Source organism: Physcomitrium patens, chromosome 7 (assembly GCF_059467195.1).
Source record: "Physcomitrium patens ecotype Gransden chromosome 7, ASM5946719v1, whole genome shotgun sequence".
NCBI lineage: Eukaryota > Viridiplantae > Streptophyta > Bryopsida > Funariales > Funariaceae > Physcomitrium > Physcomitrium patens.
Window position 1 is genome coordinate 16,686,070 of NC_143416.1, and position 144,179 is coordinate 16,830,248.

The window sequence follows — 144,179 nt, forward strand, 5'->3', positions numbered from 1 at the left end:
AGGCAGGCAAGAGAGTTTTGGAAAAATAGGCCTTTGCGCTCTCTCTCTCTCTCTCTTGCTCTCTCCCCTTTGTGTGCTCAAGTAAAGGGTCACTTTGAAGGGTGGCTACTGCTACTACTACAAGTGAACCCTCTCCGAAAGGTTCTATTTCTTTCACATTCCCATGTGTTTTCTTACCCTACAAAGCAAAAACTTTCATTTCTTTATTCTTTTTTATAAAGTTGTCTTACTAAATATGCGTGTAATAATAATTCTACACTTTTTCATTCAAATGCATCAGAAATATTATTTACATGGTGCTTATGAATTTTTCACTTAAAAGCAGTTCACTTTTGTGTTGTAAAATAACACACACTCCTCTCTCTCTTTGTGGACGAGTCTGTGTGTATATATATATATATACGATTGTAGATACTTCTTTCAACACCTTTTTATCCCTATGGAATTTCGTTGATATGCATGGTACATCCTTGTATTTATTAGACCTGGAGGTATCATTGGCAATCCATGAAACCTCTGAATGTGTATATAAAACACAACCACCCTGCTTAAGGAAGACGTCCAAGTTCACCATGATATTTTTGTTAATGAGACTAACTTTGAAGTAATACATTGTGTTTTACAAATATTTCTCTATGCTATGTTTACAACCCATTCACTTGTCTATTCTAAAAGTGTAATATCCTGATCACAAGTGTAGGCACAGATACCAAAATTTGGGAACGATTAACAACTTAAATTAGTAAAATGAAACGAGCTTTTGCACAAGAGGTGTTTTGATAAGAATTTATTAATTAGTTACAATACAGATATTTGTATATTTGAAAATGGTACATCAACATTCATCAATTACAAACAAGTATATTTACCACATTCATAAAAACTCAATGGAATTTCAAATATTGAACTACCCTAATTCAAGCCAAAAGAGACCCCAACAGCAAGCATGGATCTAAGAACAGAGTTTCATGTCACAACAAGTCATTACAAAACATAATCATGTAATAACTATCCTTTGATAAAGTTTCATATTAAAAATATAAAATCACCATAAAAATAAAAAAACTGCTTAAAAATGGACGAAATGGGGAAATCAACCAAAACTCGAGGAATTTTGTAGAATCGGTAGATCCGAAGCGGGTGGACATGAATAATTTGAACTCACTCTTTCTGACTTTTAGTGTTAACATGAAAACCAAATTATTCCCCAAGTATATTCATAAAATTAAATTGGGTGCATGAGCATTAATGAAGAAAAAGGGGAAGGGGAGGGGGGGGGGATACCAATCATGGGTGACCCTTCTCCAATAGAACTGACTCTCTGACTCTGACTGGCCTCCACCCCCACCCGCCTTACGGCGTCCAAAGCTTAACGAACCCGGCCCGTGATTGAGGGAGGAGGAGCGAGGAGGAGGCCAATGCGTGCTGTGTGAAAGGGGGTCTCTGGACTCGTGACGATTCCGCCAGAATTAAATTTTCGAAGGTGCAGACGTGGATTGTCTCGTAATCGCAGCCTTCTCGTCACATCCAACCGACGCCATCCCCCCATTCCTGCAGCCTTCAGGTTTGGGATTTGGTTCGTAATGCTTTGGTACCGAGGCTGGGCTATGGGACTCCCATGTCAGCATGGACTGACCTCGTTCATTCATCCATTTACGCATTCATCCACTTTATAATTCATCCATCTTTCCATCACCACTCTCAATTGCTTTACATTTAGATTGCCCGTCGGTGGGAATATTTTGTCATCCATCTTCATTTTTGTGAAGATGCAAACATGACTTTATTTTTTATTATTTTCTTTGGTGAGTTTCCACATAGATTTTTTAAATCAAATCAATCATTGATGTTATAAAAGCATAATAATAAAATATAATAATTTAACAATATTATCATGCATTGTTGTAATTACTCTGTGAAACCATGATACAGGTTATAGTTTCTAATTATGACTGTTCTGGGTTTTTAAAGATGACCTGGGAACATGGTGTTTGTGGGTAACATGCAGTTAGAATTACATATGTCTTGTATTGTCCTTTGAAGACTGCTACAATGTTCATTACATACAAATGACATGAACTTTATTATGCTTGTTCAAGGTTTGAATAAACAAACAGCATTGAAGGCATTTGCTTCTCTTTGGGAGTAACATGGTAAAGCAAGTTATTGGATACAATATTGTGAAAGACAATAATGAAGCACAATGCAAATAATGTCACTAGGGATCACACAAAAATGTTCATTGAGTCCAAAGAATATAAATATAAATATAAATGAAATAATAAAAAAAAAGTAAAGTATATGCAAGTGCAAAAAACGAATGAGAACTAATAATAATAATAAAATTACATCCATAAAAACATATGTACACGTATACATATAAATTGCATATCTACGTGAATTTGATGGTTGTATATATGTGAAAAAAATCAAAAAAATCAAAGACCAAAAATCAAAAATCAATAACAAATTGACTTCTAAAGGTAGGAATGGTATTTGAAATTCGAATGGTTGATTTGAACTCGTTGTATTCCATACTCTAAGAGCTGACAAATACTTGAATCCACAATAATTTATTATAGAGTACAATGCCCACAATCAGATGAATGTTGCCTTCCAAAAACATTGCATCTCAACTATATCCATAAATACTCTATCATGATTCTAACTTAGCCAATCCACTTAGATATAAGATCCTGTAACACCCACTAAAACTGTTTAGTCAATTCTTTCTAAAATTGGTGTGAAAAAATCTCCATTCAAAGTTTCCAAAACTCCATGAATTGCTACTTTAACATACATAGTATAATATTTTATACAATCAAAGATTCTTTGTCAAAATTTATTAAATGTTACCCGTTGAATCTTTGCTCATTGGTTGTTATTTATTGCTGCATAGATTTTAATTTTAAAAAAAATTACAATATCAGAATTCATCACTGCAGCTTTGAACTAACTTAAAACAAAAAAATGTGTATAATGATGATAGTAATAACCATAATAATAGTAATAATAATAATATTTGTTTATAATTTAAATCATTATGTAGAATTTAAAATTTATTGAGTTGAGTTAAAACTTGACAATATCATGAAAATAAAACTGAAGAAACGAAATATCAATAAAAAAAATTACCATGATAGTATTTCGGCATGAAAATTTGTGGTGAATTTGTTTAAATTTTTAAATTCAATGCACTATTGTGTTGTGATCATCGTATTTCTATTTTCAGATATATGAAGATTGCATTTTCTTTAGGTTTTTGAGCAATCAAAACACTGCATTGTAATCAAAATTTTCTTACAGAAAATTTAAACAAATATACTCTGCCATTGAAAACAGATCCAAGCACTAAAATCATTCCATTTTGTTCTACATTTTAATATCTTGTGTTTTCAAAGTAACATCAAATTGAAAGCCCGGTGTATGAGTGCAGCATCCTTCTCACAAACACATAAAACAAAGTATATGTTACACAAATTGGATTGTGCATCCTTTCAATTGTTTGATTGCATAAAGTGTCAAAATACTGTATCTTATGTAATTAGTATTTGATAAATTTTCATCCTGAATCTGACTTTTTTTTAATGTTATGTTATGATAAATGTATATATATATATATATATATATATATATACTATTTTGATTTTCTTATTTAAATTCAAACCTTACAAATAACACGTATTGTTAAAAAAATATAAAAAGGAATTCAAACATATAGTGAGGATAAAACTATATATTTTCTAAAGATTAATTTCATTCCAACCTATTGAAAGTATTGAATTTTTAATACTATTTTCCCATTATTTGGAAGAAGAGGTTCATAACTATTACACGTATCAATGTGTGTCTAAATGATTAAAAAAAACTATTTTTTTGAATGGTGTGATTTTTAAAATTATGCTTGTTTGAGATGGTTAAATGACGATAATATCAAATATAAAGGATTAACAGTTGCTACAAAATCAGTAATCAGCTAAAAAGTTATACATTTCAAAACCAACATCTATTAATTAGCATGTTTGTTGAACTGAAGTATTTTTTTGAAAGTTTTCAAAAACATCCTTAATCTCAACTTATACAACCATCAAAAAGTCAAACTCCTTTCACATTTGAACCAAATCATCATCACATCTCATTATTATTTTTGGAAATAATTGTAATAATCTCTTGAAAAATCAAACAATGTTTACAATAGTTGTGTAAGTATTATATATATATACATATATACATATAAAAGAGAGAGATTGAAAGAAAGGTGGAGTTTTTAATGTTACTTCCAATGATATAAATAACATCAGTTATGTCCAGGAAGGAAGAGATTAACAAAAGAATGAAATTGTAGAAAAGGAGTAATGAATATTAGAAAAGGCCATATTACAAGTATGGTGATATATGTATACACTAGGGATGCCAAATTTTTTTACTTCAAGAATAACAACAACAATATTGTCAATCGATTTCTATCAATATAAAGTCAATGACTTTGATACTGGTTATCATATCTTTACATCTATTCAAAATAACTTAAAGTTTTGTACAGCACTGAAATGACTCCAATGAGATCCAATTCCATTTCTTCAAATTCAAAGTTATGTTAATATGTTAAGTATCCAAAACCAACAATATTACATAACATGGGGCCCATCAGAAAGGGTGGTAGGTGGGCCCCACATCCAAGGTACCAGCATGGCATCTCCCAATTGGAGCGCACTCAGGGATCGCCAGGCTGGCACACGAGTGGTCCCCCATCCAAGGGCCACACAATTTAACCTGCGGCACTAATTGCGAGGGAATCGTGCCCGACAAGGGGAACGCATCTTTAAAGCTCCCCGCTCATGAGAGCGAGGCATCGGAACAGAGCGGGTGGTTAAAATGGCCGGCCAAAGTACCTGGGTGGTGGTACTTGTGAGTGTACCTGGGCTGTCCTCCAATGAGTCCATTCCTCCATCCGGCCGGCCGTACGTACATATATTCATCCATACAGTGACGTTCATCTGTTTGGTGGTGGTGAGTGAGGCGCGGCCATTGACTTTCTGCCCCTCCATCCAGACGTAGAAGTTGCGTGGAAAATTATATTGGAAGAATTCTATTGCTTTTGCAATCTCACAAACTTCACACATTTTTCATCATGCAGCCTTGCACACTCTTTTCCAAAATCTCTTGCAATTGGTCAAATTCTATATGTATATATATATATATATATATATATATGTGTATGTATACAGAAATGCTAGTAAAAACTTGTGCCATTGACCACAAATAAACATTGTAAACTATATGTTGTAAATTAATTTTTTGTTTGAAGCTTCATATGATGTGAAACTCCATGTTGAATGCTGTGCCATGTTATGGTGCTTCCGAGCTCCATGCATAGTGATCATGCAATGATACTCTAAGCAACTTGCAGCAATAATTTGCAAATTTTAATCTCAAACTGATCACATGTTAAGTTATTGCTTCACTTTTGATAGTAACAATGAGATATGTAGCAAATTAGAGATGGTTTTTGTCTCATCTAGTTTATCCCCTCTTGAGATGTTTTATATAAGAGATATATAGACATATATACACACTTATATGTGTGTATGTAAATGATATATATATGTCTGAGGCGATTTAATTGTAAAAATAATACCTTTAAGATTTGGAATAATCCTAGAGATAATACGGATTTAAGGAATTCTTTGTAAAAAATTTGAGATATTAGATCATGGAAGGATAAATAATAATAATAATAATAATAATAATTACCATGATAGGTTACTAAGTATAATGAGAATTATACAATTAGATTTTGAAATGCTACAAATTTATAAAAGTCTTGCATTATGTTTTTGTTATTTATGTTGTTGCTTTATCTCAATAGTGTATAAAAGACTTCAAAAATTACAGTAACATATTTATGGATGTTTTATGATATTAAGATTTCTTTTTATATAATACTTTGTGATGAAATTGAGACAAATTTGTGTTAATTGTTTTGGTTTTAAAAAGAAAATGTTCATTACAGACTTATTCTTATTTACTATATATATATATATATATATATATATACATACTTTTTGGACAATCTTAGTGCTTTAAAAACCTATACCAAAGTGGATCTTTGTGGAGCTTACAATTTAATGCTCATGAAACTAGAGACAAACTGATGGTCATGTTTTCAGAAGAGTTACGACTATTTCATGCCTTTCAAATTTGCAATTGCATTTTTTTTTGTTAATGTCTAATAAATCACATTGTTTGTGATTTCTTCAATCAGTTTGTTGTTATTGTAGCTTTTGTTGTTTGTTTCTAAAATCAGCTGATATCCTTATGCATTTTAACAATCCTCTACAACATTGAAAAATAAAAAATAAAAAAAATATAGTTTTATCAAAAAAAACTCTCCAAGATGCTGGATTACACATCAAATTGGACAAGTGTGCATTCAAAAAACCTAAACTACAACATCATGAATGCAGTATTGTGGACAAAAGTTCATCAATGGATTCAGAGCAAAGTAACCTATCTATAAAGAATTCAGCCAAATTGGATAATCTTAGACTGGTGTGGAAGAGAGCCACACACCAAGTCCAGAGACCCTGGTTCTGTTTTGCTTTATTCAGACCAGGCTGTCACATTCTATTCTGCTACCCAAGCCAGCCCCATTAGCACCAGCTCATATGCTCTTCACTGCAAATGTTGCTCATTTACTACTTCTGTTTTTGTTTTACACGGAAATTGAACAGGGAGAGACGATAACATTTAAATCCTCATTCATGGAGATCAGTCCACTTTGCAAAGTCAAAAATGACATTGACATTGACTGTGCAAGTCTAGGATTGGTCATGGCTATTTTTACATGGATGTGGGATTTGACACAACACATAATTTTATATATATACATATATATATATATATATATATATATGCGACTGGATGATACCATTTCATAGATAGTTTTATCTAAAATCAAAAAGAGAAAAAGAGAGAGTGAGAGGGAGAGAGAAAATGATAAGCATCTTAAACATGACTCAGCTTTCAAACATAACAGTGATATTGATATCAATCCTCTATTTTCTCCTTATTTTCTTTTTCTGTTCTATTACTTCTTTCTTGCCTATACCCACTGCAGCCTATTCACTCTTCCAAACCTCAATTTTTTTCAAGTGGGCTAGTAAGGCAGTGAAATTATTCGCCCTCTACATGTCAATTTTGGCGAACTGGAAGACCGGAATGGATATATATATATATATATATATATATAAACATATATATTTAATAACATTTTTCTGCGAATATGAATCCAACTTCTAATATAAGAATTTGATTGTTCGTTGGCTAGCAAAAAGCAGGAATCTGGACCCAACTGGATTGTCCATCACAACTTGAGTGGACCCACTTGTGAATCGAAGTGTGGGCAGAATCAGAACCTGGAACTGGAGATTGTTACTCACATGGAAAGGCGGTTCAATATATATATATATATATATATATATATATAAAATTTTTGTTGATTATTTTGATTTTCCTCCTCCTCCTGCACCCATGCGGCGCCATCCACAACCATGGACCGCAACGTCGCTGCAAAACTGGCTCGCATCCAACCACCCATAGGGCCGACACACAGAACAATGCACAGCAAAGCAAGTTCAGCACATGACTCAGCAGGCTGAGATAAGGGGATGAAGGAGAAGAAGAAGAAGAAGAAGAAGAGGAACAGGAAGAATTCTAACCGACAGCAACCTGCGATGCTCGTTAAGATTTGTTAAGCTTGGAATCAGTCGCATCATGGGATGTTGTATCTTGGGGATAGAGTGAGAGAGAATGAGACTCCTCGTCGATGAGTTTCCGTGTCGGTGGATGAGCTGCTGCTGCTTCATCATCACCTATGGGCTGGGTCCATGCTAAACATACAAAAATCGATTCTGCAAGAGCACGATGAGGAGTATTAAAACGAGGAATTATGACACCCTGGCGTTCCGTTGGAACAGAGATCCCAAGTGTCTGGCATACTACTGTGTTGCCACAGTGCAAGGGCTTCCAGGATCGCTTCTGTGGGATTCCGAAGACGCTGTCAACGGATCTATATTTGGAATATCCGCCCGCGATGTTAGAGACGCTTCTTCTGTGAGTTTTGGAATTTAGAATTAGAAGCGTCGCTGTAAAGCTATGGCATCTGCGGTTTCAGGATTTGTCAACGTTGCGTCGAGACAAACGGGTTTGGGATCTTGTTGCAGCTTGGCGATGAGTTTTGAGATGCATTCTTTCCATGATTGGCCCTCTTCTGTGCTTCATTCTCATCGAAGAGGATCCTTTCGTGGCCTTCCCGCAACCAAGGCTGCTCGTCTTGTGGACTTCCAGAGTTCACTCCTTCGATGCCTTATATTGACTTGTAGCTAGCATTGGAATTACTCGATGTAAAGTTCTTTGAACACTGAAGTTCAATGCCCATCAACTAGTTCAAACTGGGTAATTTTTGGGAAATTGTTCATTCTCGAGGTTCCATGTACATGGAATCCCATCTTTACCTTGAATCTGTTGTGATTTCTTCTTGTTCCCCAGTGGTGCTTGATCAATGACCTTTAAGGTCCCTTTCCAGCAAGTCTTGCTCCATATAGGCCTTCTACCTTGTGCGGGAAACCATGGTTTGAACGTAGCAAACTCCAGACGTTGGGGGTTTTAGGTCGTTGTGGTTGGTAATCAACACAGTGATTGCAGGCGGTTTTGAAAAAGCGATCCAGAGTTAGATTGTACTGTGCAATCCAGGAAGCTTACCAAGTGCTTAGTTACAATCTGAGTGCAAACAGGAATCGCAAGCATGCACATCAGCGTCTCACTGAAGCTTCTCTTTTAAAAGGATCGTCTGTTGCTCAAATGAATTTGGAAGCACTCTCAGGGATGCATCCTCGTTGGATGGTGCTCCCGAGATGCGTTGGAAGGGTGTTATAAAGGGCATGCATTCTATCATAGAAATTTTAGCAGTTATTATCGGATGCATCAGCAATCCCCCAGCCATGTCAGCGAGCTGCTGTTGAACCCACTTGATCTATAATATGCTATTCATTGCTTGCCCTCTCAATCCATTCTGTGGATAACATATAGCAGATTATACTTCTCCAAGCAAGCTTCCACATAGTTTCTCGAGAAGCAGAGCATGCGGTACGAAATATAGATGCAGTGAACAAACCGAAATTACGACTGTTGTCACAAAACTCGAATGGAAAGGAAAAAGACTTGCTTAGTCCTTCAGAAAGGAGCTTGGTGAGAGGATGTAGTGCCCCGTCTCATTCGATGTGACTTGGGACTCCTACAACATCTCATCCTCACAATCGTGAAGCATGCCATTGCAATGCCTCAAAGTGCACATGAATACACAGAAGGCAAATTCTCCACCAAACTTGCCGTTGAAGGAGTATACCACAAAGCCACTAGACTTCTCCACCCATGTCTCAGAAGAGTCAACACAGAATATGACCCGAATTCAAAACACTTAGCGAAATTTCATCTCGAACGCTCTCTCCAACTTCCGTAACCCCGCCATGGAAATTGTTCAAACCCCTCTGCAAGTTTTCAAAATGCACGTGCCGCGAGTTCGATCATTCAACAAATTAGAAGCAGAGCACATCCAACACTCGCTGCGTCGTTCCTCCCGCCGTCCAACCATCGAGAATCTAATCACCACAATCACACAACATGAAGTGAAATAAAAGAAAGATTTCTAACACATTGCGATGAAAAATTCCAAAGAGAAATTGACCCAAATGGGACCTTCAACTGACGATTCTAATTCACCTTCCCATCATCCCCTCCTCCCCCCTCCTTCGATTAATGCGATCCGTCCACTGCCCTGGTTCGAGAAAGACTCCTCCACACTTCCCACCATCGCAGCCAATGCTTCCAAACCCACAAACGGCGCAACCGTTTTTCACACCGAAGACTCGCCGGAATCCATCGCCACACAATCGTGGTGGAGATTGTCGACGGGATTGCGCTACGACGCAACCCAAATCCGTGCTTCTAACACGCATCTCACCACAGCTCGAATTTACGACCTGCACAGCTTTTGAACCCTTCTTCCACGCCTCCAGCCTCTGGAACGCCGAAGATTGGATGGATGGATGAGTGAATGTCCCTTCATCCGATGACGATTCTCGTTCATACGCAGTGTGAATTGTGGCCTTCGTTATACGACCTAATTTTCTTTGTTGTTGTTTAATTTAATTTATTGTTTTGTTGTTGTGGGTGGGGGAGAATATGGGGAAGAGAGGTTTTGGTAGGCGATATTGGTGACATTTTTTATTAGGGCATTTTTGGTTGATTAAAGATTTTTTGTTAAAAAAAGTGTGATAAAAGGTGTATTATTGTAGATTGAAACCATGGGAGGTTTGAATTGAAACATCTTGAACAAAGAGAAAAAAAAAAGGATCAATAGACAGATAGAATATCTATATATATATATATATATATATAGACAAAGGGAGAGGGAGAGAGAGAGAGAGAGCTATGGCATTATTTACGTATCGTCCCAAAATGGGGATAGGTAGAGATCTCCCAGAAGCTGAACTTGAAGAATTCAATTCTATCACGTATGTACACTTGTTTTTATTGAAACACTATGCTCTGTTCAGATATCATTGTTTTTTAAAAATATATATATTTTTCTACATTTTCTTCTTTGATATCATTAAATAATAATAATAATAATAATAAAACTACCATTTGATAATGTATTAGACATGAGCTTCATATATATATATTTTGCATGCAAAAATGTAAAGCTGGTATGTTAGGGCAGGCATGACAAGGTCATGAGCATCACAGACATTAAAAAGCTACTACGTTTGGAGCAGTACATGAGGTTTTTCAATGATTGATTTCAACAATAAATAAATAAATAAATAAATATATATATATATATATATATATCATTTCTTCATTAATCAAACCCACAATATCATTAAAAAATATAACTAAATAGTTGAGATTTAATTAAGATATTGAAAATTAAATTGGAACATTTTTTTTTTCTTTTTTTTCTTTTTTTTGGATGTGGAGGCAAATGTTATCAACATTACAACACTAAAATGCTATAAACGAGATTTTATAAACTGTAAAAAAATGTGTGTGAAAACAGGGAAGAGGAATTCACTCAAATTTCAGAATTAGCAAAAAGAAGAATAATTGAACTTGGAGGCCAAGAATTGTTTCCAGATGAAATTCAATCACAGTAAGAATGACTTTGTTGTTTACATACATATCAATATATATATATATATATATTATAAAATTTATTCCTAATGACCAAATATTGCATGCACTTCACTATATATATATACATATATATATATATATATATATATATATATATATGTATTTTTTTTTTCTGAGATGATAACTTAACACATTAATGTATGAACTTGATTATGGGATTTGGTAGGGTTGGTGACTGTGCTGAATCTGACAAGTTCCTAAAAAATTTAGATGGCTGGCAGGTTTATTTTAATCAAACTTGGGTCAAATTAATAAGTTCAAAACCTAATCAACATCGATGATGTGTATGTTTTTGTTGTGAGTAATCTCATTATGTTAAATATAAACACGCTTCTTAGATCTTTCTCACAGAGTTCAGAAATTAAATCTAACTAGAAAAGTTAATCGAAATATGTGGATAATGCAGGAAAATATGAAAATTGATGACAATATTCTTCTTGGGATTCATTCATCTCTACATGAATGCAAAGATGTTTGCAGAAATGGTATATATATATATATATATACATAATGTAATTTTTATTTTGTTGGAACACAATTTTACAATTAATTTTATATATCTAACATACAAACATAAAAATATAAAGAGACATTGATAACAAAACTTCAAAGTTTATGTTTCCAACACCCACAATTGATGTTTGGTTTAGAGTATTGAAGTTCATAGAAATAATATGCTTTGATAATTATTTTCATATCATTATGAAAAAACTTAAAAATAAGTTTACATATTTGATTACATTTCTAAATAAATAGTTAACTTCCTCGATGCATTTGAATACAAAATACCAATTGAAGGATATATTTTGTGCAGAGAATTCTAGTACGTGTATTAGAGGTTTGTCTCAGAAAATTAATAAAAGACCATTGGTAGTTAATAACTCAATTAAAGAAGATGTTATTGAAGCCCAAGTTTGTAAGAAAAGAGATATTCGTAGTGGACGCAACTATTATGAAGGGTGGGATAAATATGCTTCAAATGCTATGAAGGTTGTTAAACATTCTTACTTTGTTTTAAATTCACTTGAATAAATCAAACAGAAAAATTAATATATATATATATATATATATATATATATATTTGAAGGGAAAATAGTAGTTTCTAAACATTATAACTTTTAATAGACCGTGCATTGCAAACAGGAAATAGAACTCGAGGAAAACACTGTTCACCAAGAAAAAGGAGGGAAAGAAAACAAAATTGATGGAAACGATAGAAAGAAAGAAAGAAAAAAACCAAGTTTACAAGAAAGGTACGGATTTTAATGTGGCATACTAATAGTTATTACATCTAACATATTAATTAAAAATATCCAAGAAATAAATAAACATTACAAAGTTATCATGAAATTTCTCTCCTTGAATAGAATAATTTTGATGCTTTGTAAAGCATTACACTTGTCTAAAACTTGTACCCAGTAATTTAATGCATTATTTTTTTATTTTATTTATTTTTATTTTTTGAAAACAACATAAAAATGAAAGCATACACACTCTTATCATATCTCAATTAATGACATGAAATATTTTTTTAAAACTATTTGAGTTTGTATGATGATAAATCATCTTTTTGTATATATATATATATATATATATATATACATACACACACATACCTCTCATGAAGCTTAAATGGATTTATTGAATAAGACTAGTATACAGTTCAATGACGACATTTGATATAGAAATAATTCAGGTTATTAAGTATTGGCAAATCCAAGTCAATGGTAGAAAGAAAATGGTTTGCTGAAAGAGAACGTGAAAAGGGAAATGATCTTTTCAAGGTTTTGAAATTAAATTACTTACATGATATTTCTTTCTTCATTTTCTTTACATAACCCTCATCACAGTAATAGTAGTAGTAACAACAACAATAACAACAATAAAAAAATAATTTAAAACCACTTTTCTAAAGATTTACAAATGTCAACTTGTAATTGCAATTGAGTTGAATGAAAATCAAATTAAAACAGAACAAATTTTTTTGTATTCTCAGTTATTACAATAAATATATATATATATATATATATATATATATTTGTAAATTTCAACATTTTTTTATAATACCACATGATATTTTGTATCTAACATTAGTTTTACAATGATAATTTATATTTTAGGCCAAAGAATACAGTGCAAGCATTGATGCCTACAGTATGGCAATTGAACTATACCCAAATTCAGCTTTAGCACATGGAAATCGTGCTGCAACCAACATCAAAGTAAAAGAATTAATACTCCATTTGTTCACTACTATTGTAATTGATAGAAGACCATATATGTACATATGTAATGTTCTGATCTATACATTTTTACAACAAAAAGAGGCCCCATAACCATAGATTAATATAGTTTGGAATGGTGATCTGTTATGCATCAGTTGAAAAGGTGGGAAGATGCAATAAAAGATTGTGATACAGCTATAAATATTGATGGAAATTACATGAAAGTAAGTCCACAGAGTTCCAAATTGAAAACCATGTGATAATGTCATTGTGAGTGATTTTGTATTGTATGTAGAAAAAAATCCAATTCAATCAGTTATATATATATATATATATATATATATATATTAATAAATTAATTAACAATTTCACTCTATTTACTTATATTGCAATTTCTTATCTTAAGCCATAAAAAAAATAAAAAATAAAATAAACGATTTTTCTTTATGAAATGGAGTAGATTACAAAACATTGAAAATTCTGTTGCATTGTGAAGTAAGCTGTAACAATTTGTTTTTGTTTGTAGAAGCTAAAATAATGGAGAGCTAGATTATCCTTTTTGAGTGAATGTAGATACATGTGTTATTTTAAATGATATTGATTAAAGATGAAGAAGAAGGTTAGTAGTGCAATATGAAATAAAAATATTTGCAGGGGTACATGCGGCGAGGTTTAGCAAATTTGGAAATGGATAATGCTGAAGAATCTGTGAGGGGTAAAGTTTAATGAAAATAATTTTGTAAAAATGTAAATTGAGGAAACTTAATCAATCTTTAATCTTGGTTTTGAAAAATCTTTTTATCTGTTTATTTTATTTATTTTTCATAGAAACCCAAAATAATTTTTATCTGATAAATGAAATAAGTCAAAGGTGATGTATATTCAGTAACAATTTGGTATCTTGTAGACCTACAGAAAGCTTTGGAAATGGATCCCAACAATCATGAAATTCAAACATTAATACAACGTGCTAAAAATTTATTAAAAAAGGTTGAAGAAAAAAGAGAAAAGGAAATTGAAGCTGAAAGACAAAAGAGAAATGAATTAGACTCTCTCAAAGAGAAAGAAGAAATGGCCTCATTTGAAAGAGTTTCTACTTCTTGTCCATCATCAAACAATCGAATTCAAATGATAATTGAAGAAGTTGATGAAGTAGAAATTGATAAAAATCTTATAATGGACAACAATCTTCAATCTTCAAAAAGCAATGCCATACATCAAAACAAACAAGAAACATTTGAAGCTGATGAAACAAACACTAGCAATGAAGAGAAAGATAAAGTTGGAATAAATAACAATAATAACTCGTGCTTGATAGAAAGTGAAACCAACCATGAGGTTTGTGATCTTGTTAATAAGAGCAATATTGAAAGTAATATCAATGTTTGTAAGATTATGTATGAAGTCACATCAAACTATAGTGAAGAAAATGAACAACAAGAAAGAAACTTAAGTTGGCCAAATAAATATCACAAGTACAATGCTCAATTAAAAAATTTGCAATCTTTGAAAAATGATCCAATATCCACATCAATAGATAATGAAAATGCAAGCAACATTGAAATTCAAAACTTTGCTCCAAAAAAGATAGAAAACCAAGTAGATTCATTGGTTAAACTTCAAGTGGAAGATATAGATAAAACTTCCAACAATGAACCAAAGAGAAGCTTGGATATAAGTAATGTTGAAGTACCATTAAAAACAATTGAAGTGATTGAAACCCAACAATCCAATGTTAGTGACCAAATTGGTATTGAAAGCAAAAGACATGAATCAATGCTAAATGCAACAAGCAATTTTAATTCAAATGCATTGGCTAAAGAATGGAGACTAAGTGGCAATGAACTATTTTTGGAAAAGAAATATAATGAAGCTATAGAGAGCTACACAAATAGTTTGACTTACCAAAAAAGGTGTCATAATTGATCTCAAATTTGAACTTCAGTAACAATAAATAATGATAAATTTTAATATTGTTGTGTGATTTATATGTAAACTTAATACTTAATGCATTTTTTTAATATCTTATTTCACTAAAAAAATTACTTAACACAAATGTTGCATCAGTAGAGACCAACTTAAGTGATTTTTGTTGTTATTTATTTATTTTAAAATTCTTTTGTACATCATAGCAAATGCTTTCATTCATTTATGTTTTACAGTGCAGCTACGTATTCTAATAGATCAATGGCCCAAATCAAGTTAAAACAATTCAAGAAAGCAGAAGAAGATGCTTCTCATGCTATTTCTTTAGATTGCAAATTTTATAAAGCTTTTTATCGGCGAGGAATGGCTCGCCATGCACTTTGCAACACACAAGGTGCAAAAATGGATTTTGAGGTGATTGAACCATTGTTTTGTAGACAATAATGAATTAAATTTTGTATAGATTTATATATAATGTGTGCAATTTTTTCATTTAAGCTGTTTAATTTTACTAATTAATTTAATTAATTAATTTTTATAGGAAGTGTTGAAATTCACTCCAAATGACAAAGAAATAATCAATTTACTCACATCCATGGAAGTTGAGTACATTCCAAAGCGGCAAGGTCCCATGGTTATTGAAGAAATTGAAGATGAAGTATTTTTAGAAACTAGAGTGAACATGTCATCTCAAGTTTGCAATAACAAAAAATCTTGTGCAAATGTTCAAGAAAAAAATGAAGAGGATGATTGTTTGAATAGCTTTGAGGATGATAACAATAATCATATATCAAATTTATCTTCAAACCAATTAAATATAAAAGAGTGTAATATGATGAAGACAAAGGAAATCAATCCAAACCATGATGTTGAGAAATTTTCAATTGATTCAATATCAAGACAAGAAACAAAATCTAAAGGTACCAATGATTCAAATGTTTTGAAACCTCAAATTGAAATTGAGCTTGAGAAGAGAGCACAAATTGAAAAAGATAAAGGAAATGTATGTTTTTCAAAAGGCCAATATACTTTGGCAATTGAGTGCTATACTCAAAGTCTTGAATATGTTCCACCAAGTGCAATAGTTCTTGCCAATCGAGCTCTTTGCTACATAAATGTACAAAAATCATCAAACCACATCTTATGTACTTAATTAAATTCATTGGAAGTGACTTGCTTTTTTAATTTTGTATTTTCAAATCTATCACCTTTTGAAGGAAATATCTCATGATTTATTTATTTTTAATTTTTAATTTTAAAGTTTTTTTTGAATTTATTGGATACCATCTTTTTTATTGATGTTTCTATGATATTATTACAATACAGTTGCATGAGTATAGAAAAGCTTTGGCGGATAGTACACTTGCCATCCAACATGCTCCGGGATACATGAAAGCTTTTCATCGGCGAGCTGTAGCTTCACACAAGCTTGGTGATCTTGAAAACGCATTAAGAGATTATGAAGTAACATATATTTATTTTAAAACAAATATATATATATATATATATATATATATATATATATATAATATTTGAATTCATTATTTGTATTATTTCATGGATGTGTTTTTATTTTAGATGAAATTGAATTAATAAAAATGCATACTCCTATTCTTTAAATTTAAGAATTTCACATAATTTAATGCAATTTACAATAACATGTTTTAAAAAAATAATTTATGCAACACAAATCACATGATGTAGATTGTGGCAACCTTTTCTCAAGATGATAAGAAACTCAACAAAGATGTTGAATTGATAAAGAAAGAAATAGAGCTAAAAGCTTCCATGAATGCAAAAGTTCCAATTTTGATAAAACAACCCTTGATTCCAACATCTGATTCTTGTGAAGATGATGGCTTTTTTATGAAACCTGTTAGAACAACTGTATATAAAAATGAGAACAAAACTTCTAGTTCACAAGAAGAAAATATCAATCCAAATATTGGTCAGAATCCAACCAATGCTTCATACAAGAAGAGTGGAGAATTTAACAAAAGCAACAAAATTGAAAAAAAAGATGATGGCCACAACAATGGCTTTCCAAATTCAAATGGGTACAAAAAAATGAAGTTTGCAAAGATTAGGGCACTTCAAAAACCATTCACTGCTTTGGAATTTGAAAGAACGTGCAATTCTTTAAAAGAGAAACATTCTCTAGCACGAGAATACATAAATTCAATTGGCATTCAAACATATCCAAAACTCTTCAAAGAATCATTTAGTGGAAGTATTTTACAATGTTTCATTCATATACTTCAAAAAGGATTTATGCCCAATGATCCATTGGTAAGTGAGGCCATAGACACATCAAAAGCCAATATAATTTCTTACTATTGTGTTCTTGTAAACAATTCTTGTTCTCTATGTAAAAAATAAATATATTCTATTCTAAAATAAATAAATGAATGAGTGAAAAATAATAATTAAAATAAGATAAAATATTCAACATTGATTCTTCCTCTATACTTCAATAGGGTGCTATAGTGGTGCTTCGTGGTTTAACAAAAGTTAAGCGATTTTTGCTTGCATTGATGGTTCTCCAATCAAAAGATAAACAAGGCATTGACACACTATTTTATTGGTTGGAATTTTCTAATGAAGTTGATATGGGAGAAGTTCAACAACTTCGTGAAGCGTATCATGCCTCTTGAAATGATTAAAAAAAAAAAAAAAAAAAAGGAAGAAGAAAAAAACAAAACAATGAAAAATGACAATGTCCACACATGTTGATGTTTCTGTTCTCTGAATGAAAAATAGACATGTGATTTTTTTGGGAAATAAAAAAAAATAAAATTTAATAATTTACATTGTGTGTTTTAATACTTTTTATGAAATTATAACACATGAAAAATTGGATTGATAATTCTAATCTTTATATTATTAAAATTTAAAATATAATAAAGTTTGAATTGAAAAATTAATTGTACAAATTAAAGAAACTATAAATATGATGGAAATATGAAAAAATGTGAAAAACAACATTCGTGATCTTTTTTTAAATTTAATAATAAAAAAAATAAATTACAGGTATTTCCATTCATTTATTTATTTATATTTATATTTTATTTTTTACATACTGCGGATATCACTTGTATTCAAAATTATGTAATTTTAAAAAAATAAAATAAGAAATGATTTTATGTTCTAATAAAAACACTATAATTTTCATATCAAAAATAAAAAACTTGTTTTAAATTAATTTTAAATTTTAAATGTACTTGTAAAAAATGCAGCAATTGATGATATAAACATAAATACCTGTAGTGATAGAATGAGCATCCTAGGTACTATTAAGTATGTTCTATGATATTTATTAGTTGTATTTAGAATAGATCTATATATATATATATATATATATAGATATATTTCATATTGACATGTAATGGGTGATGGTTTTTGTCACAAATACTTAATTATTTTACACAAATTATAACATCATTATTATTTGTATAGTAAGAATTATATTATAACATTTTTGTTTACTATGGCAACTTCTTAGACTTTTTGAAATATTAAAATATTATTTATTTACATATATATATATATATATATATATATATATATATATATAGTATTTTATGTTTTTTTGTTTGCATCCATTAAAAAATAAATTAAATTATTCATGTATATATCAATGTAAATATATATTTATTCATTTTATATGTTATAATTTTTAAAATTGAAATCTGCATCTTTCTTCAATCCACTTGGAAACAAGATAGAATGTATTACTTGGCATCAATTTTTTTTATGTCTATTCTAATAATTAAATTTTAATATTTACAACCACAAAAAATATATTTCTATCACAAAAAGCTTAGTTACTTAAAAATTGCCATTGTATCTTTGCTAGGCTCTAAGTTAAATGCTCATGGAATTTAAACTCTAGGTTAGTACCTTAAAAACCACATAAGCTGCTATTATGCCACATATCACACAACAATGAAAATGGCAGACTCTCTTCAAAATGACCTTGTCTAATTAATATGATTATTATTTACCATCACTCTATGTATCCATCCTCCATTTAGCCATTAATGTAATTATCTAAATCATTTTTTAAATGTAGTATTCTCACAAAAAGTTGAAGTGCATTAGAGTTGAAATATAGATAAGATAAGAAAAAGATTATTTAAAAGGAATTTCTAAATTAATTTACTTACATTAATCTAAAAACTATGCATCCACCACATTTCTATGGTGATTTTCAATTCCTACAATCTTTGATCTTGCCTCAAAATCCTTAAAACTCATGGCTTTTTGGCCTTCTTTTTAAGCAAAATCAATATTTAAAGTCTATAATAATCTAATAATATAATTCTTCTTATGTCTTTTTTTTAAAAAATAAAATAAATCTTATTCTAAATTACTTTCCACCAATTTTATTAATTTTCTTTAAAATATCAATTACATTTATATACCTCATATTTTATTCAATATATTATTATTTTTTAACCCTATTTTTAAATCTATATTAATATTATTAATATTTTATATTAAAATAGCCTTGAATTTAATCATTTTATAGAAAAATCATGAGGTAGACGAAATGGACATACAACAACAAAAACAAAATAAGAGTGTTAGAAGTATAAATTAAAAAAAAAAAGATGTTGAGAGAAAAAAATAAGTTTAAAGGACAAGATTGTTATTTAGAAATATTAATGAATTGTATGTTACATACAATCTTTTGATTTATTTCAATATGTAAATATATACATATATATATATATATATATATATATATATATACGAAATATGGCTAGAATCTAAATATATTTTTATAATGAACTTAAAATCATGAAAGCTAATGTTGGCAATAATAGAAAAGAATAGTTTTATCAAAAGTGCACTATTAAAAATATGGAAAATAAATACACTAGATTTTGCATCATTATTTTGCTTTATAGGTTACATTTATTGATATAGAAGACTTTTTCCTTATTAACACTTTTTTGACTAATAAACTAAAATTGATCAATTGTATCTTTATTGGATCGAATTATATGTATATGATATTTTTATTAATTTTTACTAAGGATTAATTAATTTTTTTCTAAATGATAGAGATTTGATTTATTAAGAAAGACATTTCTATAAATTATTATTTTAAAAAAAATAGTAGATATATGCACTAATATTAGAAAAATATTAAGAATATAATTTAAATATGTGTCAAGGCAAATAATATTTTAAAACTTCATATAAAATCTACAATAGCCAAAAAAATTGACAAAGAAATGAAGAAGAAACCAAATACTTTCAATTAGTCATGAATTGATCACCTTAACTTCTAAATAACTACTAAAAATATTAAAAGTCTCATATAATAGATCTTAAAATTCTTAGGCAAAATATTATACATACATATATTTATATTTATATTTTTGTTGTATATTTATCTTTTAATTATCCTATAATTTGATGATAAATAAAATAGTCTATCTTTTATAATGCTATTTTTAAAATAAAAATAATCTTAATTTTTAATATTTAAATAATAAAAAAATATTTTTTATTAGTATCATAAAAAATTCGAGCCAAATAAATTATATTATGTATATTTATATAATACTTATCTAAAAAATAATTCAAAATTTATAAAAATAGAAATGGTTACTTCTATCATTGTAAATAAAAAATTGTAAGAATCATAAAAACAAAAACAATAATTTTGAAAAAGTTAAATATAGTTTTATAAAATATTGATTTTTTTCAAATGTCTAACTACTACATAAATTTTTTTTATAGTTAGTTAGTTATTTTTTTTTTAATTTTTTTTCCATTCTTTTTTCTAATAAATCCTATAGAAATATTTGAAAGTATAAGTATAAATTGTTTCTATAAAATCCAGTATAAGAAGGTAATGTGGAAGTGTTTAATCAAAATAAGTCAAATTTAGATATTTGAGATATTTTTCCACCATAAAATATTAGCGAATTTTTAATTTAAACCTTCATGATAGAAGTTATAGTATTCAAGAATTACAAAATCAACTCCCAAATTAACACAAAAAATTATTAATATTCGAATAGAAATTTAGAAATAGATAGACACAGTTGAATCAAAATTACTCAAATATTTGTAATATTTATAAATAAAAATTAAAAAAAAAATTATATGATGAATTTCTAAACTATTATGCTTGAAAGTAAAAAACATTAATATATATGAAAGTGTGGTAGAGAATTTTATATTTGAGATATAATTTGGTTGCAATATTTTCCAAAGTTAATGTTACTACTTATATTTGTTTTTGCTCCATATCTAAGATTCTACTTTTTAGAAAATCTTAAAAAATACAACAATATATGCTTTCATTTATTCTGCAGTGTAGTGCTTGCAAGTGGATTTTTAAAAGATGATACAAGTTGGCATTGGATAATACAATATGTGGCTAAGAATGAAATTTTAAGTTCAATGATGTTATTATTCTTATGAATCTGTTTTAGAATATCTTCAAATATTAAAAAATAATAATAGAATGTACATTATTATTGCTATGAAATATTCTTTTATATTTTTATGTTTTTTATTAATACATGTAGATGTATTGAATTGCATTCATCATTATTTTTTCATTAACAAAGTATCATTAGATATTTAATTAAATTTTTATTCATTAGCAATATTTTAATGATTTTTCAAATTTACTTTAATCAAATAAAAAGTTTTCCAATCATATGATACGTGTGCATAGAAGCTTATTATTTGTAATCTATATGTTACATGTTTCACTACAAATGATACATGGTTTTATTAGTATTTATTTATGTAATGAAAAAATGAATATATTTGATATAATTATTATTGTCAAAAAAAATGATAAAAATAATAATTCTTCATTGATTAATTTAGAGGTATAAAAATAATATGCTTCTACAAGCTTTTGTTAGTATATTTTAGAGGGAAGGCACAAATGTCTATGTTAATTTCTTCTTTTTACATTGCAACTTGATTACTTTTTAGTAGAAAACAATTGTTTTTTTCATACATTTCTTTTAATTTGAGTGATAAAGAAAATTGTTGTATTACCAAAGAATTTGGACTTTAAAGTATGCTTAAAGCTATTAATAAGGTATTTACTTAAGATGAAGCACCAATGACGAATATGACAAATTTTAAGGCCATAAATAGGTTGCTATAAGATACCATAAATATTAATTAGATTATTAACAGATTTTTTGTATTAAAAAATATTTGTTCCAAACTTTGTAGGTTCTTTGTCATAGAATAAGAACTCAAATAGTCAATGTAGATTTGGAATTGGTTGATTTATGTCTGTTTGTAAAAAATGCATATCTTATTATCAACATAAGACTAGGCTTAGTTGATAATGCTGAAGGAGATAAAAATATAAGCTTTGTACAATATTCTCTTTGTGTTGGTAAAAGCATAGATGTTATTTGTGCTAATAAAGATAAAAATAAAATTTACATTCTTAATATAATTAATTTGCATATGTTAATTAATTGAATATACATATGGCAATATTAAAAATTGAGCAAATATTAAACAATACATCATAAATTCTGTGATAGTATTTACTGTTGTAAATGATTATTACCTATTGTGGAAAAAAGTATCATTTTCAACGATGATGTATTTTTTTCGAAATATTAAAGCATGAAATATGTAAAATCAGTTTTTTTTCAACAAAAATAAATAAATAAATAACTCAACACTGTATTTACTATGTGTATTAGAGTTTCTAACACATCTAAAAGTTGTTATACTATGCTTCAACAATCAATCCTTCCTATTAAAAGGTTGAAATAGTAGTTGTTCTTTTCTTGCAAGAGAGAATTATATTTTTCCCCTCAAAGTTTGCTAATTATTATATCAAGTTTGTAAATAAATACAGAACTTGGTGACAAAAGGCAACAGATGTAATAATTTTAAAAAATAATTTTAGAAATCATAACTGCATATTTTCTATGACAGAGGAAATACTTATCAATAAAGTGAACATTTTTCAATTAAAATAAACCATAATGCAATACATTCTCTAATATGATAAACCTCTCTCAACAGATAGTACGTACATTATTAACCATAGGCCAAAATTTTGAACCATTATTAAAAAATAGGTTCGAACTGTTATATGTTAAAGAACTGCAAATTGATTCATCGTACATCATTTGACCCTTAAAATAAAAACTTCGAAGGCATGATTGCAAGGTTTCACAAAAATGATTTTTTTCTTTTTTTAGAAGCACCAAACTAAAAAAAAAAATCATACAATGTTGAAGAAAAAAGAACCACATGTAGCGAAAATGGGGGGGGGGTGGGGCTATAATAAGGCAGAATAAGAACGGCAAACCTGAACAAATGAGTGTTGGAGGGAGGGACTCATCTAAGGCAGGAGCAACCGAAAGGTAGGAAGTGCCAATCACCGAAAAACAGAATGTACATATAAAAAAAATCACAAAAAAAAAACCCTTAAACACATAAACAGAAACAAACAGATATGGAAACATGCAGAATCAGAAGCAAGCAGTAGCAGGCCCAACTAGGATGATGAGAAGCGAGGCGAAGGAATCGGAGGTAGATGCAGAAATGCGGGAATTCGATGGCACAGTGATTACAATTGAGACGTGGAGGAGTCGGTTATAAAGGGGAGGTGCGATGCAGGTGAGGTGGGATCTGTGGAACCCTAGCACAGCATAGCACAGCAAACGCAACGCAAATAGTGCGACGTTCACGCGATGTCTAGTTTGTTCGGCGTCGTCATGGCCCGGACTTCTGTCACCGCATTCCATTAACGGGCGCCGGTGATTTGCTCTCGCTCTCGAGAGCGCCGATTCGCCAAAGTTAGCGCTCAAGCTAGAATCCCTTAAAGCCGGGTCGCACGCACATGACTCCACAGACATGGCGCCGGAGTTACATCCAACTGCGCGGAGTTGGTAAAGCCCGACGTTGCGAACAGACTGGACCACCTGCCCTGCGCTTTTGCTTACCGCGAAGTCGATCTGCGCGAGGTGCTCTTAACGCGGCCGCGTCCGCTGTAGACCTCAGCATTCGGTTGACGAGTTGGGTGCCCAGGAGTTTCGCCAGGTTAGCTCGCTCGCAGGAACAGGGTCGTTGTATCAGTCCCCCGTTGGAGCAGCGCCGGTGTTGCAGGAATCTATCTCCCCTCTTGAATCGAAACGCTCAAGGTTACTGGTGGGAGTTTCGCACGACCACGACTCTATCGCTCCACAGGTGTCGAGAAGCAGCAACAGCAGCAGTAGCAGAATCAGGCAATCGACCAAGATGGCCACTTCCAATGCAGCAATTCTGACCATTTTACTGGTTGTTTACTTTGTATCAGGTGTAGTTGGATCTATTGATGGACGCCCGCGCCCTGCGCACTTCCCCGATGCACCTACGACGGAATACGGCCCAGAGCCCGTTATATATGATAACACTATTTCGTCTCCGATCGACTGCTCCTGGTATGGGTGGGCAAACGAAAACTTCCCCGCTAACACTGGAGCTGCGTGCCTGACTGTTCTTCGCAAGGCATTGACGAATTCGACTGTGAACCCCCCCTCAACTATGGAAGCGTATCGGTATTACACGTTGAAGCGTTTGATCGACGCCACTACCAATGAAGCTTACTGCTACATCGGATGCTTCAAGTTGGCAGGCACATCATCCTCTGCTGGATCGCCGCCTCCGATGGTGGATTCCCCACCGGCTTCAATCCCCGCTCCTTCTACTAATGCCCCGCCTCCATACTCTTCTACTCCTGCGGGATCTGTGTCGCCAGCCCCCGTGGGCGATGGACTCCCTCGCACTGGTTCAGACAATCCAGCTTTCGGCCCAGGCCCTGCCGGAGGTCCTCTAACCAGCCCTCCATCTAGCTCTGCAGTGCACTTGCATCCATCGCGGTTGTTCTCAATTGCGTTCCTCGGAGTCGCGCTCATTCTCAGCCTATTTTTTACAAGAGCTTGATGTAGTCGTATGAATGTAGACAGTGGGAAATGCAGATTCGAATCATCGAAGTGTAGGGAATTGACCGCATGTCTGTGTTTCAGAACACAGCTTTGCATGTCATAGGCTTAGGCGGAGGGATTATTCTTGTAAGCACTCGCGTTCTGGCGCGCAGCGATTCATTCGGTAAAGTGCTTGTAGGCGCTCGAATTATTTACATAAGACGCGATGTCCGCCTCGGAGGGGAGCCGAGATTCAAGAGTTGCACTTATGTTCGACCTGAAGGCCATTGCAGATTAAATCAATATATTTTTCACTCAGTTGATGTCTCTTCTTTACAATCCGGTGTTCTTCTCTCACTGTATCTTGCTATGTTTTCAGTCGCCGTTGCTGCAAAACCCCACATGAGTCTTTACGATCAACAGTGCTAAAAACGCAACCGCTGCGTTGAGAGTTCCGTTGGCATATCTAGCATTCGGTATAATGCAGAGTATGAACCCATCTATCTATCTTTGAAAGGCGATTGGGTTAGTGTGGACTTATTTACACTGTGGTGCTGCTATTTCCATCGATGCCTTCTGTATCAGGAGTATACAGCATAGTTGAGACCATTTGAAAGCATAGAAGTAATAAATAGATTTAGGATCACAGTGAGATAGGGCATTAACTTCGAACTCTTTGCATTTGGAAGTGATGAAAGCTTGATTATTTTGATAAATGGAAAAATTTTCAGAAGTATAACTGGTTGAGTTGTTGATGGAGTTTTATAATGGCTGCGTGTGGGAACATGCTATGGTACCCAATTAAGATTACCTTCAACTGGTTTGGTTTAGAAGACTTCAAATTGCGTTTTTATCACTTAAACTTTATTCTATGTTTATATATGTATATATACATACATTTCTTTCATTTTTTGAATCAAGATTCTTGTAAGGAAAACAGTAAGTCTCCAACACAACACATCAGTTTTAGGTTTTTTAGGTACAGTAGATTTACTTAGACATAAAAGCGTCCACATTCATACAACAAAATGGAGAGTTTAGTCATGTCGGTACTGTTCAAGAATATATTAAAGTTTTTGTGAACGGATGTAATAGACACTTGTTTTCTTACGAATGCAGCATTAATCCATCAAGCTCCTTAAAAGCCAAATATGTTTTTGGCTGTTTTGGGCATTCAACATGAAGTATAATTTATTTATTCTTTTATTTTTTATTTTGTTTGTTTAGAATAGAAAATCTTGTGAAGTTTTTGGAATTAGTTGTGACGTTTCTTAGATTTGGACTTTAATTGGAGCACTATGGATTAGGGTATGTGCAAAACACATGATAGCTACAATTATGAGGAATTTTGGGTATTGCATGACAACAATATTGCAAAACAATGGACCCATATTGGCAAGGGAGACCCTACATCACAAAGTTGTCTAGTACATTTTAGAGCTAATGGTCATGTATGACTTTCTATAATCCATATCAATTCAATTTTTGATATATATATATATATATATATACACATATATATATTCCCTTCTAAAGAATATAGAAGTGCTTTTATCCACCATCTATTTTGTGAAGATTTTTTCATTTTGAAAATCATATGATTTTTTGAAATAATTTCTTTGTTCCTATGTTTTCAACTACCTACTTCTTAAGAACAATTTGGTTGAAGATGCCATATACATCTTCTTGTTCTAAGATTTTGAATGTATGTGCTCAACTTGAGGGTATCATTGAAAAACACTTCCTCCAAAAAGATTGGAGTCACAAGTAGGAATTGTGCCTAGCATAAGTCTCATCTTTTTGGGCACACCAAAAAATCCTTTTCTCTCATCTTCAAATATTATGATTTGTCACATGCAATGATCTTAACACCCATGATTTTATAGCCTGACTCTAATATATGTTAGGAACAATATCTTATGGTTGAAACCATTGAAAATACTCAAAAGAAAAGATTTAGAAGTCATTTTCTTGAAATGGATATTTTTTGATAGTTTTGGAGTTTGGGAGGCAAGATAACCCAATAAACTTTAGGAATTAACATGCTTCACATAACATTCAAAGAGAAATTATTCTATAGCAAAACAATATAATTATTCTAGGCATCAATTTTGGATATAAGCTTGACAATTCAATTTTGTTTTAATTCAATTTTAATTTTAATTTTTTTATATGTTTATTTTTTGGTGATTTTTTTTTTTTTTTTTTTTTTTTTTAATGTTATTGTAGGTATTATTCTTTTTATATATGATATTTTGGTTAAGAAGCATTTTAAATGATGTGATATCACTGCAATTCTTTAAGTGATATATATATATATATATATACATACATATATTTCTACCAATTTTGCATTTTTACGACTCATTTAAATTCATTGAAAAAAGTCAAAAGGTATAGTGGCTGAATAATACACTAATTAATATCAATTTGAAATAAATGAATGGAATGATTGTTGTAATCTTTTTTAATGGCTGCTCGTACATTAACAAAAAAAAAATATATATATATATACATATACATACATATGGTATTGCTAATGTTGCTATAATTTTTGCTTTTGCCACTACAACTTGTCATCCACCATATCCCATTATAGTTTTTGTTAATATCACTACAAGCTCCATTGAACTTGCATTACAAACCAAAATGAATAAAATGCTCTTTTTTTATGGATATGTATTTTAGTATTCTACAAAATTCATTGTGGTGTGCAATACAAATTTAGGACAATATATGGTAATATTAGCAAAAATTGTGATTGTATGTGGTATATGGCAAATTGTAGTGGCAGTAGCAAAAACTAAAAATAAACATAACTTGTATGAAGTTCAAAACTTTAATTTCTTATTATTATGATTATTTTTATTTTATATCATATTCTATCATGTTATATTTTTTATTATGAGCATAAAAATGTGTTTGTAATGTATATAAATATATATATATATATATATATATATATATTTATTTATTAATAAAATTTTGTAAAAACATTTGGGTATATTGTTCTGCAAGTAATAATAGAAAAGTATTTATAACACCGTGGCACTAATATGTAATGTATTACATTTTCTTAGGATTTAAACAATATTTACTTCATCAATTACTATCAACGATTGCTTAATAACATCGGGGTCGCTGTAACTTTCTCAGACCTACGATGCGCTACAGCTGTTACCGTAACTATGTGGATATGCAAGGTCATTACAAAATATCACTTACTCTCCAGGAAGTCGAAGATGACGGGCAATTCCACTCAAAGAAGCACGAGAGGCTTTCCCTAAACATTTGAAAACCTCGGGAATACACGGAGGTGGTGGCTCTGTCTCTTCGCCTTCTAAAGTTCTGCAACTCAATCAAATTTCGGATGAGACCAAACCCATAAATCCAACATCCACTAGCTATCATTGTTGCCCTACATGAGTAATTTGTGAACTGATCCCATGTTGCCTTCTCAATGGAGTTTCATCCATAGTTTTTAGCGGCATTCTTGCACACAGCAGAGAGCATATCATGGACTTTTAGCGTTGAAGATTTCATTCAATGGTAACTGGTCATGCTCATCAGGCAATCAGTACAATCTTACTATGCTGTATTATCGACATCTGTTGTCATGGAAACATGAGCCTTGCAAAAAGCATAAATGAAAGCAGAGAGTATTTTCCTCCAAACACAAGGGACAGGCAATACCTCCCTGCCCGATAGAAGTACATGTCCCTTGCAGGAGCAGCCAAGTATCCCGAGAGTTTGAGCCAAACCGACGAGTTCCATAAAGACGCGTTACGACACCTGCTTCGAAAGTAAAGTTTTGCAGATTCAAGACCACAGCGTACAAGTGCTGCATCTTCCGAACTCAGTTGAATTATTGCTGCATTGTTTCGAGCTAAGGAAAGTGATAACTTCTCCACCGCACGAGTGTACGCTGCAGAGGCTGCACCATCTTCTGGCAAGATATCCTGGAGCTTAATCCGGACAATCCCCAAAACTCCTCCTCCATTTGCAATATTCTGCGTGAACGACTCTCAATCAAACCCCAATAACCTGAAAGATGAGGTCACACGTTACAGTGGCGCAAAACAGTGCATGATCCGGTCCACATACACTGTTTCTCATTAATTTACTTACGATTAAGAAGTTGATACAGTAAACGCAGCGGAGTTCTAGTATTACCGGAAGCATGTTAAACATTGCCTCGTCCTCTAGGAGCTCATTCGCTACCACAATCCGTCCCAATGAGTGATGAATTTCAACCAGAGTTCATGTCTCACTGCTTGCATAAAAATAGAAGAAAATCACGTGGTAAAACATTTGCTAAGGTTGAAAAGGATGCTATTTCAGACTTATGGACTAAACCATTCCTCTAAACAACCTAAGAAATGATACAAGATCATGACGAACTGTCTCTCTATCAGGAAGACAACCTGAGAAGGTTTTGGTACGCTTCCATAAACATGAGAAAATCATATACTGGATTACTTTAAAACTTGACATCATATACTTTTCATAACTTGTTCGCTACAAAACCCAATGCAAAGGAACCAGATCAGCTACGCACTTTCGTCCCTAACAGAAGAGCTTTAAACTTGTAGCTAGGCAACAGAAACTCCTATTCTCGAGAATTTGCAAAATGCACAATAGCAGATATTGAAAACTTGAGCTATACGCTCTGCAATAGGGTGTTTCTACGAACGCTTTTCATCACTCACCTGTGATTTCCTCGCTTAAGCAATAAGCCACTTAAGAGTCCATGTCGTCTGATTCCCGATTTCTTCAAACATGTGCGCATTAGAAAACCATCTTTCTTGGTTGTGAGTTTGTCCTAGCATTGATCGCCTCGACCAATTTAAAGCGAATGAAAATCAAGGAAACGCTGAGGAAAATGTCATTGACCGCACTAATACTCAGGGCCTAGAAAAAGATACAGAAGTCCTTACTAGCGAGCTGAAGGAGATGATCAACCGTGCAATCCTCAAAACTGTGCAATACTTCCGCAGCTCCGATTTCAGCCACCCAACAACCTTTTCCACAAACAGTACCTGATTCCCCAACCAATGATGGATACCTTCCGCAATCCAACTCCACACTTCCCGAATACAAATTGCTGCAACCACCTCTCAGAACCCAGAATCCAGAAACAAAGTCAGTATCCACTCTCACAGACACTCCAAATTGCTCTTTCCTGCACTACTCATCCTTAAAGACCAGGCGAAAATCCTCTTACCATTACCGCTCTCCCTGAAAATTCCACTCACCTGCTTCTTTCTTCATGACCCGATACACCTGCACACATTCTACTCCCTCCTCCCTCCCCCAACTCGTCACTTAAACTCCCTTAACCCAAATTCTTCGAAAAATCTCATGGAAGCGCTGCTCACATTCAATCACACGGGCATCAGCTCAGCACCAGTGGCGATGACGATCGCGCTCCTGTTTCTACTTACGGAGAAGTTTTGTCACGAACTTGCACATTCAATCGCATCGTCCAACGAGAAACTCTCGCTCATACACTCAGACGTGAAAGCATTCTCTCTCGCTGCTCCCTTCTTTCCAGACTTGTCACTTTCTATGAATGTCTGCGTCACAATGCTGGGAAACTATTACTCCTTTCAAACTCTGCATTTACTACTTTCGCTCTTTCCTGAAGACGCAACTTTACTGCCTAAATTTGGTGCCAGTCGACGGCATAGGGTTTCTCCTCACTCTTGGTTAGCTACTTCCACTGAACTCAAGTTTTAAGTTTCTCGGCTTTAGATGTCAATCTTACAGCGAAAGCTTGTTGTCAACAGCAGTATCGAAAGCTTGATCTGGGCCTACAGGCGATGATATTAATGTGTAAAGTTGTGTACCGTGTGAGCTTCTCTGTGCAGGTGGAGAATGTAGCATGGCTAGTGCAGTCACCATATTTCAGGTACATGGCACAGAATTTGTAAGTGAGGATTGAAACTTATTGCGCTGCACTCATCCACTCAATACATTCTCCAAGTCTGTTATGTAATATTTAATACATCAAGCACGCGAGACTTCACATCTCAACTCAGCAGGATATTGTAGAAGTCGAACTTTACACAATGAAAGCAATTTGAAGTGACAGCGAATCTTTTCCCAAAAGACGACCAGCTTAGAATCCTAACCATTACTACGGTGCATCCAAACGTGCAAAAACGCAGTACAGTTTGCCAAGAGGCACCAAAGTGGTAGGATGCATAACTCTATACAAGTGAATAAATCGATTTTGTCTCGTATGATGGCTGCACGTGGAGCTCAAAGCCCATAATCTCAACCTTTGAAAAACCAGAAATGTTCCGGTCTCTTTAATAAGCTGTCCACTTGGACATTAAAATCAAACCTTCGAGAATCCAAGGTCGCCCATCACAACAAAGGCGTGAGGTGTTCCTTGTGAAGCGCAGAGATGCTTCGGAGTTAGTAGGCGCAAGAGCTTTCTACGAACTCCGAAACATCGAAACCTAAAACGTGTCTATCAAATAGAGCGAAAAAAGGTTCAGATCATCTGTTCCTTGATCGCCCATCACCTTGAAAATGGTCATCCCATGAAGCTCCCAGGCCATTGTTGCCCTCACCTGCGAAGTCTGGTTGTCCTCTCGGGACTCCAGAAACCCTGTCCTTGTACACAGATCCTCGAATGGGGCGAGATCCTCGAAGATCGCTATAACTCCGGCCACATTCAGGAGGGCCCATCATGTCAAATCTCCTATCTGCTGGTAATCCTCTGTCTACAAAGCCTGGTGACGGAGCGGCTCCAAGTAATCCTGCACCACCCTGTAATGGAGGTCCAACTACCCTTCTCTCCACTGCTGCTCGAAGAGGAGGAGGTCTAGAAGCAGCACCAAATCCTGTGCTGGAATTTGCATAAGGATTTCGGGGGGGGTACACATGCTGCCCTCTTCCCTGTGGATCTCTATCAATTTTCAAACCGAAGTTTCCCCTGCTCCATAGCGGTGGGTTTTCAGCAGCTCCTTCACTCATTTGAGACGCTGCACGTCTCGGCAGAGCGAAGCGTTGGGACTTGGTCTCCCAGATTGGGTCTGAATTCTCTCTTTTGAAACCCTGACCTCTCGGCGCCTGGCAGTCAGTTTCCACGCTATCTCTAGTGTGATCCCTGCCTAGGTCAGAAGTTGAGGGTTCTGCAGACGTACCAGTGTCTCTCTTCTGAGTGCATCCTGACTCAGGCTGGTACTCCCCAGCAGGACTGACTCTGCTCGACTTGGAGCCCTTCTCAAAATCCACATTGGCAACTGCAGAGTCTTTGTTCTGAACTAATCCTCTCCCAGGCTCAGGCTCGATGGATGCACCCTCTCTGTTCTTCTTTGAACTCTTTTCAGAAGAGAGCTCGTTGCCTGTGCTTTCCACAACTTGTGCAGCACAAGAAGCTGTACTGATGCTGGTCAGATTCGTAGTTCTATCCAGCAACAAGTCCAAAGCAATCTCTTTCTTTCGAGGTTTTGGGTTCAGACTACCTTTCTTAACTTCTGAAACTGTACGTACACTTTCCTGAGTTGAAATAGAATCAGCTATTTTCTTCTGATCATTTGTGGCTTTATCCAAGCGAGGGTCCATAAATTCACGCTTCTCCTGGTCATTAGTCTTGACCCCAGGCTCAATTATGGCGGACGAAATCTCTTGTTTTGAACTCTCCTGGGGTTGAGCATCATTCGCCAAACCTTCACTTCCGCTAGCAGAAGCTTTATCGGACTTAAATTCGCTGACTGTATGATTACTCTGCATTGCAGGCCCAACTTTGCTGTCATTATTATGAGTATCTTCCTCAACCTGGATTACAGCTCTAATACTTTCCATGTTGCGTGATGAATGTTTCGCTGATTGTGAGTCAGAGGCTACTGCTTCCCGTCTGTAGGAAGAGCCTGATACAGTTCCAGAACGCTCGGCCCTCTGTGCAGAGCGCCTTTCATAATGCAGCGTAGTTGCCATAGGTCTATCCTTCATTGGACTTGAGGTCTTACGAACAGTAAGCTCCGTAACTTCACCTTCTTCGATTTGCTCTACTACACGTCCAGCTGGCGTTGATTCAGTAGTACCATTTTCATGATTCTTTTTCTGAGTTGAACCTCTCTCGTTCCTGTGCTCTTTACTTCCAATTGAACTCCTCTGATAATGAAATTTCAAAGGTATATTTGGATCATTGTGGTTGTATTTATCATCATGCTGAGAGCTGCTATCACTCGCATTACTTGTAGCGTTCTCCGAGCAATGATATTCTCCAACCTGCGATGCACCACTAGCGACATGTGCTTCGTGAGCAGAAATTGCTGGCTTTGGAAACGCATCTCCTTCAATTTTGGCGAGGGAGTCCACAGTTGGATGAGTTTGGCCTCCCTCAAGCTGGTGTTCTGCTGAGAGACTAGATGACGAGCCCTGACCAGGCTGCTGTATCGTAACTTTCCTCTCAGTGTTTTGTTCTTCAGTTGAAGTATTAAGCTTCGGAACATATTCACTGGACCATCTCGATATCCGTTTCCGCTTTGCTGGTTCCTGGCTTTGCTCACCATCATTTCCCCGTTTCTCGGAGTCACGCTTCTCTCGTTCTACAGATTCAGTTTTAAGATGGCTTTCAGGGCGCAATCCACTGGAGCTAGGTCTGTCTAATTCTGACTCGGAGATTCCATGAGTGATGTTTTTATTGGGCTGGAAGGCCTCAGCCTTCAAGTTCGGACTATCATTTCTCTGACCTCCTGGTGCTTTTGGTTTACATGCGCTTGGACTGTCAGTCTTCTGGCTTCCTGATACACTAAGCTTGCCTGTGCTTGGACTCTGCATTTTTTGTACCTTTTCATCAGATTTAAGCTGATCTCCAGATTCTGCGATTGGAATGTCAAGTTTAGAGAGCCTCTCCACTGACTTCAACTGGCTCACATTAACCTGTAAACTACCAGGTTTCAGTTCTCCATCTGAGGGTTTCAAGCACTTTCCACTGGAGCGATCAGATTCGTTCTTAAGGGGAACTTCAGATTTCGATCTGCTAGCACTGCTGGAACTTATATCCTGTTTCGGAATTGACTCTTGTACTTTCGAACCATTTGAAGTATTTGATGGTACGGGAGCCAAAAAGGAACGCTTTTTGAAAGGCGTCTCATCCTGTACAGCAACTTGACCAGGAGGAGCGGGGCTAAATTTTTTGATCTTCTTAACATCGGCCGATGCAGGAGTAGGTGCAAGTGTAGGCACATGCGGAGCAGGTCGCTTCAGAACTCGTACGCGTTGTTGAGGGTCGGGTTTTTTGAAGATGAAAGTTGTGTACAAACCTGCAAAAGAATATGGGCTGCCTATAATTAACTCTTGTACTTCTGCACAAATCTCACGCACATATGTTTCGGAAAGCTCCTGAGTCTAATGATGGTCATACTGGTGACCATTCTGCAGCAGCCATCATAAGGCAGACATGAATAAAAAGCCAATCCTAGAAATACATTGAAGAGAATAGCTGCAACGGAGGTCCAAATAGGGAGACTACTGAAGCAAAAGATAAGTGTTGAAAAAGACGCACTTAAAACATCTTGGGCCATCGGAGATAGGCGAGACTTCCCATCCACAACTAGATTTCCTTTAGAGTCGACCAGGGTGCCACAGCTGTTCTGAAGGGTCTCTGCAAATGAAACACTGCGAGAATCATATGGCAACCAACCCACAAAATCAATCTGTCAGTCAGGCTCCTCGACGCTCAGTCAAAATCTCAAATTTATACTCTGCGTAAAATGTGATGTACATGTTTGGAAAAGGGGCCGTCTCTCACAGCCCTCATCTAACATCGACATTCAACTGTATTTGCATTACAGCCGTACGGTCTGTTTTCAGAGAACTAAAACCCACCGGTAGTCTTCATAAAATTCAGTCAGGTTCTGGATCTCCACGTATTCAAGTCCAAATTCTTCCGCATGTCTGAGACAGTCGAGACATAATCAAATCAAATCCTGCAGCAACTCTAGCTTACATCGTACAAAGCAAATCCATAATGCAACGTATGAAACTATTCATGTAGAGTATGAAGCACTAAAAAAACTCAGGATTACGCAACCAGTACATCAAAGAGTTGCAATTGAGACACACCTGATCAAGCTCGGGAAGTGCACCAAGATCTGCGATTGGGGTGGGACGGTATCATCTGTAAAGCGGAGTTGATACCTAGATCCATATTGGTTGAACCTACACACGAAATGAGGGTATCAGTTTTCTGTTCACATTCGTACACATTTACCCTGTACCAATCGAACCTGCTGGACCTAATTCTAGAGTGCATTCATGCTACACCTCAGAGGATGATGGCACCCCCTCTATTCTAGCAGGAAGCCAGCCTAAGATAGGCATAAGGGTCTACCTCCAAAAATCTTGAATAAAAACTAGGGAGTAAAGAGACACGAGGTGCTGACAAGCTCTTGAATAGACATGGTGCTGTTTTCAGGAAAATACACGCAACAGGATCCATTCCCTACACACAGAAGGGAATAATCACTCACCAATTCTTCCCTGCAGTGTAAGATTTCAATCAAGTAACGACTAGGCTCAACACACAGGAAGACGAAAGTACCGGTCATCCTCGAAGCTGATACTATACAAATCTGTTCTCACGCGAGGGAGATGCCCGTTGGCTCTCAATGATCCCGCTTTCATTGCCCCTTCAACTGCTTTCTGGTACTTGTACCTACAATGGTCACACCAAATGTCATTCCAAAAAAATCAGTTGAAGGGAAGGAAAATAAATAAATACATAAATAAAAGTGAATAAAAGAGAGAAGTAGAGTGGACTCGGCCCTCTCATCCCTGATGCCACCAGTTTAATAATTGAATTTCAGCAACAAAAACTCTAGAAACAATAAGCATTTGCTGTATTGAATGGCATTAGGGGAAGATCACAAACCAGATGGTGGAGGAATCGGGAGTGGCTCCGAAAAAGTAGCCACCTGGCTTCAGTAAAGTGGCAACGTTCTTCAGCAGCTGGCGTACCATATCCTCGGTTGCAAAACAATCCTGCACAAAGCGGTCCACCTAAAACATTGGTACCCGAGCTTGATTGCGACATAGAACATCGGATCCACTACTTCACCTTAGTTATACACCCTTAAAAATGCTAGGACTGTACTAACAGAAGTCATAATTCTTCCCGAGTAATATTTTCGACCTAGGAGGCCACATTACAAGGCTGGAAACTAAGAATATAAAAATTTCAGTTAATCACCGAAAAGGAGCAACCTGCAGATGAGCGAGACAAGTGATGACATCGGCAGAAAGACGATCTTCTCCCAAGTTCTTTTCCAAATCTATCTGCATTGCAGCAGAAAAAGGACAAAAAAGGCATAATCAGTTGGTCGCTCAATCAGACCTCAAAAGTGCACCAACCTATCCTGAAATCCTAATAGACAGGTTGCATGAAATAAATAGCGCCAGATTTAATTCAAATACATCCAAGACCTCTATCCTCAGTAATTTTTATGCTCTTTTCGCATATCACTACGGAAAACAATAGTCACGGAGATGGGTTTAAGCAACTGTGAACTTCTAATTCGCTTTCGAACAACTAACAAGGTTAAAACCGGGTCAAGGTGGAGCAGATGAATGCCAAGTTAGGTTTTTATCGTAGAATGTACAGTCCAAACGCATGTCCAAGGTAAGCGTGGACATGTTCCAAGAGCAGATTACAGCTCCTGTTACTCTCTTTGCGTACAAGTCGGTTGCAAAATTTAGTATACTGCGGTTGCCATTTCTAAGTCAGCACTTTTTCGAATTTATATTGCCAATGCGATGATTTAGTACGAAAATTTAGTAACAGCTTATTATACGTTTCGGCAACTGCTAAACCCAGAGACAACCCGAAGGCGTAACGATAAGTACCATGCAAGGGTTTAGTTCACAAAATCTTGCAGCGAATGGTTTCCCATTCTTCTCCCACTGTTCTTTTGCTTCCTCCAAAGCTGATGATGATAGATCTACATGAATACACAAGTACAAGAATTATTACTGAAAAATAAAAATAAAAAACCATTAACTGCCTTTCAAGTAAATGCAACGTGAGAATTATCACTCAAGAAAATGTTAGTACAGTCAACTGACAATTACTAAACGTGCAACATCTCTCATTCACTGCTCTAACTCTAGCAGAAAGAATAAAGTACGCTTAGCACTTCCTTCGATCGTCTACATTGAAAATATCCATTGAACTGTAAGCCACGTACCAACGCCTACATATTTCCCAACTTGTGCTGCAGCCCAGTTTTCTGTGTCAACACCTCGTCCGCAATAGAGATCACAAACCTGCAAATAGATCGCCCATGAAATTAATCACCCCCCATGCCATCAAAACAATTGCTGAAACCAGGAAACTTTTTCTTTCAGATACAACATTGGCAACAACGTCGCGCGACGTTGAGCATGTTTGCTTCATACTACGATCCTCTCGATGATAGCAGAGCTGGCGTGGCAATCATGCATTGGACTAAATTCACACAACATCAACTACGCTGCAAGTGTTTAATGATTTAGCCACTGTAGATAAACATGATACTTGGCAATCTTGAGGTTTGCATCCAATGTAGCAGAATGCTGTGACGCTTTTAGAAAAAACCCCTCGACGAGAATTTTAACGTTCGGCAAAGTGGGCTGCTAAGTTACTAACGCACATATTTTTCCAAGAAAACCAGTTAAGCAATGCAGTGTACGACACTCCATAAAATTTTACACTCCGAATAGGTCATGTAGCAATGAGAATTTGTAATCACCCGTGACTTGGAACACAGTGAGGGAAAAGAACTTACAACAGCACCAGTAGGAACAAGCTGCTGAATGAGAGACTTCTTCACAAAAGCATTGAGGCGCTGGTGAAGGGCACCAGCACCCCAGTGCCCAGTCATAGGGGTGGAAAGAGAGGTAAAGGATGTTGCTGGAGACGGAAGGGCAACAGGTGCACGAGCCAGGGCCTGCACTGCTGCCATGAATTCACGCTTCCTACGCAAATGAATCCATGGCTTCGGTTCTCTCTAATCCCCCACCTTCGATCAATACTCTCAAACACCAGAAACGAGAATCATGTGCACCTGAAGGTGTATTCTAAGCCTCCCGTGCATCTTTACTAATCCAAAATTTTCAAAAACTAAACCCTGTCATATTCAATATGCAGCTAATGATCATGCGCATGCTTAACCAATAAACTGACCCCACAATTTCTCAACACACTGAACATCAAGAAATCCAATTCTGTCGCATGTCACGGTATTTCCAGCTCTGTGAGCCCGCGAGCTTGACCAGATTCCAACACCGAGATTTCGCCGGGGTGCAAATGATCATGGACACGCTGTCGAGACTCTGCTCTTAACCCCTCCCAAACTCGCCATCTTCGAAACCCACACACCCTTCTTAAACCTCCGCCTTTTTTTTCTTTCAATGCTGGATCAAATCAAGCGACCAAAAACACCCAGAATATCGGCTCCTACTGCAAACTACTCGCAACCTCATCACAGCTCTCAAGTTCTCGCCCCTTCAACCCCACCACGACATACCCTTGGATCCATTGCAACTAGTCTAGATCCCTTAATAAGCTATTGCAGACCACTCCCACCCGCACACTCACGTCTTCTTCTCCAAGACGACTTTCCCCAAGACCTCTCTCCACACCTTCCTCCTCAACCAAAACCTGGATGATAACTCTCTCCCCTCTGCCACCCCATCTTCAAAAAAAAGAACGCGAAACAAGAAAACCCCGCCAAAATCCCGCCAAAATCCCGGCTCTCCCTCTGTTTCCCGAACGCGCACACACACGCGAATCCCACAGACAACACCCACCCACCCTTCCTTCACACGGGCAGGCACCCACAAACCCAAACGTGCGCCTTCTGCTCGAGAAATTTGAACCCTGAGCTCAGAAACTCCGTGCGCAGGGGGCGAGAATGAATGAGAGCTTGGACAGTGGAAACTTAGGAGGAGCAGTGCCACGACGAGGTTGCGAGAGCGTGATGTTCGTTTCCGCTAGGGTAGAAGAGCATGGCACTGCAGCGGCGACGGACCACAACCCGAATGACGACTCAGTTGCTATTTCGGGCCACGCCCTCTCTTTCCCTCCTTCCTTCCTTCCACTCGACGATTTCTTTCCCCAGTCTCGACGTCTCCTCCTTTCCGTCGCAGTCTTTCGTCCTCTTGGCGCTTCCCCGTCGAGAATTTCCGTCCAACGATGAGCTTCGTTCGAGGAGACGTCGCCTGGACGAGAACTTCGCATCCGACGAGTTCCTTTCTCCTCCGTCGGGGTTCGTCTATTCGTGGGCTGATTTCAGTTGGGCCCTTGATAAATCCAGTGACAGTGGATCTCTTAAATCTGTTTAGGGTCATTAAGACAATTACGATTGAGGTTATGCTCATAGTCACTCCCCTGCCCTAATCAATAAACTGAGGTATCTTTGCAGTTATCTGTGGTTTTAAGTTAGTGGAGTATAATTATGTGATATCTTGTTATCCATACGAACTGAGAATTTCACAGGATTTCAGCTATAATTGGGGGTGAATTAAAACAAGGTAAAGTAAATAAATTAAGAAGTATGCTAATAGTGAAAGAAAGTTAAACGGAAGCCAAAATGGGGTCGAAGGTAAATTATCAGGTCATAGTTGGTCTTGGAATGTACAACATTTTTTGCCTAATTGTCTTTAATTTTTATCTATCACATAATTATTGGCCAATTTCCAAAGGTGATATCTACGTGGATGTTTGGGTTTACTTGAGATTGAACATCCAATTTTTTTTTTTATTTATTTAGTTATAGCTTTGTAAGTCTTGATTTTTTTTCAATCAATGTATGTTATTTTAAATGAATGTTCTAATTTTTTTTAAATATTACCAATTTCTAAAAATATTTTTGTTGATATATTTTTGCAATTACAAAAGCAACAATGAAAGTTTAAAATGATAGGATCAAACTTGCATTCTGTAATTTTAATATAAAAAATAAGTACATAAAACCAACATGCTTACAAATCTAAAATGCTACTGGTACTTACAAAATTTTGGAAATTTCAAATTATAATCCTTTATAAAATAAACATACTTACAAAAAATATACACATTCATTGTTATCAGGTTATGCATTCTATTGAGTTTTTATAAATTAATAGGTTGTTATACTCATTAATGTATTTTTTCAAGTGTTGAGGAATGTGTGCAACAAATTCTTAAAAATTGATTAAACTTTCAAAGTGCCCCCAAACAATTTATAGCTTTTGAGTTTTTTTATGGTTATTATTTTTGATTTGATCTGTCATCTAGCTAACATATAATTATAAATAAAAGTAACAAACAAACAAAATTTTAAAATATAATAATAATAATAATAATGATGATGATGATGATGATAATAATAATAGCATAAGAAGTAGTTATATGATTATTATTTTATTAAAAATTAGTCATATTGATGTAAAATATCCAACTAATTTTCTTAAATTTTAAAATAATAAAATTAAGAATTAAAATAATAAAAAATTTATATAGTCTTATTTGTAGATTGAAAAATCTAGAAAAGTTTAAATACACAATCAGCTACAGATATATTTTTTAATATTTTATCAAGCTTTTACGTTTTTATTAATGTTTAATAAAATTTATACACTTGTTTTGTTGAATTTTTTATATTTTTCTTTTTCAACATAGTAACAAAACATTCTTTGTTGCCAAAAAAATAGAAAAAAATAAACTGATTTCAAAATTTGAAAAATTATTTTCTCCACTTATATTATAATTATATATTTCTTGTGTTGAGTTATTTTATTTTAATTAAAATCATTTACATTAAAATAAAATAAAATCTTATTATGCAAGTAATAAATTTTCTGCTTAATAAGAGCCAAATTTAATATGTATTCCAATTTATCCATTAATACAAATTTAACCAAGTTTTAAATTATTATTGCATTATTTAAGATTGGAGCTCGAGTTTCTAAGGAAAAATTATAAACATGCCAAAAAAAAATGACATGTGATGAAAAAAGAAAAAAGAAAACAGAAAAAGTGTTAAAATTAACTATTTAAAAAATCTAAGAAAATGATTAAAACACATTATTAAAAAAAAAAAAAAAAAAAAAACTCCATCAAATGTGACTACAATATGCTCATGCAATAATTTATACATTCATTATTTTTTATTATAAAGTTAAGAAAATTGTAGAGAAACAAACAAGACAATAACTTTATATAAAAATAAAAAACAAACAAAAACCTTGTTTTTCTCTTTTGAAAATAGTTACATATTCTCTAGAATATTTGGTTTAAGGAGTTATTATTTAATTAATAACAAATGAAACAATTATTCAAATATATATATATATATATATATATATATGTGTGTGTGTGTGTGTGTGTGTATGTATTTGAACTGAAAAATTATTCTGGTTAAAATCCAAAATGAATGTTCCAGAAATCCATGTCAGCCGTCGTGCAAGCGGCGCCACCCCCACAGACGAGATCGAACCCTCGCATGATTACCAACAGACTCCACACATTCAGGAGTCGGTGTCGGTATCGGTGTTCAAGCCCCCGACGATCGAGCCCATTTCCTCACCCCTCAAGTTCACATCGCCGCTGAGGAATGAATTTGCACGTCTTCCAGAATTCTCCTCGACTCGCGCGGCAAACTGGTGCTTCGGCACACACTGCACCAACTTCGACTTGCGGCTGAACTTTTCATTGAAATATGGGAAGACTGCGAAGTCGTGATGGGAATCAAGGTGAGTCGGTACCAGGAAAATCTCTCAGGTGAGGATCAACTGCAATAGCCACAAAGCTGCAGCGTGACACTCTCGGCATTTGATGTAAGTACCTCGACGGAGAAGCATGGTTTGGTGCTTGAGCTCACGAAACCATCGAAGCTTGGGGTGAAGCTCAGATTGGATGCACCCAAGGTTGGCTCGAAGATTATCGCGAAATTCAGCAAAGAGCAGTGCCTCGCTTTCCTGGTGCCAGGCGCCATGTTTTTTTCAGTGGAGATCAGAGTGAGGAAGAGGCTACAGTTTATTTGGGCTACAGTGAATATGGTTCATACCTTGAAGGATTGGGCTCTAAGATTCCTGCTGCAGTCGAACGTTGCGATCGAGTATACTCAAGACCTGGGGCGAGGAGAAGCAGAAGTGGGTAGTTTTGCAGAGGATTCTTCATAATCGTCCTGTGCAAGTACGAGAGCGATCTGAACAGTGAATCGAATAGTCCTCTCGTGAAGGATGTAAAATCTGATTTGTTGATAATGGATGCGCAAGCGTACGCTTTCCAGTCCTGCCGACTTAAATTTACGGTTTTACTTTTGATTGCAGCCGCAGTGGATATATTTACACCTCGGAAATAATACAAGCTAACTATACAGATTACAATCCTCTCATCAGTGTGGTCTTGCCCTGATATCCGATTCTTTTCACTGCTGCTGCACTGCCCACTGAACTCGAAGCAAGTGGTTTTCAAGCAGAAGTTACCACCGAGTCCTTACATCGATACACAGTAGTCTGTGCATGAACTCAATCACTGAAGGTTTCACAAACTCTCTACAAAATCAAGTTGAATTTCAAGATATTTCAAGGATCCGAAGGACGCTTTTTTTCAGCGCGAGCGCCATTCACAGCACATGAACATTGCACATTCCATCGCATCATAGTTCTAAAATCAGGAGCCTGTAACCAGTGAGGAAAATGGCAGCTGCGTTGTGAGAAATAACTCGATGATGTGGCACACTTTGAAATGAGAAACATCCTAATAGTCACTTGGCATTTCTGTGAGAAGCCACGAATTGTTGAATCACTTCAGCTCCACGGTGATTGGCATCAAAACACTGTGGCGAAGGGTTAAATGAATTTAATAATGCTGAAACATAAACTGAACGCATCCCGACGTGGTTCCAAATACAATACACAGGAGCATGAAAGTTGGATTGTATTGGCAACTATTAGACTAACCAACAGCAAATCCCCCACTTTTAGCCTGCTTAACACTTAGGGAGGAAACGCAACATATCCGAGAGAATTTTGGGGTCTTGGGAAAAATGACCGTTCAGACAAATGCCTGGTTTAAAACTTCTAAATCCTTTATTTGCGCATCGATAATTACCACCTAATTTAACCTTGTGCTTAACACTGTCATTTTAACAAAATTTACACATATACTCGACGTTTATGAAACCGCTGGGAACTGGATGAAATTTCACAGATGTGCTGCTGAACTTCTGTAGTGCCATATCACTTCTGCGTTGAGCTACGGAGCTCAGATTTAAAGACCACGTGAGACCTTCAAATTGCATGTTCGAGGAGATGAGACTTAGCTCGAGAAGTTCACAGTGTCGGCAAAAATCTCCTTGAAACTCCACAGTAGGTCCTGACACTTCGTTGAGAGCACAACCTTCTTGGGTAGTTAGCAGTTTCTACGGTGGTTTTCTTACACATCCTGTGGACCTGTCCTAAGATCGAGCTTAATGGGAGTAGTTGACCTTCTTTGCCAAATAGGAACAAACGCTTCTTTTTCCTTGTCTCTCTCGTTTTTGGATAGAATTCTTACTGGTTTAGGAGATAAGCCGGGGCTCCTCAGGAGGTCGTCCAAACTTTGATGCGAAATACGGTTGGAAGCGAATTTCTGCAAGAAAGACAAGTTCATTGCCCTTTCTTTCAGTCCCGGCTTCTCATTTCCATGGCATTTCGCGCTAGAGGAATCCCTATACTTTCTATCCCATCGTGGGCCGCAACAGCAGCAAGCCACATCCCTTCCTCCTGCGGATTGCGATCGGATCGAATTAGGTCGACCCTTGGACTGATTAGCGTCAAACCGTGAGAAACCTGCTCCAGCTGCTCCTTCCACTCCCAGTGACTCTCCCTTGCGGCCCCCACTCCACCGCCGCCGAGGAAACCAGCAAATCCCAGAGCTGTCTTCATCGTCGCTGAATGAGTCGCCTGATCCTGCCAGACCAAAAGGCTGTCTTGAAGCGTCCTGCGCAGAATCAGACACTCGCACAGACACATAATCCCTACGATCCGTGAAGAGCGAATCTGTGCTATTGGTCCTGAACCGGCTTCCATCCTCCCTCTTCATCATTCCGTTGTACCACTAAAACCCCCTAAAAACCTTAAAACGCCACCAACCAACAGCAAACACAATTCCCTCCACAAACACACAAAAACGCACACACACAGACACACACTTACAACTTCATCGAAACCACGATCATCTACCTCCCCTCTGACCAAATCCAGTGTGCGTACTGCAAGTCACAAATCGACTGGGTTTAACCCCAAGAGCTACAATAAAACCCAACCACGTAATCTAAGGACCTTGTCAACAAGATGCAGACGGCATCAACTCCAACCTACTACGCCAGAACTTATCCTACAACGCACGGACCCAACCAACCCAGTTCATGAATCTAAACTCCAGTGGGGGGCGATACTTGATCTAGACAACAACAAAACACTATTCCACACGTGACTCGAACAAAACGAGAGTACCGATCGACAACGAAACACTCGATCTCCCTCCTCGTCACGAATTGTTCTGACCACGAAGAGGCTCACGTAGGCATCTCACCCCCCCCCCCCCCCTCACGCTTACCCACTAACTGAGACCTAATAAACATGGATATCTTTCCTTGGCTTTGCATTATTCTGCTCAAATAATTGAATAGGCTTTCTTAATCCATGCTATTTAACCACTGTTTAGTTGTCCAGATCCTCGGTTTACAAATACAGATGTTTTTTTGAAATATAGTTTGTGCGCATCGATAGACATCGCGTTAATGTTCTGATAGTCGTTCGTGTGTATTGTTTGAATGGTTTTGTTTTGGAAATCCCGAGCTCGTACTCTCTATTAACAGATGGTTTTTTTCACATTCTCTTAACTTTTCCAATAAAGTAAAAAAGAAAAAAAGTTGGACCCTGAATGAAAACTTACAAGTGAAAAGTTGCACACATGGATTGGAAAAAGAATAGAAGATGGTAAAGCAAATTGCATGTGAGTCAAGTTGCATTATCTGCATATTAATCTTGAACTGCACAATTGTTATAATTTTTTTGTTATGTGTTTGTAGATTTTAAGAATGTGATAGTCAACAAATCATTAGAATAAGAAATATGGTTATATATACACACACACACATATGTGGACGCCCTTGTGTCATGCATCCATGCATACACACAATAAAAAATTTACTCACACTAAAACGTTTTAAAATAAATTTCAATAAAAGATTTGTGTGCAATGGCTTGTGGCATATATATATTTTAATAATTTTAATTTTTTGATTCATAATACATTTAATATATTTCTTTAATTCACTTTAAAAATATTTTTAATTTCATTATCTAAATTCACATTTTAATTGTATTTTTAAAGATGTTCTCAATTTAGATATAGATTCAAACACCAACTGTGGTAAAATTGCAAAAACATCAAACTTCAACTGTGTGAAAATGCACATTTCAAATGCCGTTCCATGACTTTTAAATAACATAAAAATGATTTTTGTTATTACAGTAGATGCAATTGTAATCACTTTTATTTTATTTTTTGACAGCTTCAAAGTTGAGAAAACTTCTACACTAGAAACGGGGACAACTTACAAAACCAAGCCTACATGCATTGTTGAATTTAGTTTCTGATTTCAGATCTGCATTGGACATGAAAATCCTACACATGTGCCTCAATTGAAAAGTTGTAATTTTCTATAATCACATTTTCATAAATTGAGATAATTAATTGCTTGATATTATTTGAAGTACATGAATTTCAATAGAATGTGACCTTCAAGAGATTATAACTCCCTGTGGGTGTGAGTACTGCACCCATTCCCATCCATGATCCACAAACAATAACCTACTTCGCGGCATAGACCTACTGATCACGATATACAGAGCACAAAATTATTTACATCACCTCTGACAACGACTCCAGCACTCTAATCAATAAGAGCTGCGATACCCTGACAATAGTTTCAAATCACCACAGCAGCACAGGAACCAACATGTGAATAGGAGCATAAGGGAGATTACAGAAATCGATGCTCTAAAAATCGTGTTCAAGGCTAAACACACCTGCTGCTGTCCCCACATCGAACAGATATATGAATATTTATACGTTCGCTGATGCAACCTAAGTCCAGCACCAGCACACTGGCAATTTTGGATGCCATCAAAAGCTCCAATTCCTTATGAATCAACGTACATTCCCACAACAATCCTCATCCAAAGAGACAGGTATTTCACCATCTACCAAACTGCTCTACAACCCCGTATCAGTTATCAAGTGGAGGATAACTTCAATTTTGTCTTCAGAAATTTTGAAGCAACTGGATCGATTCTATGACACAAAACGCGCAGAAGAGTATCTGCATCCGATGCATATCGTGTTGATCCTGTTCTTGTTGGGTTTGCTCCTGCTGCCATTTGCTCACCTGATCGCTTGAAGGATTCGATGATCTGATTGGTCTGTGAAAAAAACAATCGTAATTTCTGCTCAGGAACTTCCTTGACCAAGAACAAAACAAAAAAATAATCACTACACGACAACCACACGCTCCATAACAAATGGTTCAGAAACTCACATCAAGACTGTACAAATTCAGTATTTGCTGAACCGAAGATGCTGCGTTCTCTACCACCCCCTTCGGAAGCCCATCTCCTTCAGCGATAAAGAAATCCTGCCAAGACCAAAACATATTGGAAGACACTGTCAGGATATGACCAGGAAGAACATGCACTACATCCACCACGCAATAGCAGAAGAACATCTATCACCCAGTGAAACGAAGAACAGCACATACTTTAAGCACATTCACGTCCTCTTCCAACATTGTCGAGTCGCTGGCAGAAAAGCCTCTGGTTGGTCCTCCATCAAGTAGCACACGAAGCAAACCATCCTGACATAATCATAGAAAAGCCACTCACGTTAACCACCTTCTAAAAATGCATTCAACAGACCTTCATGAAGATATAACTTATTTGTAAAAAATTACAATAAAAACGTACTGTTGTCTAAGCAACAAAGCCCTAAATGAACACAAGTGACCGCAACAAACTGGAAAATCTCGTACCAAAGCGGCTTGCAAGAGACCAAGCACGACACGATCTCGAAGAGGCTCCACAATTACATCACAAAGTTCGCCTAGCACCTGTAGTTTATGCGTCTGTTAGTATACGAGTATAACATATATCAAGCAAGCGCAAAACCATCCTAGTATTGGTTTCTCTACCTTGAACACCCTAGACATCATCACTCATATCCTGAAACCTGAAGTCAATCTGAATGCTTTAGAGGTATGTATACTTACAGGGTCAAGACCAGCTACCACATTTTGCATGCGTGCTTGTGAAACAGTGACTTTGTACAAACCATCAATAAAGATCTCCCTCATGTCCCAAAATATCAATTTGGTCCCTGCAAGTCACAACAAGAAAATGAACGTTGACAGAGATAAAAAGATGAGTACGTGAATGTATCCATCTTAATAAGCAAATACTAACCACCACCCAACTAGGCACACCAGCCATCATACTATCCCATTCTCCCCGTTGTTGTCGCTTATGGAACTGTCTTTCCAAAACGCACTTAACGATCTGTAATTCTCACCTGTAAATTCACAGATCTTATCGATTGCAGCATTCACTGCTTTTCTAGACCCCTCAAACGCCGTGGAAAGGTAATCCATTTGTCTGTTCCCAGATTCTCGCATTCTAGTCATGTCCAGATCTCCTGTTCCACGCTCTGCACACGAGACTTGTTCATCGTCACTACCAGAAGACGAACATGGAAAATGCATTCACAATCATTCTTCTCAAAAGTTGTCACTAAGAATGACGTGATAAACAAAACTCCACCTATTCGATATCGGCCAAACAAAACAGCCGGTTTGTTCTCTATCAAACGACTCCAAGCAATCTTGAATCCCACCACTTTGAAATACTATAACATAACCTATAACCATGATGCAGGCAAAATATCGGCAGAGATTAACTTCGGCACTCCTAACTCGCCACCATAAAGACCAGTTCAAATATGCTGCTAACAACTTCTACCAACTTTTTGGTCATGCCAGTGGCATTTGAACTGTCTGTCAAACTTGAGAGATCCAAAACATAACAAAAGCATGAGATTCTAAGGATGTACTTGAAGGTGTGCCATTCACACGAGAGAAGCCGTCTTGTGGTCTTTTCGCAGCCCAATGATCCCTTATGTTGTCTTCGAGCAAGTCGGCATGACCCAAGATATACTGCACCATCAAAGTCATCACATAAACACAATTACCTTCCGGGAGTCGACTTATACAACGTATTGCATTACATACTCATGACGACTACAATCCTGATATCCAACCATCCTGTGCAGATGATGGCTACATAAGAGTAATACACCCAGGTGAAATCTTCGAGATTTTGGAAAATTTAGCACCCTACACATCTAGTGAGTTCAATATAATAGCGCCTTCGACAGTTACGACAGGTAGTAACGCGTATTCATATCTCCGTGACTTCCACTCTTGCTGAAATCATCAACCAAGACCAAAACGAAACAACTTACGTGAAGTGTGTTGAGACGAACGCAAAGAGACGTGGTAGACAGCAGATTGATCTCGCTAGACCGTCTCTCATCCGGTAGGCGCGGATCTGCAGTTTTTTTCTTGTTGCTCACCGACTTCATAGCAACCTCCTTCTTGTAGCGAGTCAAGCTTGGAGCTGGTGGAACTAGATCCCTCGTATCACCTGAGCAAACGCGTACATACGACACGAATGTGATGATACTATAATTGCTCATTGTCGAATAGGACCAAACATACAAATCTGGAAACTCATCACCAGCCCTAATAAATGTGAACCTCCATGGCATCTCACATGTATGACTCCTTGGATACACATGTTCCTACGATTGGACTGACCACAAAGCTCTGATGACGAAGCCATGGATTCAACTTCCATGCCAGGGCTGGGAATTAGATGTCCCTGCTGACTTTATTTTGCGGCATCCACATGGCCGTGACAAGGGTATCAAGAACGTCCTCAGGGTTGCGACGTTGAAGCACGTTTCCACATCCCAAACTTCCATGTGGCATTGCAGTGTGGTCTCATCACGCGACTTCAGGGCCCCACATCATGTACAAGTGGACTAAGGGAGGGAAAGAAATGTTACCCAGTTGAGCAACTACTTTACTGGTGTACTGCTGCAGGGCATTATCGAACCCATTCGTGAGGCCCTTCAATTGAGGTAGTCTCATTGGAAGATTCAGCTTGAAAAACTGGTCCATCGTCTGCTCAAGCCCACAAGAGCATTCAACTGTTAGAATAGTCAACCCGAATTCGTGTGTTGAGATACAAAAAGAAGCTGGATTACGGGGATGCTCACTGCGAATCACTCAAAAGCCATATAGATTTGGTCTAACAATGTGGTTGTACAGTACGTCTCACAACTTCGCATAATTTGGAGTTCATTTGGTTTATGTGAACTTTGACTCAAACTTCATGTGACTTGACGTTTATGCTAAACTGTACTTCGAGTAACAAAGTGGATGGAGTCATAACGGCCATCTGGGTAGCATTTGGAGGACTAAATTTAGAAGGTGGCCAACATCACTCGCCTCGTTCATGAAAAATTGGAACGCTACGTGAGTTATGTGAAGTACATCAGTCCACACTAGGTAACAAAAGACGGGTTAACCAAAGAAAATGTAGTTTTTCCAACAAAAACCACCTACTGCTCATACCATTTACAGGTTTAGGAAAGATCGTGGGGAGAGTCCAGACAAGACATGCCATAGTCAGGTGTGAAAACGAAAGTTTATTTTCATTAGTAGTTACAGAACATCAAGTAAGAAGAATCCACACCTCCTCGATAATCCTGAAGACCTCCACGATTGACCCTCCATGCCGTTGCTGAGGGGACAGAGCTTGCCATTTCTGCGCTCCAACAATATAAGGGAGTCCATAATTAACTAATGCACATCCGAAAACGATTCAACCCAAATTATGCTCAAAGATGGTTCACATTCCAACTTCACGAAGGTTTTCGTAAAAAAGTGAGTGACAAACTTCTTGCTGTACTGCTCGATCAACCCACTCCGTCAACTGCGAAAGTTGGGTGTTAACCCATCTCATTACTATTGTTCCTGAAACAACTTCCACCTGCGGAAGCAGTGAATCAATAACAAACATTAATGAACTAGAAAGTTTTCAGAGTAATGATGGGCAAGAACCATGTAATTACCTAGCAATACCGGAGATTCATGTGCATACGCTAATTCTTCACTAGGAACAAAGCTTCCAACATGTGCTTACTTGATATGGTGTCAGTTGCTGCTCAAAATCACGCCTGGCATCATCATCGTCAGTGACTGATTTGATGAGCTCCATCAAAAACTGTTCAAGGCTATCTGCTGCCGGCAGAACGGACGAAACATCGTCTGTGAGTTGTGACACCTCGTCCAGAAATGGTTTCTGCAACACAATCAGCAGTATAAGTTGCGAAGTATAGCTGAATGCACACAAGGTGATCACTAAATCCTCTAAACTCATACACATAGATGCTAATAAAACATACCAGTTCTTTTAGGTAAAGTGTATGCAACAGGCATGCACTAATAGCGATGGCCTGAGGGTGCCACTTAGAAAGTATAGGTGAGAACACATCGGCATCCTTCTTAGCCAGCTTTTGCACTTGCGCAGCAAGCTCGGCTAGTGGATGTGAATCAAGGTGCTCTTGATTTGACTCCAGTTTCTCAACAATCTGTCAAAACACCGTTGTAGCTTGAATCAATTGAACAAGGTAGTTCTAGGGACAAGAAGTAAAGAAAATAAATTACTGTGCGAGGGGGTCTCAAAAGTGAAAAAAAGAAAAGAAAAAGAGAAGTGATGCTTGTACGCGATACTACATGATTAGACAGGTTGGCTTCTGCTATTGTATTTTAATCTCTCAATTTTTCATCCTGACAGCTTCTAATCTTTCAAGCGACACAAAAGTATACCATGTCGTAAGCAGACTTCACGGATGAACAGATGTAATCTTCGGCCTGCTTGGCGACAGCTGCCATCTCTGCAGCAGATGTCATTCTTGCTACCTGCACGCAGCCTCGTTCCATTAGGTGTATCCATATTCATCACAGTTGTCATCGATATTTAAATTCAAGAACGAAAAATACGATTGAAGAGGCAAGCAGTCCTAGAACTTCCATCCATCCAGATGAATCAATATGTGGTCATACTGAAACCATCTGATGGATTGTAAGAAGAGAATGCGAAAGAATTATAAGAGAACCAAATATATCAATGTGCCTGTCCATAATTCACATACGCTGGATTGGTCTTTATCATCTGAAATCAGCCGACCAGCAATCATTGCCACCGTCACGAGAACCTCCATTTTGCTAGGAGTCTGCACAAAAGAAAGAGGACCACATGAGAAGACTTAAAACAAAAACTTGTGATTGATTTCAAGATTCTCAGCTCATTAAAGATACGAAATTGAAGTTGTAAACAAGCATTTCCACATACTTCAAGGAATGTTACAAAAGCCCAAACAATTACAGAAGTCAAGTATTGACTCTAGTTGAGTAGCTTGACCAGCACACAACAGGCCTCATTTGAATATTTAACTCAAGCAGTTTAGGTGATTTAAGTGTATTCGGTAGTATTCATACATCTGCAAATTGTAGATGGTAATCTCGAAGCTGTTTGTCAGCCCATTGCTTGATGGGTACAAGCACCGACTTCACGTACGAAAGTTCCGGAGGTCCATCAAAACCATCCATTGAGGCTCTTACACCCTTAACATGAAACCTCTCTTGAGTATTTCGCTGCGAATCAGATGCAATTCTCTTCATTTGTTGTGCTGCGTGTTGCAGCAACGCTGGCTCACCTGTCAAGACATGCTGTAACCAAGAGAATCAGCAACAATTCACCAAATGAAGGACAGAAGAGGAGTGATAGAAGTGCAAAAATAGTCCCTGTCTTCTCTGCTAAAAGCAATTTGAACAAAAACTGTCACTCTAAAAAGAAAATCATTTATTACCATGATAGCTAACGAATACACATCAGTCAGATATTTTACCTGACGGAAAAGAACCCATGTATAACAAGTATCATGAATAGTCTGAGAAATTCCCAAGACCCGCCATGTAGACTTTAGCATCTCCAAAATCTCTTCCACCTCCTGTCATGGATACGTCCAGTTAACCACAAAACAGAACAATGCTCAGTGGCAAATACAAAGTTACAAATTCAGGATCAATTTACAATGTACAATGTGATCGTAAATCCAGAATTGAGAATTTTCAAAATATCATAACCTTTGAAAGGAAATTGATTGCATCATAGCAGCCTCAGTGAAACTGCTTAGAAGACACCACCCATCAGAAAGTAACTGAGTGTAATGACGTACCTCAACTAGTTGCCCTTCATCCAGAATATCAAATACACTCATCAAGAGCTTCTCATAGATGCGAACGTTCAAATGATAACCATCTGCCCAATGGCACACTTCTCCTGTATGGTCCCCTCTACCAGCTCTTTCTGCTAGTGAGATAGCCAAAGCTCTAATGCCTCTCAAGCTCTCGGTGTGTTGAGCAGGTCCAGCAGGTGACGGCAGACTCTGTACAAGCCAACTCGTCAATCTACTACGAACGTATGGTAACACAAATACTATTCCTATTTGCTGAATTTCAATGTATATAAAACCCTAGGTCCATCGGAAAGCTGCAGAGATGCAGCAAAAATCATCACGACCTGCTACAGAAGAATGGGGAACAAGGTATGTAAAACAAACCGAGGATGCTTACTACATGCAAGCACACATTGTAGAACGATGAAACAAAGTCATATGCCTTTACCTCTGCTTCTTCCAGTTTAGCAATCAAAGCTCTCAATTCTAATACTGAGCGATCAGATGGATCAATCCCGACGTAAGGGTGATTTATTAAGCCTTCCAATAACAGATTCATCTGCACACGATAATGGTGCTTTAAAAATTTTAATAAGAATAAGTTGTGAGACGCTAGCATAGATCAGATTTGTCAATGTCTTCATGCAGATAGCACAGCTAGCAGGATACGCATGCTCTTCATTGGCATGTGGAACTTTCAGATTGAAGGCCAAATGTAAACGCAATTAAATTCAATTCAATTCTCAGATGGACCTACTCTCCAACAAAAAAATGGGATATACCAACCTGTCGTTTTGACCAGCGAATATATTGAATTTTGTCAGTGAAAGCAGAATTAGGTACAGCACTAAGGAGCTCCAGCGGAACAAGCAACGTGTCCATTCTTTTCCCAACCCTTCCTGCAGATGCGTGCAGAATCGCCTCCCTTGTGCGTCGATCAGAAACTCCTGAAATCTGGAATCACAGGACAGTGGTTAAGTTTGTAAAAACAAACACCAGATATACAATGATACCTTGAAGGGCACACAGATAAAAGCCAGCATTGGAAGCATGAAACAGCTGTTGAAGAGAAGAAGAATGTATCCGTTGCTAAGAAATAGGATGTCATTATCAACCTCCATTTGTGTGCGCATGGTTTCCATAAGCCCAGCAAGACCCGGTGCTCGTGTAGGAGCTGGTACATACTTGTCTGCCTTGTTTCTTGTGAATTTCCTCACTAGTTTTGACTTCTTCTCCTCCTTTTTTTCCTTAGCCGGAGATATGAGACCTCTGCAGAATGAGTGGGCGATTTCAAAAATTTTAGGAAGAGGGGCTTTCTCGACCTCCTCATCATATGAAAAGAAAGTAACACAAAAAAGTCGAAACAAAGCAGAAACCTGCAACCTAGCATCAAATATGCCTTCGTTTATCGTAAAAAGGAACACCAATGACTACGTATGGATTACAATGTGTCAAAGTTTGTAAAACTGAAGTGTATATATAAGAAGATGAAACATGCAGTTACCCTGCAGCACCAACGGACACTAGCAAGACTTCATAGGCCGTTTCTCTCAGATCGTCATCCGATAGCCCTGCATTCACAACATGTAATTTAATTTTAACAAGATCATAGCAGATAGAGCATAATTGGCCGACCCATGCTGCAAGAATAGGCACCACCAGCTACTTAAACGAAGAATCCGCCTTACCAAGTGGTTAGTATAATCCAAATAACACCACGCAAATAAACTGTGAACTGGATGGCTTCGGTGTTGCACAATAATACTAAATAAACTGCATTCATCTCGTTAGAAGCACGCACCTGAACATGCGAAGACGGACTCTCAAACAACAGAAAATCAACCAAACTCTGCGGTTCATATGTGTGAAATTGCGAAACCGACTCTCAAGCATCCACCATTTCATTATTTATCTCCTAACCAATATTCTCATTTGACTGCATTCAGCACATTAAACTCTTACAATATAAATCTAGATCGAATATTATTGAGAGACAGATCATTCGATTTAGATGTACACATCGAATGTATTTATCTCGCGCTGTGCATATGCATGTAGGTTTTTGAGTCATAAGCGGGAAGCAGCAGCTTATGTGTGCTAAGTTACCTGTTGCAAAAGGTGGCAAATCTAACACAAAGTCACTGATGTCATTCAGTGCTCGATTCGATTTTTGAGGAAGTTCGTCATCGTCCTCGAATTCATCAATGTCGTCATAACCATCCAAACGTCTTGACGGTGTGGATTGCAGAGAGAAGCTCGACTTATACGTAAGAGCAAGAGGTGTTGTAGTTCCTACAGAACCCTTGCCAGGGGGTGGTCGTGTCGGGGAAGGACCAGATAGGTCAGGATTCGTGACCAGATAGTAAACCTCTCCCAATTTAGTTCCTGACTGCAAATCCATTAGACAATTATCAGAATTTGCAAGCGCTCTTGCCAAGGCAAATATATGGATATTTGGCAGCAAAAATAGAATCCGATCGACCTAAGTAAGAAGACGATGGTAAGTCTAAGACAATTGCAACTTTAAATTTCGGTCCACGTACAGTCTTCAATGGTAACAAGGCCCTCATAAGTTAGGCGCACGGTGCACCTTAGCTTAAGACTCAAAGAGAGAAAGAACTGAACTAACCGAGGGTGGCAAACTGAGGTCATCATGATACCGTTTGATCGCTTCAGAAAGGTCCAATGCAAAATCTACAAGTACAACGTGCTTCACGAATTCAAATAGAAATAAACCATAGACAATGCATTTTAAGAGAACTAGAAAATTCCTTCACACCGACAGAGAATTAACCAGCGCGAATCATCGAAGTAACCAAAACAAAAGATTACAGATTAGAAATCCAATCGCGAAAGCTTTGCTGTTTCAATGGTATTTGTTCCGTTCAGATGCTGTCCAGAAAAATGTAAGAGACTGCGTACTTTTGCGAGCACATTCAAGAATATAGTCCACGCTTATTTGATCTAGATCAATATCATCGTATGAGACAGCTCCGGGGGGCATAATAACTTTCTTGATCACACTTGCAGACAGGAGGAAGTTGAGAAGTTCCCGTCGGTCTCGACGATAACGCTGTAATAATTCCAAGTCCGAACTCCTGAAATGAAAACGTATTAGTTAGACCGAGGGAAGAAGATGTGGGTGTTCTAATCATGCTGACCCGCCTCTCTGGTAAGAGAATCTTAAAAGGAGTTGAAGAGGCAGCGACCGTGCTTAGGAATTGGTTGCTGTAAGGGCAGAGAGCACATCTAAACAAGAACTACGGTATGTTTCAACCAGACTATGCTGACAACGACCGTAATGCCAAAGATGCTGGAGTACTCCTATCTCTGCTCTCATTTCGATATTTCACTCCCTAAACTTGGCTTCTCTCAAGGATAACTTATCCACTAAACATCACACATTGCCGCCACAAGATCATCACTCAACTACAAGAGAAATGTCTTTCCCAATGCTGACCATTGCTGCTAAATAAAAACAGAGTAGGAAGGGAGAGAAGTACGAATACACGCACCCATCCATGATGCTCAGCTACGACTGTTCTCTTCAGAAACATCAAAAAGCGTACAATCGGTACAGTTCACTTCCACATATTGTTCCTGAACAGAAGAAGAAGACCGCGCCTTGGTATTCAAGCCTCAAAACCTGCTCAATCCACCACTTCCGAGGCGGGACAGAGCAGCACGACCAGGAAGTAAGCGCAGATGTACAAGGCTTCGAGGTATTCCCGAATAAGAGCAACAGTGCAATGCAGCGATCAAGGGTTTCCGAATGGCGCAACAACAAAAAAATATGTCTCGAACCAAACACAGGAACAATTCGAACAACTTCAGAGAGTCGGAAAGAGGGTTGAAAGCAGAAGCAGCAGGCTCCAGCGTTTCATCCACGATCTCGGCAGCTTCGTTGCCGTGGAAGTGGATCGAATGAATGATTTCGGTCATTGAGAAGGGGGTCCCCGTGTGCCTGCCATTCCTTCCTTGGCCCACCGAGTCCGATTGCATGTGAGAACTTCTTTCCTAAACCGTCTAAAAAACAATAGATGAGCGATTAGAGCGATCCTGACTCTCTCGCAGCCTACGAGACATCAAAAAAGCAAAACTAAATAAATAAATAAATAACTTGCAACCTCCCGCACGGACACGGCCTTCTCAAGATACTATCATGGAGCCGAAAGGGCTTCATTCATTCCACCGTGTGTTGCGGTTCTAGGCGCACCTCACTGCCATGAGTTGTGGCTTTGGTGTAACTCTCGCTACTGATCAAAACGCCTGGGAAAACGAGGAAGTCGGAGCTTTCTGCTTTCGTGAGGTTGAAGGTATGTATGCGCGTCTCTCCTTCAACTTGGTATTGTTCAGCAGTGCTACTTCTAGGCTACAATTCTCCACCAACACCAAAGAAATAATAAATATATAATAAGTTCTTAAGCAGAACGTTTGTTTTTATACAATATTGTGGAAACTTGTGCCGTTCGTGATCAGAATAGTGGTTGTACTTTCAATTTAATTTTTTTTGCTGTAAAAATATTTTCATGAAAAATGATAATGAAAAAATAAAGTTGGCTTGCACAAAAAGCTGTCTATGTTTCTTATTTGTTAATTCATTGCTTAATTATCCTGTAAAATCCACTTTTCTTCAAGTGCTTAACTCCACCACTCCAACATTAATACTTACTAATCAAAATTCAATGACACTTGAATAATACATTTATTTCAACCTTTTTTTTGAGATTTCAGTATTTTATTTCTTGTATAATTTATTGCAAAATCAAATACTTTATATTGCGTTATTTTTTTATTTTATCTTTTTATCAAAAATGTTATTTGTCTCTGTTAAATTTTAGTCTATTTCTAAAAGTTAATACATTTTACTTTATAACTTATTTTCTCTCATTTTATTTGTACAAGACAGTGAAATAAAATACATTAAATTTATAAAAATAACATCTAATTTAGATTATTTTAAAATACTTGTAAATTGTTGCAAAAAGAATAATAACATTACAAGCTATGATAAACTAAACATATTATCATAACAAACTTCATTGTTCATGCATATATACATATATATACCTACCAATATGCATAGATATTTAAGTTATACATTAACGATAGTATCATTCATCATACTGAAATAAGATTGATATTGATGAATGTTACAGTAAAAATAATAGTTCTGTAATACTTTGTGATTTCATTTACTTTATTTTTTCAAAATGACATGAACCAATCAAAAACTTAAGTAATATTAAACATAAACTATTGATAGTTTCGCCTTTCAATTACAAAAGAATATAGATTTATCATTAATCCAATAACGGATTCAAGTTATTACACGCTCTACAAATAAATAAATAAATAAATAAATAATCCATGTATTGTGATATTAATTTTTATGTAATACATACTCAATAACAAGACAACATTTGTTGCAAATCTATTATTATAAGTTTTAATGTTATTAATACAAGTGACTTAGAAGGAACGGAACGTTTTGTTTGAAAAATACCCTTACACTCAATTATTTTGTATACCTAGTTTTTCATTGGATAAAAGAGAAATGCTCCACATGGGTTGATACCTACCCGGATCCGGACGCAGCGATCTTAAACCTGGAACCAGACTCAGCAATCTATACCCGGAACCGGACGAAGTGATCTATATACTGGGAACCGAATCAGTTATATAATACCCAGCACGGACGGATCGATACCACAATTAGCGTCATCCACACGAACCGTCGACGAAATTATGTTGGAAGAGTGGGAATGCTTCGGGTTTAGGGCTTTACAGAGAAGAATTGTGTTGCGAGGGTGAGAGAGATTTAGAGATTGCGAGGAGGGATTCTAGTGGGTGCTTGAATTAACGAAGAAAATTCCGCTGCAGGATGCGGTAATAGTGCAGAGAACGAAATTTTCTTGCGCAGGGCGTGTTTGCGGTGGTAGAATTATTTTCTCTTGCGATGTCTACGTTGGTGATTGCTCCTTGCCTGGCCAATTGGAGGACTGTATGTTCTCATCTGCAGCAGCAGCCTACAGGTAGGTACTAGGGAGATATGTTACATCCGGGATGGTTAGAAGCGTGTCTTTTGGTGAGGCTTTGAATTTGGGAGAGAATTCAGTTGGGCTGTTGTTGATGGGTTGCTCATCGAATTTATAAAATCTTCAACACTCTTCGCTGTCTTATTTAGCTGGTGTTGATTCTCAGGGTTGGGTTTGCGAAGCGCATTACCGCAACAGTTGGGGATTCGCGCAATTCCTCTTGGAAGTAGTCCATCGAGTTCAAGGCGAGGGTCTGTGAGGTACCCTTTTCTCTCCTTTCTCTCACTTGTCCGCTTTTAGCTGGATTCTTTTGCGGTTGTTTCTGATTTTTCGAAAATGATGGGCATTCTTGCAGAGGTTCAAAGTTGTCTCAGAGGAGTTTACAGGCAGGACCTCGAGCTGATTCTGAAAGGGAAGAAAGACCTAACGTATCAGAAGGGAGCGTGAGAAGAGGGCTCGATGAACTGGACAATCAGCTGCGTACACTTTCTACCTCCGACAGACGTATCTCCGATGCAAGAGAAGCAAGAAAAGGTGAATGAATGAAAATCTGAAAATCTTCATTGTTAACCTCACTGACCATAAAAAGTAACACAAGTTCTACCAAGTTCTGTATTGATTCAATTTTGCTCATTCCAATGTCATGCAATGCTTAGGTTTTTCTCTGGGTTATTTGTTTAGTTACTTTGCAGTAATAGATACGGCTGAGAATTTTGTGCCGTAGTCGAATTCTTCTGATTTTCGGGGCACTTGTTTTCAATTCGTAGGGGATGAGAAGAAACTGGCGCCGGAAGAAGGGAAGAAATTAGACTGGCCCGAGTTTGGAGATGGATTTGCGTTGTATATTGGCATAGGCTTGATACTCATAACGGTTCTAAACAACATATTATTCAGAGTTTTTTTAGGTCCTCCCGTTAGACCGCCACAGTCTCAAGGACCTGAAGTAGGATCTGAAGTCCCTGAAGCGACTCAAGGACGTCGAGAGCGGTATAAGTTGCGCAGTTATAACGATCCCAAGTACTTTACAAATGCACCTCCAATGAGCGATCAACCTACATTCTGAATATAAATTATATTTCTTCATTAAAAGCTGACGTTGACGTAGTGGGGCGGCGATTGTTTGATCTCCAAGATTACCACTTCAGTTCTCCAATTTAGACTGGAGTCTGTCTCTTAGTACTAAATTTGAATTCTAGTCTGGTTGTGAACTTGATGAACTGGTTTATTTTAGAAATTTAAACTGAAATTTTTGTCGTCAATGTTGTGGTATTTTCTGGTGTTGGTTTCAGGCTAGGTCGGTAGAGTTCTGCAGAATAGCATTTTTCAGGGTTTGCAGAGGTGTTCTGTGATCACTCCACCCTTCTTTTTCACCTTCTCTCTACTGGGGTTTCTATTAGTCTTATCTTCTCCTTGAGCTTTTGCGATCATATATATAGCTCTGGATTGTATTTCACGGGCGCGTTGTTCTGGTTCTGTGCTTATGTCGATGTGAATCGTATTCAGGGCCGTGGACGTCCTAGCCAGTCAACAAGTGTTAAGGTTTGCAAAGTACGTCATTTCCCTGCTTGCTTGATTGAAAGGTTTGAATTGAGTTTGAAAACCTTAGATAGAGTGACGAGATTAGTTCTTCTATCACAATTTTATTTCCATGTTCTTCTACTGCAGAATTTCGTGAAGACATCATGGCTGGCTCCTTAAGCTCACCAGAGTCGTCTATACAAAGCGAGCAGGTAAGCAACATAACTGAATCGAGTATATATATACATATATACATGTGTTTGTGTGCGTGTGTGTGAGAGAGAGTGAGAGAGAGAGAGAGAGAGAGAGAGATTTGACGCACTCAAAGTTGATTTTGTGGAATGTGTGCAAGAATGTTGATGCTGAATACCAAGAAAACACGAACAGAGATGAAGTCATTATGCAGAACGATCAGAAGGATCAATTTGATCAATACAGCACAGATTTACCAATTGCTGACAATTGCAATGCGGAATGTTCTTCTCCACATGTGGTGGGTGTTGCTTCCAGCAGCACAGATTATTCAGCTCAAACTGCGGAATCTTGCCACGATGGGCCAGTTCAAGAAAATCAAGTACGTTTCATAACAAGTTGGTAGAAATTGTCAAATGGCTACACAACATTCTGGACTTTGTAATTACTTAATTTATTGGGGCTCAAACCTATTGTGAACTTTTTGGTAAGGCTCAGGAAATTTGAATTGCAGCGTGGCAATTGCAGTATGTCAAGGTCTCTTGGTGTTGGTCTTCACCCCTCAACTGTTGTAAGGTCGTGTTAGTCGGAGCTTTGTTGTTTTGTTTTCATAATTACTGCAAGCGTAATTCCGTTCTTTCTAAATGCTCTCCATTGCATGAAATTTTTTACAAGGTTGCTGGAAGTAGACGTGATGAAACCCAGCTATGCCAAAACGGTCCAAGGTTTTCTCAATATATGTCCGCTCCGATGTGTGAAATTGACCATCAGTGCCGATCTGTGCCAACAATTGGTTGTCACGGACTTCCACTTAGACCGGTGAGAACAGTACTAATGGTCGTTTTACTTTCTATATCATAGTTACTTGAATTATTACATTTAATGATGCTGATTATACTGGTGGAGAAAATGAGTAAAAGAAAATTCATATAAATATTTGGAGGATAATCATCAAACTCTTAATTGGAAATTTTATGACAAGAATTACCAACATAGTTTTAGTTCTCTAATTGAGGCCATTATTAGTATTGTCAACGAATGAAAGAGATCTTCACCTTACCATGTGCGTATCCAATTCACAAATTGGAGGTTGAAAGATTTCTATGTTTGTTTTGGCAGTGGGCAAAAGAATGTCACAAGTGGCAAGGGCTTGATTGTGCCGAAGGAGAGGTTCCAGTGTGCCCCTATGGACCTGATTGTAAATTCCATCATTCTTGGCCACCCAAGAGATCGTCAAGTAACGATTCTGCTGCTTAAATTGGTGACTGCTCTCCCATGAGTGTGGGAATACAACCAAGGTTACAGATGTTTTCACGTCAAACTACCGTTTGACCAAAACAATTGTACATGTAGCTCATACATAGTGATCCGAGGTTTATGTTGTAAAAATACTTTACTTGTTCCAGTTTCAATTTGTTCTAATGGAGGGGATAGTGGAATTAGTGATGATAGAAATGTGTAAGGGAATTTTGTTTCTCAGGAACCATCGGTCCTTGATAATCTGCTGCAGCATTTGAACTTTAGCCTTATGCCACTCTCCTAATAACTCATTGTTAACAGTGGGTGTTACTAGTCATGACATGTGGTTGCCGCATTAATCCAAGATTTTCGATTGTGAGTAGCAGTCTTGTAACTGCATACAATATATTATTTTGATGTTGAATTTATTCTCCGTATATTATAGACAGAGACTCGGACAACATAAGTACGCGCTATCAATCTCCGACAACTGCTTCAAGTGTTTTTTTGCCGCAGGGAAACATGCAACTGCAATGTAATCACGACCACCACCGACGCCTTTCGGGCACATTGTCGCATTCGAGTAATTAACTATAATCAGCTACACCTCCTTTTAATCGTGTACAAAACGGAAAGTCTTATAGTCAATATTTGATCAGCGCCCATCTTTGACGTATTTAAAGTCTCAATTTGTCCAAGCGGTAGAAAAGCACGAAACCATCGAGCTCAACACATCAAAATATTTGGAAAAAGAACAACGCAATCAAAGGAGTGACATTCCAACAACTCATGTCCATAATCAAATCAAAGCACCATTGCTTACATTCAGGATTCTTACTAAGAAGTCCCAACTGACCATGTGCATTCACAACCCAATTATTTGCGTTCTCGCAGAGCGAATTCACACGGACATCAGATTAATGGTACCTGATAAAACTAGCATAATATCAATGCATGTGGGCTGTAATCAGATGCTAACCTCATTATTACGGGATCTTTTAAAGAGAAGACCGAGCGACTGACCGACCGAACTCAAGCTTGTTTCCGTTCCCACCAGTCCAAAAACCTGAGATTGGTATCCATACAGTTGAACTTGTAAAGTCCTAACCCGAGGTTAGCCCCTTCTTCTGCCACCGCCCAGCTCATAGCTGCACCTCCAAGAAAAGCACCTACTGCTCCTGGAAGGTTCTTTGAGTACCTGAGAGCTATCCCTGCAGTCGCCAGACCTCCAACAAGTGCCCCAACGTTGGCGATGGTAGCACCTTGTCTCACCTGCATCAAATCGGTTCGGCAGTTGCTAAGTGAAGGTATCTTTTAATTTCTATACCCAGCCATTACCAAAACGAATCTAGCATATGTTTGCTGGCTGTAATGCGTACAATAGATGACTACATTTTCTCTTATGCTGGCATTTACCACGCAGAAAACTTGCGAACATAGCTAGTGAGAGCAGGATAAAATGGCAAAAGGATCAACATCGCAGAAACCTCACAACAATGTTAAAGCATAATGAATTCGCACATACAAGGTGAGCAACGATTTCAGAAAAGAAGAATACAATATGATGTATGGCTCGTAGAAGAAAAAATGTCTCATTCAGTGTGAAAATTACACCTAGGACAAGGAATAGAAAACTCGGGCACCCTGGACAACTTAAGGAGATGGCAAGACTTGCATTTCTACTCAATCGTGAGGAAGTACGAAGTTACAAGACCTAGAGAAAGAGGGGAAGACAAGATGTTCAATAGATGAATTGATATAGAGCTTTCGGTGCTAATGTGAAGCTTAAATTTAATAGTCATACACAAGCAGCTAAACTAAATCGCAAAGCACACATTCTTAACAATTTATCTAATCATCGGCGGAAACACTGCCATGCCTATTTCAAAAAAGCGCAACGCAGTAAAAAGGGACACTTCAGCGTTCTAATGCAGAAACAACAGGAAGAGAGAAGCTGAATTGGGTACCAGCTTCAGTTGCGGGCCGTAGACAGGGTCAGAGTTGATAAACTCCTGCACGTCGGACTCGCTCCAGGGAGGCAACGGCGTGTCGCGGCGCTCCGAGATGCTCGCAAACTTGTAGAATGGCGAAAAAACCTCACGCCATGCTGCCTTGTCTATTGCCCACCAGGGCTTGTATCCGTCCTCCGCCATTGCGAACCAATCTCAAGCCACCAAAAAATCTTGCAGCAAGCTACACTCTCTCCCACGACCTCTGCAACCAAAGCATGGGCCAAACCCACTACCCAAGAAAGAAATTCCGCCCCACGAAGCGAAACCTCGACGCTTAGTAAAATAGATCAAACTCTGAGTGCCACGAAGTGGTTCGATCTACTCTTAATTCATGTTTCCGCTTGCAGCGTGCCCGCGATGAGGCGTGCGAATATGTAACTGCAATGCAATCTCTGGCTCAAACTAAAAAAACCTCGCAGAGGACAAGAGAATGATCGGTGGAGTGCGCCAGGAACGGTGGCACCCAGACGCCTCTGGCAATTAGGGCTACGTCAACATATCGCAAGATGCTGGGTTCCCGCGAAATCTGACCCGGGGAGTCCACGTTGGAGAGCGTGATCAGATGAGCATTGTTAAAAATTGCACTGAACAACACAAGCTGGTTATAAATTTAGACCTTGTATGTAAGTGTAGCCATGTATATGGACATGTTATGGAATTTAAAAATGAATTTCCACTGTTAAATTTTGGAATAATTTTTTATTTTTAGTTTGCATAGAATTTTCAACAAAGAAAAATTACAATTATGTAAAAAACATTATTTGTGTATAATGTTTTAAAACATGTACAAATCAATTGTGTGAAAACTCTAGTTGATGCAATAAGAAAAAAAATAAATACTTCTTTAATTTTAATTTTTATAATAACTAAATATAAACAATCAAATTCCTCCCACAAAACTTTTTTAGTATAATATTTTTTCAAGATTCTTTAAAAAGCTTTAGAGATTTTTAAAGATAGTTGTTTAAAGATCTATTATCTAAGATGTATTTTTAATAAATATTTTGACAATCCCAAAGCATTAAACTTAACCATCCATTTTTTTTCTTATTTAATTCAATATTATTTTACAAATTATATCTATATATGTACATATAAAAAAAATTATTTACTCTTATTATTCTTATTGTTATTCTTTTTATGTAAGCTAATTCTTAGAGCACATAACTTTATAGCTTAAAGATTATTTGAGGCACATTTCAAAGATATAATTGTGATATAACCACAATTGGTACTTCTATACACTTGTATAATTCAAACAAGTTTTGTCTTTTCAAATTTTAATACACACTACATAAATACATTATTTAATTAATATGCATTTTAAAATTTCATGAGCATGATTTTTTTTCTTTTATTATTTGTTTCTAAAAATATTTTCTTACAAGAACAAACCTCCAAATTCTCCACTTCAAGCTTGTCATGCTCCTGAGAGGTGTAGTGCAGATTACTTCTCACTTCAATATGGATGTGTTACCACACCCATTTAAATTTAAAATTGGATTGTAACAAGTATCTTATTGTGATTACTTGACCGTGACATTACACATCGGCTCTTCAATTTGATACCTTAAACTATTGGGTTGACCCATTTTACTCTTGCATCAATTATTAACCCAACTTTGAGGCATCCGGACCACAAATCACTGCTGATTATGGCTACCATTGTTTGATTCAACCAATAGTGATCTTTGCTGAGTTCTTTAGCTATATACACCTAAGGCACACTTAAGGGTATTCAAGATCCCTTATTACTACCTTGACCATTTTAATGCTAAAATATGATTTCTTTAATTAAAAAATTAACTTATTTTCTCTACCAAGCCTATCAACTAATAGAAAACCTTACAATTGGTCTCCCACACCTTGCCTTAAATAATGTATATGCTACAATTTTTTTATTTTTAATAATATAGAATAAAATAAAATTTAAAGGTTTAATATAAATACCATAGTTTAATATAGTAATATCCATTACTAAAAAAATAAGATATCATCTCAAAAAAATTGGCAATTGATTTTTAATATTACATTAGTTTTTTAATATATTTTTTAAAATACTTAAAGTTACAAATTATTAATTAGTAACTTGATTCAAAGATCTCATTGTGGAAGCACCAATATTCTTATTAAAGAGATTTTTTATAGTAATATTGAGTTAATAATAAAAAAATTATATTTTTTTATTTTTAGAATTATATTTTTAAAATCTATATTTAAAATCTTTTTATGATAATAAGATCTTGCTTATAAGAAAGAGAAAGATTACATCAAGTTCAAAAACTATATAAATTTATCTTATCAACTAATTTATTTTAAATATAATTATTATATTTTTATCTATTTTATAAATATCTATAATTAATTATTTTTAAGATCTTTAGATTATTATTATTTTTTTATGATTACTATTATTTTTCTTTAAATTTCTCTACTTTTATTTAATAATACAATTCATTATTCTATGGCAACTATGGAAACACCTTCTAAGCAAACTTATCTCCTTTTTGTGAAAATTTCTTAAATAAAAGAAAGTTTTCTATATGTTGTGAACTCAAATTACATAATAAACTAAAAAAAAATAAAATGTAATCTAATACATCTTATTTTTAAAAAAATAGAAAAACATCTTTGTATACAAATACTATATATAAGCTTAGACTTAATTAAAACTCTTAAAATTTAACTAATCTTTTAACATCAAAGGACTATTGCTCTTGTTTATCATTTAGACCATTACCTCTTTGGCTTTTTCTACTACATTGATGATAACAATGTAAATATTGTTGTATACTTCAAAATGACTTAGTCTAAAAAAAATTACAACTTCAACATATTGTACATATAATCCAACTATTATTAAAAAATCATTGCTTTTTCATAGATGGTAGATGTAGTATATAAAAACATATGCCAACTTTTATCATAAAGCTTTGATTTATCTATATATGCATTTAAGAAGATGGATTATAAGACTATTAAAGACCAAATAAAATGAAAAAAATAAATTTATTAATATTGGATTTAAAAATGTTCATTATCATAACTCATAAAAAAATTTCTATTGACATTTATGTAGGTTTTATGATTTTGGACTCAAGTTCAGCATAGATTCCAACATTGAACAAAGTTCTAACCATTTAAATTGACATCCAAATTTAAATCCACCACAGTGCAAACCACGCCTTAGTTGTTATGGATATTATCTATTTATACATAAAAAAAAAAAATCTTGACAAGATCCACAAAAAAAGTAGCCATATTTTCCAAAACCTTGAAATCTTCATTCTTATAATATTATATTCTATAATTTAATCATAAGTTTGTGACTCCACATCTAACTCCTTCGATTAGATCATCTATTCTTATTTTTGTTATGATCTACAATTTTTCAATTGAGATATGTATGCCAATTTTTTTATCATACAAATCCTTTCATGCAAGAAAACCTTTTATTTTTATGTCAAAAATAATACACTCTAAAAAACACACAAAAGAAAAGAAAAGAAAAGAAAAGCAATCATAAGAGATTACTCCAAAGAATTCTTTCTTGGAATACAATAAAAAGCCACATTTTAATTTGTACATATCACTTTTATCTCTTCTAATATTTTAGCTAATACTTTAATATCTTTGAATTGTAATCTTAAAAACTTTGAGTTTATACTTAAGTATCTTTAAGCTAATACTTTTTATAAGATTTTTTATAAAAATATTTAAATTATTTATTTTTAATCTTCTTTCATATTGTTTCTTTGTTAACTAGTCTACTCAACTTGTTTTTTATTTTATTAAATTGTTAACAACGAGCTTATTTTTAATCAAATTTTATTACTTAAAAATAATATATATATATATATATATATATATATACGCTATGAATACTTATTATCTTATACTAAATATCTATATCATGACTTTTTTTTAAGTATAATATTTATACTATATCAACAAGCTTTTATGAGTTGTAAGGATATACATTTTGACATAAATTGAACTATGGGAGGCTAATGCTACATTAGGCTATAGCCTCTATATCTATTGAACAATGATTATATAGAAAGGAGTAATTCTATAAGAAATTTAGAGAATCTTGATCTATTTATAATTGTTATAGATTTATGTTAAATAATCCAAATCCTTTGAGTAGACTTATTTCAATTGTAGACCTAAAACAAATGGATTGACTAGTATAAGAATAAAGGATGTTATTTAGTTGTAAGATTGGTTAATTGAATTCAACAAGTTAGTAGATATGAAGAAGGTGGAAGAACATCTCTTTATTTCTTCTTTTAAACAAGCATTATGTTTAAAATACCTACATATCTAATTGTATTTAATTGATATTGTTTAATTTGATGTAATACTAGACTAAAGAGTCTTAGATCTATAGTATATTTGATATGAATGGTCATATTATTTTAAAGTGTTAAGATGTATCTAATAATATATTTTAAAATTTATATTATTTTGTAGTAAAACGATTGTTGATTGGTATCATTAGAATTTTATAGTTGGAAAGGATGTTGTATAAATTTAAAATATTTTTGCTACTATATAATTAGATGTTGTCTTTGTCCTTGTTGATGGTATTATCCAAGTGAATGAGCTTTGTATTGCTTGACAAGATGTGATTGAAACACATTGCTTTGTTAGAAGGTGCTCTACTTTTGAAGCAATGTTTTTATTTAAAAAGATAGAAGATACATCTATTTTATTTTAATTTTTTAATTTTTGTTAACAGACTTAGGTCCATCAATCTTTACATCTTAGTAGCTTGAATGTGGTTTTATATAAGACTTGGTCAATTATGTTGTAAGGTCCTTAAGAGATCTATTTGCAAATAGTTGTGAAGTCAATAAGTTTTGAATTAGAATGTGATAAGATTTACTACTCTAGTATAGTATTTCTAATCTTGATTAGAATTTATATCAATGTAAAATCTAGGACATAAAGATTTAAAATTATATCCATTATTTTTAAAGAAATCACTAAATCTATTTGCAATTTGTTTATTGAATTAGTTTAATTAGTTCTTTAGATTAATTTTTGTAGAAATTCTAGGTTAATGCTAAATCTTAAAGTTGGAAACAAATTAATGTCCAAAAGTCACTTATAAAAGGTGCAAATACCACTATATAATTTAAATAAATGAAATGCATGATACTTTTCATGAGATGGATCTTTTCTAACAATTAGCCAACTATGAATAAAGCAAATCTTTTTTGTAATGTTCAAAATTAATTTTAAAAATGGACTTTAGAAGCTTCTTTCCCACATAACATGTAATTTTGACATGATACTTCTCAATATGGCAACTCCAATGTCTTATGTGGACTATGGCTGGAGGTGGGCATGCACCCCTAAACATAGGCCAATGGACTGTTACTAGTGCAATGCATCATAGTTCAAACAAAGCACACACAAACGAGTGGGGAGGAGACTGTGTCTTATAACGAGCTTAGGACTTCGCTGCATGTGGTGCAAAACAAGTATGTCCCCATCTTTGGTTTGATTGAACATAAGGCAATTAAAAAACAACTTGAAATGAATTACCTCTAAGCTGACACTAAAAGCCTAAACAAACTATTCTAGGTCCGAATTCCTTGAGATGAAGCAAAATGCTCTGTGGTGACTGCCGAATGCCACACATATGATGAACCAAGATTAAGTTATGAGCCAGTTAGTCAAAACGTGTATCAACGATGGGCCGAAAATCCTAACCACAACGGATTGTCCACTACCACTCCCGCAAATCCCAGCTTTGGAAAGTTTTCAATTTATTTATTGTAGCACCAACGTTTTCATTTCCTTACTTTAAAAGCTAAGATGGCAGCAAAAGATTATCATTGATTTTTAAATAAAGAATCTCAAAATTTTCATATTTGTTTGAGGCCGGAGTTACAAACTATCACGTGATTCGCATGGATTTGACGCTACACAAGAATGAAACATGTAAACCTCAATCTAAGATCGCTAATCAGATCGCTCAAAGCTCATCTTTACTGTCCTCCATGTCAGTATGTTCCTCTACATGCTCTGGCTCGTCAGCTTCAGCCTGGCCTTCGTTCTTAGGCTCCACGTACTCCGGAAGATCAGCCTCGAAGGGGATTGCGGCATTCTCTTTCAGGAACTTGCCCAATCCAGCTGCCGTCCTGTACACTCCTGCCGATAATGGTTCCTCCGTCTTCTTTCCCGCGGGGAAGAAGATAACAGTTGGGAAGCCCGTAATGGTGACGCGACCGTGCTCATTCTTAGTGCCGTCCATCTTGGCAATCACGATAGACTTCACGTCCTTCAACAGCTCTGCTAATTTTTTATACTCGGGTTCCAAACTCTTGCAATGGCCGCACCACGGAGCATAGACCTCGAGAAGAACATCCTTGGACTCGTCCAAAACAATGTCCTCGAACGATTTGCCGACAACCACCTTCACAGGTTCGTCATTCGTCTCAGGAATGTCCTCAGACTTGAAGTATGGGTCAAGTTTGTTCTCCACAAACTTCTCTCCAAACTCCTTGACTGACTCAAGACTGAAATCGCCATCGTATCCGAACTTCAAACCACTCGACTCAGGAACAAACCCCATGAGCTTTGTCTTCTCGCCACTGAGAGAGAAAAATTCTAGAACGGGAGCAGCGACCTCTCGGTTGGCAACATCAACGAGAACGAAGATAATCTGTCCCTTGAAAGATTTCGCAGCTTCTTCATACGTCACACGGATCTTGGCGTACTCCTCAGGGCCTGCAAACAGAAGAAACTGCTTGTTGGTGTCGGATTCAAAGATTGAACGTGCTGTCTCACGGCTAAATGTGATCACCAAAGGAAGCTTGTTCTTCGAAACGAAGCTAGCCAAGGCCATTTCCTCGAAGTCACCCTCAAACAGGGCAACCTTCTCAGCCTGCTTCTTTAACAACACAAGCGAGGGTGTCTTCTCAAGGCTGAACTTCGCGGCCACCTCCTTGTCTTCGGTCAGGTAGAATGCGACTCCTTCCTCCTTGTCGGCTGCTGCAGCGAACGCTTTGGCATTCTTATCCTCGAGGCTCTCCACATAAGAAACGGCAATTGGGGTCTCAACCTCCAACGCCTTCTCGGCATCAGCAGTAGACTTGAGAGTTTGGACAGAAGGTCCACATTTCTTCTTCACCCAGTCCACGATGTCGTGAACCTTGCGGCCGCCATTGTAGAGCTTCTGCTTTCCGTTCACGAAGAACAACAAAGTAGGGAAGCCCCGGACTTGAAACTGCTGACTCAGATCTGAGTGCACTGTGGCGTCCACCTTTGCGAGAACCGCACCATCATCTTTCAGTATAGTGGCGGCCTTGGCATACTCAGGCGCCAATGTCTGGCAGTGGCCACACCAGGGAGCATAAAACTCAACCAAAACAAATTTATGACTGTTCACCACCTCTGTGAAGTTGCTTGCACCGAGGACAACTACATCCTTCTCGTCGAAGTCCTCTGAATAAGCGGACACACTCAACGTGATGCACAGCAATGCAAGAAACCCCACCGCTGCAAGTCGCACCATTGCGAATCTTATGCTTGCTGATATACCAGCACCTTCAAGTCGGTTGCGATAAACGCCAATGCGGAATCCACAGAAATCTGCATTTGGGATCATCAACAACCACATATTACTGCTCTGTATTATGAGCCAAAAACTCATTGCAGCGACAAAGAAAGCTGTAGTTATTATTTGCATAGACCGATTTTTTACTTGCTATCGAAATGAGCGAGAAACCAGGCACAAAGCTTCGTAGCAAGTCAATGTTCAAACATGCAAATCAAGTGCGAAGAGCTAATACTCTCGATCAACATCAGGAATTCAAAATCGTCAACAGGATTGCTGAGTGCTAATAATACATACACAGCCTCTTACATATCCTCTGTCCGGACCTTTCAACTTGCTTCAAAATACGAAAGCCATGACCTTCATGCTCTGACAGAGCATTACAGCTCACTACTGGCAGTCCAAAATTGTGGACTAATAACTTTCAAAAGGTCCGATACAGCCTATCAAACCACTCGCTTATCAAGAAACGCATATGTTGACTCAAAGCCTCACACAACGCTGAAACATGCATCATGTACTCGACCTACGTTGATGCTACCCTCACCAAAAAACACCCAAAATGATTTTGCTCACATTTTTTCACTACTTCCAGACTTTGAGATTCTTAGTCGAGGTTTGCTTCACAGACCGAATCAAGTACTGAAATCTCTACTGCATGACGACGCCTACCATTCCCACAGACCAAGAATAAAGGGTAAACGAGAGGACACACGATCCAACCAACTGTGGTCATTCTCTACAAAGTCCTCAGCAATACTGCTCTGGACTGCGGCACATATAGTGACACAAGCATATCATTTATAAAAAAAAAGGAATGGCATCGTGAATATAACTAGCCTACCTAGTTCTCAAACGACGAAGAGAAAAAAGGACAACATCGTGCTCAAATATAAGACCAGCCGACAGGTGAATGAGTTCGCCGGAAAGTGTCAGAACCCGAAGGCAATCACATCTCTCAAAAAATCCGGGGCAAAGAGCGCAATAGTGCACATCTAAAGCCAGCTGAAGCTCCCAACGGCGAAGATCAAAACCAAACACAATCGCGCAACGCACAATACCTCGGGGCTATAATGCGAGAGGCATAACACAAGAACCAGACACAGAAATGCCGCATAAAAAATTCGATCTAAAAATAAGAGAAATCGTAGCTAACGAGCAACAACGGACAACAGAGTAACTTCAACGCCTCGCCATCAACCCCACTCAATAGCATACAAACTCGAAAAAGCGCTTCTCAAGCTGCAGATACTATGTCACGTAGCACAATCAGAAGCAGCAGCAGGGATTGCGAGTGCAGAACCTTGAAAGACACAGACTAGCACGTCGAGGTGTGTTAGAAATCAGTCCATGCCCTCGCCTTCGCAAATGTCCCAACCCTCCTCCTCCTCGATCGCTTCGCAATACCGCCTTGAGCTCGTCTTCCCGTAGCCCTCAAACACGTTCCGGCCCGCCTCTGTGCTTCGTCCTTGGCAGTCGTCGAATCCTCATTCATTCATGTTTTAGATGTTCATCCATCCATATGTGGGCCCTTATATGACGTCATGGCGGGTTTTTGGAGGCTTTTTCTACACTTCGTGTCGCAGTGGGCAACTCGTGGAAAATATCTTACGATTCCGTCTAACTTGGTAAGTTACTATTTTGCAAAGCAAGTGAGTTTGTTTTAATATATAAATATGGGCGTGTGTCTTGGTTAACATATGTTTCATGTGTGAAAAATAATCCATGTATTACAGTAATTTGCACGTAGTAGCTGGGTTTTAGATGTCATTGCATTTGTGTGTTTCATTGAATTTGAACGGATCTTTGTTGTCTTTATAAATATGTTGTATATATATATATATATATTCACGTACATGTTCAGACACATGCCCCAGTTTTCCATGTTATTAACTTACCAAGTTTGCGTCATGCAGGAATTTAAATTTATTATAATAAAACAAGTATAATACTGATAAAATAATTTATAAAATGCTTTAGATTCTACATTTAATGTTTTTTACCTGTATTAGTAGTCAAAATATTGACTTGTTTTACATGCAACATATTAAAAATAAAAAAATAAAAAAATACACTTTGAAGTGACTGTTTTGAATAGAAAAAGACTATTTCTTACGTAATAAATAGTATCTTTAGAAAATAATTCACTGTCTTTTTTAAATGAATAAAGTTAGACTTTGAATTGTCATCAAGAAATTCTCACAACGAAAGTCATATTTATTCTAATTGATTCTTAAACCAATTGCAACTTTGAACTATGGAACCATTCAAGAATTTTCCCAGTACATCAAATTCAGTTATCAGATTCTTTAAACTACTATACTTCTATGTGCAAACATTGCTTTTATATTCCCATACAAGGTTTATAAACCTGTAAACATATACGCAATTGCCCATTCACACTGTGACAAGCAATCTTACCTACTGATCAATTCCTATTTCAACTTTCTAAAGTTTTCTACACCAATCTGACACAATCTTGTTCATTGTCTAGATATTGTATTATGCTTGAGTTTTGATCTTACCATACCACACACCCACTACCATACCATATTGTAATTCCGAAAGTCATTGTCAAGGTGATAGAAAAACATAAAAGAAGAATCAACAACAAATAACAAAGGAAGAAAACGCACCAACCTAGACATTTAGGGTTCACATTTGTGCATGCATGTAAGTTTATGACATTCAAGGCGACATATTTTGATATCAAAATGGTACACTTCGTTTACCTAGAATAATGATAACAATACTAAACAAAGTAGTTGGGTGAAAAACCACCAATCAATCTGCCTACAATATACAGTAATCATCTTCGAGGTGTAAAACCACTGATAAAAAGGGGGTTAAAAGAAAAGAAAAAAGGTGGGGGGGGGGGGAGGGTGTGGCGGGGAAACGTTTGCTGATCCCATGACTCCACAGAGCCTCGGCTATGAGAATCATTTACGAAGCTACTCTGGACAAGTATAAGAACAACTATTGAAGAAGATGCATTTAAGCCCACACAATTAAGTGTGCCAAAAGACTGCGCAAGGCCACCTGGCTATAAGTACAAAACTTTCTTTGGTGGCATAGAATCTACAGAATTTGGTATCCCTCGAGATTTCATCAATTTGTGCACAATTAGTGCAAGAATTGCAATCGCCAAGGCAATAGCTAACATTGTCAAAGTGAAATCACTGGGTGGTTGTTGCACTGGAGGCCTAACCTGAGTTGCCACGGCAGGTCCAGAACTTGCTTGTGAAGGATGGACATCACACAACAAATTTTGCTGGGCTAATGTGGCTGCATCACCAATAGGGATTGCTGGTGGAGCCAATTGATAATCTGCGCTGAAACTTACTGCCAGCGGACCAGCATTAGCATTGACATGGACCTCGTGCACGTTCTCAACCACTGCATCTGTTACAAGCTCCTCAGAAATTCGAGATCCTTCAGCAATAAGAGCCTCCACACTCTCTCCATCATCCTCGTCAGCATCTTCAATTGCCCCCGCCGTCTCAGTTTCCTTACTGGCAAGTGGCACCTCAGGAACTGGTGGACTTTGTTTCGTCATGTACTGGTGTATCTGTGATGGCCGAGTCGGTACCGATCAGTAAAACTTTGAAATGAAAAAAATGATGTACTAGGTATATAACAATGACTACATTACGCGCAGCACAATATAACAATAAATAACTTTTGCAATGTCATAAATACTTTGGAATTTGCATATTTAATAGAATTCTAGTACAATCAGAAGGAGTGATCCCAATGTACCTCATTAATCAAAGCTTGACGTTCTGCATTACCGAACTTTGGTGCCGATAGTCTAGAATTGATGGCCAACTTACGACGCTCCTCCTTCGTATAATCCAAGGAGCCCAGGGCACCATCCGGCTTAGTAGGCATGAATGCTATCAGTGCAACCAAGGCCGTCCGTACTGCTCATTTACAAAACCTCATTTCAGATGGAATGAAAAAGAATATATTCCGAATTACAAACTAATTCGATATCTTTTTCAAAAAAACTCTGAGAGTCTAGAACACCTAAGAGTAAGAAATAAGCGATGGTTGAGGAATATACTACTTCAAAAGCACACGTCCACAGCTAGCATGATAATGCTAGAATTCAAGGAGCAGTATAAATATAACGAAAAAGGAAAAACCCGGTTGTTTTCAGAAGGACAGACTTTAGTGTGCTTAAATTCAAACGCAAGAAGAAAACGGAACAATGCACTGCAACCCAAATGAAGATGCATGTAGTCAAATTAACTATTCTATAAACGAGCGGCATGTGACAGCTGTGCTTGCTATGATGTGCTTCAAGTACTTGTGGTTCTGAAATGGAGAGAAGCAAAGAGATTACACCTCACTGGTGACAGACCTAAATCACAAAGACAAAGTATAAGAAGCATACCACTCCAAGATGGTTGCCAATGTTCCGGATGGTGTTGAGAAATGCTCAAACATATCTTTGTTTGAGTTTCGAATCTACCGTTTGGCTACAAAAATACACATCCAATACTTGTTAGTGTCAAAAGAATACATGCGAAGACAAGTCAAACCCCAGGATAATCAGACCGCAAAATTTAGCACAAATAGATTCTCTGTCCGTAAGAAGGAATGTCAAGTCGTAGCAACAGTAATTCCGATGAGTAAATATCTCAAAAAATTAAGCTCTAATTTGTAACAGTCACAGGCGTTTGAAAGCGCAAAATACGTCGACAATTTCAAAAAAACAGATTGATGACGTGCGTACTGTGAGCAGCATGAAGGCAGGAGGCTTGAACGGATATTCTGGAGGCAACTGAATACGTCCATGATATATGCCGCCCTCAAATTCGGAATCTGAAGGACCTCTTATTGCAAAATGCCATTCAAATATATTGTCCTGCTCGTAAGAAATCACAGAACAGCCTCTTTTAGATGATCAATACATGCGCGAGTTATTTCTCCCGTCGTCATTAGAATCCGTAATGCACATACTTACTCTTTAGTACCGCTGCCAGCCCTCATTAACACTTTCCAGTGGCCACGAACGACATTATCCATGCAATCTCACTGCAAACTACCTATGACAAAGAGAAGCAAGAGGCTTTGAGTGTAAGCGAACTCAGCTCTCTATAAAGCAATTCAAGCCCACCTCAAGCGGAAGACTCATATAATCCGCGCTAGGATTGTTCTGCATTTCCTTAACTTCCTGCAGGATGCGTTTCACTGCCGGATTCTTCATATTATATCTCTCCTCCGCCATTTCGCCCACTCCAATTGTGAAACTTTTCTAACAGAATCAAGTGATATTAACCTAAAATTTCCACGAACACAATCCTGCAATAAATTTTACACCGCCCAATTTTACCCCCCGACAACACTTACCCGTGAAACGACGGCTCATGCAACCCTCTCACAGAATCCCCGATACAAATTCCAAAGTAAACCGGAAAAAGATATCAGGAAAAAGAAATAAAAAAAACTCAACACTCTATCCAACTCTCATACATCGATGAACTCAAACCGAATCCTCACAAATCCTCAAATCCACGAACTCCACTTTCCAAGAAAAACCTAAAAACTAATAAGACGTTCCAACACACCACCCAGACACGCCTGCGTCTTCGTAAGTCCGATAAGTCGCCGAAAGACGCCGCAGATGTCACAATCAAATGACCGGATGGCTGCGAAGGGTGGATGGCGATCGTAAAAGCAACCGGAAACGAAGAAATTCGGGCATCAGAATCTCAGTCGGGGAAGGGAAGCAAGCGCGAGGGGAGCGAGGAAGCAAGCGGGGAGGAGGACAAGGCTACCCTACGGCCCTCCGAGGATCCGCTGTGTACCGGAGCCAGGCCGGGCCTGCCTGTGAGCGGGCAATGACGATCCGCCGCTGCTTTGGGCCAATCCGGCCACGCTGAGTTGGACGCGCGGTTTGTGAACCTTTTCAATTAGTGGGCGTCTTCTCGTCCCATTCTCGTCCACTTCTCGTTCATTCCTCGTCCTTCCCTTGTTCTCTTGCGGTTTGCTTTTGTCGTCATGGTTTTCACCTTTGGGAACACACATGATTGGGGCCAACACCAAGACAAATGAACTGAGATCTTTATTATGTGTTTTATTGTAGGGAAATTTTCAAATATATATATATATATATATATATATATAAATATATCTCCCTCAAATATCCTAAAATGTCAAGAATACCCCTATATTCTTGATAATAGCAAATGTATCCTTTGTATATGATAAGATATCACCACAAGGGATACAATTGCTATTATCAACAATGTAGGGATATTCTTGATATTTCAGGATATTTAAGGGGTATACATAAAAATTTCATTTTTAAAAATTCTTTCTCTAACATTGGCTAATTAAAAAGATTGATTAGTTTTTTTTATCATAATTAAAGCTTTTATAACTTTCTTCTAATGGCATATTTAGAATAATTTCTTTTAAATATATTATATAAAATACTAAAAATATTTTAAAATTTTTATATTAATATATTTTTATTTTTTCTATTTAAAAATTAAAATGTCTTTCTTGAAGATCTTTATTTATATTTTTCTTTTTGTAAAGGTTGTGATAAGTCAAGTAATTTATTTAGAAAATCTTCAAATGATATTTTTTAAATTTGAATCTATTAGATTTGTTTTAGATTGCTGAAGAAAGATCTAAGATAAGTTTTAATTGTATGTAAAAAAGATTTTTTTATTAAATTGGTTCTTTTCTACTTTATTTTTTCTTTTTATTATTGTTAATAGTTGATTATAAATGGACATTCTTAATAAAACAAAAAACCATTTTTGATGCAATTATAGTATTTTTTTTTATGATTTATATGTCTACTTACTAATATTATATCTATACTAACATGCATGTTATTCTAATTTATTTTAGCATTACTTTAAATCTAAGATATTTTCTATAAGAAATATATTTTAAAAAATATTTTAAAAATATTACTATTTTTTGGTTATTTTTTCTAAATAATTATATATTTTTATTACCTTTAAATAGAAGTTATTTTTTAATTTTTTTATTAGCACCATGTAAAAAAATCAAGTTCATCTAATTGGATTTTTTAAAACTGTCACTTATAAGTTAATATTAAATAATTAGTTTTAATTAATTATTATATATTGTAGTTTAATATAAATTATTAATTTATTGATTTATCAAAGTTTATAATTCTATCTAATCTACATTCATCCAATCTATATAATGGATGTCATTTCAAATTTTTATCTACAAAATATATTAAATTTAAATTAATAATATCATCTAAATATTATATCCATCTAAAATTTCGTCCATTTCTTTAATTATTTCTCCAAATTGACATCTACATCCTTCCTAACCTACTATCTAAGATGGATCTATGGTAATTAACTAATAGACTAACAATATCATTTAAGTTTGGATTGATGGAGGTTTGTTACTTCTAAACCTATTATTGCACCCACCTTTACAAATTGTTGTGATACAAGTGATTCTAAGATCTAGATTGAATCCGACTAGTTTTCTTCAAAAGAAGATTCCAAGATGCATCTATATTCTACATTTTACCTTCAAATTTGGTTGTATGTCTTTGCTATAATTTAGTAAGATAATAAATCTCTTTTTATAAAATTAAGTGCCAAAAATTTATTCTTGATTTTTCTTTAGTAAACCTAAGTTTATTAAAATTTTGACAAAATTGATCTTCTTTCACAAGAATTAGCATTGCTACCACAACATGGCTCTAATATAATAAATTTTTAGTTTTGTAAAAACTGGACTTTATTAAATTTCCAACAAAATAACTCTATTTGTTCTTTAATTTGTAAGCAATGAAGGAGAGCCTTCTAAAAATAAGCTACCAAACTATGAAGGTAATAAACCACCCTTTGCTAAATTAGAGGTTTCTTCCTTGTCTAAACTTCAGATTTTATGATTTTTATGTCTATAATAATGCAAAAAAAATTCATAAATTTATTTAAAATTTGAAAAGCTAATTATAAAAAGTGAGAGAGAAAACTAAAAAAGACCAAAGTTTGTTAAAGTCTAATGAAAAATTGACATGGCTTTGCCTATCAACAAAGAAAAAGAATTCTTGAAAAATTGAGTATATGATGTCTCGTATATTTTTTTCTTAAGACCTAAGAGAGGTAGCCACATTTCTACCCTTGAATTCTAAAGAACTTATACTAAAATCCATGATCTTCACTGATCCAAAGATCAAATTCTAAGATTAAGGTTAATGGCCATCAAATGAGCCTTCAATATGCTATTATAGCTAAGCTAACTTCACCATTGTGTTTAAAACACATTATCTTATAAGGATTAATTACTCATATGCCTTAATCTAAAAGAATTTGTAATACTTATAAAAATTAAAAGTATATTGATATAAATTAAATTTATTTTATTCCTAAATTATTTTTAAATTATTTTTAATTTTTTATGATATCCTTTTTAATATAATTAGATTAAATAAATTCTATAAATAAAAACTATATTAAAAAATAAGAAATAATAATAATAATTAATATTAAATCAATTAACAATCTATTTATTATATTCACACACTATATTGTTTTTAACTTCTTTTAATTACATCTTTATTGTTATATGAAGCTTTAATGTATTATTTGTAAAATTATTTCTTATTAAATTTTTGTCCTCTAAAAATTTAGAAGTTTGAAATCATGGTGGAAAACTATTGTTAACAAAAACTAGTAATTTTTTAGTAGAAAAATATATAATAATATTATATACTTTATTTTTAATAATAATTATAATAGTAAAATACATGACTTAAATAAATAGAAATAAATAGAGGTAAATAAAAATATATTAATTAAATAACATCTTCCTTGAAAAATTTAATGAAATATAAATTTGATCCTTAGATTCTAGTAGATATGCTACATGATATTAAAATTTTTTAAATAAGATTTTACTTTTTAAAAGCTACATTAATAATAACAAACAACTTGATACTAAAGCCATAAGTTTTTCTTTAACTTTTTATAGCCAATATAAAAAGAAAAATAGTAAGGAAATTTTTAGTCTTGTCAATGTCTTTCTTATATCTGTCAAGGACAAAGACTCGATGAGGAAAAATATACACCAAAAGGCTATCTCGATATAATAAGTCAAAATATAAACAAGTAGGTATATTAAAAGGAAACTGGAATGGCTATTGCCGCAAGACAAGAAACTAAAGACTCTTGAACCTGGACTAGAAGCAAGAAAGGAGTTGACAAGAGTGAAGAGGGCTTCACTCTTGCCTCTATATATACTATCTAACTAGAAGCCACGTGGCGATGTTCTATAAGACCTCCAATATATGTTGACTTTCTAGGCCACATGCCTTTGCTTGCAAGGCAAGTTTTCTATGGATGGACCACGTAGTTAGCTTGTTCTTTAAGCTTCCAACATGTGTGGCACATGGCTAACTTGTTGACCAAGTTTCTAACCTAAAAGTCAACTATAGACTCCTATAAAGTCAAAGCAGCATCTATGAAGCTTCTAAGAAGCTTCTCTAGAAGATATTACACAATTAACCTACTTTTATCTACTTTTACATACTTTTATCTATTCATATAGGTAATTATATGTATGTCTGTGACATTACCCCCCCTTCTAGGGACGAGTTCCACGAGGAGCGGTGATTATATATTGAGAAAATCTAATATGCGGCGAATTATATTTGCTACATACTCTGATCTTTGTTCTCTTCGAAGATAGTTGATGGGTCCTCTTAGCCATCGATAGTGTCCCATTCCAGGGCGAGAAGACCACCCTGTTATTTGATCACTGTTGAGGCCTTCATAACTTCCTTCAAATAATACATTTGAAACACCATCAGGAGTCGTTCCTATCTCCAATAATATCACCAAACATCGAGAATCTCTTCCAAGGTCGTGATACCAAACGCGTTGTATCTCACCATCTATTCGAGGAAGAACATGTCGTTCTTGAGGGTCTTCATCTCGGTTGCGTCGTCTTGAAGGTTGTGACAATCGCAATGTCTCATCTCAATCTTGTCTCTTTTATAAGAGAGGTTTTCATCTTGGTTTTGATGGATGTCGTTGATGAAAAACTTTGACTTTAGCTGATGCATTTGCTAGATTCTTGGATGGCTCCCATGTGCGCTCACTAATATCATATCCGCACCAATGAACAAGATATTCCAGCTTATTTCGGTGCCGCCTTGAGTCTAATATCTCTTCCACCTCAAATTCTTCATTATTATCTACTTCTATAGGAGGCGGTGGCATTTGTCTTCTTCCTTGTATATCCACTGTCTTATATGGTTCAAGAAGAGACACGTGGAATACAGGATGGATCTTCATTGACTCCGGTAGATGTAACCGATATGCAACTGGGTTGATCTGTTCAAAAACAGAAAAGGGGCCAAGCCTACGATAGTCCAATTTGTCACAAGGTCGAGTGGTCTTGATATTGCGACGAAGTAGCCATACCTTATCACCCACGTTGAGTTGTGGTTGCTCTTTACGATATACATCTGCATTTATCTTTTGTCGTTCTTGAGCTTTCTTCAACTGCGCCTTCATTATTACATGTAACTCTGACAACCGATTTGCCATATCTTCTGCTGCAGGATTATTAACTTTTGAAAAATCAAAAGTATCAAGTCGTGGATGATAGCCATAATTGGCAAGGAAAGGTGTTTGTTGCGTGGAAGAATGTACCGTATTATTATAAGCAAACTCTGCCAATGGCAGAAGGGTTGTCCAATCATCTTGTTGGTAGTTGATAGTACACCTTAAATATTGCTCCAAGACTTGGTTTACGCGCTCTATTTGTCCATCAGTTTGAGGATGGAAAGCCGAAGATAGCTTTATGTCCACTTTTAAAATCTTGAAAAGGGTCCTCCAAAATCTTGACACAAATTGAGTTCCCCTATCTGATATGATATCTTTAGGTAATCCATGATAGCGATAGATATTATCAATGAAAAACTTAGCTGTTTCTTCACCTGTGATAGATTTTGTACATGGCACAAAATGTGCCATCTTGGTGAAACGATCTACTATCACAAATATAGAATCATAAGATCTTGAGCTTGGAAGATCTGTGATGAAATCCATAGAAACAGAAGACCATGGTTGTTCTGGTATAGGTAATGGCTGAAGAAGTCCGTAAGGTCGATGACGAGGAATTTTTGATCTTGAACAAATATCACATGATTGTACAAAGTCTTTGACTGACTTCCACATTTGTGGCCACCAAAAATCTCTTGATATGAGTTCCAAAGTCTTATTATATCCAAAGTGCCCTGCTGCTGGAAAGTCATGACGTGCTTGAAGAACATGTAAACGTGCTTTTCCTTCTGGAACATATAGGCGTCCTTCAAAATATAATAGATTATTCTTGAATTCAAACTTAGAAGGATCATGAGACTTGGAAGAATTATTCTCAATATCATAAACAAGAGGGTCTAATGACATACTGGACTGGATTTGCTAGAGAAAAGTTGAATCAACAGTCAATGTTGATTTCATTGCTCGGAGATGAAATTGCTCCGGTTTCAAGAGGACCGTTCTTTATTGCTCAAAAGCTGCATCTCCTTCTTTTGGTGCAAAATAAGAACGTCTAGATAGGGCATCAGATAAACCTTGTTGTTTTCCTGGCCGATAAGTGATAATGAACTCGAATCTTGACAAAGACATACTCCAACGAGCTTGACGACGATTCAACACGCGTGCTGACATGAAATACTCGAGGTTCTTGTGATCTGTATACACAGTGACTGGACTAAAAGCGCCTTCTAGATAATGATGCCATTCTTGAAAGGAATCCACGATCGCAAGAAGTTCTTTATCGTGGATCTCATAATTGATCTCGGCTGCTGAGAATTTTCTTGAATGAAAAGCTATCGGATGGAATTTGTCATCTGTTCCCATTTGTGATAAAACTGCATCCAAGGCAAAATCTGATGCATTTGTTTCCATAAAAAATGCCTTGGAAAAGTCAACACGATATAAGACTGGTGCAGAGACAAACGATGTCTTCAAGGCTTCAAATGCTGCTTCCGCTTCTTGATTCCATTGAAATTTATCTTTACTAGTCAAACGTGTAAGTGGAGCTGCAACTCGTGAGAAATCTTTGATCAAGATCTGATAGTAATTGGCAAATCTCAAGAAACATTGGACACCTCTTACCGTCCTTGGAATCTTTCAATCCACGATTGTTTGGACTTTCTTAGAATCCATCATGAGACCATCATTTGAAATGATGTATCCTAAAAAGTCAATTTGAGTAGTGTGAAATACACACTTTTTCATCTTGGCGTACAATCCTGCATCTCTAAGTTTTTGTAATACTTGACGAACATGTATTTCATGTTCTTCGACGTTCTTGGAATAGATCAGGATATCGTCTAGATAGCAGATGACAAAATTGTCTAAGAATTCACGAAATACATCATTCATGAGATGTTGAAAAGCAGCTGGTGCATTCGTGAGTCCAAAGGGCATGACATTATATTCGAAATGTCCATACCTGGTTCGAAACGCAGTCTTCCATTCATCTCCTTCTTTGATCCGTACTAGATTATATGCTCCTCTTAGATCTATTTTTGTATAGATCTTAGCTTGATTCAACTGGTCAAGGAGTCCTGATATCAAAGGTAATGGATACCTGTTCTTGATAGTGATCTTGTTGAGTCCTCGATAATCAACACACATTCGTAAAGAATCATCTTTTTTCTTTACGAATAGAATTGGAGCTCCTGTTGGAGATTTTGAATGGCGTATGAAATTCTTCGCTAAATTCTCGTCAATATATGTCTTGAGTTCAGCCATCTCATCTTGCGATAAACTGTAAATTGGTCCAAATGGTGGCTGAGTTCCTTCCTTGAGGTCGATTGAACAATCATATGGACGATGCTCAGGAAGAATATCTGCATTCTTTTTCTCAAAAACGTCTTGATACTCCTGATATTGACTTGGAATGCCACTTGAAGTCTTTACGTTTTCAGAAATAGGTGCAGCATAAATAGCAAAAGTTGATCCTCCTTTTGCTACGTGTATAAATGCTTTTGCACCTATCAGTACGGGTTTTATTGTACTAGACTTATAATTTTTTACTTGGTTCATAGAACTATTAATAACGCTTTTGGAAAAGTCAAGTTTACGCGAATTCCAATCTATTCGAAGGTTTTATTTTTCTAGCCAGGATAAACCTAAAATAACTGGATTGGACGGGGATTTAATTATGTTAAAAGCTATGTAGCTATCATGACCGTCTATTGTTACTTTTATAGGATGAGTTTCATGAGTGACATCTCCAGAAGACAAGGGACGACCATCTATGACTTCTACATGTACTGGTTTAGGTTTCTGTACAAAGGGTATTTTACGACTTTTAACAAATTGTTCATCTAAAAAACATGCTGAGGCTCCCGAATCTAATAAAGCAGAGGCTTTGTAATTCTTAGGTCCTAAATATAAGTCTATTATAAAACAAGGAGAGGGTTTTGAGGAGAGGATAGGACCTTCATTAGGAATTGTACAAGGTTCCAACTGCACGGTCCCTATTGTAGCTGGACGAATCCGTTTTCCGACATGTTGTCTTCTTTGACCGTCGTACCCCTCATTTTATAGTTGCGTCGTTTCTTTGGACAATGTTGAGCAGTGTGCTTAGGTTCTCCGCAATATAAACATAATCCTTCTTGACGACGACGAATCTTTTCTTGCTCAGTTAGAGGTTTAAAACGTACCGCGTCAATTTGCATGTCTTCTACTTTCGAATGTACGTTTGGCAAAGATGTTGATGTTGCCATTGAGTAATAACGTTGAGGTTCCCGTGAATGATTCTCAGATCGAAATTCAAAAAGTCGATTATCACATTTTACCGCAAAATCGATTGCTTGACTCAAAGTTTGAGGATCAGGTAAGTTGAGCATCAATTTCTTTACTTCGTATTGCAATCCATAAAAAAATTGACTGATGAGTGCAGCATCATCCCACTTGATGTCAATTGCAAGTTGTCGAAATTGTGAAGCATATACTGTTACTGAGCGATTTCCTTGTCGCAGAATTCGGATCTTATTTGTTGCAACACGAGTTGCATCGTGTTCACCATACATAGATCGAAACTCCGCCAAAAAAGCTTCCAAATTGTCCAATATTGGATTTCGTTGTTCAAGAAAAGACGAAAACCACGATAATGTAGAACCAGAAAGTAGAGTGCCAATAAACCTGACTTGTGATCCTGGAGTTGGATAGCTTTGCGGTTGAAGTTCAATTGCCAATTGTACTTGATTGATTTGATCTCGTACCATCAAATTTCTCAGGTAAGGCAATTCTTGGTTCTCTAGTGCTTATAGGATGTTGTACAATTGGAGAAGGAACGTGATTTGTTATAGATGTTGAAGCAGCTCCGATCATCTCTATATCTCCACTTTCTGCTATTCTTGTTCTTTCCTGTGTTGGTGAATTGAGTTGATGCATCGCAAGCATTAACTCCCTCATTTGCTCTTGCATTTGTGCCATTGCACTCTTCATTTCAACAAGCTCTGCCATAATGACACTAAGAAGAAAAATTTGTTTGATATTGCTCAAGACAAAAGAAAAGAAAGACTTGATAACAAAGAAGATACTAAGAACAATATCAGTTTAGAAGTGGGTAATCCGCAAACTTCTAATACGCTTATGTCTTGTCAAGAGAAAGGGGTAATCCACTCTTACTCAAGAAAAAACAAAGCTCTGATATTGTAAGTGTACTCTTGTCAATCTATCAAGGACAAAGACTCGATGAGGAAAAATATACACCAAAAGGCTATCTCGATATAATAAGTCAAAATATAAACAAGTAGGTATATTAAAAGGAAACTGGAATGGCTATTGCCGCAAGACAAGAAACTAAAGACTCTTGAACCTGGACTAGAAGCAAGAAAGGAGTTGACAAGAGTGAAGAGGGCTTCACTCTTGCCTCTATATATACTATTTAACTAGAAGCCACGTGGCGATGTTCTATAAGACCTCCAATATATGTTGACTTTCTAGGCCACATGCCTTTGCTTGCAAGGCAAGTTTTCTATGGATGGACCACGTAGTTAGCTTGTTCTTTAAGCTTCCAACATGTGTGGCACATGGCTAACTTGTTGACCAAGTTTCTAACCTAAAAGTCAACTATAGACTCCTATAAAGTCAAAGCAGCATCTATGAAGCTTCTAAGAAGCTTCTCTAGAAGATATTACACAATTAACCTACTTTTATCTACTTTTACATACTTTTATCTATTCATATAGGTAATTATATGTATGTCCGTGACAATATCTTAGTCTTAATTTAAGATTTTGTTTTCTTTTTATATCTTATAATTGTAGTTTTTTTGCAATTTATTTATTTATTTATAAAAAAAATGAATTTATCTTCTTTCAAATTTTTTTTGAATTTTTTTTTGAAATTTGAATCTTTTTAATTATATAATATCCATATTTAATCTTTTTTGATAGAAAAATTACATATTTTTTAAAGCATCAAAGTGCTTCAAAATTTATAAATTACTTTATTTTGAATTAATGTTGTTTTTTTAATATCATTTATCTTCTTAACTTTTTTTATATAGAAATTCTTAAGTCTTTTATTAGTATTGCCAAGTTGGTAGAAATATTGAAAAAAGATTTATTATAGAAGCAAGAACAAATATGAAATTAGATGCTTAATATGCATATAAATTATTATTTTTATGGATTATTATTATTTTCATGATAAAAAATTCTATATTAGATATATTTTTAGAATAGCCTTGATTTACATATAGAAAATATGATGTAATTTCTACATCAACAAAAACAATCTAAATTGTATGGAAAAAAACTAATTTGTGTTAACATTTGCATTACAAATTTGAAAACTAGCAATTAATACCAAATAGAGTAATGTTGCACTTAATGACCAATGTTTTTATAGACCACAACATAATTTGTTTTTCAATTTTTTTTTTAATTCTTAAAATTTGAATCAATCAATTTATTTTATTGTCAAATACAATAACCAATTTTTTGAATTTTGATTTAAATATTACATGTGATCACGTCATATCTTTTATACTTTACTATTAATATTTCTACAAATTAAAATATACAATAAAAGATATAAGATATGAAATCGAATGCTATACATTTCAAATATTTTATAATATAAGAAATAATTCATCATTAGAAAGAAGATTAATATTTATATTTTAGAAAATTAAAAGAAACTTCTTAATATGATCATAATAAAAGAAAAAGCCAAAATATTTAGAATATGATTTTAAAAGAAACAAATTTGTCTATATCTAATTTTTATTATTTTTTAAAAATATTATAATTTTTAAACAAATTAAAAGAAATTTAAATCTATATTAAAAAGATCTATAAATAATTTATAATCTAATATTTCATAACAGAAGAAATAAATAGAATATTTTATTTCAAACAAAGTAAGGCTATATTTTTTGTTATATTGTCATGTCTTTTGGAATTACAAATGCTTTTTAATATTAGCTACTTTTTAATATTTGATAAATTTAATATTTTTTGAATTTTTAGAATATAATTTTTATGCTGTTTGATTTTTTTTTATTATTTTTTAAATTTTTTCTGTCTATTCCAAGAATATAAATGAAAATAGTCAACATGTTTTTTCATATACTAAACAAACTTAGAAATGCAAGATTATATGTTAAGATGAATGGATTTTACCAAAATTATTTGATTATATATCATTTTAAAGATTTGAATTAAATATTTAAACTTATCCTAAAAAAATATTTATTCAATGTCTTTTCTAGATATTTTTGTCTTGTAAAAAAAAAAAAAAAAAGGAAATATTATACATGATCAACTACATATTATACTTTAAATTTTAAGAGTTGTATTGGTAAGTTATAAAATCAACCATCCTAGTAAATATATACTTTTAATGCAGTTTCTTCAAGTTTTCTAATAAATTCTTTTGTTTTTGATATTAAAAATAATATTCATAATAATTTCAATAAATTAAGTTTAATAAAAAAATATTATAAAAGATATTTATGTATTTCAAAAGAAAAAAAATATATAATTATGTATATTTAATCACATCATAACTTCTTAAAAGAAAGTTATTTTTAATATAAATTTTTTAATAGTTTTTAGGTGTTTTTAAATATAAATTTTTTCAAATCATTTTATTTTATTTTATTTTTATTTTTTTTAGCTTGTGACACTTATTTTCAAGCAAAAACTTCAAATCATTAATCCCACAAATAACATCAATCTTAGTCTATTTTAAAATAGTCTTAGTCATCTATTTCAATACATTTTATTATAGAAATTTAAAATTTAAAATTATATAATTTAATTTTTTAAATAATATATGTATCAATAAAATTACTAGTAAAGACATATGAAATGTTCTTCAAAAATATTTATTTATGTTGTAGACTTCTATATGATATTATATTTTTTCAAAGAGTCTAATCATATTAAGATTTTGGGGAACTCTTTTCAACATATTAAAACTTAATAGTATTTTTTTTCTTTTGAAAAAAAAATCTCAAATTTACAGAAAAATAAAATGTATAAACCAAGTATTAAAGAAACATTTAAGATGTATAATCAAACATCACTAAAAATATTGAATAATCGTTTCTATTCAAAAAAATTTAATAAAATATTATGATACTTTCTATTATGAAATAAAATATTATAATATTCATCTATAATTTATTATTTTTAAATTTTCAAAAGTTAAAAATCTAGTAAAAACAGATATATCAAGTTGAATAGTAAAGCTTCTTACATTAAAAAAGATCTAAAAAAAAAAGAGACTTAAGAAAAATAATAAACTAATGTAGATGTTTTTATAAATGAAAAACTTTCATTCAAAGGTGATCATAATCTATGATTACTTTGTTGTAATAATATGTCTAATCAATCTTGTAAGAAATTATATTATTGAATGATTGAGCTATTTAACATTTAAAACCAAATCAATATTGTTGCATAACAATTGTCATTATCATAATCAATGCAATTTCATCTTATATTTTATGTTTTTCTTATCAAATTTAATACTATAATGAATGCATTAGCAAAAATGCAACTACTACCATCTTTTATTGAAATAAATAACAACTAAATATTTAAAGTAGAAGAAATCTTAAATATAAGTCATTATAGAAATTGATTATAATATCTTGTGTATTAACATACATATGATATTATTAAATATATATGGAAGTTATATAATAATCTTATAAATATCTTAGGATTTTATTTTATTTTATTTTATTTATTTATTTTAAATTATTGACAGTATTCATCAAAACTAAAGACCAACTATTGAAAATAATATGGTAGACATCAATGAAAAATAAGTTAAAGAATTAGCTCTATGAATATTTTTTGATGCAAAGAGTCAATAACTAATAAATTCATTTTAAAAGCTATCATTTGTATAATTTTTAAATAAAAAATTTAAATTGACTCACTTATCACAATGTTAAAATTAAAATTTAAATCTTCAAGAGAAACATATCTTCTTTTAGAAATATAGAGCTATATAGTATATATAGTATTAAAATCTTAGAAAAGATTCTTATTGCTTAATCACACTAATAGACTTAGATATAATAACTAATATCATGTAGAATGTGTTGTTTGATGGTAATTATAAAGGCTTCAATAATAGCCAAATAACTTGGTTGAAACTTATCATATAAGTTTTTATTTTAAAAGCCAATTTAGAAGAAGTCTACAACTTCAAGCTTGATTCACAAATCTTATTGTCCTTAAGAAATTTCTACAAGGTATTTTAATAGCTAATATATTTAGAAGCAAGTATGACAACATTTTTAGTCTTATCAACACATTTTTTATATTTTAGTTTTAATTCAAGTCTCTTTAGTTACTTTGTATTTGACATTAGTCATTATAGTTATTTATTTTTTTTAATCTTATGTCTTTTTTTTTTTTTTTTTTTTTTTTTTTTGTTCTTTTTTATCTTTAAATTTGATTTAGTGATGTATCAATATGTTTTTTTTTCACAATCGTTTTAGATTCATACCTTTGATAGAAAAATTGCTATCTAATATTATAATATTCTATAAAAAAATAAAAATTTTAATTCCTAATATTTAATTTATTTATTAATTAAAGATAAAAATTTAAATACAACTTAATATCTATCTTTAAAATTTTAGATAGTATCTTCTAAAATTGATCACATATGACAATTTTATATTATACATAGTATTCATTAATAGTTTCTATATAAATAGATCTTATGAAAAAAGAATCTTATTTTTTAATTAAAAATATATTTTTATAAAATATAAAAATATATTATTTTATTTTTATTCTACAATCTAACATCAAAAGAATATAATCCAGAAAATTAAAGTTAATATTTTTATGACAATATTTAATTAAATAAAGGAGTAATTTGCTTTTAGAATATAAAATAGTTAAAAAATCTACATTGTTAATGATGTAGATTCTTACTGGAGAGTAGATATTGTAAGATTATAAAATTTTTATACAATATTTAATATTTTAAACCACTAATTTTCTTTAAAAATAAGATTAACATTTTTGCTATATCCAAAATTTTAGGTTTGTAAAAAATCATATTGTATCTAAAAAAATTATGTATAATCTTCTAAAACATACAAATATATATTTAAATAAAAAATTAAAATTTGTATAAATTTATTATTAATCTTAATAAACTATTTGAATTTTTTTGATACAGAATAGAAGCATAAATATAAGTGATATAATATGATTTATTGCTTTTATAAATAAAATATAATATTACATACTATTCTTAAAAAATTTATATTTTAAATAATGATGTTATTTTTGAAATGAATATTATAAATATGATAATTAAATTTATCTTCTAAAAAATATTTTACATTTTTTTAATTATTTTTTATCTAATTTTATTCAATTTAAAATTTCATGTACCTATTTCTATAAAATAATTACTTTGAAAAATCTAAATAAGATAAACTAAGATCCATAATTTATAATATTTATTCAAAACCTAATATTATTGTTTTAAAATTAATGATAGCTTTAACTTCCTTAGCTTCTATTTTTGCACTATTTTTTTCGGATTAGATTTTTCAAAAAATCTACTTATAAATTTTGAATTACACTTTTTATACATTAATATATAACTAGTTGAATCCATGCTATTGTCAAGGATTTTTGATATAGATTTTTGAAAAGTTTAGTTTGTTGATATCAAGATGTTAGTTTCTTAAGCATTTTACCTTGGACATTAATAGAATTTTTTTCATTTTGATTCTTCAAAACTAATTCTAAATTAATATAACAATAAAATCTAGAAACAAAAAAAAAATTGATAGATTGAGGAAATATTATAGAGAATAGTTTACCTTTTACAAATGAAGTCATAGACTTAACATACAATTAATTACACATATAAGATAGTTCAATGTGCTTTATTTATTTGTTTACATATTATCAATAAATAATATGTTATTATTGATGATCTGAAAAAAATATTGATTAATACAATCAAATCCAACTTTTGACATAATATTATATTGGATGTTATTGTAAGTAGAAATGATAAGTGAAAATAGACAAATTGTATTTAAAATATTTAGGTGAATGAGAAATCAAGTCATGGAGTAGCAAATGTAAGCTTCATAAATGGACAAAACACAAATAAATCAATTAAACAACATAGTATTAAAGATTTTTATATTATAATAAAAAATTATAATAATAATTTTAGATTAATATAAAATATGAATTAATATAAATTAAAAAATATATAATATAATATTAGAAATTGAATAAATTATCATATATATATATATATATATATATATATATATATATATATATATATATAAATTATGTATTAATCTTGTTTTTATTTATAACATTGTATCACTTACAAGAAAGAGTTTTACATTATTTGAAAAAAGTATCCATATTACCAATTGCCAGATAAAAGGAGTTGTAAGTTGTTCTTTTGTTACTTGTAGTATATAATCTATATAAAAAATAATAACTTTTTACAATAAAAGAAAAAATGAGTTTAAGCCACCAATTATTTTTATTTGATTGAGTTATAATAGAATCTCTTTTATAGTACTCTAATAAGCTCTTCTTAATGGATCAAGGACATGAATCTCGAAGAAAGAAAATCCTCAATACACTCTTATGTCACTGAAACAAACTAAAAAGTCACTCAAAGATGATATAATATTGAAGTGGAATGGCTATTGCCAAAAATAAGAACACCAAAAAGACTTAAAATAAGACTAAGGACTAGAAAGGCATTAACAAGAGTGAAGAAAGCTTTACTCTTGCCTCCATATATACTCTTAACTAAAAGCTATGTAGCAATGTCCTATAGGACCTTCAAAATGTGTTGACTTTACAAGAGACATATCTTAATTTACAAGGCAAGTTTTTTATACGTATGCCACATAGTTAGCTTGTTCCACAAGCTACCAACATGTGATTAATTTTTTGACCAAGTTTCTAACCTATTAATTAACTACAAATACATGTAAAGTCAAAGTAGCATCTATAAAGCTTCTAAAAAGTTTCTTTAGAAGGTATTATAAAATTAACCTATTTTTATCTATTTTTATCTACTTCTATCTAATCATATAGATATTTATTTGAGTACCTATATATATCTATGATATTACCTCTCTTTTCTAGGGAGGAATTCTACAAAAAGTAGTCTTTATATGTTGAAGAAATTCAAGATGCTGCAAATAATATTTGCAACATATACTAATCTTTGTTCTTTTTGAAGATGGTTGATAGGTTCTCTCAACCATCGATAGTCTCTCATACCAAGGCAAGAAGACCACCATGTTATTTAGTCATTGTTGAGGCCTTCGTAACTTCTTTCAAATAAAATATTTAGAACATTGTCAAGAGTTATTCTTATTTCTAATAAAATCACCAAACATCGGGACTCTTTTCTAAGATCGTGATACTAAACATATTGTATTTTGCCATCTATTCAAGGAAGGACATGTCATTCTTGAAGATCTTCATCTCAATTTTGTCATCTTATAGGTCGTAAAAATTAAAATGTCTTATTTAATAAGTCCACAAATAAAAGCTCTTCAGTTGAATTTGCTAGTTATTGGTCCTCCATCTCTTTAGTGTCACAAATACATAGAAGCTATAAAAAAAGATAGAAAAGTAAAATTTTATCTTCATTTGATCTTATTTTTTATATAAAAAAGATTTAATATTCTTTATCTTGGTTTTGATGGATTTTATCAATGAAAATTTTTATTTCTCTTTGTTGCATTTGTAAGATTTTTTATTGGCTTCTATGTGCATCTACTAATATCATATCTATACTAATAAACAAGATATTCTAACCTATTTAGAGGTTGCCTTGAATGTAAGAATTTTTCCACCTCAAACTCTTGATTATTATGTACTTCTATAGGAAGAGGTGGGATTTATTTTCTTCTCAAGATATTATTTGTCTTATATAGCTCAAGAAAGGATAAGTGAAATGCAAGGTGGATCTTCATAAACTTTGGTAGATATAATGAATAAGCAATACGATTGACTTATTTATCAATAAAAAAAAGTCCAAGTCTACAAAAGTTTAACTTGTCATAAGGACAAATAGGCTTGATATTACAACAAAGTAATCATATCTTATTACCTTTGTTAAATTGTGATTGTTCCTTACTATAGGCATTTGCATTAATTTTTTTATTATTCTTGAGCTCTCTTTAACTGTGCCTTCTTAATTGCATGTAGCTTTGACAAAAATTTTTCCAAAACTTCTATTGCAAGATTATCAACTTTTCAAAAGTCAAAAATATCAAATTATGGATAATAACTATAGTTAGCAACGAAAGATGTTTATTGAATGGAAGAATGTTTCAAATTATTATATGCAAACTTTGCCAATGGTAAAAGAGTTGTCCAATCATCTTCATGATACTTGATGATATACCTCAAGTATTGCTCCAAAACTTGATTTACTTATTCTATTTGTCTATCAATGTGAAGATAAAAAGCTGCAGAGAGCTTTATATCCATCTTTAAAATCTTGATATAAATTGAATCTCTCTATCCAATATAATATCTTTAGATAATTCGTAATAGTAATAGATGTTGTTAAGAAAAAACTTAGCCATTTCTTTACATGTGATAGATTTTATACATGGTATAAAATATGCCATCTTGGTAAAACGATCTACTACCACAAATATAGAATCAGACAAACCTAAGATTAGAAGATCCATAATAAAATCTATAAAAATAAAAGATCATAGTTATTTTAGAATAGATTATGGTTGAAAAAGTCCATAAGATGAATGGCCATGAGTTTTGGATCTTGAACACATATTACATGATTGTACAAAGTCTTGGATTGCCTCTCACATTTAAAGCCACCAAAATTCTCTTGATATTAGCTCTAAAGTCTTCTTGTATCCAAAATATCCGACTGTCAAAAAGTCATGACAAATTTGAAGAATATGTAATTATGCTTTATGTTTTAGAATGTATAATCATTATTCAAAATAGAATAGATTTTTTTCAGATTCAAACTTAGAAGTATCATGAAGCTTAAAAGAATTATTCTTGATATCATTGATAAGAAGATCAGAGGATATACTATCACAAACATACATATTTACTTTGATAATTATCTAGGTAGAAGTAAGTCAAAATAGAAAAATATGATAATATCTTATGAAAAGCTTTCTAGAATCTTCATAGAGGTTGCATTGCTTTTATACAGGTCTATAGGTGATTGGTAGATTAAACTTTGCCAATAAAGGGTCCACATGTCGATATGTTGACCACTTGTAGTACAAATTGGATATATGGCGCACATCTAAGAAACTTGTCTTGCAAATTAGATATATGTCATGCAAGATGGATGCATATTAGAATTCCTATAGCATGTCGCCACATAGTTCTTAGTTAAGTAATATATATATAGATGCAAGAGTGAGGCCTTCCTTACTCTTATCAACTCCTTTCTTTCTTTTAGTCTAGTTTCAAGAATCTTATGTTTTCTAGACTTTGGCAATAGCCATTCTAATTCTTCCTTGAATATACATACTTTCTTCTATTTTTTTACTTTTCTTTTGATAGAGATTCCATGAGTTTATGTATCTTCTTTCAATTTGTATTTTTTAAAAATTGACAAGAATATACATATAATATTAAAGCTTTGTCATTTCTTAATTAAGAATGGATTATCCTTTTTTCTTGATAAGTCATAAGCATATTAGAAATTACAGATTATCTTCTTCTAAACTGATATTATTTCTAAAATTTTTTTTTTGATTCTTGAGTATTGTATTTTGTGAGAATAGACACATTTCTTTTTATTGTGCTAGCATGGCAAAACTTACTGAAATAAAGAGTGCAATGGCTTAAATGCAAGAGCAAATAAGAGAATTAATGCTTGCAATACATCAACTTAGTCTACCACCACAAGGAGCAACAATATTATCATGCAATAAAGATATAGAGATGATTGAAGATTCTTCAACATCTAAACCAAGCCATTATACTGTTTCTACAACGGAACATTGTTCAAGTTTCAAGAAACTAAAAATTAGATTATCTGAGAAGTTTGATGGCATAAGATGTTAGTTTTGAGGATTCAACAATCAGATACAACTAATGATTGAATTACAATCTCAAAGTTATCCAACTCAAGGATCATAAGTCAGATTTATTAGAACACTACTTTTAAATTCTACTTTATTATAGTTTTCATTATTTCTTGAATGGTATGATTTAATATTGGATAATTTAGATGCATTGTTAGTGGAGTTTTGATCTATGTATAGAAAATATAAACAATCCTTATTACGAACAATAAGATTTACATCTTGCGATAAGATAATTGATCAATGATATTATATACTTCACAATTTTAATAATCTATGACAAATATCAAGTGGAATGATGTAGCACTCATCAGTCAATTTTTCTATAGATTACAATATGAAGTAAAGAAATTGATGCTCAATTTATCTAATTCTCAGACATTGAATCAAGTAATTGACTTTGCTGTAAAATGTGATAATCAAATATTTGAGTTTTGATTTGAGAATTGCACAAAGAAACCTTAACATTATTACAATTCAATGAAAATACCAACAACTTCTCAATCTAAATATTTGAAAGTAGAAGACATGCAAATTGATGCAATATATTTTAAACTTCTTATTGAATAAGAAAAGACTTGTTATTATAAAAAAATACTATGTTTATATTGTGAAGAAGCTAAGCACACTGCTCAATATTGTCCAAAGAAACAACACAACTACAAAATGAGGTGTTATAGATGTATAATTGAAGAAGGTTTTAGAAGGATCTAAAAGGTTCCAAAAGGATTTAATAGGTTTGAAAAGGTTCTAGAAGATTCTAGAATGCTCCAAAAGGTATCAATAGGTTCAATGAAGGATCTTGAAGGTTTTAGGAGGTTCAAAAAGATTTTAAAAGGTTCTAATAGATTTTAAGAAAGTTCCAAAAGGTCATAGGAGGTCCTAGTAGGTTTTAAGAGGCTTTAAATGATTTAGGAAGGTTCTTAGACCTGCTTTGTTTTCAAGTATCATAGAAACTTCTCAAGAAGCTTCTTAAGACTTAGTATATATAGGAGTTGATGTTGAGGGGATCCTCAGTCTTAACAACTCATTTCTTGTGGTCTAATCAGGACCTTCTTGCCTTGTATCTACTTGTTGTTTTAATGTCAAGTTAACTCTATTCCTTGGTTTGGAATCCTTATCTTGTAAATGGTTCCTAATACTTTGTCAAGATTGCCATAAAATAATATTAAGAACTTAGTCTTTTTTGACAGAGAATGGATTATCTCTCTTCATGGAAATACTATAGCATTTTAGAGGTTGCAGATTATCCTCTCTTAGACTAATATTGTTCTATTCTTAATATTCTTTTGATTTTTTTTAATATTATAGATCTTTTTTTTTTTTTTTTTCTTTTAAAGGCATGTATTTCTTTGATTTTTTATGATAGAAGATGGAAAAGTCAATATGACATACTCAAAAGAGATCAAGTTAGATTTTGTTATTAATATTCTTGAAGCATTGAGGATTAGGACAGAGACTTTGTTGAAACAAAATGAAGAACTATATATGTCCATACATAATAGTCAACGAGCTGGAGTGCCTCAACTACCATATTAAATCACAAAAAAGGTTCCAAACTCTTAAATGACTATGAATACTTCAAATATGAGGTGCATCTACTCAAAGTAATGATCTGACAACAATAACAACAAAATAACCAAAGATTAGCCTTCTAGAAAAGTTCGATGGCACCCACTTAAAATTTCATAGCTTTGTAAATCAAGTAGAACTAATCACCTTGTATCAACCTCAATAATATTCCACTGAAACCTCTCGTATGAGTTTGATTGGAACCTTACTCTTAGGTGAAGTTTTATCCTGATTCGCCTCATTATTTGAAAAAAATTTGCCTACATTGTATAATTTTGAAGCATTTTTGATAGCATTTGTAGAAGCATTTGGTGAATATGACAAGATTCATTCTTCAATAACTAAAATTCAAAGCCTTCAATAAAGAATCCACTTTGTATCAACGTATGCCTCAAATTTTTGACAATTAGTATGTGATATAAATTGGAGAGAAGATGCATTGATGAACCGATTTCAATGGAGATTAAGAGACGATGTGAAGGACTTATGGTTGTCTTTGCCAGATCCTCTAACAATCAATGAAGCCATTAGTTAAGTTCTGAAGTACGATAACCGTTTATTTCAATAATGACAAGATAAACGTTCTTCAATTATACCACATATATATACCAATTATTCTACAACTTCTTCACCATCCAATTCTAATGAGCAGTTGGAAGCAAAAGATATACAGATTAATGTAATTTGCTTCAAACTTCTTTTTGAACAAGAAAAAAAATATCAAAGGAAACTTAGTCTATACTCATATTGTGAAAAACCTAGCGATAAGGTTAATAATTGTTTAGAGAAATACTGGCATATATATCAAATAAAAAATATGGCCACATCATAAAAGCATTGTAGGAAAATGAGGGCATCGAACCACTATAGGAATTTTGTGACTGGATTCTTCACTATCACAAGCCAAAAAAGGTTATGTACTCTCTACCAGTCCTTCTTGTTGTTTTATTATACTTGCATGGATAGGAGTCAAAAAATTAGATTGTCATGCATTACTTAACTTGGAAGCCTCTGCATGTTTTATTGATAGAGAATTTTTTAGATTACACAAAATCTATATAGTCAAAAACTCCAAAGCCATATATGTAGAAGTAATAGATGGTCGACCTTTATCCTCTGGAGACGTCACTTATGAAATAATTCCATTAAAAACAACCTTTGACAATCATAGTAGCCAAGTAGTATTCAACGTTATTAGATCACTATAAAGTCTAGTCATTTTAGGACTGTCATGGCTTGAAAAATACAATCCACGAATAGATTGGATATCACAAAAGTTAGAATTTTCTCTAGTAGATCATGGAACCTCTAGATCTATAAAAAAACTTTTAACACCTGACAATCCAAAACTTAAACAACATTTATTTATCATTGCTAGAGCACTAGTGATGGCGACCAAATAAGGTACTATATTTGATGTCTATGCAAATCTACAATTGGAACTTGTGGTTGCTACAATAATAATTTTAAAAGCGTATAAGGATTTTTTAGATGTATTTGAAAAGAAAAATATAGATATCCCATCAAAGCATTGCTCTTATGATTGTGTGATTGACCTTCAAGAAGGTGCTCAACCATTGTTTGGACCTATCTACAATTTATTTCAGAATGAGCTTGCAACTTTAAAAGAATACATTGAAGAAAATCCGGCTAAGAATTTTATTCAACATTCCAAGTAACTACCTAGTGCTTTGATATTATTTGTGAAGAAGAAAAATGGATCTTTACAAATGTCTGTGGATTATTGCAATCTTAATAAAATTACTGTATCATATTGTGGTTCGGCTACTATATGAAAATAATGTAATTATGTACTTAATATATAATTTACTAAGTAACATGATGAGAGCCATATTAGTAGATTTTAGTTGATTGTAGAATATAATTTGATTATTACCTTGAAAAGAGGTTGTTTAAAAAGATTACTACAGAATTTGTATAACTTTAATTTCTTTTGATAGTGGCTTTTAAGATTGGTTTTGATAGTAACTTCTAAATATTTAGAATCACCTTTGTTAGACATTGGTGACCTTTGGAAACTTATTTTGGTTCTCTTATTTGGTGTTTAGAGCATAAATTATGGAAATCTTATAAAAAAAAAAAAAGGTTGAAGAAGGATTTTAGTAGCATAGAGAGTTTAGGGCATCTATATAGATGAATGGAGATGGATGATAAAAATCTCCATTCCTATTGGTCAAAAATCATGACCAATAGGCTTTGAGGAGGCTGCCCGAGGCCATATTAGAGATTAGGATTAGTTTTTCATGTCCATTTGAGCTTTGAAGGCTAGGATCACCATATTTAGATTTTTGGCTATGGTTTTGATACAAAACTTATATAATTTGGAGTTTATATGAAGGAGATATGTACTCAAAGTTAAGATATTGATTTGAGAGCTATTTTTACTATTTTTGACGTAATACATGCGTATAGAGGGCAATTGAGGATTGGCACTTGCAACTAGAGAGAGCACTTTTGCAACTACACTTTTTGGATACTACTTGCTGGATTCCAAGTTAAAGTAAAAGAATTATTAGATTTTGAAGTTAGTGCATACAATCTAAGGATAGTAAGTGAACCAATTTACTAGTGGTTGTGACTTGAGCTATATCTTGAGTAATTTGAAAAGATTTTGGCTCAAAATTTCAAAGAATGTATAAATTTATGTTAATAAACTTTATACATAAGTTTGATGACATTTGAGTATTGGATTCTTGAGATATTAAGAAAATAGTGCTAAGGTGCTTGTAAATTAGTATTTAGAGTATTTGCTAGGATTTCTTAAATGCCAAAAGTTTGAGAGTGAATTTACTATTGGTTTTTTTTGAGATAAAACTTAAGGATGAATTCTACCTATTCTATAAATTTGAAACAAATTGAATAGTTAGATTAAAAGTTATGAATTTCTAAAGTTTAAGAAGAAAAAATCCTTCGCAAAAAAAATATATTTTGAAGGGATTTTGTTATATTTTAAATTTTATGCAAATTAAAGGAATTTTGGAAGCTAAGACAAAATTCATATAAAAGTTTAAGCTAAACTCTCTACAGCTAGATACCCAGTGTATTCCCAAATAGCAAATCACGCGATATGACAACGGTAAAGAATTGATATCCATTGCCATTAATATCTAGACTTCTTGATCAATTTAGCCAAGCAAAGATCTTTACAAAGATTGATCTATAAGGCGCATATAACTTGGTATGCATTAAAAAAAGAGATGAATGGAAGACAATATTTTGTACTAGGTATGGATATTTTGAATACAATGTCATGCCTTTTGGACTTACTAATGCTCCAATCATATTCCAACACTGAGTAAATGACATATTTTGTGAGTATCTTGATGAATTTATTATGATTTATTTGACTGATATTTTAATCTTTTTCAAGAATCTGAAAGATCACAAAAAATATGTCCACCTTATGATGGAAAAGCTACAAAGTGCTAGGCTATATGCAAAATTAGAGAAGTAAGTATTTCATGCACCTCAAGTCAAATTTGGTAGATATATTATTTCCAACAAAGGCCTTTTTATGGATCCAAAGAATGTACAAGCAATCATCGATTGGGCAAAGTCAAAAATTGTATGTGATGTTCAATACTTTCTTGAATTTACAAACTTCTATAAGATTTTTGTTAAAAATTAGTGCAAGATTATTGCTCTACTTACACAGTTGACAAACTAGACTGGTCCCCAAAGCAGAGAAAACTTTTCAAAGATTAAAAGATGCTTTCACAATAGCTCTAATTTTGATACATATAGATTTCAACAAGCCCTATTTTATGGAGATTGATGCCTTAGACTTTGTATTATAAGCAGTTTTATCACAATATGGAAAAGATGGCAAACTTCATCCAATTGTATTTTATTCTAAAAAATTCTCAGCGATATAAATTAATTACAAAATCCATGATAAAGAGCTATTTGCTATCATAGATTCTTTGCAAGAATGGTGCTACTTTCTTAAAGGCTCTTCTCATCAATTGATTATATGTACAGATCATAAGAATCTTGAATACTTCATGTCAGTCTAAATATTGAACCATTGCCAAACACCTTGAGATATATCTTTATCACAGTTTGATTTTTGCATCACATATCAACTCGATAGCCAACAAGGATTATTAGATGCATTATCAAGATCTTACTTTGAACCAAAAGAAGGTGAGGCATCATATGATCAACAATGAATAATCTTATTAAAACTTAAGTAATTTCATCTTTGAGCAACCAATGTATCAATACCTAAGGATTTATCATTTCTTGATCAAGTTCATAAAGCCTCAAATACAGACTTTTCTTTTCTTAATATTAAGCATCTTGTTAATAACCTTCTTGAAGAGTCTTCTAAATTTAAGTATGAAGACAATCTTTTGTTCTTTGAAGAACATTTGTTCATTCCTAAAGGACCAATTTACTTGTGTATTTTTCAAACACATCATGACTTCGTTGCAATCAAACATTTTGGATTCAACAAAACCTTCGAACTTTTGTCTAGAGACTTTTGGTGACCTAAAATGTGGAAGGATGTTAAGAAATTTGTACTATCATGTGATACTTGTTGATGGTTAAAAAGTCCTGGACATTGATCATATAGACTTCTTCAATCTCTTCCTATTCCAAGACAACCATGGTCATCTATCTCTATGAACTTCATTATAGATCTCCTACCATTAAATTCATTTGATACTATCTTTGTAGTTGTTGATCGATTGACCAAGATGGCACATTTTATACCTTGTAAAAAGTCAATTACTGGTGAAGAAATGACAAGACTCTTTATTGACAAGGTCTATTATTACTATGGATTGTCAAACGAAATTATATTGGATCATGGGTCACAATTTATATCAAGGTTTTGAAAGGCATTTTTCAGGATTTTTAAGATTTACATCAATCTTTTTTTAGCCTTTCACCATCAAATTGATGGCCAAACGAAGCAGATCAATCAAATTCTTCAACAATATTTGACGTACACTATTAACCACTAATAAGATGATTGAACTTCCCACTTATTCTTGGCAAAGTTTGCATATAACAACACAATCCATACATCTATACATCAAATGCTATTCTATTCAAACTACAGTCATCATCCAAAGTTGGATATGATAGAGCCTTTAGAGTCAATAAACCCAGAAGCAAAGGAATTTATTATGAAGATGGCCAAACTTCAAGCAACCATGAAGACTTATCTAAAAACGACTCAACAATGTTATAAGCTAGTCGTAGATGAATTAAGGAAGGAACATCTTCTATTCTAAGTTGGTGACAAAGTATGGCTTCTTCGAATCAATATAAAAACCAACATGCTATGTAATAAGTTAGACTATTGAAAGTTGGGGCCATTTGTGATTTAGAAAAAAATTAGTTAGGTAACTTAACGCTTAGAATTACCTTCATTCAAGAAGATTCATTCAATCTTTTATGTTTTACTTTTGAAAAGGTATAAAGAATCAAATATACTAAGTTGAAGACAACCATCACCTCCTATGGTTGAAATCAATGATCATGTTGAATTTGAAGTAGAAGAGATATTAGATTCAAAGATAAGACATGGAAGGCTTGAATATCTGGTCGATTAGCACAAATATGATATCAACGATTGTACATGGGAACCAACTGGCAACCTTATAAATGTACAAATAAAGATTAGAAGGTTCCATCAATGACATCCATCGAGATCAAAAGTAACAAAATGAAGAACAATAGCTTCGTAAGATGGCTTCATTATGAAGATTTTTAGTTCTTAGCCTTATAAAGAACGAGAAGAAGTAATCTCTGAAGCGATAGTTATTGTCAAATATTAATAATAGTATAAGCTAGTAGTTTGAAATTATAACTATAGCCTGTTTATATTCTTTTGATCTTGTCTATTTTATATGATATAGATAGTTAAGAGATAGATGCCTTGTCAGTCATACCATCTCAATCAAATAGTTTGGAAAGACAACTTCAAGATGAAGAGCCACTTAAACCACAAAGACGTCAAAAGATACTTAGTAATAGGTCACTAATAATTGTGTTTGAGGTAGAACCTACCTATGAAGGATGTTTAGAACCATTGTTTGTAAAACAATTTTATAATAAAGATATCAAAGTTCATGCTTGGTCACAAGTAAAAGGCTTGGGATACTATTGATGGCTATAAAGGCCTATGAACTATTTATCTTGCAAAAAACAACCGGAATATATAATGAACACTATGCAATAAAGCTTCAACTTCTTGTGCATATGCTAGCTTTTTGTAATATTTCTTCTCAAAGACCTCAAAGTTAGAAGAGGAGGTGATGTCACAGACATACAACTAAAAAAAAATTCTATAAGGTTCTAAAAGATTTTACAAAGTTCTAGAAGGATCTAAAAGATTCCAGAAGGCTCTAGAAGATACAAGTAGGTTCTAAGAAGGCTCTTGAAGGTTCTTAGATGTTTCAAAAGGTTGTAATAGATTCTAAGAAAGTTTTAGAAGGTTGTAGGAGGTCTTAGAAGGTTCTAAGAAGCTTTAGATGATTTAGGAAGTTGCTAAAGAAGGATCTTAGGCTTACTTTATTCTCAAGTATCATAAAAACTTCTTAAGAAGCTTCCTAGGACCTAATATATATAAGAGTCAAGGTTGAGAGAATCCTCCGTCTCGACAACTTATTTCTTATGGTCTAGCAAGGACCTTCTTTCCTTATATCTAGTTGTTGTTTTAATGTTGAGTTAAATTCATTCCTTGGATTAGAATCCTTGTCTCATATATGATTTCTAATATAAAGAGTATCACTATCAAAGATGAAAACATATCAAAAAACAAATTTGTTGAGATACAATAGAGACCGTGTGTCTAGAATCTTATACAATTCCTAATGAAGGTCTTATTCTCTCCTCAGAACCCTTTCTTTGTTTCTATAGAAGTCATTGACGGTCCTCTGATATCTTCTGGAGATGTTACTTATGAAATACTTCCTATACATATAATAATAAATGATCATAATAGTTGCATAATTTTTAATATAATTAGATTTTTCTTTAATTCAATCATTTTAGATTTATTGCCGCTAAAAAACTATAGTCATGTAATAGATTAGATTTCTCATAAACTTGACTTTTCTTCAAATATCATTAAGAGTTTTTCTATATCAATAGAAAGCCATGAGTCTAGGGTAACCAAATTTATATTTATAGATGCAAAAGCGTCTTTGCATGCTGCAAAATAAGGATCATTTTTTATTATTTATGCCACATTTATTTTAAATGATGAAAAAATTTCAAGTTAAATTTTAAGTCAATATCAAGATTTTAAAGATATTTTTGAGAAGAAGAATGCACATATTTATCTTGAAGCATAGTCCATATGATTGTTCAATTGATCTTAAAGAAGAAAATCAATTGCCATTTGGTCCAATCTATAGTTTATTATAAAATGAGTTGATTGAACTCAAGAAGTATATTGATGAGAACTTGGCCAAAAATTTTATACACCATTTAAAATCTCCTATAGAAATTCTTCTCTTATTTGTGAAGAAAAAAGATGGATTATTATAAATAAATAAGGATTATTGAGAACTCAACAAGATTACCATCAAGAATAGATATCCTCTACCTTTCATATATAGACTTCTTGATTAATTAAATCAAGCTAAGATCTACAAGGAACATACAATCTCATCCGCATTAAAGAAGGAGATGAATAGAAGACTACATTTCAAATAAGATATGGACACTTTGAATATAATGTCATGCCTTTTGGACTCACAAATGTAATAGCTGCTTTTCAATATCTTATGAATTATATTTTTCATAAGGTTCAAGATGGTTTTGTTATATGTTACTTAGACAATATTTTAAACTATTCTAAGAAAGTAAAAGAATATGAAATTTATGTTTGTCATGTGTTACAAAAACTTAGAGATGCAAGATTGTATGCCAAGATAGAAAAGTTTGTATTCTATATTACTTAAGTTGACTTTTTAGGATATATCATTTCAAATATTGGTCTAATAATGGATTTTAAAAAAATTCACACAATCATGGACTTGAAGATGAAAAAAATAGCAAAAGATGTACAATGTTTTTTGAGATTTGCCAATTACTATCTGATCTTCATCATAAATTTTTTTCAAGTTACAGTGCCACTTATATGCTTAATTTATAAAGACAAGCCTGAGTGGAATAAAGAAGTAAAAGTATTATTTGAAGTTTTAAAGAAAGCTTTCACTTCTGCATCAATTTTAAATTGTGGTGATTTTTTCAAAGCATTTTTTATAGAGACAGATGCATCTCATTTTGCCTTAGGTGCTATCTTATTACAAATAGGAATAGATGAAAAAATTCATCAAGTAGCTTTTCATTCAAGAAAAATTTCAATAGCTGAGATTAATTATGAAATTCACAATAACAAACTTTTTACAATTATAGATTCTTTTTTACAAATGGCATCATTATTTAGAAGGTGCTTCAAGTCTAGTCACCATATATGTGGATTACAAGCACTTCAAGTATTTCATATTAGCACATATTTTAAATCATTGTAATGCTCATTGGAACATATCTTTATCAAGATTTAAGTTCAATATCATTTATCAGTAAGGAAAACAAGATTTGTCTGATGTCCTTTCTAGACACTCTTATCTTATTATCACGGCCATAATCATATAAGCTAATAATTATATATAGAAATAGGTAGAAGTAAGTAAAAGTAGATAAAAGTAAGTTAATTTTATAATATTTAATATAGAAGCTTCCTAGAAACTTCTTAGATGCTGCTTTGACTTCATAGGTGTCTTTAATTGACTTTTTGGATTAGAAACGTGGTCAACAAGTTGGCCATGTGCCACACATGTTGTTAGCTTGAAGATCAAGCTAACTATGTGGCCCACACGTAGAAAAACTTGCCTTGTAAGTCAAGGCATGTGCCCCACAAAGTCAACACATATTGGAGGTCCTATAGAACGTCGCCACGTAGCCCCTAGTTAGAGAGTATATATAGAGATAAGAGTGAAGGCTTCTTCACTCTTATCAACTCCTTTCTTGCTTCTAGTCTAGTTTCAAGGGTCTCTAGTTTTCTTGTCTTTTGGCAATAGCCATTCCAATTTCTCTTTCAATATATATACTTGTTTATATATATTTTGTTACCTCTCTTTGAGTGAAGGCTCACTTGTATGAATTATTTTTTCATTGAGTTCTTGTCCTTGATACTTATATCAAAAGAAAGAGAAGCAACTCTTGACCAATAAAAGATAATTTTACTGAAGCTAGAATAATTTCATCGCCAAGTAATGAAATCAACATTGATTGTTGATTTGACTTTTCTTAAGCAAATTCAAGCAAGTATGTTTTCAGACCTTTTTGTTTATGATATTAAAAATAATTCTTCTAAATCTCAAGATACTTCCAAATTTGAATTTAAAGAGAAACTATTCTATTTCAAAAGACACTTATATATTCCAAAAGGAGAAGCATGATTATGTGCTCTTGAAGCTCATCATAACTTCCTTACAGCACAATATTTTGGATATAATAAGACTTTGGAACTTATATCTAGAGATTTTTGATGGCCTCAAATGTGAAAGGCTCTTAAAGAATTTGTGCAAACATGTGATATTTGTTGAAGATCAAAAATTCTTGGTCATTGATCTTATGGACTATTCCAACCATTATCTATAGAAGAATTATCATGGTCTTCTGTCTTTATGGATTTTATCATGGATCATTTAATTTCAAGTTCATGTAATTTTATATTCGTGATTGTAGATCATTTCACCAAGATGACATATTTTGTACTATGTACAAAATTTATTATAGGTGAAGGAACAACTAAACTCATTTTTGACAATATCTATCGCTATTATGGATTACCAAGGGATATTATATCAGACAAGGGAACACTATTTTTATTGAGATTTTGGAGAATTCTTTTCAAGATATTGAAGGTAGATATATAAATATCTTTGACTTTCTATCCTCAAAGTGATGGACAAATAAAACAAGTAAATTAAGTTTTAGAATAGTATTTGAGGTGTACCATCAACTATTAATAAAATGATTGGACAATTCTTTTGGCATTGGCAAAGTTTGCTTAAAATAATTTGGTACATTCTTCTATTCAACAAACACCTTTTTTTTATCAATTATGGTTATTGTCTACGATTTGACACTTTTGACTTTTCAAAAGTTGATAATCCTATAATGGAAGATGTAGCAAATCGATTGTCAAAGCTACATGCAACAATGAAGGCACAATTAAAAGAAGCTCAAGAACAACAAAAAGTCAATGCAGCTGTCTATTGCAAGAATCAACTTCCATTCTTTGTAAGAGATAAGATATGGTTACTTTTTCATAATATTAAAATTATTCGTCTTTGTGATAAGTTGAATTATTATAGGCTTGGACCATTTTCCATTTGTGAATAAATTAATCTATTTTCTTATTAATTACACCTATAAGAGTCTATAAAAATTCATCCTATGTTCTATGTGCATTTACTTGAGAAAAAAATTTAGATTCAAGGCAGCGCCAAAATAGGTTAAAATATTTGGTATATTGGCATAGATATGACATTAATGAATGCACATGGGAGCTATCTAGGAATCTAGCAAATACATTAACGAAAGTTAAAGCTTTTCATCAACAACATCCATCAAAATCAAAATGAAGAGTGAAGAAATTCTTTACTATAAAGTAAACCAAGTCCAATGGAGATTTCATTCTATCTTATATGATTATTTCTTTAGATTTTTTAATACTTAAAAGATAGAGAATCAACAACTGGCAAGTTCAATTCAAGAGCTATTATTTATTGAGATATTAGACTAAACATTGTAACCATCACAATTTTTGAGTAGGCAAAATCAAGATGAAGATCCTCAAAAATGACATGTTCTTCCTAGAATAGATGGTGACATACAACGCATTTGATATTACAACCTTGGAAAAAACTCCCAATGTTTAATAATACTTTTGAAGGTAAGAATCACTCCTAATGGTATTTTAATGTTTTGTTTGAAGGAAGTTATAAAGAATTCAATAATGATCAAATATTAGGGTGGTCTTCATGCCTTGGTATGAGATATTATCGATGGTTGAGAGAACCTATCAAGTACTTTTCAAAGAAAATAAAGATCACAATAGATGTCAAATATAGTTTGGCACATCTTGGACTTCATTAATATGTAATTACCACTCTTTGTAGAACTTGTTCCTAGAAAAGAGGATAATGTCATTGACATACATATTTATCTTGATAATTATCTAAGTAGAAGTAAGTCAAAGTAGAAAAATATGATAATATCTTATGAAAAGCTTTCTAAAAGCTTTATAGATATTACTTTGTCTTTATACATGTATGTAGGTGATTGATAGGTTAAACTTGGCCAATAAAGAGGCCACGTGTCAACATGTTGATCACTTATAGTACAAGTTGGACATATGGCACACATCTTAGAAACTTGCCTTATAAATTAGATATGTGTTGTGCAAGATGGATACATATTAGAGGTTCTATAGCATGTTGCTACATAGTTCTTAGTTAAGTAATATATAAAGATGCAAGACTGAGGCCTTCCTCACTCTTGTCAACTCCTTTCTTCTTTTTAGTTTAATTTCAAGTATCTTATGTTTTCTAGTCTTTGAGAATAGCCATTCTAATTCTTCATTGAATATACCTATTTTTTTCTATTTTATGACTTTTCTTTTGATATAGATTCCATGAATTTATGTATCTTCTTTCAGTTTGTATCTTTGACACATACTTCATTAAAATTACTTAAAAAACATTAAATTAATAATTAATATTTATTTTTGTGCTGAAAAGTAAAAATATTTCGTCTTCAAGAGAATTATTCTTTGTTGATCAAAAGATGCATCTTTTTTTTTATGGTACAAGATAAGAATATCTAGATAAAGTGTCTAATAAACCTTATTTTTTGGGTTGATAAGTGATCTTAAAATCAAATCTTAATAAAGATATGGTCCAATGAGCTTGGCAACAATTTAAAATATATGTTGACTTGAAATATTCAATATTCTTATGATATGAATATATGGTGACTGGACTTAAGGTGCCTTCTAAATAATGACACCATTCTTCAAATGAATCCATGATTTCAAGGGATTCTTTGTTGTATATCTCATAATTAATCTCAACCACTGAATTATTTTTGGAATAGAAAGCTACTGAATGGAGTTTGCCAACTATTCTTATTTATGATAATACTACACTCAAGTCAAAGTCTAATGTATCTATTTCTATAAAAAAATGTATTAGAAAAGTCAACACAATATAAGATTGATACAAAAATAAATTCCTTTTTTAAAGAATCAAACGATGCTTCAGTTTCTTTATTCTACTCAAGTGTTTTTTACAAGTCAAATGTATAAGTGGAACTGCGACTTCAAAAAAAAATCTTAATAAAGATCCATTAGTAATTGATAAGGCTCAAAAATCATTGCACGTCCTTTATTATTTTTGAAATCTTCTAATCTATGATAGTTTGAATCTTCTTTGGATCCATCATTAGTCTTTTACTAGAAATAATATATCCTAAAAAATCAACTTGAATAGTATAGAATACACACTTTTTTAACTTTGCATATAATCATGCATCTTTAAGTTTTTGTAATATTCAACAAACATGAACTTCATGCTCTTTTATGTTCTTAAAGTAGATTAAGATGTCAAAATAACAGACAAAAAAATCATCAAGAAATTTACAAAAAACATCATTCATTAGATATTGAATAGTAACTGATATATTTGTAAGTCCAAAAGGTATGATATTATATTAAAATTCCCATATCTATTTCAAAACATAATTTTCTATTCATCTCTTTGTTTAATGCATATCAAATTATATGCTTCTTGTAGATCTATTTTTATATAGATCTTTGTTTGATTCAATTAATCAAAAAGTTTTAAAATTAAAGGTAGAAGATACCTATTATTAATAGTGATCTTGTTGAATTTTCAATAGTTCATACACATCCACAAAGATCTATCTTTTTTCTTTACAAATAAGATAATAGCTTTAGCTAGAGATTTAAAATGACATAAGAAATTCTTAGCTTAATTTTCATAAATTTACTTTTAAAGTGCAACCAACTCATTTTATGATAGGCTATAGATTGGTCCAAATGGTGGTTGAATTGTTTTATGATGATCAAAGGAACAATCATAAAGTCAATGCTTTGGAAGAATATCTATATTCTTTTTTTCAAAAATGTCCTAAAAATCTTGATATTAGCTAGGAATACCACTTGACATCTTTTCACCATGAAAAATGGGCATGGCATATAAAACAAAAGATAGCCCTTCTACTGCGGCATGCATAAAAGCTTATGTACCTACCAATAAGAGTTTGGATGTATTAGACTTATGTATTTCTACTTGATTAATAAGATTTTGATTTATACTATCAAAAAAATTAAAGTTATAAGAAATCCAATCTATTTAAGGATTATATTTTTCTAATTAAGATAATTCTAAAATAATTGGTTTAGATGAAGATCTTATTATATTAAATATTATTATGCTATTGTTATCTTTAATTGTTGTATCTAAAGGAATAATCTTATGTATAATATCTCCAAAAGATAGCCAACAACCATCTATGACTTCGACATGTACAAATTTAATTTTTTTGAGTAATAATATCTCTTATTTTTTAACAAAATCTTTGTCTATAAAATAAGTTGAGGCTCCTAAATCTAACAAAGTTAAGATTTTGTGATTTTTTGATTTTAGGTAAACTTCTATTGTAAAACAAGGTGAGGGATCTAAAGAGAAAATAAGACCTTTACTAGGAATTATATAAGATTTTAGCCGCATGGTCTCTATTATAGTTGAAGAAACTTATTTTCTAATATCTTGTCTTCTTTAGCAACTATGCTTCTCATTTTGTGATTGCATTGTTTCCTTAGACGATATTGAAGAGTGTATTTAGCTTCTCTACAATATAAGTATAAGCCTTCTTAACATCGTCGAGTCTTTTCTTGCTATGTGAAGGATTTAAAATGTATCTTATCAATTTACATTAGTTTTGGCCTCAATGAATAAGTTTTTGAAAATTTAGGAGTTACTGTCATTTTTTAACTTGTTCTTCTCCAGCCAAATCATTACTCTTAATATTTTTTAAATAATTAATTATCACATGCAATAGCTTAGATAATAAATTGTTCCAAAGTTTTTGCCTTTGATATTGTGAGTAACAAATCTTTGATATTATCCTTCAACTCATATCAAAATTGATTCATAAGGACTTTATCATTTTAGTCTACATTGCAAGCTAAGTTTTGGAATTCAGCAGCACATATAGTGGCTGACCATGATCGTTGCCATAAAGATAAGTTTTTAATCGCTACTCCTCTTTTTCCATTACTTTCTTTGAATATGACTATAAATACTTTTAGGAATGAATTCAAAACATTAAGGAGTTACAAATCTTTTTTTTATTATAGATACAAATCAAAAGAGAATACTTCTTGATAGAAGTATTTTCATGAATCTGACTTGAATAAATCAGTTGGAATATTGGAAAGAACACAATCTTAAATAGAGCTTGATTTCTTGCACAATTCCTTGAAATTTTGATCTTGTTCTATCAAACTTCTTAGGCATATTAATTCTTATCGCTATCATTCTTCTAAAAGCAAAATTCCTTGAACTTTGTTGTGAGGTGAATCAACTTGCTTCCTTTAATTGCACAACTTTTTACTACAGACTTTGAACCTCTTCCATAGGCAAAGGCATAGGCATAGTACTTCCATGATGTATATTGGAAATATGTGAGATTTTTACTCTTTGAGTGTTGACAAGTTCCTGAAGATCTATAATAGTTGGAAATCTATTCTCACTTTTGTTGAAAGTAGCATCCATAATCTTTCTTTTTTTAGACAACTAAAATAAATTTAAAAGTTAAATTAGAAGAAGATAATCTACAACCTCTAATAAAAATTTCTACAAAGAGAGGTAATCTACTTTCTTTAAAAAAAATATAATAATAAAAGTGGAATAATCCATTCACTTCTATAAAAAGATAAAAAATAATAAGTTAATACTCTTGTTAAACTGTCAAAGATATGAATCTTGAAGAAAGAAAAATCCTCAATACACTCTTGTTTCAATGAAACAAACTAAAAAGTCACTTAAAGATGATATAATATTGAATTAGAATGGCTATTGCCAAAAACAAGAAGAGTAAAAAGTCTTGAAATAAGTCTAAGGACAATAAAGGTATTAATAAGAAAAAAAAGGCTTTATTCTTACCTCTATATATGTCAAGGGCATGAACTAAAAGATGATGCATAAACCAATGAAATCCATGTCAAAGAAAGAGTGATAAAATAAAAATAAGGAAGTACATATATTAAAAGAAACTAAAAGAGCTTATTATCAAAAGACAAAAAAACTTAAAACTCTTGAAATTAGACTAGAAGGAAGAAAGGAGTTGACAAGAGTGAAGATGGCTTCATTCTTCTCTTTATATATACTATCTAACTAGGAGCTACGTGACAATGTTCTATAGGACCTCTAATATGTATTGACTTTGTTGAATATATGCCTTGACTTATAAGGTAAGTTTTTTTATATGTGGGCCACATAGTTAGCTTAGTCTTCAAGCTAACAACATGTGTGGCACATGGCCAACTTGTTGACCACATTTTTGATCCAAAAAGTCAATTAAAGAGACTTATAAAATCAAAGAAGCGTGTGTAAAGCTTCGATAGAAGTTATTATAGAATTAACTTACTTTTACTTATTTTTACTTACTTCAACCAATTTATACAGGTAATTATTGGCTTATATGCATATGTCCATAATATTATCTACCTTTCTAGAAACAAGTTCCATGAGGAGCGATCATCATATGTTGAGAAAATCTATGATGTGACGAATTATATTCGCCACATACTCAAATCTTTGTTCTCTTCAAAGATGATTGATAGGGCCTCTCAACCATTGATAGTGTTGTATATCAGGGCAAGAAGACCATCTTGTTATTTTACCATTATTTAGGCCTTTATAACTTCTTTTAAATAAAGTATTTGAAACATCATCCAGAGTTGTTCCTATTTCTAATAAAATTATCAAACATTGGGAGTCTCCTCCAAGGTCGTGATATCAAACACGTTATATCTCGCCATCTATTTAAGAAAAAATATGTTGTTCTTGAAGATCTTTATCTCGATTGCATTGTCTTGAAGGTTGTAGTAATTACAATGTCTTATCCGACAGGTTAGCAAAGAAAGGCTCTTCAGTCGAACCTTCTAGTTGTTGGTTCTCCATCTCATTAGTGTCACAACTACAAAGAAGCTACAAATAAGGATTGAAAGTAGAATGTTATCTTGCCTAGATCTTATTTTTTTTTATAGGAAAGATTTTTTATCTTGATTTTGATGGATGTCATCGATGAAAGGCCTCCATCACCTTTGTTGCATTTATGAGATTCTTTATTGGCTTTCATATGTATTCACTAATATCATATCTGTACCAATGGAAAAAATATTCTAATTTATTTCAACGCCACCTTAAATCTATGACTTCTTCTACTTCAAAATTTTCATTATTGTCTACTTCTATAAGAAGAGATGGTGTCAAGGACAAAAACATGATAAGAACAAATAAACAAGTGAGACTTCTCTCAAAGAAAGATGAAAAAATAAAAATAACTTGATATGTATATTAAGAAAGAAATTGGAATGGCTATTGCCAAAAGCCAAGAAAACTAGAGATCCTTAAAACTAGACTAGAAGTAAGAAAGGAGTTGATAAAAGTGAAGAAGACTTCATTCTTGTCTCTATATATACTATCTAATTAGGAGTTACGTGGCAACGCTCTATAGGACCTCCAATATGTATTGACTTTGTAGGATACATGCCTTAACTTACAAGGTAAGTTTTCCTACGTATGGATGATATAATTAGCTTGGTCTTTAAGCTAACAATATGTGTGGCACATGGCCAACTTGTTGACCACTTTTCTAATCCAAAAAGTTAATTAAAGACACCTATAAAGTCAAAGCACCATTTATCAAGCTTCTAAGAAGCTTTCATAGCAAATACTATAGAATTAATCTACTTTTACTTACTTCTATCTATTTATATATATAATTACTAGCTTACATACATATGTCCATGATATTACCCCCCTTCTAAGAATGAATTCCACAATGAGCGGTCATAATATGTTGTAAAAATCTATGATGCGATAAATTATATTTTCTATATACTCTGATCTTTGTTCTCTTCAAAGATGATTGATAGGGCCTCTCAATCATCAGAGGGTGTTCCATACCAGGGAGAAAGACCACCTAGTTATTTGATCATTGTTGAGGCCTTCATAACTTCTTTCGAATAAAATATTTGGAACAATATCAGGAGTTGTTCCTACCTCTAGTAAAATCACCAAACATCGGGAGTCCCTTCTAAGATTGTGATACCAAACGCGTTGTATCTCGCCATGTATTTGAGAAAGAACATATCGTTCTTGAAGATCTTCATCTTAATTGTGTCATCTTAAAGGTTGTGACAATCATAATGTCTCGTCTAACAGGTCAACAAACAAAAGCTCTTAAGTCAAATCCGCTGGTAGTTGGTTCTCCATTTCTTCAATGTCACAACTATAAAGAAGCTACAAATAAAGATTGAAAGTAGAATGTTATCTTGCTTAGATCTTGTTTTTTTTATAAAGAAGGTTTTTATCTTCATTTGATGGATGTTGTCGATGAAAAGCCTCCACCGCCTTTGTTACATTTGTAAGATTCTCTACTGGCTCCTATGTGTGTTCATTAATATCATATCCATGTCAATCAACAAAATATTCTAATTTATTTTGACGCTGCCTTGAATCTAAGACTTCTTCCACTTCAAACTCTTTATTATTGTTTACTTCTATAAGAAGAAGTGGAGCTTGTCTTTTTTTTGATATATCCACTATCTTGTATGGTTCAAGAAGAGACAAGTGGAATACTAGATGGATTTTCATTGACTCTGGTAGGTGTAAACAATATGCAACTGGATTGATTTGTGTAGAAATAGAAAATAGTCTAAGCCTTTGATAGTCCAATTTGTCACAAGGACAAGTGGTCTTGATATTATGATGAAGTAACTATACCTTATCACCCATGTAGAATGGTGGTTGTTCTTTTCGATAGACATCCGCATTGACTTTTATTGTTCTTGAGCTTCTTTTAACTGCACCTTCATCATTGCATGTAGCTTTGACAAATGAATTACTAAATCTTTTGCAACAGGATTATCAACTTTTGAAAAGTCAAAAGTATCAAGTAGTGGATGATAACCATAATTGGCAAAGAAAGGTGTTTATTTTGTAGAAGAATGTACCATGTTATTGTGAGCAAACTCTACAAATGTAAAAAGAGTTGTCCAATCATCTTGTTGGTAGTTAATGATACATCTTAAATATTACTCCAAAATTTGATTAACACACTCCATTTGTTTATTAATTTGAGGATGGAATGCTAAAGATAGTTTTATATCCACTTTTAGAATCTTGAAAAGAGTCCGCCAAAATCTTGATACAAATTGAGTTCCTCTATCTGATATAATATCCTTGGATAATCTATGATAGTGATAGATATTATCAAGAAAGAGCTTAGTTGTTTCTTCACCTGTGACAGATTTTGTACATAGTATAAAATGTGCCATGTTGGTAAAATGATCTACTATCATAAATATAGAATCATAAGAACCTGAGATTGAAAGCTCCGTGATGAAATCCATAGAAACATAAGACCATAGTTGTTCTGGAATAGATAATGGCTGAAGAAGTCCATAAGGTCGATGACAAGGAGTTTTTGATCTCCAACAAACATCATAAGATTGTACAAAATCTTTGACTGCTTTCTATATTTGGGGCCACCAAAAGTCCTTGGATATTAGTTCCAAAGTTTTATTATACCCAAAATGTCTTGTTGCTAGAATATCATAATCGAGCTTCACCTTTAGGAATATAAAATATTTAAGGTTCTTGTGATTTGTATACACTGTGACTGGGTTAGAAGCACCTTCTAGATAATGGCACCATTCTTGAAACGAATCCATGATTGCAAGAAGTTCTTTATCGTGGATCTTGTAGTTGATCTTGATTGCTAATTTTTTTTTGGAATGAAATGCTTTTAGATAAAGTTTATCATCTCTTTCCATTTGTGACAATATGGCACCGAAAGCAAAGTTTGATTATTCTATTTCCATAAAAAAATGGCTTAGAAAAATCAACGCGATATAAGATTGGTGTAGAAATAAAGGCTATCTTCTAAGCTTCAAATGTTACTTCTGCTTCTTGATTCCATTGAAGTTTGTCTTTATAAGTCAAATATGTAAGTGGAGCTACAATTTGAGAGAAGTATTTGATGAAGATCCGTCAGTAGTTGGCAAATCTCAAAAAACATTGGACATCTCTTATCGTTTTTAGAATCTTCCAATCTATAATAGTTTGAACTTTCTTAGGATCTATCATAAGTCCATCATTTGAAATGATGTATCCTAAGAAGTTGACTTGAGTAGTATAAAATACACACTTTTCTATCTTGGTATAGAGTCCCGCATCTCTTAATTTTTGTAATACATGACAAACATGAAGTTCATGTTCTTCTATGCTCTTAGAATAGATTAAAATGTTGTCTATGTAACAGACAACAAAATCATCTAAAAACTCCTGAAAGACATCATTCTTTAGATGTTGGAATGCTGCTGGTGCATTTGTAAGTCTAAAAAGCATGACATTGTATTCAAAATGTCCATACCTTGTTTGAAACGCAATCTTTCATTCATCTCCTTTTTTGATGCGTACTAGATTGTATGCTCTTTGTAGATCTATTTTTGTATAGATCTTAGCTTGATTAAACTGATCAAGGAGTCTAGATATCAAAGATAGTGAGTACTTATTTTTGATAGTAATTTTGTTGAGTCCTCGATAATCAATTCACATTCGCAATGATCCATCATTTTTCTTCACAAATAAAATTGGAGCTCCTGCTAGAGATTTGGAATGGCGTATGAAGTTCTTGGCAAAATTCTCTTTAATATACTCCTTGAGTTCAATCAACTCATTTTGAGATAATTTGTAGATTGGTCCAAATGGTGGTTGTGCTCCTTCTTGAAGGTCAATTGAGCAGTCATAGGAATGATGTTTCAGAAGAGTATCTACATTTTTCTTCTCAAATACATCTTTAAAATCTTGAGATTGGCTTGGAATTCCACTTGAAGTCTTTCCACCAGTAGAAATAAGTATGGCATAGATGACACAAGGTGATCCTTCTTTTGCAGCATACAAGAAAGCTCTTGCACCTACAAATATAGGTTTAATTATACTAGACTTATGACTTTCTACTTGATTAACTACGCTCTTAGTTATACTTTTAGAAAAGTTAAGACTACAAGAAGTTCAATCTATTTTAGGGTTATATTTTTTTAGTCGTGATAAACTTAAAATGACTAGATTAGAAGGAGATCTAATGATATTAAATATTATAAAGCTACTATGACTATTAATTGTTATTTCTATAAGAAGAATTTCATGAATAACATCTCTTGAAGACAATGGAAGACCATCTATGACTTCTACATGAATAGGTTTAGTTTTCTTTAATAAAAATATGCTATGTCTTTTAGGAAATTCTTCATCTAAAAAATATGCTGAGACTCCTAAATCTAGCAAGGTAGAGGCTTTGTGATGTTTAGGTCATAGAATAATATTTATCGTAAAACAGAGAGAGGGTTCTCAGGAGAGGATATGACCTTCACTAGGCGTTGTACAAGGTTCCAGCTGTACAATCCCTATTCTAATTGGACAAATTTATTTTTTGACATACTATCTTCTTTGATCGCCGTACTTCTCATTTTATGGTTGCATTGCTTCTTTGGACAATGTTGAGCAGTGTGCTTATATTCTCTACAATATAAGCACAATCCTTCCTGATGACGACAAGTCTTTTCTTGCTCAGTAAGAGGTTTGAAACATACCGCATCAATTTGCATATCCTCTATCTCCAAATATATGTGTTGAAGAGATGTTGGTGTTACTATTGAATTATAGTAACGTTGAGGTCCACTTGTACGATTCTCAAATCGAAATTTAAAAAGGTGATTATCACACTTCACAGCAAAGTCAATTGCTTGATTCAATGTTTGAAGATCAGGTAAGTTGAGCATTAAGTTTTTTACCTCATATCGTAATTAATAGAGAAATTGGCTAATAAGTGTAGCATCATCCCACTTGATATCAATTATAAATTGTCAAAATTATGAAACATACAATGGCTTTATAATTATTAGGTCTTCAATACATATCTACTATAAAACAAAGAGAAATTTTTAAAGAGAAGATAGGACCTTGATTAGAAATTGTATAAGATTCCAGCCGCACAGTTCTTATTCTAGGTGGACAAATTTATTTTTCTATACATTATCTTCTTTGACAGATGTGTTCCTCATTTTGTGATTTTGTCGCTTCTTTAGACAATGTTGAGCAGTGTGTTTAGGTTCTCCATAATATAAGTACAATCCTTGTTGACGACGATGAGTCTTTTCTTATTTGGTAAAAGGTTTAAAACGTACCATATCAATTTACATATCCTCTACTTTTGAATGTATGTGTTGAGAGGATGTTGGTATTGCCATCAAATTGTAGTAACGTTTAGGCCCATTTGTACGACTCTCTGATCATAATTCAAAAAATTAATTATTGTATTTTACAGCAAAGTCAATTGCTTGACTCAATGTTTAAAGATCAGGTAAGTTGAGCATCAATATCTTTACTTCATATTGTAATCCATATAGAAATTTGCTAATAAGCACAACATCATTTCACTTGATGTCTATAGCAAGTTGTCAAAACTGTGAAGCATATAATGTTATAAATTAATTGTCTTATCACAAAATATGGATCTTGTTGATTTCAACACAAATTATGTAATGTTAACTATACATAGACCAAAATTCTACCAAAAATGCCTCCAAATTATCCAATATTGGATCTCGTCATTCAATAAAAGATGAAAACCACAATAGTGCTGAACTTAAAAGAAGTGTACCAATGAATCTAATTTGTAATCTTGGAGTTGGATAGCTTTGACGTTGAAGTTCAATTACAAGTTATACTTGATTGATAAATCTTCAAAATTGAATCTTGTATGATCAAACTTCTCGAGTAGGGTAATTCTTGGTTTTCTAATATTTGAAGGATGTTCCACTGTGGAGGGACATAATTTGGTGCAGATATTGAAGTAGCTCTAATCATCTCTATATCCTCACTTCCTACCATTTTTATTGATCCTTGTAGTGGTAAGCTAAGTTGATGAATCACTAGCATCAACTTCCTCAATTCCTCTTGCATTTGTCCCATTGCACTCTTCATATCAACAAGCTTAGCCATAATAACACTTAGAAAAAATATCTAATATCACTCAAGATAAGTAAAAGAAAGGACTTAAGGACAAAGAAAATACTAAGAACAATATCAGTTTAGAAGAGGGTAATCTACAACTACTAATATGCTTATGTCTTATCATAAAGAAAAGGTAATCCACTGTTAATCAAGACAAGAAAAAGCTTTGATATTGTAAGTGCACTCTTGTCAATCTGTGAAGGATATGAACTAAAAGATGATGCATAAACCAATGAAATCCATGTCAAAGAAAGAATGAAAAAATAGAAATAAAGAAGTATGTATATTAAAAAAAACTAGAAAGGCTTATTAATAAAAGACAAGAAAACTTGAGGCTCTTGAAACTAAATTAGAAACAAGAAAGGAATTGACAAGAGTGAAGAAGGCTTCACTCTTGTCTCTATATATATTATCTAACTAGAGGCTATACGACAATGTTTTATAGGACCTCTAATATGTGTTGACTTTGTAGGACACATGCCTTGACTCATAAGATAAGTTTTTTTATGTATAGGCTACATAGTTGGCTTAGTCTTCAAATTAACATGTGTGGCACTTGGCCAACTTGTTGACCACGTTTTTGTCCCAAAAAGTCAATCACAGACACCTATAAAGTCAAAGCAGCATCTATAGAGCTTTTAAGAAGCTTTCATAGAAGATATTATAGAATTAACTTACTTTTACTTATTTTTATTTACTTCTATCTATTGTCACGGACATACATATAATTACCTATATGAATAGATAAAAGTATGTAAAAGTAGATAAAAATAGGTTAATTGTGTAATATCTTCTAGAAAAGCTTCTTAGAAGCTTCATAGACGCTGCTTTGACTTTATAGGAGTCTATAGTTGACTTTTAGGTTAGAAACTTGGTCAACAAGTTAGCCATGTGCCACACATGTTGGAAGCTTAAAGAACAAGCTAACTACGTGGTCCATCCATAGAAAACTTGCCTTGCAAGCAAAGGCATGTGGCCTAGAAAGTCAACATATATTGGAGGTCTTATAGAACATCGCCACGTGGCTTCTAGTTAGATAGTATATATAGAGGCAAGAGTGAAGCCCTCTTCACTCTTGTCAACTCCTTTCTTGCTTCTAGTCTAGTTTCAAGGGTCTCTAGTTTTCTTGTATTTTGGCAATAGCCATTCCAGTTTCTTTCTTAATATACATATTTCTATTTTTTCCTATTTCTTTTTGAGAAAAGTCTCACTTACTCTTTAGCTTTCATCGAGTTCTTGTCCTTGACAGATTGACAAGAGTGCACTTACAATATCAGAGCTTTGTCTTTTCTTGATTAAGAGTGGATTACCCCTTTTTCTTGATAAGACATAAGCGCATTAGAAGTTGCGGATTACCCTCTTTTAAACTGATATTGTTCTTAGTATTTTCTTTGTTATCAATTCCTCTCTTCTATTTGTTTTGAGCGTTATTAGACATCTTCTCTTTTCTAAGTGCTACTATGGCAGAGCTTGTTGAAATGAAGAGTGCAATGGCACAGATGCAAGAACAATTGAGGGAGTTAATGCTTACGATGCATCAACTCAATTTACCACCACAAGGAGCAACAAGAATGGTAGGAAGTGAAGATATAGAGATGATTGGGGCTGCTTCAACATCTGCACCAAACCATGTCCCTTCTCCCAGAATGGAATACCCTTCGAGTGTTAGAGAACCGAGAGTTGCCTTGCCCGAGAAGTTTGATGGTACTAGATCCAAGTTTCGAGGATTCATCAATCAAGTCCAACTAGTGATTGAACTTCAACCCCAGAGCTATCCAACTCCAGGGTCACAAGTTAGATTCATTGGTACACTTCTTTCAGGTTCAGCATTGTCATGGTTTTCATCTTTTCTTGAACGACGAGATCCAATATTGGATAATCTGGAGGCTTTTTTGGCGGAGTTTCGATCCATGTTTGGAGAACATGATGCAATTCGTGTTGCAACCAACAAGATCCGTATTTTGCGACAAGGCAATCGATCAGTAACATTATATGCTTCGTAATTTCGACAACTTGCAACTGATATCAAGTGGGATGATGCCGCACTTGTGAGTCAATTTCTCTACGGATTACAATATGAGGTAAAGAAATTGATGCTTAATTTACCTGATCCTCAAACATTGAGTCAAGCAATTGACTTTGCCGTGAAGTGCGACAATCGACTTTTTGAATTTCGATCCGAGAGTCGCACAAGTGGGCCTCAACGTTACTACAATTCAATGGCAACACCGACGTCTCCTCAACACATACCTTCAAAAGTAGAGGATATGCAAATTGATGCGGTACGTTTCAAACCTCTTACTGAGAAAGAAAAGTCTCATCGTCGACAAGAAGGATTGTGCTTATATTGTGGAGAACCTAAGCACACTGCTCAACATTGTCCAAAGAAGCGACGTAACTGCAAAATGAGGAGTACGGCTGTCAAAGAAGATAGTATGTCGGAAAACGAGTACGTCCAGCTACAATAGGGACCGTGCGGCTGGAATCTTGTACAACTTCTAATGAAGGTCCTATCCTCTCCTCAGAACCATCTCCTTGTTTTATAATAGATGTGCATTTAGGACCTAATAATTACAAAGCCTCTGCCTTGGTAGATTCAGGAGCCTCATCTTGTTTTTTAGATGAAGAATTTGCTAGATGTCATAGAATATCATTAATACAAAAAACTAAACCTATACACGTAGAAGTCATAGATGGTCGTCCGTTGTCTTCTGGAGATGTAACTCACGAAACACTTCCTGTAGATGTAGTAATAAATGGTCATAGTAGTTGCGTAATTTTTAATATAATTAGATCTCCCTCTACTCCAGTAATTTTAGGCTTATCATGGTTAGAAAAGTGAAATCCTCGAATAGATTGGATTTCTCGTAAACTTGATTTTCCTCAAAGCATTAGTAACAGTTCTATTAATCAAGTAAAAAACCATGAGTCTAGTATAGTAAAACTCGCACTTATAGGTGCAAAAGCATTTATACACGCAGCAAAAGAAGGATCAACTTTTGTTATTTATGCTGCACCTATTTCTGAAAGCGTAAAGACTTCAAGTGGCATTCCAAGTCAATATCAAGATTATCAAGACGTTTTTGAGAAAAAGAATGCAGATATTCTTCCTGAGCATCGCCCATACGATTGTTCAATCGATCTCAAGGAAGGAACTCTGCCACCATTTGGACCAATTTACAGTTTATCGCAAGATGAGTTGGCTGAACTCAAGACATATATTGACGAGAATTTAGCGAAGAATTTCATATGCCATTCAAAATCTCCAGCAGGAGCTCCAATTCTATTCGTAAAGAAAAAAGATGGATCTTTACGAATGTGTGTTGACTATCGAGGACTCAACAAGATCACAATCAAGAACAGGTATCCATTACCTTTGATATCAGGACTCCTTGACCAGTTAAATCAAGCTAAGATCTATACAAAAATAGATCTAAGAGGAGCATATAATCTAGTACGGATCAAGGAAGGAGATGAATGGAAGACTGCGTTTCGAACCACGTATGGATATTTCGAATATAATGTCATGCCGTTTGGACTCACGAATGCACCAGCTGCTTTTCAACATCTCATGAATGATGTATTTCATGAATTCTTAGACAATTTTATCGTCTGCTATCTAGACGATATCTTGATCTATTCTAAGAACGTCGAAGAACATGAAATACATGTTCGTCAAGTATTACAAAAACTTAGAGATGCAAGATTGTACGCCAAGATGGAAAAGTGTGTATTTCACACTACTCAAGTTGACTTTTTAGGATACATCATTTCAAATGATGGTCTCATGATGGATTCTAAGAAAGTCCAAACAATCATGGATTGGAAGATTCCAAGGACAATAAGAGATGTCCAATGTTTCTTGGGATTTGCCAATTACTATCGGATCTTCATCAAAGACTTTTCACGAGTTGCAGCTCCACTTACACGCTTGACTAGTAAAGATAAATTCCAATGGAATCAAGAAGCGGAAGCAACATTTGAAGCCTTGAAGACATCGTTTGTCTCTGCACCAGTCTTATATCGTGTTGACTTTTCCAAGGTATTTTTTATGGAAACAGACGCATCGGATTTTGCCTTGAGTGCAGTTTTATCACAAATGGGAACAGATGACAAACTTCATCCGATAGCTTTTCATTCAAGAAAATTCTCAGCAGCCGAGATCAATTATGAGATCCACGATAAAGAACTTCTTGCGATCGTGGATTCCTTTCAAGAATGGCGTCATTATCTAGAAGGTGCTTTTAGTCCAGTCACTGTGTATACAGATCACAAGAACCTCGAGTATTTCATGTCAACACGCGTGTTGAATCGTCGTCAAGCTCGTTGGAGTATGTCTTTGTCAAGATTCGACTTCATTATCACTTATCGGCCAGAAAAACAACAAGGTTTGTCTGATGCCCTGTCTAGACGTTGTTATTTTGTACCAAAAGAAGGAGATGCAGCTTTTGAGCAATAAAGAACGGTCCTCTTGAAACCGGAGCAATTTCATCTCCGAGCAATGAAATCAACATTGACTGTTGATTCAACTTTTCTCAAGCAAATCCAGTCCAGTATGTCATTAGACCCTCTTGTTTATGATATTGAGAATAATTCTTCCAAGTCTCATGATTCTTCTAAGTTCGAGTTCAAAAATAATCTATTACATTTTGAAGGACGCTTATATGTTCTAGAAGGAGAAGCACGTTTACATGTTCTTCAAGCACATCATGACTTTCCAGCAGCAGGGCACTTTGGATATAATAAGACTCTGGAACTCATATCAAGAGATTTTTGGTGGCCACAAATGTGGAAGTCAGTCAAAGACTTTGTACAATCATGTGATATTTGTTCAAGATCAAAAATTCCTCGACATCGACCTTACGGACTTCTTCAGCCATTACCTATACCAGAACAACCATGGTCTTCTGTTTCTATGGAATTCATCACAAATCTTTCAAACTCAAGATCTTATGATTCTATATTTGTGATAGTAGATCGTTTCACCAAGATGGCACATTTTATGCCATGTACAAAATCTATCACAGGTGAAGAAACAGCTAAGTTTTTCATTGATAATATCTATCGCTATCATGGATTACCTAAAGATATCATATCGGATAGGGGAACTCAATTTGTGTCGAGATTCTGGAGGACTCTTTTCAAGATTTTAAAAGTGGACATAAAGCTATCTTCAGCTTTCCATCGTCAAACTGATGGACAAACAGAGCGCGTAAACCAAGTCTTGGAACAGTATTTAAGGTGTACCATCAACTACCAACAAGATGATTGGACAAACCTTCTGCCATTGGCAGAGTTTGCTTATAATAATACGGTACATTCCTCCACGCAACAAACACCTTTCTTTGCCAATTATGGCTATCATCTACGACTTGATACTTTTGATTTTTCAAAAGTTGATAATCCTGCAGCAGAAGATATGGCAAATCGGTTGTCAGAGTTACATGCAATAATGAAGGCGCAGTTGAAGAAAGCTCAAGAACGACAAAAGATAAATGCAGATGTATATCATAAAGAGCAACCACAACTCAACGTGGGTGATAAGGTATGGCTACTTCGTCGCAATATCAAGACCACTCGACCTTGTGACAAATTGGACTATCGTAGGCTTGGCCCCTTTTCTGTTTCTGAACAGATCAACCCAGTTGCATATCGGTTACATCTATCGGAGTCAATGAAGATCCATCTTGTATTCCACGTGTCTCTTCTTGAACCATATAAGACGGTGGATATACAAGGAAGAAGACAAATGCCACCGCCTCCTATAGAAGTAGATAATAATGAAGAATTTGAGGTGGAAGAGATATTAGACTCAAGGCGGCGTCGAAATAAGCTGGAATATCTTGTTCATTGGTGCGGATATGATATTAGTGAGCGCACATGGGAGCCATCCAGGAATCTAGCAAATGCATCAGCTAAAGTCAAAGTTTTTCATCAACGACATCCATCAAAACCAAGATGAAAACCTCTCTTATAAAAGAGACAAGATTGAGGCAAGATAACATTCAATTTCCTATCCTTGTTTGTAATTTCTTTGCATTTTGTGACGCTAATTAGATGGAGAGCCAACAACCAGCGGATTCAACTCAAGAACCTTCGTTTGTTGACTTACCGGATGAGACATTGCGATTGTCACAACCTTCAAGACGACGCAACCGAGATGAAGACCCTCAAGAACGACATGTTCTTCCTCGAATAGATGGTGAGATACAACGCGTTTGGTATCACGACCTTGGAAGAGATTCTCGATGTTTGGTGATATTATTGGAGATAGGAACGACTCCTGATGGTGTTTCAAATGTATTATTTGAAGGAAGTTATGAAGGCCTCAACAGTGATCAAATAACAGGGTGGTCTTCTCGCCCTAGAATGGGACACCATCGATGGCTAAGAGGACCCATCAACTATCTTCGAAGAGAACAAAGATCAGAGTATGTAGCAAATATAATTCGTCGCATATTAGATTTTCTCAATATATAATCACCGCTCCTCGTGGAACTCGTCCCTAGAAGGGGGGGTAATGTCACGGACATACATATAATTACCTATATGAATAGATAAAAGTATGTAAAAGTAGATAAAAGTAAGTTAATTGTGTAATATCTTCTAGAGAAGCTTCTTAGAAGCTTCATAGACGCTGCTTTGACTTTATAGGAGTCTATAGTTGACTTTTAGGTTAGAAACTTGGTCAACAAGTTAGCCATGTGCCACACATGTTGGAAGCTTAAAGAACAAGCTAACTACGTGGTCCATCCATAGAAAACTTGCCTTGCAAGCAAAGGCATGTGGCCTAGAAAGTCAACATATATTGGAGGTCTTATAGAACATCGCCACGTGGCTTCTAGTTAGATAGTATATATAGAGGCAAGAGTGAAGCCCTCTTCACTCTTGTCAACTCCTTTCTTGCTTCTAGTCTAGTTTCAAGGGTCTCTAGTTTTCTTGTATTTTGGCAATAGCCATTCCAATTTCTTTCTTAATATACATATTTCTATTTTGTCCTATTTCTTTTTGAGAAAAGTCTCACTTACTCTTTAGCTTTCATCGAGTTCTTGTCCTTGACATCTATTTATACAGGTAATTATTAGCTTACATGCATATGTCCATGACAATATATATTCTTAATTAGGAGCTATATGGCAATGTCTTATAAGACCTCCTAAACATGTTGACTTTGCAAGACATGTATCTTAACTTGCAAGGCAAGTTTGTAATATGTGTGCCACATAGTTAGCATATTCTACAAGCTATCAATATGTGATTAATTTGTTTACCAAGTCTCTAACCTACTAATCAATTAAAAATACATATATAGCCAAAGTAATATGTATGATGCTTCAACAAAGGTTCTCTAAACGATTTTATGAAATTAATCTACTTTTACCTACTTCTACCTGATCATATAGGAGTTCCTATGTATATTTGTGACATAATGCCACTTAGAATCAACTTTATAGAAATGATACATTTAATTACATCAATACATTAATTAATTTCTTACTTAATTATGTGTTATTTTTTTTTTTTTATCTCTTTGGAGGTGAACTTTTTTACATATCATATAAATACTTAAAACTTTACTATACTACTACAATATGTTGCTCATATACAAACAAATTCCATTAAACAAACTTGTGAAGATCATGAAAGAATAGGATTTGATTCTACGATAGAAACTTCATCCATGTAAAGAATAAAAAAGAATCAAATGAAGTTAATTAACAATAGAGAAGTAATATTGAATGCTATAAATGATTAATGAAATTATATACACATTTAGAAATTAGGATCATAAAGTAAAAGTTTAATATAATATTAATCATTAAAATGATATAAAATATATTTTATTATAGATACAAACACATGATTAAAGAGATCAAGTATCCATATTTGAAACAACCCAATCAAAATTCTTTTCAAACAATATTCCTAGATGAGCTTTCAAAATCCAATGAAAATCAAAATCCAATGTGGCTTCAAATTGAATTAAATCAAAATCAATACAATGAATTAAAATTCAATTGAAATCAAAACCTAATGTGGCTTCAAATGCAACGAGAACCATAAAAATGCATCATAAATCCAATCAAAATTAATTCATCCACATCAAAATTATGAATGTCTTTGTCTTAATTCCTTTCCTGCCGCTCCAACACTATCACCAGCAACTTAGTATGCTTTGTAAAAACACATGATTTTTAATATTCTTACATATTTTTAAAATTTAAGAATAGTTTTAGTTTATTGATATTTGATGATGTTATCTAAATATTCTATAAAAATAATTTTTATTAATATTAAAAATAACTAAAATAATTTTGAGACTGATAGACAAAGCATTATATTTATAATTTCCAAACTTGTGTTATAATGAAAATTTTAACTTATCTCCTTCTTTGACAAATTATAGATTGTGTATTTTTTAAAATATTTTTTAATATGAATTATTAATATGATTTGATTTATTAAAAAAATAAATAATTTTAAATATGATAAATTAATAATCTATAAAAATTTACTTATTGGTTCATCTTTCAGTATATTTTATAAGGATCAATTTGTTTTTTGTACAAAAAGAAGTATAATTTTAAAAAAAATTGGTACCAAATATATTTATTTTTTTTGCATTTTATTAATAATTTCTTCTTAAAAAAAAAAAAAAAAAAAAAAAAAACTTATAGATTGAAAATTTGTATAAATAATAGTGAAATACTTCTTAAAAATCAGTTGAGCGATCAGTAAATACAATTTCAATGTAGAATATTTATAAACTATTATAATTTTAAGTTAAAAATTTTAACTTGAATTTAAAGTTTGAAATAATTTTTATGAAAAATAAGAATGAACTATTTGTTATTTCTATGTGTACGGATTAAATCTTTCATATTAAATTTTTGAATTACTTAGCACAGATTTTTTAGAAATAAAGGCTTTGATATCTAATAATCTATGGAAAATATATATATGGTTTTTAGGCTCTATATGAACATGTATTATAGAATAATAGTAATAATAATGGATCTTTACAAGGTATTGTTGCAAAAGGATTAGTATACCAAATTTTTATTATAGTTTGACAAACATATTTATTTTGCATATTATTTTATCTTGTCATTTCAAAAAATTTAGTGGTTATAATTAATTATATATATTTATGTTTAAATGTTACATAAATTATATATTAATTTTTTCGATGCATGTAGCAGGACCTATTTGATGATGCTTATTAGTTTTTGAAAATTACAACATGTACAGATTTATTTTTATTTTTATTTCTCGCAAGATTTGAATTGTATTATAAAAATAATTCATAATAATGTTGCTGCCATAATACAAATTCTTTTCATTGTAAAAACACATCTCCATTATTTAAAGATAAATCTTGTTGATCCCAATGTAATAAAAACCATAATAGAGTTGATTAATTTATAAATAATTTAATAAGTAAATATAAAATGATTATAAAAAATATCAATAATCTGATATATTTTACTTATAAATTTAAAACAACTAAACCTATAACTATTAAATATTTTTTAAGGAACAGTTCTTGTTTTTATAATTGCTACAATTTTAATTCTACAACAATTGGGAATAAGATTATTTTTTTGAAGTTTCACAATTATGGAAAAAATTCTACCATTTTTGTATCTTCTTAGTTGATTGTGGTAGAAATTATGCTTCCAATATTGATTGTGGTAGTAAATAAAGTTGATATATCACAAACATTGTTTTTCCTTATTTGTTCTTATGTTATTTTTGTAACACTCATCATTTTTGTTAATTTTTTATAAAGAAAAATAAAAAAACATACTTAAATAGATTAGGTTATAAATAGATTTAATTAAAAAATAATGATGATTTCAAATTATGGTAATTTTGAGAAAGAAGATCCATAAGTTTAGAGATATTTTAAAAATAAAAAATAGTTCTTTCTTCATAAGAAAAGAATATACTCTGATATTATAAATATGCTTATATAATCATTAACTATAAAAATTTGGACTAATTTATAAAAATAATATATACACATCTATAAAGGAGAACTATAAATATGAACATTGGGAAGTAATAATATATTCTACTAAGCAATGTTACATATAAGAAAATCAATAAATTTTTAATTAAGACTTAGATATGAGAAAGAAAATAATAAGATTCAAAATAGCTTTAATCTGTATTCCATAAATACTATCAAGCAAGAAGGCCATGTAATAGCTTCATATATATTTATACTATCTTATTAGAAAATGTAAACATCCATGATTTATGAATAAGCATGCTAACTAAGATTTCACTGAAATTTATTAAAAAATCAAACTTTTTTATTTTTTTATTTATTTTTTATCTAGAAATTAAAATATTTAATAAAAATAATTTTAAAAATATGATATTAAAGAACGTTACATAATAATAAAAATTTGTAAATCAAAAAGATCTTTTTTATTGTAATCTTGATAGTTACAAAAATTAAAAAAATATTATAAAGTTAATTATTATTTTACTGAATTATGATAAGATATTCTAATATGTCAGTATAACAAATAGTTAGTTTTTAAAATTTTAAAATCATAATTTTACAGTAGACTAGAATGAATTCCAAAACTTTATTTAAGATATAATTATTTTCAAGAAAATAATTATATTCAAGGTTAATAAATAAAAATTATATTTTTCTAATATCTCACATATATATTTTTATATAATTATATTTTCTATAAAATACAGAAATCCAAATTTGTTAGATATTTAAAGCTTTAATACAAAATGCTACTACATCTTCTATTTGTAACATAAATTTTAATTTAAATGTAAATTTATTAAAATCAAATTATTTTTGAAGGATTTTAATAACAACATTCTAATTTTGAAAAATCAAATTTTTTTATTCTATTATAACTGAAATATTTGAAAGAAATTATTTAATTTTTATTGATAATATAATATTAATTGATGCATTTATTTATTTTATTTTTGGTGACATGTTTAGTTTATATTTAACATGCTTCTTGATTTCTTTAAAAGCACGTGAATAAAACATATCTCAAAAAATATTGTAAGAAGATCAATCTAATTTTCTTTGAAGTTAATATTGTTAAGAATATATGATCTAAATGTTTTGAATAATTATTCTTTTATTTAAAATTATGTTAAAATTATGATTTTATATTAAAATTTAAATAATTATACATTTATATTGAAATTTATAAAATTTGATATATAAATAAAATTTATTAATTAAAAATATATATAGTATAAAAAAATTATTAAACAAATATAACATGATCACAATTGTAATTTACTAAAAGAACTCATCTAAACCTAACCTTAAAAAAACTCAAACATCTTGGCACTACTAATGTGCAAGATGTCAAAGTTTACAAACTATTAGCTTTAAAAAAATATATTTATATATAATATTAGTAGTAAAAATGAACTATAATTATTTAATACATCTTTTACAATGAAATTTTATTTTTATTAGTTCTATTAGAATTCTTTTATAGTAAGCTAATAGCATGATTTATCTGATTTGATTACCAAAACAAATAACTTATAATTCATCTTAGAGATGAAATAAAGTGTCTCTTGGAAAATTTGTGATATTATTTTTTTACCTTTGAATATAAATATTACTTTATAATTTTAAATATGCTATATTTATCAAAAAAGAAAGAAAAAGAAAAGAAAACTAACTAACAAACTAACAATTGCAATAGCTCTATATTGTTTTATTTGCACTATAATAATAATATTATAAAAAATTTATTAAATCATTTGAATTATATATATATATTTACACATATATATATATATATATATATATATATTAATAAAATTAATTTCCATCTAATTTAAAACCATGTAGTTATAGTCAGATAAGTTTTTTTTTTTTTTTTTTTTTAATATTAGAAGAATAATTTCACTAGCTTGTAATATTTTTGAAGTACACATAATTATGTAAAAAATTAAAATTCTATGTTACTTTTGGATTATTTAATATATATATATATATATATATATATATATATATATTGGCCTTTTGGTACATGAATTATTTTATAAACTATTAAATCTAAGACTAGTTTTATAAAAAAAAATATTATTTTAAAATTAATTATTTATTTTAGAATTTTGGTATAGCTAGTATTTTAAGATTATTATATATTTTTTCTTTTAAACTTGAAATTTTAGATTTTTGGATTATATATATTTTTTCTGAAATGTAGAATTTTATTATTGAATTTTTTAAAATTAATTAAGATTTAGTAAAAGACTAGAGTTAACATTTTTAGAGTGTGATACTAATAATGATTACAAAAAATCTTAAAAGAAATAAATTAGTATGTCATGAAGTTTTAGATTAAATTATCTAATAATACATAATTATACTTCTAATAAGAGTATAATTAAAATTTGATCATTAAATGCATTAGTTTTAATTTTAAAGATTTAGTTAAATTAAAATTTTATCACAATTTGAATTTACATTAATTTAATCTTATGTTTTTACTAATATCTACAATGGCGTTTACTTTTATTCTTAAAATCTTTGTCTAATAGCTATAAATCATCTAACAAACTTATACAAGTTATTGCTAGGAAGCCTTAACACCGGGTCTTGTTTAAATAGATGCAACTAACATCTAACATTTGAATACACATATGTAAGTAGGAATAAATACAACATATAAAATTCTACAATAATATTAATTTTTCTCTATAGTCTTAAAATATCAATTTAAAATACATGATTTCTGTAATTTTATTTTATTTATTTGTAAAATTTTTTAATTAATTTTCTTTTGATAAAAAAATAAAATTAACTAATCAATAGCTTAAATAACATGCATGAAAAATATTACTTTTTTAAAATAATATTATTATTTGTAAGATAAAGTATTAACTAGTATAGATTATTAATCATTAGAGATGGCATATTAAAAGTAAGATAAACATCATCCTTGCCAAGGCCCTAAAATATGGACTAATTACCTCTACTCACTTCTATTCTAATGGCCATTATGGCCTTTCTTTGCCCAATCATGTATAGCCATGTGGTCCTATCAATCCAATGGATTTTATTCATTATTTCTATTACTAAATAAAAGTCAATGGAAATCCATCAATTATTCAAAATCAAGGGTTATCAATTATGCACAATGGAACAAATTTGATTCTCAAAATTTTGATAAAGTATTAGAAGTTACTAGTTCTTGGAAAATTAATTTATAGAAATTAAATTTATATATATACATAAAATAGCTATTTTTTTTACTTACTAAGAAACCAAAAAGTAGATTTATCCATCTATATTTGTTCTTCTGAAATTTTTTATACTTTCAAAAAAAACTTAGATATATAAAAGTAGTTTGAATGTGACTAATATAAATATATTGTTTTAGTATTCATCTACAACATCTAAAACAATTATAATACTTATCTTTGGATAGTAGAATTTTAAAAAATAACTATTTTTATATTTAATTAACCACAATAATATGAAATTAAAAATATTAAATTAAAATATTATATTTTGATATAGATTATTTATATTATATCTATAAAGGTTAATACATATTTTCTTTTCAATAATATCACATTTGTATTATATTTTATTAATTAAATCTAACAAAATTTTCTACATATTCCTAAATAGAATCCTTAAAAGTTCTTGCCACTCCTATTATAACTTTTTTATTTTGAGAAAATGATATCATTACTTATTGGTATTTAGATTTTAAAACAATAGCTACAAGATTGTATCTTGTGTTCAGTACATTCTGTAATTTCATTTATATATTTTTAAAGAAGAAGGTGAAACAAAACCAAGTTTTTTTAATTTTTTTATTTCTCCAAATAAATATATTTTTAATTTGAATTCAAATGAAATAATATATATTAAAAAAAATACATATATATAGAATATTTATTTGGAGAAATAAAAAAATAATATTGATGTAACTAATAACATCAAGTTTATTTCTATCAAATTTTTTTTTTGAGAAACTAATTTTTTTTCTAAAATTATTTTAAAATAATATCAGTAATTAATATTTAATATATTAATATAAAATGATGCTTCAAATTACTTTCATTAATGAATAAGAAGAGAAATTAGTTAAATAAATATTCTATATATATTCTTATATGTTCTTAATTAGTTATACCCTTTCAAGTATAATTGGTTTAAATTACTTTGTATTCTTTTATATATAATTTTACTAAATTTACACACACACACACACACACACATATATATATATATACACATATTTCTAATAAGATGTAATAGATTAAAACCCATATTTATAATGCATGGAATGATTGTGAGTTTAGGAATCCATTAGCACAAAACGTCATAACTTTGCAATAAATGGTTTATACAACAATTTGATAACTTAAATGGGATGAGAAGCGTGAGATCGGGGCGCAATCAATAGATGAAAGTATGCAAACGAACAACCACCAGGATGAAAATAAGATGAATCTCATTCATCCAAATCAACGAGGACGTGTCCTCGGCACGGTTGCGTTCATCCGCAAAATTCGAAGCGATGGTCGTCTCCGACGATGAGCACATTCCACGCATGATGGGACCAGGTTTTCATCGACACCGTTTTCTTTCGAGATGTGAGGACTAGCAAGTTGCGCATGTGGTCCATCGATCTCGGGCCATGGGTTAATGTGACGTGATCGCCGGTTCCTCAGGTTCATGGTGGCAGAGCATAGCCATGCTTGACTTCCTGGTCCCCATGGAATCGTTCCGCAGAAGACGAGCGAGAGATTTTTATCTAAAGAAATCTGTGGCTTACGGCCGAGACCCATATTTTTCAACAGCTGGACTTTCTCGTCAAGCAATTGCAGATTAACGATAATCTCCCCCTGGTCTTTCACAACTTGTCGATTAGTTGCGATGCGGTCAGATTGCCAGTTGTAAATTAGTTATTACGTTGGTCATGCTGCAAGCGGCCAATTAGTTGTGATGTCGGCCGCAAGGTGCTTGCAGATATGGTGTGCGGCTTCGTATGGCTTCGGTACTCTAATTTTAGGGCCACGTGAAAATCATGGGTTACATCCAAGTGCGATATTTGGTGCAGCGTCGTGATACTAATACTCGCTGCTGTCAGGGTATCGGTGGAGGATTGATCAGTGGAATGAAAGGTACGCGATTGAAGGCGTAGTTGTTTGCGCTGTATGATTGCTCGCTGTACTTGGGCTCCAATACTGGCAGATTTCTGTAGAAGGAAGAAGAGCTGCAGCTGATTAGGTTGATTGTGAGCATTTTCTGACACAACTGGCTTAACACACGAACAGAACAATCTTCCCTATTAAAAGTGGGGCAGTTTTGCATGTGATTAGTCCTGCTCAGTTGTGGCACATGGATGTGCCTGATTGCGGCAGAGATTGTGTGAAAGGTTGAAATTCTTCGTCCATGGTTGGTCAACCCAGCTACAGGATAAGGGAATCCTCTTTCCCGTCAGATTCAGAGACTTTCAAAGGGGTCAAAGCAGATGTTTTGAAGCTTCGGGACCTACACTGGAATAGAGCCTGAGAGCATAAACCCCTGAATATACTGCACTTTTGTTTATCATAGGTCTTGTCTGGAAATATATTTAGGTTTCTAAAGGAGATAAAGACGGATTGTATTCGAAAGAATCTGCTGATGTGATGGTCAAACTTGATATCAATGATGCGGTTATACGTATATGTCAAAGCAGACGCGTCGTAAAATACGCTTTTCCCGACAGGTTTATTTTTGAAGAAACCGACGTAGCTTCCTTCATTTAAAATTGAATACGTCTCTTCTTTCACACTCCTATTTAAACACACTCCTATTTAAACACACTCCTATTTAAACACACTCCTATTTAAACACACTCCTATTTAAACACACTCCTATTTAAAGGCTGAATTATGTGAGCGGAGACAGTCTGATTCTTGCATCGAGCTGGCGAATAATCCTCAGTTTATGGTTGCTCATGTGTCTAGACCAACTGATTGACGTAATGAATTCCACATATGCTGGAGTCGAAAAAATATCATCATCCCCAATTCGTTAAACAAGCCTTCGAGCCTACGCTTATCCAGGAAGAAGTGAGGCGCTGTGACGAACTCCAGTAGTAAATCATGAATACATGCGGCTCGTATGCCATTCAAACATCGTAACAAACTTGAAAGCTTATGCAAATCAACCAATCAATCTGGGGAAACGGTTGAGAAGTATGGAGTTCCAGTACTACCATGAAGAAAATTTTATACAATGCTTATCTTACTCCTAACTTCTCTAATCTAGTTAATCCTTACAACTGTCGTGAACTAGGCGCTGGCCCTGGAGCTTGATCGGGGCCTGACGTGTTCTGTTCCGAAGGCGGACCTGCATTGTGTAGTGCAGCCATCCCCTGTTGCGTCATGAATTGTTGCCTCTTTAGGGAACTTTCCATGTTGGGATTAAGGGAGCTTGTCCTGAGCCTGGCTGCATTGGCGCGCCTAGCAAGAAGACTGCTCTGCATTATGGGTTCTGGTTTTGGAACATGGTTCGGCTCCAACTGATTAGAATCTCCGGAGAGGTCGGTATAATTCTGCATCAAGCTTAGAAGGTCCGGCAACGGAAATTGAGTAAAACCTTGTGGATCGATGTTGAAAGGATTCTTCGGAAGTCCACCTGCAAGACTCTGCTGAGCGGCAGTGTATCTCATTAGCTGCTGAGCTCTGGCCTGCAATTCAAATTGTAGCCTTACGATCTGATACGCCATTACGAAGCTCATGTTGTCCTGAAGGGATGGAGGCTGTTGGTTGCGGTTCATTAGGGATGGCCAACCTGTAAGTAAACTGTCTAGATTTGGAAGTAGCCCCAAATTGTCCTGTGGAGACACAAGATTTGGTAACGCGGATGTCATTGCAGGTAGCCCCTTCTGCAGTTGGCTTATAGACTCTTGCAGACTTTCAGCTTCATAAGTATTGAGATCTCCAGAGGAATTCTTCGTTTGGTTTATCTTGGGATGAGAGTGCGTTCCTTCGTAGCTGGTGATGACAAGGCCAGGATCCTCAGTGGACCTTTCCACTCGCTTTCGAACAGGACAATGAGCAGTTGTGCACCGGTAATAGTTTCTGTGGATCATCACAATGTATCTATCTCAGTTCCATTTCTATTTCTACAAAACAAGCATTTCATCCACGAGTATACTGTTCGCTCGAAATTTTCGATTCTGAGGTCTGAAACTAGTTCCTTTCTACGCAGGAACTCCTATGGGAAAAAAATCATACTAAAGTACTGAGATTAACTCTAGAATGTAACTGCCAGGCGACCAATTTGTTCAATGGAGACAAAATAACATATCGTTTCGGGAAAAATGTTCAATCTTCAATTTTATCAGACAAATGATGTTCCCGATCTATACACGGAACTTTATGACCCTTTATCACGTTTCGTGGACACTTAAAATTTGTAGGACCGTCTGCATTAATGGAACTTATTGTCAATGTCCAATTACTAGTTACTCTTTGACAGAAGTAGTGGGTGTGTTGTACCTGGGATGAGGGCTGTTCTTCACGGGCTTCTGGCCATACTTCCGCCATTTGTAACCATCTTCCATAACGTCTACTTCTGTTCTCGTTTTGATTGCATATCGTGGCTCCCGCAGTCTCTTTGGACCCTTATTCTTCTGAATCTGCTTAATTAATCTGCTCATTTACAACATGGCTATTAAGTTAAGAACTCGGTCTCGACACTGGTAAGATTCTGATTAAGATTCTCGACACTCGAATCACACGAGTGCCAGATACTACCCCAGGCTGAAGCACATTATGATAATTGGAAACACAATTCAGGCGCCTCCTGAAACGGCTCCATCTTACGAGGCACCAAACCAACTCGAGTTAGAATGTTGCTTACGATGAATTATTCCGTTTGTTTTTCGGCACGTCTTCGACCCCCGAGATATTACTTCCTTCCGAAGTACACTCGACGTTGAGTCGCTTGCGCGACTTCTTTGTCTCCTCTCTTGAACCAGAGGCAGCAGAGTCACTTGTCACCATGGGATTACTGCTACCTGGGTCGCTCTCGCCACTCTGTGTAGATGTTGAAACAGACTCGGAATTCTCCACGTTATTCACCTTTGGACTCCAAACTAACTCAGAATTGGGGGGTAATCTGGGACTCCAACTTTGAAGAAACTTCAATTGATCAGAAAACAAAGGCGACGCACAGATAGTCCCCAAATCAGGGAATTCTCCTCCCTCGCCAAGTCTGGGAGTTATCAACCCTTTAGGAGAGAAGTTACTTAAATCCAAGTACTGTGATTCAAACACATGCTGCGCCCACGCATAATTTTGATCTTTGGACTCATCCAAGCTAAGTTTTGCTTCTTCACCTCCTCCATTTGATGAATCTACGCTACCACTACAGTCCTTCGTCTCCACACAATCTTTCCTTTCATTTAACGCCATGTCTCGCCTAAGCGTCAGCCTAAGTCCGCTACGTTCGAAACCCTCCCTTGCCCCCTTCCCCCCACCCCCCTCCTACTTCAGAGAATTAAACAGCAGTATGTCTTCCACTCAGACACTCAAATGCTTCTGCGAACTCCCCCTCGATTCTCACCGCAGGCGGCGAGATATTGGTACTATGTCGACAACTAACTGGCGCAAGACACCGAGGGTCTGAAGTACAACCTCTCGGGGTATGGTTTTAACGGAGCTCTTGAGGCAATAATAGGCTAATAGGTCCAACCTCAATGGACAGTGTGAACGATAACTAGTCACGGAGTACTTGAGGGGGTATGGACGGGAAAGCAGGGTTAGTTGTCAGCATGCCCCACCGAAACCTATTTGCTGTAGGATGCGCACTTCGGTCCGATCGTGGATCCCTTGCAAGGAAGAGCCCGCCGCATCTGCTCTCATTTTCTCTGTTGCTGCGTGGAAAAATAGCCCATCAGGAGTATTATATATTTGGGAAGCTCCCGGTTCGCAGCTTGACAGGGTCACAGGTGGTCAAACTGCACGCGCTTCAGTCTTGAATCGCGGTGGTTCAAGGCCGGAGCTTCAAGGACTCGCATCCTGCATGGCCAGAGATGATGTTGCGGCAGCAGCTGCCTCATTCTCGTTCCCGCTCTCACCGTTCCTGCTTTTCTCGGGGGTCCACGTGGGATGCATCGCGGAATTGAGCTGCTAAGGTGGCGTCCACCTCAGCAATTTCTTTTAAACTGTTTCCTTTTTCATTTCTTTTTCTCCTCCGCCGTAATCGTTACTCACATACCGTCAAGGTCTCTCCCCGCGTTTTTTATTCGCGGGAATTCCACGAGTGTGGGATCTATTCCTTGCTAGTGATACAACACTAGTTGCAGTTTTACTAGGGTTTTCTCCAGGTTTCAAAATTGACACACAATAAAAGTGAATATTATTGAATCTCATGATTTTGGGTGATTTGGTTTTTTAATTTTAATTTTTTTTTTTGCAACGAGCTATCATATCTTAGTCCATTTAAAAAATATATAGGTTGACTTGTTTTTACAAATAGATTGTTTTGGAAATTAATAGTCATATATTATTCCATAAATTCAGATCGGAAATATCTGTTGTAAATTCTTATAATGCACTTGGAAGATAGGTTTTTAGTATAAAAAAGTAAAATAAAAAAATCAATGAATAATATAAACATTGAAAAATTGCAAACATGCTATTATTTTTATTTTTTATTTGATGAAATAATTCAAATTATTTTAAAAGTTCTAATGTCACCATTAAAGATATTGATACTCATTTAGGTCCAATAAGATGGTAACTAAAAATTTATTCAAAATTTGGCAATTTAAAAATGTGGATTTCTAAAGTGGATTTTTAACTCACTTGATAATTTAAATAGATTAAAAAAATAAAAAAGTAAAAAAATCAGCACGTCTCTTTTAGCAACAAAAATATCACAATTGTGGGTTATAAGATGGTGGAGTAATGAGTGGAGTCCATATGAAAGGAAAGAAAGCCTATACTAAAGTAGAGTCCCAAAGTAAAGAATTGTAAAATTATAATATAGTAACTTGGTGGTTGTGGTGGAAATTTGAGCTTGGGACCCTACAAACCTTTGGAATAATTTTAACTAGTAGCTTTATTAGTATTTTCTAAATAAAGATATTTTTTTATTATTTTTATGAATTTCTTGTATCCTACTTATTACTAGATGAATTTGTATTATTGTGTCAAGGACAAGAACTCGATGTAAAAACAATTCAAACAAGTGAGCATTTACTCAAACAGAGGTAACAAAATATATATAAACAAGTATATATATTGAAAGAAAAACTGGAATGGCTATTGCCAAAAGACAAGAAAACTAGAGACCCTTAAAACAGACTAGAAGCAAGAAAGGAGTTGACAAGAATGAAGAAGCCTTCACTCTTGTCTCTATATATACTATCTAACTAAGAGCTACGTGGCGACATTCTATAGGACCTCCAATTTGTGTTGACTTTGTAGGGCACATGCCTTGACTTACAAGGCAAGTTTTTCTACGTGTGGGCCATATAGTTAGCTTGATCTTTAAGCTAACAACATGTGTGGCACATGGCCAACTTGTTGACTACGTTTCTAATCCAAAAAATCAATTAAAGACACCTATGAAGTCAAAGCAGCATCTAGGAAGTTTCTAAGAAGCTTCCATATTAAATATTATAGAATTAACTTACTTTTACCTACTTTTATTTACTTCTATCTATTTCTATATGTAATTATTAGCTTACATGATTATGGTCGTGACATTACCCCCCCTTCTAGGGACGAGTTCCACGAGGAGCGGTCATCATATGTTGAGGAAATCTATGATGCGACGAATTGTATTCGCCACATACTTTGATCTCTGTTCTCTTCGAAGATGATTGATAGGGCCTCTCAACCATCGGTAGTGTCCCATACCAGGGCGGGAAGACCACCCAGTTATTTGATCATTGTTGAGGCTTTCGTAACTTCCTTCGAATAGAATATTTGAAACACCATCAGAAGTTGTTCCTACCTCTAGCAAAATCACCAAACATCGGGAGTCCCTTCCCAAATCGTGATTCCAAACGCGTTGTATCTCACCATCTATTCAAGGAAGAACATGTCGTTCTTGAAGATGTTCATCTCGATTGCGTCGTCTTGAAGGTTGTGACAATCGTAATGTCTCGTCCAGCAAGTCAGCAAATGAAGGCTCTTGAGTTAAATCCGTTGGTTGTTGGTTCTCCATCTCCTGAGCGCCACTACTACAACGAAGCTACGAAGAAGAATTGAAAGTAGAATGTTATCTTGCCTAGATGTTGTTTCTTTTATAAAGAAGATTTTTATCTTGATTTTGATAGATGTCGTCGATGAAAAGCCTCCACCGCCTTTGCTACATTTGCAAGATTCTTCATTGGCTCCCATGTGCGTTCATTAATATCATATCCGTGCCAATGGACAAGATATTCTATTTTATTTCGGCATCGCCTTGAATCTAAGACTTCTTCTACTTCAAACTCTTCATTATTGTCCACTTCTATAGGAGGACGTGGAACTTGTCGTCTTCTTGGTATGTCCACTGTCTTGTATGGTTCAAGAAGAGACATGTGGAATACTGGATGGATTTTCATTGTCTTCGGTAGATGTAAATGATATGCAACTGGATTGATTTGTGCACAAATAGAAAATGGTCCCAGCCTTCGATAGTCCAACTTGTCGCAAGGACGAGTGGTCTTGATATTGCGACGAAGTAGCCATACCTTATCACCCACATTGAGTTGTGGTTGCTCCTTATGATATACATCTACGTTTATCTTTTGTCGTTCTTGAGCTTCCCTCAATTGTGCCTTCATTATTGCATGTAACTCTGACAACCGATTTGCCATATCTTCTGCTACAAGATTATCAACTTTTGAAAAATCAAAAGCATCAAGTCGTGGATGATAGCCATAATTGGCAAAGAAAGGTATTTGTTGCGTGGAGGAATGTATCGTATTATTATAAGCAAACTCTGCCAATGGCAGAAGGGTTGTCCAATCATCTTGTTGGTAGTTGATAGTACACCTTAAATACTGCTCCAAGACTTGATTTACGCGCTCTGTTTGTCTATCAGTTTGAGGATGGAAAGCCGAAGATAGCTTTATGTCCACTTTTAAAATCTTGAAAAGGGTCCTCCAAAATCTTGACACAAATTGAGTTCCCCTATCTGATATGATATCTTTAGGTAATCCATGATAGCGATAGATATTATCAATGAAAAGCTTAGCTGTTTCTTCACCTGTGATAGATTTTGTACATGGCACAAAATGTGCCATTTTGGTGAAACGATCTATTCTCACAAATATAGAATCATAAGATCTTGAGCTTGAAAGATCTGTGATGAAATCCATAGAAACAGAAGACCATGGTTGTTCTGGTATAGGTAATGGCTGAAGAAGTCCGTAAGGTCGATGACGAGGAATTTTTGATCTTGAACAAATATCACATGATTGTACAAAGTCTTTGACTGACTTCCACATTTGTGGCCACCAAAAATCTCTTGATATGAGTTCCAAAGTCTTATTATATCCAAAGTGCCCTGCTGCTGGAAAGTCATGACGTGCTTGAAGAACATGTAAACGTGCTTCTCCTTCTAGAACATATAAGCGTCCTTCAAAATATAATAGATTATTTTTGAACTCGAACTTAGAAGAATCATGAGACTTGGAAGAATTATTCTCAATATCATAAACAAGAGGGTCTAATGACATACTGGACTGGATTTGCTAGAGAAAAGTTGAATCAACAGTCAATGTTGATTTCATTGCTCGGAGATGAAATTGCTCCGGTTTCAAGAGGACCGTTCTTTATTGCTCAAAAGCTGCATCTCCTTCTTTTGGTGCAAAATAAGAACGTCTAGATAGGGCATCGGACAAACCTTGTTGTTTTCTTGGCCGATAAGTGATAATGAACTCGAATCTTGACAAAGACATACTCCAACGAGCTTGACGACGATTCATTACGCGTGCTGACATGAAATACTCGAGGTTCTTGTGATCTGTATACACAGTGACTGGACTAAAAGCGCCTTCTAGATAATGACGCCATTCTTGAAAGGAATCCACGATCGCAAGAAGTTCTTTATCGTGGATCTCATAATTGATCTCGGCTGCTGAGAATTTTCTTGAATGAAAAGCTATCAGATGAAGTTTGTCATCTGTTCCCATTTGTGATAAAACTGCACCCAAGGCAAAATCTGATGCATTTGTTTCCATAAAAAATGCCTTGGAAAAATCAACACGATATAAGACTGGTGCAGAGACAAACGATGTCTTCAAGGCTTCAAATACTGCTTCCGCTTCTTGATTCCATTGAAATTTATCTTTAATAGTCAAGCGTGTAAGTGGAGCTGCAACTCATGAAAAGTCTTTGATGAAGATCCGATAGTAATTAGCAAATCCCAAGAAACATTGGACATCTCTTATTGTCCTTGGAATCTTCCAATCCATGATTGTTTGGACTTTCTTAGAATCCATCATGAGACCATCATTTGAAATGATGTATCCTAAAAAGTCAACTTGAGTAGTGTGAAATACACACTTTTCTATCTTGGCGTACAATCCTGCATCTCTAAGTTTTTGTAATACTTGACGAACATGTATTTCATGTTCTTCGACGTTCTTAGAATAGATCAAGATATCGTCTAGATAGCAGACGACAAAATTGTCTAAGAATTCATGAAATACATCATTCATGAGATGTTGAAAAGCAGCTGGTGCATTCGTGAGTCCAAACGGCATGACATTATATTCGAAATATCCATACGTGGTTCGAAACGCAGTCTTCCATTCATCTCCTTCCTTGATCCGTACTAGATTATATGCTCCTCTTAGATCTATTTTTGTATAGATCTTAGCTTGATTCAACTGGTCAAGGAGTCCTGATATCAAAGGTAATGGATACCTGTTCTTGATTGTGGTCTTGTTGAGTCCTCGATAGTCAACACACATTCGTAAAGAATCATCTTTTTTCTTTACGAATAGAATTGGAGCTCCTGCTGGAGATTTTGAATGGCGTATAAAATTCTTCGCTAAATTCTCGTCAATATATGTCTTGAGTTCAGCCATCTCATCTTGCGATAAACTGTAAATTGGTCCAAATGGTGGTTGAGTTCCTTCGTTGAGGTCGATTGAACAATCATATGGGCGATGCTTAGGAAGAATATCTGCATTTTTTTCTCAAAAACGTCTTGATACTCCTGATATTGACTTGGAATGCCAATTGAAGTCTTTACGTTTTCAGAAATAGGTGCAGCATAAATATCAAAAGTTGATCTTTCTTTTGCTGTGTGTATA

General features: G+C 33.7%; 12 protein-coding genes across 27 annotated transcripts; 3 read left to right on the forward strand and 9 right to left on the reverse strand.

The window, feature by feature from the left end:
- Positions 1-9,206: 9,206 nt before the first annotated feature.
- LOC112284229 (uncharacterized) lies at positions 9,207-10,052 on the reverse strand. Its single transcript, XM_024523859.3, has 2 exons — positions 9,781-10,052; positions 9,207-9,659 (listed from the first exon to the last, which is right to left on the reverse strand). The coding sequence occupies exons 1-2, from the start codon at positions 10,014-10,016 to the stop codon at positions 9,539-9,541; spliced, it is 357 nt and encodes a 118-aa protein (XP_024379627.1). The 5' UTR covers positions 10,017-10,052; the 3' UTR covers positions 9,207-9,538.
- Positions 10,053-10,186: 134 nt separating this feature from the next.
- On the forward strand, positions 10,187-18,223 carry LOC112284228 (uncharacterized). 10 transcript variants are annotated; one of them, XM_073535007.2, is made up of 17 exons: positions 10,187-10,574; positions 10,784-10,846; positions 11,123-11,215; positions 11,481-11,556; positions 11,666-11,744; positions 12,074-12,249; positions 12,403-12,512; positions 12,956-13,043; positions 13,380-13,481; positions 13,640-13,708; positions 14,139-14,199; positions 14,392-15,397; positions 15,647-15,824; positions 15,952-16,527; positions 16,737-16,874; positions 17,115-17,699; positions 17,888-18,223. In XM_073535007.2, exons 5-17 carry the CDS (start codon positions 11,672-11,674, stop codon positions 18,062-18,064), a joined length of 3,339 nt encoding a protein of 1,112 aa, XP_073391108.1. In that variant the 5' UTR covers positions 10,187-10,574; positions 10,784-10,846; positions 11,123-11,215; positions 11,481-11,556; positions 11,666-11,671; the 3' UTR covers positions 18,065-18,223. The 10 variants fall into 10 exon arrangements, 9 of the variants coding, with proteins under 9 accessions (XP_073391108.1, XP_073391109.1, XP_073391110.1 ...); XM_073535008.2 differs by having other exon boundaries at positions 11,481-11,543; XM_073535006.2 differs by lacking the exon at positions 11,481-11,556 and adding an exon at positions 11,426-11,480 and having other exon boundaries at positions 10,189-10,574; positions 10,767-10,846.
- A 10,131-nt stretch (positions 18,224-28,354) lies between these two features.
- On the reverse strand, positions 28,355-31,277 carry LOC112284748 (uncharacterized). Of its 4 annotated transcripts, none has more exons than XM_073535401.2 (5): positions 30,712-31,277; positions 30,043-30,437; positions 29,507-29,603; positions 29,027-29,343; positions 28,355-28,681 (listed from the first exon to the last, which is right to left on the reverse strand). In XM_073535401.2, the coding sequence occupies exons 3-5, from the start codon at positions 29,522-29,524 to the stop codon at positions 28,555-28,557; spliced, it is 462 nt and encodes a 153-aa protein (XP_073391502.1). In that variant the 5' UTR covers positions 29,525-29,603; positions 30,043-30,437; positions 30,712-31,277; the 3' UTR covers positions 28,355-28,554. The 4 variants fall into 4 exon arrangements, 2 of the variants coding, with proteins under 2 accessions (XP_073391502.1, XP_073391504.1); XR_012217917.2 differs by lacking the exons at positions 28,355-28,681; positions 30,712-31,277 and adding an exon at positions 30,589-30,701 and having other exon boundaries at positions 29,203-29,377; positions 30,043-30,104; positions 30,271-30,437; XR_012217918.2 differs by lacking the exons at positions 28,355-28,681; positions 30,712-31,277 and adding an exon at positions 30,589-30,701 and having other exon boundaries at positions 29,292-29,343; positions 30,043-30,104; positions 30,271-30,437.
- Positions 31,278-31,618: 341 nt separating this feature from the next.
- Positions 31,619-39,337, reverse strand: LOC112284747 (uncharacterized). The gene is made up of 10 exons (XM_024524912.3): positions 38,116-39,337; positions 37,537-37,615; positions 37,196-37,290; positions 36,557-36,628; positions 36,225-36,334; positions 35,895-36,008; positions 35,417-35,512; positions 35,180-35,248; positions 34,857-34,969; positions 31,619-34,614 (listed from the first exon to the last, which is right to left on the reverse strand). Exons 1-10 carry the CDS (start codon positions 38,290-38,292, stop codon positions 31,841-31,843), a joined length of 3,699 nt encoding a protein of 1,232 aa, XP_024380680.1. The 5' UTR covers positions 38,293-39,337; the 3' UTR covers positions 31,619-31,840.
- A 6,989-nt stretch (positions 39,338-46,326) lies between these two features.
- LOC112284881 (protein unc-13 homolog) lies at positions 46,327-56,554 on the reverse strand. Its single transcript, XM_024525220.3, has 26 exons — positions 56,237-56,554; positions 55,644-55,819; positions 55,351-55,415; positions 54,828-55,110; positions 54,226-54,292; positions 53,837-53,990; positions 53,508-53,675; positions 53,170-53,280; positions 52,722-52,931; positions 52,392-52,493; positions 51,982-52,212; positions 51,636-51,716; positions 51,310-51,402; positions 50,886-51,071; positions 50,624-50,782; positions 50,378-50,470; positions 50,174-50,245; positions 49,482-49,599; positions 48,876-49,057; positions 48,465-48,567; positions 47,928-48,062; positions 47,629-47,735; positions 47,392-47,469; positions 47,122-47,217; positions 46,903-46,998; positions 46,327-46,786 (listed from the first exon to the last, which is right to left on the reverse strand). The coding sequence occupies exons 1-26, from the start codon at positions 56,242-56,244 to the stop codon at positions 46,601-46,603; spliced, it is 3,360 nt and encodes a 1,119-aa protein (XP_024380988.1). The 5' UTR covers positions 56,245-56,554; the 3' UTR covers positions 46,327-46,600.
- Positions 56,361-57,057, reverse strand: LOC149988591 (uncharacterized). Of its 2 annotated transcripts, none has more exons than XM_090252185.1 (2): positions 56,938-57,043; positions 56,361-56,694 (listed from the first exon to the last, which is right to left on the reverse strand). In XM_090252185.1, the coding sequence occupies exons 1-2, from the start codon at positions 56,946-56,948 to the stop codon at positions 56,361-56,363; spliced, it is 345 nt and encodes a 114-aa protein (XP_090108311.1). In that variant the 5' UTR covers positions 56,949-57,043. The 2 variants fall into 2 exon arrangements, 1 of the variants encoding a protein (XP_090108311.1); XR_016504288.1 differs by having other exon boundaries at positions 56,611-56,747; positions 56,938-57,057.
- Positions 57,058-58,533: 1,476 nt separating this feature from the next.
- Positions 58,534-60,018, forward strand: LOC141044375 (uncharacterized). Its single transcript, XM_073535368.2, has 4 exons — positions 58,534-58,756; positions 58,926-59,019; positions 59,115-59,293; positions 59,527-60,018. Exons 1-4 carry the CDS (start codon positions 58,681-58,683, stop codon positions 59,820-59,822), a joined length of 645 nt encoding a protein of 214 aa, XP_073391469.1. The 5' UTR covers positions 58,534-58,680; the 3' UTR covers positions 59,823-60,018.
- A 140-nt stretch (positions 60,019-60,158) lies between these two features.
- LOC112285006 (uncharacterized) lies at positions 60,159-62,114 on the forward strand. Of its 2 annotated transcripts, none has more exons than XM_024525440.3 (5): positions 60,159-60,298; positions 60,425-60,489; positions 60,630-60,851; positions 61,145-61,288; positions 61,589-62,114. In XM_024525440.3, the coding sequence occupies exons 2-5, from the start codon at positions 60,442-60,444 to the stop codon at positions 61,724-61,726; spliced, it is 552 nt and encodes a 183-aa protein (XP_024381208.1). In that variant the 5' UTR covers positions 60,159-60,298; positions 60,425-60,441; the 3' UTR covers positions 61,727-62,114. The 2 variants fall into 2 exon arrangements, with proteins under 2 accessions (XP_024381208.1, XP_024381204.2); XM_024525436.3 differs by having other exon boundaries at positions 60,166-60,307.
- Positions 62,115-62,480: 366 nt separating this feature from the next.
- Positions 62,481-64,111, reverse strand: LOC112285007 (succinate dehydrogenase subunit 6, mitochondrial). Its single transcript, XM_024525441.3, has 2 exons — positions 63,676-64,111; positions 62,481-62,980 (listed from the first exon to the last, which is right to left on the reverse strand). The coding sequence occupies exons 1-2, from the start codon at positions 63,859-63,861 to the stop codon at positions 62,741-62,743; spliced, it is 426 nt and encodes a 141-aa protein (XP_024381209.1). The 5' UTR covers positions 63,862-64,111; the 3' UTR covers positions 62,481-62,740.
- A 5,458-nt stretch (positions 64,112-69,569) lies between these two features.
- Positions 69,570-72,691, reverse strand: LOC112284935 (protein disulfide isomerase-like 1-4). Of its 2 annotated transcripts, none has more exons than XM_024525330.3 (2): positions 72,597-72,691; positions 69,570-71,328 (listed from the first exon to the last, which is right to left on the reverse strand). In XM_024525330.3, exon 2 carries the CDS (start codon positions 71,249-71,251, stop codon positions 69,710-69,712), a length of 1,542 nt encoding a protein of 513 aa, XP_024381098.1. In that variant the 5' UTR covers positions 71,252-71,328; positions 72,597-72,691; the 3' UTR covers positions 69,570-69,709. The 2 variants fall into 2 exon arrangements, with proteins under 2 accessions (XP_024381098.1, XP_024381099.1); XM_024525331.3 differs by having other exon boundaries at positions 72,138-72,691.
- A 1,303-nt stretch (positions 72,692-73,994) lies between these two features.
- On the reverse strand, positions 73,995-77,121 carry LOC112284188 (ubiquitin-conjugating enzyme E2 32). Its single transcript, XM_024523750.3, has 5 exons — positions 76,419-77,121; positions 76,035-76,166; positions 75,693-75,777; positions 75,053-75,216; positions 73,995-74,861 (listed from the first exon to the last, which is right to left on the reverse strand). The coding sequence occupies exons 1-5, from the start codon at positions 76,527-76,529 to the stop codon at positions 74,337-74,339; spliced, it is 1,017 nt and encodes a 338-aa protein (XP_024379518.1). The 5' UTR covers positions 76,530-77,121; the 3' UTR covers positions 73,995-74,336.
- Positions 77,122-136,097: 58,976 nt separating this feature from the next.
- LOC112285107 (uncharacterized) lies at positions 136,098-138,531 on the reverse strand. Its single transcript, XM_024525638.3, has 3 exons — positions 137,777-138,531; positions 137,413-137,565; positions 136,098-136,992 (listed from the first exon to the last, which is right to left on the reverse strand). Exons 1-3 carry the CDS (start codon positions 138,328-138,330, stop codon positions 136,185-136,187), a joined length of 1,515 nt encoding a protein of 504 aa, XP_024381406.1. The 5' UTR covers positions 138,331-138,531; the 3' UTR covers positions 136,098-136,184.
- Between the last annotated feature and the right edge of the window lie 5,648 nt (positions 138,532-144,179).

Excerpts from the sequence above, each read along its gene's own strand:
- LOC112284881 (XM_024525220.3), bottom strand. Across the intron at positions 53,676-53,836 it reads CCATGCGCACACAAATGGAG|ATTTCAGGAGTTTCTGATCG; the intron begins GTTGATAATGAC and ends CTGTGATTCCAG. Across the intron at positions 47,218-47,391 it reads GTCTCTTGCAAGCCGCTTTG|GATGGTTTGCTTCGTGTGCT; the intron begins GTACGAGATTTT and ends TGATTATGTCAG.
- LOC112284188 (XM_024523750.3), bottom strand. The coding sequence starts at position 76,529 with ATGGCGGAGGAGAGATATAATATGAAGAATCCGGCAGTGAAACGCATC. Across the intron at positions 76,167-76,418 it reads ATATGAGTCTTCCGCTTGAG|GACAATATATTTGAATGGCA; the intron begins GTGGGCTTGAAT and ends TCTTACGAGCAG. Across the intron at positions 75,778-76,034 it reads CTGCCTTCATGCTGCTCACA|CCAAACGGTAGATTCGAAAC; the intron begins GTACGCACGTCA and ends GTATTTTTGTAG.
- LOC112284748 (XM_073535401.2), bottom strand. Across the intron at positions 28,682-29,026 it reads TACTTCTATCGGGCAGGGAG|AACTTTAGAAGGCGAAGAGA; the intron begins GTATTGCCTGTC and ends ATTGAGTTGCAG.
- LOC112284229 (XM_024523859.3), bottom strand. The coding sequence starts at position 10,016 with ATGCGTGTTAGAAGCACGGATTTGGGTTGCGTCGTAGCGCAATCCCGT. Across the intron at positions 9,660-9,780 it reads GAGGAGGGGATGATGGGAAG|ATTCTCGATGGTTGGACGGC; the intron begins GTGAATTAGAAT and ends TGTGGTGATTAG.
- LOC112285107 (XM_024525638.3), bottom strand. The coding sequence starts at position 138,330 with ATGGCGTTAAATGAAAGGAAAGATTGTGTGGAGACGAAGGACTGTAGT. Across the intron at positions 137,566-137,776 it reads AACAAACGGAATAATTCATC|ATTAATTAAGCAGATTCAGA; the intron begins GTAAGCAACATT and ends GTAAATGAGCAG. Across the intron at positions 136,993-137,412 it reads AAGAACAGCCCTCATCCCAG|AAACTATTACCGGTGCACAA; the intron begins GTACAACACACC and ends GATGATCCACAG.
- LOC112284228 (XM_024523855.3), top strand. The coding sequence starts at position 10,492 with ATGGCATTATTTACGTATCGTCCCAAAATGGGGATAGGTAGAGATCTC. Across the intron at positions 15,398-15,646 it reads AGTTTGACTTACCAAAAAAG|TGCAGCTACGTATTCTAATA; the intron begins GTGTCATAATTG and ends TATGTTTTACAG. Across the intron at positions 17,700-17,887 it reads TTATGCCCAATGATCCATTG|GGTGCTATAGTGGTGCTTCG; the intron begins GTAAGTGAGGCC and ends ATACTTCAATAG.
- LOC112285007 (XM_024525441.3), bottom strand. The coding sequence starts at position 63,861 with ATGGCGGAGGACGGATACAAGCCCTGGTGGGCAATAGACAAGGCAGCA. Across the intron at positions 62,981-63,675 it reads ACGGCCCGCAACTGAAGCTG|GTGAGACAAGGTGCTACCAT; the intron begins GTACCCAATTCA and ends GATTTGATGCAG.
- LOC141044375 (XM_073535368.2), top strand. The coding sequence starts at position 58,681 with ATGTCTACGTTGGTGATTGCTCCTTGCCTGGCCAATTGGAGGACTGTA. Across the intron at positions 58,757-58,925 it reads TCTGCAGCAGCAGCCTACAG|GGTTGGGTTTGCGAAGCGCA; the intron begins GTAGGTACTAGG and ends GTTGATTCTCAG. Across the intron at positions 59,294-59,526 it reads TGCAAGAGAAGCAAGAAAAG|GGGATGAGAAGAAACTGGCG; the intron begins GTGAATGAATGA and ends TTCAATTCGTAG.
- LOC112285006 (XM_024525440.3), top strand. The coding sequence starts at position 60,442 with ATGGCTGGCTCCTTAAGCTCACCAGAGTCGTCTATACAAAGCGAGCAG. Across the intron at positions 60,490-60,629 it reads CGTCTATACAAAGCGAGCAG|AATGTTGATGCTGAATACCA; the intron begins GTAAGCAACATA and ends AATGTGTGCAAG. Across the intron at positions 61,289-61,588 it reads ACGGACTTCCACTTAGACCG|TGGGCAAAAGAATGTCACAA; the intron begins GTGAGAACAGTA and ends TTGTTTTGGCAG.
- LOC112284747 (XM_024524912.3), bottom strand. The coding sequence starts at position 38,292 with ATGGCAGCAGTGCAGGCCCTGGCTCGTGCACCTGTTGCCCTTCCGTCT. Across the intron at positions 37,616-38,115 it reads TTGTTCCTACTGGTGCTGTT|GTTTGTGATCTCTATTGCGG; the intron begins GTAAGTTCTTTT and ends ATCTATTTGCAG. Across the intron at positions 35,513-35,894 it reads ATCAGCTTCGAGGATGACCG|GTTCAACCAATATGGATCTA; the intron begins GTACTTTCGTCT and ends TTTCGTGTGTAG.
- LOC112284935 (XM_024525330.3), bottom strand. The coding sequence starts at position 71,251 with ATGGTGCGACTTGCAGCGGTGGGGTTTCTTGCATTGCTGTGCATCACG.